Here is a 120,066-nt window from a genome sequence, read left to right on the forward strand (position 1 = left end):
AGTTAGAATTAAACCAGAATTTAGAGGTCATCCTCTAACGCTCAGTATCCTATTGTTATCTTTTTATCGTCATTGGTGGCTTCAGTTAGTGTGACAGACACTCGACTGGACGTGGACAGCTGGAGACTAGGACATCAATTATTAAACAACCAAAATTGACATGAGCCTGACACACACATTCTCACACACACACACACAGATGAATACCGTAAATATTGTGTCTGAGCTGTAGTGGAATGGTTCAGGTTTTTTGTTTTAAAGGAAAACGGCCGTATCAACCAACAGTTAGGCCACTTCAAACATTAAACATTAGTCCAGATGTTACATTATTATGACATATTGTGAAACAATACTCCTATAAATGGCTGAGTTCCATTGCAACTTGCTCTATTTCTTAATGATGAACATGATGACATTCCTAAATGGACCTGATCCTGGGTTCTGACACATATTACCGTATACTGTCTGGTGGAGCCAAATGATAATGCAATGGAAAAGCTAAAGCAACTCTTTGGCGTCAGAAAAAATATGGCCTCTCTCCTCTTCTTGTTGCTTGAGCAACCTCGACATTTACTTTCCAGTTGGTCTTAAGATTGTCAAACTATTTACTTATATACAAATAAAGGTTAAAAGCCTGGTAGACAGAGAGATACACCGCATTTGCTGCAAATATGGAAAGATAATAATGAAGGGTGAATGTTTCTGACACCAAACACAACCGCCTCTCGCACCTCAATAAATAAATATTAACACAGGCAACTTTCTCATACAGACAACTGTCAGCAAAACCTGAAATGTATGTTTGAAATGTATGCCTTTAAAGGTCCGTATTTCTATTATCCTGCATATATGAATACACATAAAATAGGGTTTTCTACTCATGTGCATGTGATCGCCGTAGTGATTTGGAAACGCCACCAAATCTGGCTCGACTAAAAGTGTATTTAACACTGATACTCATCAGCATTTGTACAGTCACACTCAAAGCCAAACCGTGGAAGCGTATGACATTAAGAGGGGTGAGGGGAGGCAGTTCACATCAGACAGGTCGATAAATGAAACCCACGGGTAAACAATAAACATGTGTGGTTCATACGCACTTGATTTCAGAGTGAAGAAATCGGATGTTGCCATGTGAGTGAGTACTAAATGATATATGCCTTTTATATCCTTGCCCTCCTTTTTTAGATTCCAGCCCTTTTCATAAGGAGAAATTAATTGGAGTTTGTTAGATAAAAGCCACAAAACGTATTTTTTTCAACAAATCAAATATCATCCACTTTCACAACAATAGAAAAATAAGAGATTTTCCGATAATACAGACAGAGCAAAAAACCCAACGAATAACAAAGAGAGGAATGGCAAGAAAAATAGAAATTAACACACACACACACTGTTGGTAACGATATGAAAGTCTGTAAGATACAGAGGAGAGTCTAGAGGTTGAGCGAGATGACGAAATATCCAGTGTACATCAGAATAAGTTGCTTTTATCCCCCGCGACTCTCTGCATAGAGGAGGCGTCGCTGTCGCAGCACTTCCTGTGGCTCTCCCAGCGCCGCCGTCTTTCGCCCTTCACACTCCTCGATCCCTTTCCTTTTGTACTTGTCACTCGGAAGTCGATACAGCGTTGCACATTTATTAGATTTATGTATATATAATGATGTATTTAGATTCTTTTTCCCTTCTTTATACATTTTTAAGAATTTTTTATAGTCTGTTTCTTCATTAGGTGTTTGTCTTTTTTTTTTCCAGTTATGTTCGTCGGTTTTGAATACTGGCCCCGATGGGCTCGGAGCGAGAGACAACAGTAAAGGACATTTTTGGCAAATGAGAATGAAGAATCTCCAGGTGCGTGGGCCAATTGGCAACCTCGGAGGAGAAGTTGAACAGAGATAAACAAAGAGACAAAAACATGAAAAAAAGACACCATTTATTTGCTCCCTCTGAGGTTGTCCTTCTCCCCCTGTCTACTCCTCAGTTCCACCCGAAGACTGAGGTAAGAACAGTATTCAACATTGTGCTAGGGAAGAAAATCCCAAGTGTCCCCGTGAAGAAAAAGGCTTGGAGGGATGGATGAACGGACAGACGGATGGGTTGGGGGCGTCACGGTGAGTCCAAATGAGCCGATGGAAGGTGACAGTAGTTGTGTCCATGGAGCTCTGCTCCTCCCCCGTCACTGATCAGAACTGGTACCATTTTTTGTCTTTGCACTTCAGCATCATCTGGAAACACAGGAGATGTTGGAGTGAGAAACAAATAGTTGTGAATTTACAAATCGTTTCTTTTTTTTATTTTAGTTTTGACTTTTTGATTTCACTTTAGTTTAGTTTTAGTTAAGAGTGTGTTTACTAGTTTTAGTTTAGTTTCACTTTTTCAGAAAGGTTTAGTTTTAGTTTTCATATATTTAGTTATAGTTTTACAATAGTTTCAGTTTGTTTGGGGCGCTATCATGTCTCAGAAGTATGGAGCTATATACATACAAAATACATGGTACAACATGTTTAATCTTGGTGCTACTTTAGTGTCTGATGTGAAGCAATTGCATCATAGCGCCATCTCCTGGATTGTCAAGTCAGTTCAAATTTCTGTTGTTCAATGTCTCGAGAGTTGGTGGAAATTCATGCTGTGTCCTTTTTTTTCGGCAGTGATATATTATAGCTGAAAAAAATAAATAAATAAAATAAAACTGAAATTAATTTACAGTCCCTTTTATTTGTATTGGTTTTCAACCAGGAAGTATAGTTTTCGTTTTTCTTAAAGGATATAGTTTTTATTTAGTTTCAGTTTACTAAAAATATTTTTCACTGCTTATTTTCGTTTTAGTTTATTGTAATATTCGTAGTGGGAACATGGTTCAAAATATGAGGAATACCTTCCCCGACTGTTGAGTTACACGATCCATGATTCTCATGATTAATTCAAGTCCCTCATCGAATACTATTCCATTTGCTGTCACTGAAGTTCATTTTATTATGTCATGAAATTAAGAGATTTTTGATTACATTTTGGTTCACCTGGTCAAATTATGCAATTATTCATAACCCTGGCAGGAAACAGGGGACCTCACATATTTTAGAATGAATGTCTATCTCATTTCTGAAAAAGAAATACTGAAGTGAGACTGCCTATGTCTGACATTAGACTCCCTATTCACAGTACTGTGAACGTTCCACAGGCATATACTGCCCTCTAGTGACTAAATAGTGTAAGTGAGCTCAGCATTCAGAAATATATTCAGTATTCAGGACAGCAGTTTTCCCTCTTCTTTTCTTAATACGTCTACGACTCTGTTTGCAAGAGATTGTATAGATATTATAACCGGCTCTGATAGTCGAATCAGAACTGAAACTGAAATAATCCACATTATTACCAATGTCTCCTGCCTTTAGAAGATTATTCCTCAGTGAACTATTTACTTCAGCTGAGACTTTAATCTTCATTCTGTGAGCCACTGCACACAGGTATGTATGTACAAACATGCCTTGCTGTGACATCACATGATAGACTTGTAAACATTTTGTGTTTACCTGGTGGGCGTGACTGGAAAAGGAGTCTGCGCTGGCCATCATGGCGGCTGTCCTCTCATCCAGCTCGCCCAGTTTCTGGCCTCTCTCGTCCAGCGCTATCCGGGCGCGTGCCAGATCTCCGACCACACCGGACGCCGCCCCCTTCATGCCCTCGATGCCACCCGGTCCTGGCATGTGCTGGGCCAGACTTCGGGATGCTTTTCCAGCTGATATCTCACCGACTGAGTTTAGAGATGAAAGCAAAAGAACGAAGGGGAGAGGAGGTGAGTGAGAGGTTGAACCGATAAACTGAATGTGAACCGCTGTATATGTGTGTAATGTTTGGCATACATAGCTCCTCTCTGTCCAGCGACTGTGCTCCTCCACCAAAGAGGCCTTTGAAGAACCCTCTGTTGGGGGCCTCTGGTGTCTCCACTGGTGTAAAAAGTTCACCCAGCATCTCCTGAAACATCAACACACACACACACACGTCACCCTGCTACATACAGTTTAGGCCTGTGTCTACTCATACAGTGGTTTGTTATCCACTTCAGTAAACATAAAGTATACCTCACACAGAGTCTCTAAGGAGGCTTCTGCTCCACTGTTCAGGAACATTCTTTCAGTTTATGACATAAATATTCATCAGATATGTGTGTTTATATATAAATATATGTTCTTGCCTTCTTCTTTACCATCATCGTTTAGCAACTTCTTTAAATCTAATTCTCAAATTCATTCACATAATACTAGACGGGTTAATCATCTTCACCTGCCCTTTTTACAAAACAATCCTTAGAACATTTTAAAAGGAAATCATCATCACATTTAATTCATGATGTCTAATTATCTTTTGATATGTTTAGATACATTTTCTTTTTCTTCTGTACTGTTCTTTGTATGTATTTCATTGTTTTTATTGGATTGTTTTCCACTGTTTGGTTAGGTTTTTCTGCACATTTTGTGTACTTCTTGTTGTTGTTTAACTTTTGTTGTATTTTTAAAATTAGGTTAGTTTAATTCTTTCTTCCTTTTTATTGTTATTGTTTTTTCTGGATTTTGTGCAGTTTTATATATGGGCAAATAAATAAATAAAAAAATAGTATACGGTTTCTAAAATACATGAGAATAAACAGTACTTGCATATATGTTCCAAAAGATATTTCCTATATCTTCTCCACTTTAACATGACATTTTTTCTATGCAGTACGATACGCAGTTCTTTTATGCTCCCAAGATTCAGAGTATAAAACTTTATTCAAGATAAAAAAAATTAAAAAAATCCTGAAGCATGGCTCATTAAATCTATACGCATACTGTACTGCATATAGAATGCTAACTGACCTGTAGGTTTTCACAGGTGTCCTGGCTGTAGGTGATCCTCTGGGCCTCGGTGGGGGAGCAGAGGTACATGGCCTGACCCAGGTTGGTGAAGCAGAACGTCCTCGCTATCCGCATGTCTGTCAAAGGCAGGTAGTTTACATCCATGAGCGGTCTCAGTCCCGGCACACTAGACGGGGGGGACACAGAAATGATTTATGTGATTTTAGAGACTAAAGAATATAATAAGGCTGCCAATAAATGCCTTATTGCACCTGAACACAACATTACTGTGGGTTGTTGAAGCAAATATTTCAAGTTGTATCACTCTTTTCCAACATGGATATGCATATTTCAATCTCCTGAAACATTGCAGGCAATGTTCATGCACTCTGACCATTTTGAACAGGCAAACACACTTGCACAGAAACACAAACACAGGCAGACAGCTGGGCATCCTTGTTTTTGTCAGAGACCCATATGGATGGCTGTTCTGTCTCCTTCTCTCTCCTCTAGGGAAGTGAAGATTAATGAGGATGAGCGACAGACTTACACACCCTTCCTAACTGCATGTGTGTGTGTGTGTGTGTGTGTGTGTGTGTGTGTGTGTGTGTGTGTGTAGTACTTGAGACCGGTCTCAAGACCACCTTTTGAATTTCTCGTCCCGTAATCGACCAAATTTTTACGTGGTCTTGTCTCGGTCTCGGACAAAGAGGACTCTGGATTTTATTTCAATACTGGTTAGAACCACAACTGTGGGGAAATCACTAAATTGCCTGTGCATTGTCTGATTTATTTGCTAACGGATGGATGTAAAACTTCCTGCTTTAAATGCAACCAATAACTTGACTAATTTGTAATTTTTTGTTACTAGTAACGGCTAACACGCCTCCTCATGAGAGGAGCAGAAGCTGTGGCTGTCTGGGAGGAGATGTCAGCCAAATCTTTGTTAATAAAGTCTGGCTACCTAAAAAACACAGCGGTACTGGGACTCGCACTGGTTTTGGTCTCGACACACTCTGGTCTTGGTCATTACTTGGTCTCTGTTTACGTGGTCTTGATTACAACACTGGTGTGCAGTTCCTAAAACCTTGTCATGTTGGTTTCAATTTGAAGGTTAAGTTTAGGACAACGTTTATTGGTGGTAGGTTTGGGTTAGCGTTGGGGTTAAAGGACGATAGAGGATAAGATATATGTGTCTTGGTTTGCTTGTCGTGAGCGTGTATGAGGACAAGCGTTTGGGTCTGACTTTGAATGATAACTTGAGCAAAAAGAAAAGTTTAATTGAGGATATAATATGATGAGCCCGTCTGCCTCAGCGGTGTCTGCATTTATTTAAAAGTTCAGTTGTCCGTTGCCCCGATAATATTGTTAAACCACACTTTAAATTCAACAAACAGTTGTTTTTACACTTGTAGAATATAGGGAACGAGAGAGCAACATTGTATCAAGGATATTTCCATCATGCCAAAAAAAAGTGATACTGAAATCTGTCTTCTGAGTTAAACATTCCCTCCATGTGCAGTAGTTTGTTGGCAGCTGTAAACAGGTTTTTACAACATAATGGAAGGTGAAAGCTGTGGTCAGCTTGGATTCTGTATTCCAATAGTGACAAGTTTAATAGTGAAAAAACATCCAAATAAACTTCTCAAACTATCTCTGCAGCCTAATCCACTTCTCCGCCGTCCATCTGTGTGCTGAGAATGTCCCTAATACTCAGATTTATGCCAAAACACGGCTAAATACCCAACAACCATCTCAATCCTCATACACGACCCTGTTGAGCTCATGAGCAGGCCTCTGAGCCCGCCTCCTGCTCCTCTATTGGTCAGAACTAATCTAGCACTAGCACTCAAGTGTGAAAACTGTTCAACAGAAGGCAGATCAAATCTACTTAAATCTAATCACATGAACATGATTCATTCAAACTGACCTTGATTGATACATTTTAATAATAACCAGCTATTTCCGACTGACATGTTTCTCACCTGAGGGTCATGATGTGGCCGTTGGCACAGAAACACGCCAGACAGGCGCCTTGGCTCATCTGCACCACATCTGCCCGGAGGATGAAGGAGGCCTCTGTGATGCTGTGTTTATAGATGCAGGTCTGGGAGGGGAGGGCGAGGACTTTGGCCTGTTTCTCTGAACACACCACGGCGTACTGGCTCTCGTTGAGGTCCTGGGAGGTGGACGGGGACACCGAGACGGGCCGGCGCTTACGGACCTTCTCTCTTTCTTCGCCATCTGCTGTGACGTTGGGTTCAAACCACTGCTCGAACGGAGCGGGCTGCATGGAACCTGTCGAGTCCAGGAAAGCCATCCGCATGACGCTGCCCTTCAGCCGCACCAACATGCCTGATGAAGGGAAGGAAAAGGCTCGTTTATAATAGACAATATTGTGAACATCTTTGCCAGTTTGCACAAATCAATCTGGTTTTCATCCACTATGGCGGCAAAATTACTCTGTTTTCCATCCCTCCCATTACCCACCTGTGGGTGAAGCGATAACCGGCTGCAGTTGACGTTGCTCCCCAGCAGGTGGCAACGTGAGAGCGAGAGCCAGCACGGTGCCCAGAGTGGTGCCCACGTACAGGCAGGGCGTCAAAGTGCTGTCTCCCTTCCGGGCGAAGGTCTCGCTGAAGTGGAAGGAGCTGATGGCCTCTCGTGCTTCCTTGTCGATGCTGGTGACGCTGGAGGAGCGCGAGCGGCTGAAGGAATTGTCCCGGTGGTCTAATGGGTTGGCACCCCGCGGCGGGCATACAGACAGGAGGACAGTGAGGAGACAGACAGAGAGAGGTAAAGCACCCGCAAGGCAGCGACATCACAACACAGTCAACACAGATGTGGACATAAAAGTGATGAATACAGTTTTTCCTACTGTCTTAGTAGTAAATTAAACACATTAATTCGACATTTTACAGCAAACTCAAGACATACCAGTTGAGTAACAACTGTATTTGTTTATGAATGATCTCTGTAAGATTATTGACAATGTAGATACAGAAAACTGGGAGAGTACGGGCTTGCATTCTCAACAGTGTATCTCTCTGACAGATGGATTGGTTAATAGAGGAGCATCACCTGAAACCTCATTGATGGTGACGTTATATTATACATACTTTATATTATATATTATACAATAGAAACGAATCCAGTGCAATTACGCACAAGGCACAATTTTCACAGGCCGACCAACATTTTCAAAATGTTCCATCCCCAATCAGCAGTTTTATTAGGCACTTTGGTTACATGGGTAAAACACTGGAACTCTTACACAACTATACAGGTAAATGTCTTGGCACTAGAGTTGCAACAATTATTCGATTAGTTGTCAACTTCTAAATTAATCGTCAACTATTTTTATAATCGATTAATCGTTTTTTTAAGGGAAAAAAAAGGCAAAATTCTCTGATTTCAGCTTCTTAAATGTGAATATTTTCTGGTTTCTTTACTCCTCTATGACAGTAAACTGAATATCTTTGAGTCGTGGACAAAACAAGACATTTGAGGAGGTCATCTTGGACACTGATGGACATTTTTCACAATTTTCTGACATTTTATTGACCAAACAATTAATCGAGAAAATAATCGACAATGAAAATAATCATTAGTTGCAACCGTAATTGGCAACTTGCACATTATAACTTGACAATGTCCCATCCAGTGTTCTTGGTGCTTTCAAATGTTCAACACCCCTGAAGAAAAAAATGACTCCTCATTTTTCAAGTGATAATATTTCTATCCGGGCAATTGATAAGGTACCAATCAGACAGAGAAAAGAAAGGCATGAAGAACACCGAAGAGAAAGAGAAAGCTGCAAAAGTAACACGAAGCGTTACGGTGAGATGGAGTGTGCGTAGTTTAGCTTAGCACCACTGACCTCTAGCAGAACCCCCACCAAGGTCAAACAGTGGGAGTCAAGAGCACAGCAGAAAATTTCATGTAGCTCAATAAATTGAAATTCTGGTCAGATCAGTGCTACTTTTGTCTCATGCAAACTTAGGAGAATATCTGCACAGCTTGCCAATTTCGAGGCTAATAACCAGATAAAACCGGACTAATGGGATGTGGTGGAGTCCAGTCGAAGTGAGAAAGATGAACTGCATTTCATAAAAAATTGTTTGGAGACACGAAGTCAAGGCTTACCCAAGTCTGGCTTTAGCTCAGTAGGCAAGCTTAATTTCCGTGACAGCTTTGCTGGAAAAAAGAGAACATCCCTCTTTACAAAACACACGTCTACGCTAACACACGATGCCATGCAAAGCTAGAGAACTAGCATCGGGCTGGGATTGTGCACAAAGCTGGAATACACCAAAACGACAAAAGGCTGTGGAACAAAGTGCCGCGGGATTGTTTAATTGACTGGAGCAGCCAAAGTGCTTTACACAGGAGAGGACACTGCGTAAGGACTCAAGAGACAACCCTGTTCATCACAGAGGCATGCTGTGGAAGACAAAACAAAGGAGGTGACCTCTGGTTGTACAATGCCCTGCAAGAGAGGACTGGTACAGTGAGATGCATCAAAACTGCACAGCCATTCAGGACCCTCATGCCACAGGAGCATGCACCGAGAACAGGAAACAGAAAATATTCAACAGGAGATGGAAGAAGACAGTGGAGAAGATGGTTACTGAAGTCTGTCCCAACTAGGATAAAATACACTTGATTACTGCATGTGTGAACTTATAAATAGAAAAAACGAAGATAACGAATGGATGAAGGTGTTTGATGTTATTTCTCTGTCTGTAGGAGAAACTCTATATGATGAAAGGGGACTTTCATCATGCGTTCACTAATGGTTGTTATGAAGGAATGGCTAGCTAGCGAGTTCTTTTTTTGTGGTTCAAAAATTGACAGAAACTCACCTTGACAAATGAAGAAATGTCTATAAAAAACCCTGAAAAGTCTGCGACATCATTAATATCCTCAAGCACAAACTGAGTTGGGTTTAACTTGATTACATTCTTTGTTTCCATTACAAAAAATAAAGTGCCAGAGGCATAATTTGTATGTCCGACACGTCACCTATAATCCAGTTTTCAAAGCTGGTTGTTGTCCAGCTCCTGTCCATAATTTATTTACTTTAATTAAAGGGCTCTGGATGACCACTAGGGATGGGAATGATACAATATTATCACAATACTTACGATCTGATTGTGATTTTAACCATTTTGTGATATACTGAATATAGCGATAAGATATATTGCAATATTTTGCGATTTATTACCCTTTTTCAAGTGCAATTTATGCAGTTTGTCAATATCTGTTTTATCTAATAAGATACAGTTTTCACTCTGTTCAGAGTTTTCATTCACATAGCTTGAGGTCAGAGGTCAAGGGACCCTGCGAAAATGGCCATATCAGTTTTTCCCTACCAAAATTTAACTTTGGAGTGTTATATAACGCTCTTCCCGACAAGCTAACACGACATTGGTACCAATTGATTCCTTAGGTTTCCTAGTTTCATACAACCTCTGAAAGACACAATAGTGACCGGGGCCCATTGTCAGAGGTTAATAGTTTATATAATAAAAGATCGATACGTGACGTCCGTGTATAGATACAATATAGCCACGCAAAATATCATGATACTATCAGTTATTTCCCCCACCCCTAAAGTCCACACAGGTAATTTCACTTATTCTGGCTGATTAGACCTCTGCTCAGGTAGAAGTCGGGAGGAGCTATGGGAATTACACAACGTCACCGAACTCCCTTAACCAGTAAGAGTAGTAAAGGGTTAATGTCTCGGCCCTCACAGGTGCAACAAAGCAAAAAGGAGAATTAGGAAAATGTGTAGTATATTCTGAGGCTTAGAATATTTTTTTAAAAACATGTCTTGTGAAATGTTAGTGGGGCTTTAACAGGGTTCAGATTAATGAAATGAGGCCAGGCTAGTTAAAAAGAATCTGTGACGTTGGTCTGGGCAAAGTCAAAACTCCATTCTCGGATGTAGCAGTCATTTTAGATACCTACTCATTTTCACTTGCAACAGAAACCCCTGCCTTCCACAGACAATAGTTGATATGACATCATCTATTTCATCAACACACACTGAAGGTACACAAAGACACAGTTGGACAGATGAGTTGCTCTCCGCTCTGCGGTGTCATCATACTGTACTATGAGCCAATCACTCATAACGTACACAGAGAATCTGTTTTGGGAGGTCAGGACAGATATCACACGCAGGCACATTTACAATATGACACTCGTGCTACGTACATGTAGCATGCAATGTGTGTCTAAGTGAGGCTGTATTGTGCTGAATCCCTGCCCTGCTTCCAGGTTAGCCTCTGCTCCATGAGCTTTCAGCTCTCGGTGTATAGTTTTCTAACCACGTACTTGAGTAGGGACGTAAAATATGAACACTATGTCATTTTAAAAGAAGAAAAAACTACTGTTTATGATTCAATACAGTGAGAACCAAAAGATAGTGGAACAAGAAGCTAACCCAGAGGTGAAGCTGAACTTCTCTATTCTCTCGTCTAGGTCGTCCCACTGTGGTGACCATGTAGACAAAGGACAGAGACAGGGGGGGGGGGACAAATTTGGACTTTGTCTTGCCTACACAGCCTCTCAATCTTACCTCCTCTACCACCTCCATTGTAGAATTGCTGTAGATTGCTGTTTGACATCAACACTTTTGGGGGTGTAAGGGGAAAAGTAAAGTTAGAAACACCCTTTGGCTTGTCACTACACACACGCTGTTGCTGTTTACCTGATGAATCACTTTTCTTTTTGGTTGTCCTGAGCAGCAAACTGTTCAATGAAGTTGGATCAAAATTCAGGACACTGTTTGGACTCAAATACCCTGTTTTCTGTAAAAACCATAGACTGTATATAAAAACGGATGACATGACAGCTCCCCTAAAGTGAAGCCAAAACATCTTGATCGCCCCCTGGTGGCTGGCTGCAGTAAAGTCATAAATCCCGCCACCTCCATGTTAGCAGATGGGACATCAGCCAAACAAGTACACACATCAAATACATTTTCTGTCATTTTAGGTAGTTCTTATCACGCTGATGTTTGTTCAAGTGTTAATTTTCTGATAAGTTTGGTTTTAATTAGTTATTTGATGCTATAAAGAGGGGGCGAGACGTCATGATTGACAGCTGCTCTGAGTGAAGTAGTCGTGCAGCTTTTAATTTCACAGATATAAAAAAACGTCTACATGACATTTAACTTTTAATTGCATTTGTACCAAAAATGAAAACCAATTAAATCAAAATGTTTCATTTGGGTACCATAATGAGCAGAGATTCTAAAGATTTAAAGTACATTATACGTTGAGCAGAAAAATTAAAACACTAAAAAGATTTAGTGTGAAAAATAGGAAAAAGAAAAAAAGGGCTCTGTGGAGGAGTACTAACTTGCTACAGATGTTTGTGTTGTGCTGCGTGTAAATCCTTACAGTGTTAAATGTCCTATTACTGTAAGTGGTTTAGCATTGGCAATTGTAAGTGGTGATTTTAAGTTGTTTTTAATGCAAATCAAACTAATCCAAGGATTTTTCTTGAATGAAATAATGCTCTCCTGGCACGAACGGAGTCTTAATTCATCATCCTGCAAATTCATTTCAAGGTAGAACAGGTGAATCTTCTTCCACTGGCAGCTTAGCCCTGGACTAAATGACTGTTAGAGCAGCTTTTTTTTGCAGGAAGGCACCTTATCTCTCTCTCTGTGTCCTATGAATAATGCAGAGCAGACAGATGTATCAGACCACAGTCTGGTGGCACCAGACATGGGGGGTTGGGACAGTCATCATACCTGCAGCAGGACTCCAGACTTTCACATTTGTTTTCTGTCTGACCTTTTTAAAAAGCTCCTTATTTTCAGCGCCAAGTTTGCCCTAATGAGATGGATCTGGGCTGTTCTCTCTTCAGGCACCTTCAGCTGAAATACTAATGACGTAGATTAAAGAGGCGGCCAGTAAAAGAGCAACAGAGCATCTTACTGTTGCAACATACGGTGTAGTTGTGGTGGTGCATGATACACTGAGTGACAATGGATTTTGTTTGTTTGCATTCGGTCATATTCACTGAAATGAAAACTGTGTAATATGACAGCACAGGGCACTCAGAGACATTTAAATGTTTAACTGAAAGAAGATCCCTGCTCAAAATCCAAGTCAAAAGTTAATCCACATCATCTTGCCACTGATATAATACATTTAACCCGTGGAATATTTTTCACAATTATGCAAATACGCGGTTACTGAATATGTGAGAATACCCTAGGCCCTTCAGGTTGAACTTTCACTTTATAACTTATTCTCAGATTAATGTAAATGAATGGGTTTCTCTAACAGCATGCAGATTTTTTTGTTTCATTTAATATAATTCTCAGCTGTCACATTGAATTAGCATCACAGAGATCGAATACGTTTACAGCCTATAACCCAGTTTTCCGGGATAGCGTGTGAGATTAAAACAAATGTATTCCTGTCTATTGAACTCTGCAAAGTGGTGAAATAATGCATGCGCAAATGGGAAAACACTCCCATAAACGTGCGGTAATAAACTCAAACAGAGCATTTCTAAAGACTGAGATAGAGTGAAATTGACAGCCAGACCATTTTATGGTTCAACAAAAAAAACCTTCTGTATAGTTCCAGTTTGATGAGCAACAATTTCAATAAAACGGCATTCAAAGTGGAGGCTCCTTTGAAACATTAATCTTCCTCCCTAACCGATGTTGCATTTATATACATGCTATTATAGGTATATTTGTGACTGTTTTGCTTTAACGTCTAGATAACACAAAGCCTCTGCTATAATTCTCCCATTTGTCGTTTTAATAAGACGCTGAAGGACATGTTACCTGAAGTCGGGGACTTGCAGCGGTCCTCTGATGTGGCTGAGCCCTCGTTGATGTCGCACAGACCTGCAGCACAGATACATACAAATCAATTCAAGCAAAAGACAGCAAGCCAAAAAGATAATTCTGTGAAGTATAACACTATCTTTTTTTAACTTTATCATACACGGCTACTCCAGAAAGAGCCTCAGATATCCATTAGGATTGCTGTTTGTTTTTGATAGTAAATAAATAAATTGATAGTTAATTAAACATTAATTCATAGTTATTTTACTGCTAACAAACAATGAAATGATAATTAATAATGTTTATTAATTATTAGTAATTTGTATGTAATTTTTAACAGTTTATTGTTGCATACATTATAACATTTTATATGTAAGGGATAATGTACAGCAAGCCGGTCATTGTTGTGAAATAAACCCCAACAGGGTGGAGCGGAGGGGTTTATTTTACAACAATGACCCGCTAGCTGTACATTATCCCGCTTATTACACGGCTACTTAGGAAAAATAAATAAAGAAGAATAAAGAAATCAATAATTTGACACAAAAACGGTCAGAACTACGCCCATAGCAACGGTCTGTTATACATAGCAACAGTCTGTTATACTTAGCAACGGTCTGCTATAAAGAAATAACAGACCGTAGAACGTCGTGATTGACCAATCAGAATCGAGTATTCAACAAAGCCGTGTAATAAACTATATTAAATGCTTGTTAATGATTACCTTTGTAATCATTAATCTTTGTAATATTTTAAGATATTATTTGTAAACCATCTATAAACATTATTTGGATGTCTTTTAAAAAGTTGCAACTGCTGATTATAATACATTGTTAAATGGTTAATAAATACTTTGTAAGGCATCTATAAACATAATTCAGTTATTATTTAAAATACTTTGTCAATGGTTAATTAGTTTCTGCTCCATCTTGTTTATACTAGATGGTTTACAAATAATTAATAAATACTTAATATAGTATCTAAAATATTAGAATGTGTGCAGCAATAAACTGTTAATAAATGGTTTACTAATGTAATCAGAATTGTTATTGTTTCTTATCAACTATGATACAATATACAATTTATATATTAATTATTTCATATTACCCAAGCTCATGATACAATTACATAAATTACAGCATGATTAATAATTAGAAAACACTATTAATTATCATTTCAGTTTTTGTTAACAGTAAGTTTAATTAACTATCAATTTATTTCCATGTCTAATATTCTCTTCACTCGACAAGTAAACTGACCAACGGACTAGCCTTTCAGGGATTCTGTCGGTTACACCCATATTTTAAGCATAATGAAGATTCTGTCCATCTTTAATGTTTCTTCATCCAGTTCAAGTCTAATTCCTCCCTTTGCCGCGTGCACGTTTATGTATGAATGTGTGTGTGTGTGTGTGACATTGTCCTGCGAGGCAGAAAGCCAAGCAGACAGCAGTCCCCTGTTGGCAGAGAAACACAGCTGGACGCCTGATTACTGCTCACACTCGCCAAGCTCTGACAGGTGCCAGCCCACTGCTCACCAGTCACTCAGTGACACCAGATGCGCCGTGTGTATTTACATGTGCACGTGCTCGTGTATATGCGAGCGTTCGCCTGTGCTTATTTGTGCATAAACAATCACAAATAAAAAGAATAACAAATAAATCCCCCAGCATCCACCAGCAATCACTAATTCATCCATCAAACTTTCGCTTTCAGTATGGGCAGTGCGTCGTCATGACACTGCGGCATCCTCTATGTAGCTGCACTGCCGTCGTCTAACACAGGGTGGCAGTGTGTCCATACGGAAAGCATCTTATTAGCTGTCAGTGGTACTATGTGGCTGCAGTGGCAATGTGTGTGAAAGGGATGGGCTGAGAGAGTGTGTGTGTATGAAAGAGAGAGGAAGATGGACAGAGGAAGAGTTAGTATTTGTGTAGTCAAAGTGCTTTGTTGTGGCTGTTGAGCTAAGCCTGGATGGCATCATTTTAGTGTGTTGTTCTATGACTTTGTTCATTGTCACATTTGGATCTGTTTACATATGAGTTCAGGAACGTTGGGACCTGTAGGGTTACTGGAAACCCAACATAATGTTCACTGAAACACTGATTATAACACTGTGACACTTTGCATCGCTGTCTCTGACATACGTTGTTAAAAACATATCAAAACTTATATTCATATCTCAAACTGACTCTCAGAAACTGGTTCCTGCATCTATCTCGAGCAGGTTAGACTACTGTGACGCTGTATTTGCAGGATTATTCAAACAATCAGTAAGACGGCTCCAGTTCATTCAAAATGAAGCAGACAGAGTTCTGACACGTACACCGATATTTGAACGTATTACTCTGGTACTGAAATCATGTCGTTGGCTCAGGTACAATACAGAATCACCTTCAAAATCCTGCTAATAGTCTATAAAGCACTTAATGATTCGGCTCCTCAGTCCATTTCTGACTTGCTCACTACTATAACCCCATCAGATCTTTCAGGTCATCAGTGTGCGTGTACTTGTGGCGTGTGGTCGCACTTGTTTCTTGTACAGTTGGTTACATGTGCAGCTATGTGATAAGGCAGGCCTTCCTATTTGATTGTGTTGATGTTTTGGGGTTTTCATTGCTGTGAGGTAGGGAGTATGCTTCATTGATTCAGTTTCTGCATGTTACTCATTCTGTATTCTTATATTTAAACAATAAACAACATATGGACACAATTAAAACACCGAACAACAGCGACAACAACAACAGTCCATAATCACAATCCATAAGTAAATAAGACATATTTTGTGCGTCCCTTTATATTGCACAACCCCCCTAGTCTGTTAGTTAACATAACATAACATCCTTCCGACCATATGTTGCACATCCACCTACCACAGCTTGTTAAAACTGATGTTTACTGCATGCTACATACAGTATGCTCTTATGTTTATGCCTATATTCTTATATTTTGTCTTTAAATGTAAAGCACTTAAGAGTTCACGTGTAATGAAATGTGCTATATAATTGCCATATAATTCTAACCCAGACTTTTACTGATAATAAACCTTGAATACCAAATGTGATTTTGCTTCTCAGTGCATTCCAGGAGTTATTTTGCCAAATATCCCCAAACCTGCCGTGTGTTCGTCTACTGTACCTACGCTGGGCTGTATTCACACTGGCGCTTATAATATGGTTGCTGGTCTCACAGAAGTTGACAAGTGGTATTTTATGTTCTATGATTTTTTTTTTGCAATGTTCCTTGATTGTTTCATTTGCCTTTGAGACAGGAGCAGGATCTGCAGATTATGGTTCAGCTCAGCGTGGTCAGATGCTGAGACACGATTTTAGCATAATGGCAGAAGGGGGGGAAATAAATAATCATGTATGGGATTTCTAATTCAAACCTAAACTATTTGAGCTAGTGGACCTGAAAAAACAGATGAGCAGTGCCTTCAGTAGCTGGACATTAAACAGCAGGCAATAACACGATAAGCGCAGACAAACGTTAAAATATGATATGAAATGGCCTCCCCTATGTTCTCTGGCTTCACCTGTGCAGTACTTGACATATTATACAGGATTTATTTTAATTCATTGTGAGCAAGCATTTTGCTATTACAAACATAATAAATTCAAGAGCCATTTGATCCTTAGTTATGTGTGTGTGTGTGTGTTTACATGTGACTTAACAACTTTGGTTGTTGAGTGCAAAGTTTGGTTACTTGGATGTATGATTAGTCAGCTGAGGAGAAGTTATGACTCGTGGCTGAACTTTAACGGCAAGAAAGCAAAAAAACTTTGACTGCTGCGTGCGGTCAGAAAGACTTTTATCCTTACTCTTCTCCTTCTTATCCCTTTCCCTAATTACCTCCAGAGGGCTGTCGTGTCTTTCTTGGCGAGCGGGGCTGCCTCTGGTAGGGGTCGTTGGAGCCGTAAAGCTCGACCGTCCCCAAGTTGAGCACCACCGTCTTCTGGACGTAGTCCACCACCGCCAGACCGTTACTGTTGCCAAACACCACGCTGTCAGGGAGGAAGTGGAAGAAGCATGTAGGAGGGGAGAAAGAAAGATGAAAGGGCGGAGAGAAAAGGAGAGATTTCATTTAGGTTTTAGATTTAAAAACACTGTAGTCAGAGAACAAAAAACAGCTGGAATCTCCAAATGTTCCTGGCAGTCATAAATCGTGTTGACAGGCCTGGCTGTCGCTGTAGCCGTGAGCGGATGCTGCTAGAACTGCAAAATTGTATGCATGTCCACTTTGCATATTTTGCCTTTATGCGATGGTATTTATAGATTTTAGTTTTTAACTTCAGATGATGCAGCTTGATAAGGATAATAACTTGGTTTTAGTCTCGACTGCGATGTTCCTGTTTGTGTACTCACAGGCCGTAGGAGGAATTGAGCGCCAGACTTGTGATCTGCTGCGGAGGCTCTCCGCTCACCCACACTAACTGGACCACCAGATCTACCTGGTAACCTGCAGACTGCTTCAGAGGAGTGCTGCGCAGTCTGGAGAGAAACAGAGAGGTGCCAGAAAATGAAAGGGAGAGAGACATTATTACAGAAAAAAAAAAAAAAACAGGTTTCATAAAGAGAATGACAAGTGGTGCAGCTGCCGCTCTGAAGCCGCTGTGTGTCGAGGGTCTGTCATGAGTGGCCGCGAGGGGATGATGGGGAGGCCGCGGCTGAGAATGCTTCAGGCGCTGACTAAGTCTGTGCAAGAGTGCTCGAGGCAAAAGGCAAGACTCTTATGTGTGTATGAGTGTGTGTGAGAATGTGTGCAAGTGCTCCTGGTGCTTATGAGGGTTTATGTAATCGGTACGTGTGTATGTGTGTGTGTGTGTTTCATACTTGAGGCAGGGCATGTTGCCTCCGTCGGAGTTGTTGCTGCTGGTGGAGGGGTGTGAAGGTGGGCCGCTCGTCTGAGGGGAGGCACCGGGGGTGGGGAGCGCCGGTGTCTGCTCTCCCCCTCCGCCCACGCCGTCTGGAGACTCTATGTCGTTCAGCTCGTACTGCATTCGCACCTCTAATAACTGTAGAAGACAACACACACACACACACACACACAAAAGCAAAGATGTTAGAAGATTTAAGATTTAAAAAGACACAAAACTCTTGTAAACAACAATTCATGAATTCCTCTGTGGATGGGAAAAGTCATGTGACCGTGAGGGACATCCTCAGAGTCACTTTGATAATAGAGATTTGTTTGACGTGTGTGTGTGTGTGTGTGTGTGTGTGTGTGTGTGTGTGTGTGTGTGTGTGTGTGTGTGTGTGTGTGTAGGCAGATTGAGAGTCAAAGAGGTCCTCCAATACTGAAATATTCCATTCCTTCTAAAGTCCTCTTTCAGGCTACTTCTCTGCAACCTCCGCCTTCGCACAGTCACACACACACACTTACAGTGATCATAAGCTCGTCTCTTCTGCATTCTGTCAGTCTCATTAGCCCCCCTGACATGTGGGAGTGAAGAGTGATCGGCTCCCCTCTTCGGATTCTCACTCCCCGCCTGCCTCTGTCCTCCTCTACCTTCATTTCTGCGAGGTCATAGAGGTGTTTGACCTTGTGGGGACGGGAGGCTGTTCTCCTAATTACAGCAACTGCATATCCAGTCCCGATCCACACCTCAGTCACACGCTTTCGAGCGTAGGAAAAAAGTGCCTGAAATCTCTCTGACACATGCATCAGCGCTCGCTGGCAGTCATCCACAGAAACAGCTTCCAACAGGAAGGTGGCTGATTTCGCTGTTTGTTTGGAAGAACAAAACAATCGGAGAGTTGAGGACAAACTGTGCTGAACACATTAAGGGCACCGGCTTAAAAACATTAAAATTCATTTACAGACCTGCGCGAGGAAAAACACATCACAGCACTTCTCCCACGCGCCTTGATTGACAAGTGATCTCTGTCTAGAGCGAGTCTCGAGCGGCAACACCACAGCAGTGTCCGCTTCGCACGGAAAGTGTTGCCAAAATTATAAATAAATAAAGTAGCTTTTGCTGGTTACCAATTTAACACTCCACTGCTCCGGCGAAAAAGCAGAAACTAAGCATATACAGTAGGCCCGCACTCTCTCTTGTAATATAGGAGCACGCTCGCACGGATTAAACAGCATTTCTCTTTACAGTATGTCATTAAACATGACTCCCATCGCACCGCCATGAGCACTTACGTCGCTTTCGAGGCAGATTATGATGACAGTCTAGGTTTGCTTGTTCACTGCTCCGTCTGTTGGCATGGCAACCATACTGCCTTTGACTAGGCAGATATCTGAGCGCGTGTGTGTTTGTGTATATGTCTCAACATCTTAAAACAGCAGAGAAAGTGAGCGCTGAGGGCAAAAAATAACAAATAAAAGCAACATTATGTCCCTTTTATTTCCATGCTTGTAAGAGTTTTACACTAAAAGAGAAGAGAAGTGGAAATAGAGGTGATTTCTATAATTGTATTGAAAACTAAGCAGCCAGATTATAAGCTTTTACCCACCTGCACCACCTCAGTAGTTACTTCCAGCTTGCTGAAGCGGTAGATGATAAGGTTGGCTGATACCCCGGCCACACACAGCATCCGGCTCTCAGGGCACCAGGCCATGGTCTGGATGGCGAACGGGTCTTCGTCTGACGCCTCGGTGCTTCCCTTGTCCTCCTTGGACCGGTTCCTGTCAAACACCTTGGCTGTTTTGAGCTTATAGAGCACCTGGAGCATTACTAGGAAAAAAGGGACAAAACAAAGAGGATCAGTTGCAATCCAGAGAAGTCAGACATATTGAATCTGACTAAATAATGTGAAATCAGAGGCAAAGTGGTGCTTTGAACTTGAAATTATGAATTATTCTTAGAGTTAAACAATGTTTATTTTGTTTATATTGACTGGTGCTCAAATTTAGAAATGTTTATTAAAAATACATTTCCATATTAATTTTTAAAAGTGTTTTCCTTCCCCTGAGCTCGACACATAACAATACATGATAATTATAATTTCATGAAGCATAAACAAAGCCGTTAAGAGAACTCACTTGCAGAGGCATCCCAGAACTTCACAGTTCCATCAGCGTGCCTGAGAGACGAAGGGAAGAGAAAAGATAAAAGCAAAGGAACAGGAGAGATTCATTTTAATTTCATGTCCTGTTGTCTTCTACTCCTGATGTTGAATTCTAGTCTGAGCAAAATAAATCAGTATGTAAGATTTGCAGCATTAAAGCATCTCTAGAATATCAATTGAAGGCTGATGTCGAGGTAGTAAATCAAAATAAACAAAATATTAATGAGCTAAAATATTTAGTTTGGTCCCTGATTAATCATTTAACACAACCATAGATCTCCTTTTTTAGATGGATTTAATTAATGATTTTCATGACTTTAGTCAAGGTTGTTTAACCAAGATGGGCAGCTGACGTACTTCCTTTAATGAAGATAGAGAAAATCAGAAAATCATCTCCAAATTTGACTGGGTTTGGCAGCCCTTCCTTACACCGAGTTCACACCAGGCAGCAGAAAAGTGCGGCTCTGCTGGGATTATCATTTTACTATTACATTTACTTGTGTGATTTCCCCTTTTATATATATATATATTTAATAATAAACATTGTTGGAGAAACCGGAGACCAAAGATTTTCATTGCCAATGACTGTTTTGCCAGAATAAATAAATGACAAATAAAGAACCTTGAAGAAATGGTTTCTCTGTTTTGGTGTAAAAGAATTTGACCGGCCTGCACAACGCCCACTAAAGCTCTGGTGGCTGAATGGGAGCAAATCCCTGCAGCCAGCTTCCAACCACATACTGTATGGGTGCAATGCTCAGATGTCCACATATTCTCGTCCATGTGTTGTAAATTGTGTGAGTAACAGAACATCCAACAATGTCCACATTGCTAATTGCCTAAAAATGAAACGACTGTACACAGGATTACACTCAATAGCAGGTTGTTCAGCATGACGGCTTCTCCATTTGGTGTCACAAAAAAAGGACAAAAAAACGTGTGTTTTTGGTTGCCGTTTTTTTCCCTCATTGTTTTGTTGCCAGTTGAGCTGAGTGGATTGGGGAGGAAAATGTTTTGCAGGCTCAGAAAGAGAGAGAGAAGCCTGTACAGAATAGTAATACAGCATGTAGGGGGTGAGGAGAGAGGGAAGCGAATGCCTCCGACTGCCAAACCTATACCTCAATGTCACTACTTCAGTGCGTGTGTTCTGTTAAAAAAACGCCCCTTCTCCCCTTGTCGACAGCTGAGAGCGGGATAATAAACATTAAAATGGAGCGAAAGTGAACATGATTGGAATATATAAAGACCTACAGTAAATACTCGGAGACCTGACAGTGCAGGAAGAGGTGAAAGTAATTGAGTTGCAGCGAGACGATAATGATAATGCTAATGAAATCAGTATTGTCTTACCCAGTGATGATGATCTCTGGGTAGCTCTGTGTGCCTTGACCCCAGTTTCCACCACTAATAGGCCATTCCTGGATAGACAGCAGACACACACACACACACAGTACATTAGAGACCACAGCTATGTCAATAAACAGCGCTTCAATAGAAACATTGATTTTTAGAAGTAGATGACATGGTAGAACTGCACCTGTGTGAGTGTGCATGGGGGGGGGGAAAGAGGCAGGGATCCTTTGTGTACGTCTCTCAGCGTGTCTTGCAATTATACATTATGCACGTCAATGAGTGTGTGTCTCCATCTGAGAGCGTGTGTGCGTTTCGGCGGGGGGTTCGGCTTTGAACACGTTGACACATACAAAGGTCACCGGGATGACTCACGGTGATCTTTATGTGAGAAATGCCCTCCCGCGGCTCAGCCAGGCCTTTGCTTAACGAAAGAAAAAAAAGGGAAAAAGGCAGCAGCTAGGCAGCCAGTTTGGGTCAGTACATGCTGACATTTCCGACAGAAAGCTAGAACAAGGCGACGGGAAAAAAGAACATAGGCATACATAATGGCTGAAAGAGCAGGGGGTCTGTCTTAAAGGATACAGGGATAAGAGACGAGAATGAGACGAGAGAGGAGGTGTACAGAGAGAGAGGATGATCGTTAGGTAATGTGACACTTTTAGATAGTCCGTTTAGCTCCACGGAAACAATGAGAAATATACTTTAGCACCACTAATACAAATTAACTTGTGCAGCGAAAAATATGCATGTGTGTATTAATGTGTCCTTTATTCAGTAACCTTGTTGTTCTTGTACGGCAAGATGGTTAGAGGGTGTAGTGTGGAACATTTACATTTCCAATTTAGGCATTTAGCTCTTTTACGACGCTGCTATCCACAATGACACGAAGGAAAATTCCCCCCTCGGGATACTATTACTCCGTTATACATCATTAATCTGTGATGGGAGGTGTGTTCAAAACGTTATTTCATGATGGAGTGGTGGTGATTTATTTTAGTTCAAAAGTAAAACTTGTCTGCTTCTGTTTAAGAAATGGTTGCAAAACAATGATGACAAGGAGCAGTTAGCAGATTTTGTAGAGTATCTATGTAATTACAGGAACAAGACTAAAAGTCTACTGCCACGTTAGCGGCTGTATCTAGGGCACAACAGTACACCAGCATGCTATCATGCTCACAGTGACAATGCAAACATGCCGATGTTTAGCAGGTACTATTTACAAGGGTCATGCTAACATTTGCTAATTAGCTCTAAACACAGCTGAGGCTCATGGGACTGTATTTAGTCTTTCAAGTATATGCTAAACTATTTTTTATAAATAATACACTTTATTGCAGGAGTGCAGGAATTAACATAAATTTACATTTGCTTTCATATGATGTCGTTCATACTTATGTCATTCCCACAAGGTTCATATAATTTATAGAAAAAGTAAAAAAAAAAATGATAGTAAATTAGAAAAAAATATAGAAATGTAGAAAATAATAACAGAAATAAAAACTAGGAAAAGCTTAAGGATTAAAAAAAATAAATAAATCACACAAAAAGCAAGAAAAATAAATAAATTAATAAATAAATACAATTAATTATAAAAAATAATAATAAAAAACATCAAATAAAAAAGGTAGGCTAGAATGATGGTGTGTGTACATATACACATACTGTATATTTATACCATATTGTATAGATAGACAGAAGTACTTTTTTACCTTCCCGTGCAAAATTGTACCTGGAAGAAGCCCTCCCTCTTTAATTCTGAGGGTCTCAATCCAAAGCCTGACATTTACCACTGATATACTGTATAGGAAAACGTTATGTTCTCTTTAACATATTACCTTTTTGCTGTAGCCCTGTCGTTTCTGCCGCGAGCCGACAGAGTAAAGTGCAGGTATGAGGTCCACAGGGCAGTCGGCAAAGTACTCGCAGCAGGTCACAGGAGACTCGTGGATAGTCAGAGGATAGGGGTTCTCGAATATGGGGTAACTGTTGGCAAGAGGGCACAGACAAAGTCACTCTTAATTCAATTAGTCTGTCTGCCAAGAATCAGTGCATTAATCTCATTCAGTACTGCGTGCGCGCTAAAGAATAAGATTTATGAAAGTAAGTCATATCACGTAGAGGCAATATATAAAAAAGATAACGACCACTAATAGGCCAACTGTGACATTTTAGCCCACATTTAAGAAACAAAAGATGATGAAGAGTTATTTAATAAAGAGCCAGACTCACCCATTTTGTGCAAGGTCGATCACCACTAAATCCTTTTCTAGAAGGACCACCACAGCGTAAGGTTCCTGAAAATCTGCGCAGAGAAACAGCGAGACAAGTCATTCATCACACCGTTTTTCCCTGAGAGAGAGCTCCCCTGAAATATGCAAAACCACAGGGGAAGAATTCCTCAGACTTTATATGGCAAATGTTATTATCATATCTGTGCCCTGAAGATGTGAGGGCAGGAGCGCTTAACGCTTCAAATTCATTAATCTGTGTGATTTATGTCTGTGGGGGATATCGCTCTGGTTAAATATTTGTATCAGTCTGATTTGGGAGTAGAATTTCATATTCATCCTTTAGATGTTTCTCCCCGATAGTAGATTTTATACCTTTGTATTCAATGAATTGATAAAATGAAAGCACTGGTATATAAATAACTTATAAGGCACGACACTGGAACCAGTACATATGACCCTGCTGCTAAATAAGTGAGTGTAGTCAGTCTGAAAGCATTATAAAAGTCATAAATACAAAAAAAAAAAATAGGACATGTACGCATATCCAGCAATAAAATAAATAAATAAAAAGCTCAGATCTAAAAGAAAAATTGCGAATACAAACATGCTCATTAATACTTAATGACATGATGCAAAGAATTCCTTACTTTCTCAGATTTACACCTCAACTGGAGTAGCAAGGGGTTAAATCCTTTTCTACAGGGCACCTTGACAAAATGTATGGAAAGAGAAAGAACTACCTTTCTAACCTTAAAGAGAACCTATTATGCTTTTTCCCTTTCCTTTAGTGCGTTATATAGTTTAGTGCATGTTAAATATCTGCAAAGTTACCCAGTCCAAAATCCACGCCAAAGAGAGTTACTCTCCCCCACAGAAACACTGCTCCTGAACTGCCTGAAAGGCCTTGCTTGAAGTCCCGCCTTTTCTTCGGTAATGTGGTGATGTCACCAAGTAACAAATTTGCATACTACCTGCCTTGCGGCTAGTTTGGCACGCCCTCAAACAAAGATAGTTAGAGTGGAACTGGAGCGGAGTCCGAAGAGTTTGGTTTGGTTGATCAATCACAACAGAGTTGGCCAGCTGACCAATCAGAGCAGACTGGGCGTTTTTGGAGGGGCAGGAGCTCAAACAGAGCGTTTCAGACAGAGGGTGGAAAGTGGTGCTGCAGCACAGCCGGTATGAGAATCGTAAAGCGTTTTTTGTGCATTACATTTTGTAAACATGTTCTAGTAGAAACCTAAAGTCTCAAGTGTGAACCTGAAAATAAGCAGAATAGGTCCTCTTTAAAGCGCCTGCTGCCCTAAATCTTTGTCTGGGTCCATTGCAGTAACAAAAATAAAAGCATGCCTTTATGGCAGACATTAGACAGTAGCTACACTTCCTCTTTCCTTTTGGATGTTTGATTTAGAAATAGCATCACACACACCATCCAGAGACCGTTCAGATATGTAAATTAAAGATAAGGAGTGTGCGTGCATGCAAACTGGTGTTTAGAGAACAAGCTTTTGTTTAGAGCAGCAGGCCTCGGGCTGTCAGAGTACACCAAGGTTGAAACACTTTGACAGCTGTTGTCACTACATCTCTCGCTGTCCTTCTCATTTTACTTCCATGGCGATTTGCATTCTCTTGTTGTGACTCGTTATGCAACTTTAGATCACTGTGCAGTACCTCTGTGTCTGAATGACAACTGTAATTATGGCCACTTTCACTGCTGATTTACCTAAAGACACAAACCGATTGAAAACAAGGCAATCATCAAAACAAAAAAATATTTTTCTTATAATAAATGATTTTGTTTTTTACCGTGGTATCGCATTGGGTATCGAGCATCGTGGAATTTCATTGGTATTGGTATTGACAACTAAATTCAACTAAAAAAACTTGTGACATCCCTATGGAAAAGTGTCAAAGCTTCAGAAAAAACAAGTGGGAAGGTCAATAGTGAATCTCCAAGCTTAAGATCCAATCTAATTTACTAAGAATGATTTGCACTGTATTTTGTTTTGAGTTGAACATCACCTCTGAATCTTTGTCTTTGTCCACATACTCTACCTCTCTGCTATTTAGTGCGCTACGATACTCTGCCTGTCTGCTATTTGCTGTCCCATTCAGAAAACATCGATGTGCACGTTGCATCATCTGCAGCCAGATCATCATGGATTATCCACCTCCTCTACACGCTAACGCTGGTTTAAGCGTGCACGAGTACACATCATCAGCCAGTCACGTACTGTGTAATCCCAAAGACCCAGTGATGTCCATTACCAGATGAAATCAGCGGGTGGTGACATCAGGTTGCCAGTGAGAAGTCACTATTATTACATAACCCACTAATCCTTCCTGTTGCTGTATATGTGCCTGATAACGCTGCACCAGAGGTTACATACATACAGGATACCATACCATTCAGCTCCACTTGTTGACTCCACGATACAGGAAAAAAGATAATAATTTGATTTAGATGGAAAGCTATTGTGTACAAAGAGATGAAATGAAAATGTAATGTTGCGTGTGTCAGATAATGAAACTGGAATAAGATCCTTCCCCCTGGGAAATTTACCATTTATTACCGAAACACACTAACACAGGGGCAAGCAATCCAACATAATTAAAAAAATTGAAAGGTGTTAAGTGTGTGATTCTAATGTGCTGACGAAAGGAGGATAGGATGAAAATATTTGCTTTTTTAACCACGCGTTTAACCAACTCTCCAGCCGTCGCAGGATACGTGAGGCAGCCTCACGCACACCTGTAGTTAAAAGCCAGTATATCTCTGGCCTTAAAGAGGACAACTCCCATACAAATATAATGCTCAGACATGCACGCACCGTATGAACATAAACTTACCGTTAGCGTACGGTGTCTCACAGAGTGTGAGGAAGTCTACTATAGGATAGTCCATCTCCAGCACGGCGGTACTCTTCCCGTGCATTACCGTCAAGCATGGCCGCCGGCCCACCGTGTCGTAGGACAGACCACCAGACAGGATTATGAAGGGCTCTCTGGAACACACACACACACAAACAAGGTATAAACATTTTACTAGCTTTTTATATATAACGGTTAAACTGCAACAACAGAAAATACTTTTCGTTTTTCATCGACTACAGATGTCCATTAAAATTGCATATCATAAATCATAGTCGTATACAGCTCCAATACACTGTAGATATGGTCTATGGGCTATGTGACCAGTTAAACTAGTGGTTTCACCTGTCAAAGTTATCTGACTACAAGTGAACTTAAAAAATGGACAATTTAAGAGTTGTGTTTTCTTCATTATTTTCAATCAAACAAATTTATTTATAAAGCACATTAAAAAAACATTCAACGCTGACCAAAGTGCTGTACAGATCAGAGCAGGAAGCTAAAATCACACATAAAAGAAATACCAACATAATCAATACACGCAACTCATAGGCACAATTAAACAACACATAGGCATAAGTCAAATGTTCAAATATCAAGTTAAGTCAAATATCAAATTTTTTATATCAGAAGATGGATATAAGACTACGTATTAGTTGTAGATAGCTCCTAGTCTGACACACATGCACATGTGTTACTCACATTGCCTTGGCAGCAGCTTTTAACCCCTGTCAATAACCTTGATGCGCCATAACTGTGTTGTATAATTAAGCATATTAATGCCCAAACATGTACGCATTTGTGTAAGTAACAGAGAGAGAGGGGGGGGGGGGGGGGGGAGCTTACCCAATTCTAGTGGTTTTGTACTCCACTTTGAGAATGGGTTTACAAGGCTCTGGCTTCTTCCCGTCCTTGGGCTGTTTTCCTAAAAATAGAACAAACAGAAGTTACTTTAGTTTGCCAGTTCATCTCTCTTCACCTCCTCTCTTCTCGGTTCTCCTGTCATCTCATTTTTTTTTTTCTTCTCTCTACCTAGAAGCTGTTCAGACTGAGCCGCACTTAAATTGCAACTGTGAACAGTGGCCAGACAATAACAAAGGGCTATTCATCAGAGAGGATAAAGACAAACGCAGGGGCTGGGGACATGCAGAGAAGAAGGTGTGGCAATCACGGATGATTTACAGAATCCATCTATTCGAACCTCAAGGGAGGTCCGTGTGAATTTGCACATCCATCACATGTGTGCCGAGGTATGCAAGTCAGAATGCACAACAAGCAGCTGAATATATCTGAACTACTACTGAAGTGAGCCCCTGAGGCAAGCTATACAAGGCAGGTCGGTATAATAAAGAACTGCTTTTAATAACTACATCTAAATAACAGATATATAAAAAGACAATTAAAGGAGGACTTATAAGCCTTACTTAAAATCCGTCAAAGGAATTTGCATAATTGTCCATTAAATACCAAACTAATTATGTATGCAGCAGTGGGAGAAACAACTAATTAAAAAGCCTGTGTGGTGAAATCCTTTCTGCAATCCCCTACATACAAAACCAGCTTGAGAAACTGGTTAGAAGTTTGTTTTTTCCCCCCCCTTTCATTTAATTCCTTTCTTTGTTCCTCTTTCTGACTCTCTCTGTCCATTTGTTGCACTGACACACTCTCTGTCTAGTCCTGCCAAGCCCTTCATCTGGGTGAGTTGTCAGAGGGCTCTGTGGGGTGAGGAGGTGTGTGGGGAGACAGAGGAGTATGGATTAAAATGCATCTTCAAAAGAGCAGACTTCTGCAGGGAATAAACAGAGCACCGGCACTAATGTATGCACGTGCAGACACAAAGTAAAGCAAACAGAGGCAGGACATAATTGAACTGACAATAATCCTCTGACTGAAATGGGGAAACGATGAGGAAGGCATGTGGTTTCCATGAGTATAGAGTGGGCCATGTGACTGACAGAGGTGGATGCATCTATCTTCATATGGCCCACCTTACAGAAAGTTTGACGTCCACAAGTCTATTTGTATAAGCTAAGAAGAGTCAACTCGATTTATTTGCAATCCTGCACGTCTCTATGTTGTGAGTGGTTCAAATGCAGGGTGACTTTGTTTCATTTGAATTTCAGAGGCCTGAAGAAGTAAAATTATTCATCATTTTACAAAGAAAGCAAATAAAATACTAATATTTTTTTTTCTATTTCCTAATTTTTGTAATCATCTCGCAAACCCTTCAATTTATCTAGGAACCCCTTCAGAGAGGTCTGACCCCTACAGTAGGTTGGAAACCACTGATTTAGATGAGTCTCTTTATCTCTGTCTCAGTTTATCTCAGAATATGATAATAATGATATAAAAATAAGAATAAAACCTTGTTTGTATAGAACGTCATACAATAAGGTACCGTAAAATGTGCTTCACAATAGATGAAAAATACACATTAAAAGACGGATGCAAGAAATTGAAACACTGCAAACAGCGTTTTGGTTTTTTTACGAGATAAAAGAGAGCTGTAAACATTTATGAAGTTAGCAGTACATAAATTACAAATAATTCTGTTGGTGAGGTGAAATACTTTAAATGTTTCTAGGATAAAAGCATATTTTTCAGCTTGGGATATACAGTATTAAAACCACATGTTTTACTTTCATTTCTAATTTTTGAAAAAGGAAGTTTTGCCTTACAACTGTTAGACTGCAATCATGTTTCATATGTATATATATATATATAGTTCTTTGCAGACCTTTTACATGCACAAAAAAACTATATAACACACTCAAGGAAAGGGAAAAAGCACAAAAGCATAACAGATCCTCTTTAATGTTAGGAAAAACAAGATCAAGTGTGGGGTTAATTAATTACCTAACCATATATAGTTAAGTGTAAAATTAAAGTTAGGACTTAGTGAAGATTAGATCCTCATAATATGTCATCTATTCACAACCAAAACTGTTGAGTATATTGAAATGGGAGGTCCAACCGAATATTATACGGTAAGACCATCATGCATCTGGCTGTGTCTGGAACACCCTGTTTACTACAGTATATACAGCAGTGCACTATGGTTACGCTCTGCCGAGTATCTGTAATATAAGGAGTAGTAAATGAGTGAGTTAGGGAGTGATTACAGACACAGCCTCTGTGTGAGTGTGTGTTTGTTTCTGCGTCTCCATCCTTACCGTGTGGGGTGATTGTCTGTATGGGCTTGCCCTGGCCTCTGATGTTCCATATGGTCAGAGTTCCATCTGAGTGACTGCAAATGAACTGCTTGCCCTCGTGATGCCAGGCAACTGAGTGGATCGCCTAGGAAACAACATGCAAGAAGCGGAGGGGGGTCAGCGGTTCAGCGAGACGAAGCATCATGTGCTGCCGTCTCCCTTACGTTACAAGTGTGTTGCATTGTTGCAGCCATACGGTACACGGTACATATGTGGGTTAAGCTGTCAATGACTCTGGATTATATACTGTTGAACAGATGGTGAAAGTGAGATAAAAGGTTCCGGCCTCTGACTTCAGAGCATTTCCTGTGGCATAGATGCATATATTAGAGCAAGCTTTTATATAACAAATGCGAAGAAAAGCCGGAAATGGATTGGTGATTTCATTCAGGAATACCAGGAGCAAGGTTTTATTACCACGGCTATAATTTGAAGAATTCTATTTCATAAAGACACAAATTCACTCATGGAAATAAAAAAGGTCTTCAAAATTCAATATAATTGAAACACAGTAGTTCTGGTGCATTCATGGTGTCATTTGGAGCCGTGGATTTATGACGAAAGTATTCAGTTAGTCTGTCTGGCTAACCCAAAGAGCAAAGAACCAGAGAAGGTAAAAGAGAATATCACAAAAAACGTTGTCAGTAATGTGCACTTAAGAGGCAAACAAGGAAGTTTAAAAACAATCGCAAGTTTAATAGAGGAAATGAAAGTAATCACAATTCTAATATTTACAGTACTTACTGGAAAAACATTTGTATTAGACCTTTAAAACCACAACAAAAGGTGAAAAAATAAAGAACCAAATTGATACAGTGACAAGCTAATCGATATAGAGAAGAATACGGAAGGACAGGACAGAGTTAGAGAGAACAGTCCTGTTGCTGCTGTAATCCTGCCTCACCATGATTTATCTACTGACAAGCAATCATTGAAAACACAAACACATCATGCCCAAAGTATGCCAGTAAAGGGCAACCTTGCTTATTGATGCCCTTTTCATATAGCTCATAATTAAACCCAGCGAACGTTTTGACATTAAGTAAATACGACGGCGTGCACCACAAAATATGCGTTAAAGCTCGCAACAGCTTCCCAAAGCAGTTTTACGAGGCTTGTCACATGAATCTTTGCACATACGGGGGGCGTGTTCTTACCAGAACACCTGCAGCATCAGTAATATGTCCCTCCACAGGCCCAGTGCTTTGTCAGGGGACATATTCTCTCAGAGACAATGGACCTCAGGGAGAAATATTCTCTTAAACTTATTTTATATTTTCTGTTAAGAGAAAAAAATCAGTCAACTCCAGTTGCGGTAAACATTCTTAACCATCCAAATCTGCTCTTACCCAGATGTGCTGAATGATGAATCCCACTTGATCATAAATTGGAGGCGTGTGGCTGATTGTTTTTTATTAGCATAGGTAACAACCCTTGAACACTAAATAAGGGCAGGTGTTGTGCCATGTGCAAATAGTCTGGCACATGCCAAAGAATTGGAGAGATGCCACCAAAAAAAAGGCTGCAAGTAGAAGAACTTCACCGGGAGTGAAATTGAGGTAAAATAAACTTAAAATAAAACGTGTGATTTTCCAGAGCGTCAGAACTGGCGTTACAGGAAAATCAAAAAGCATCAAAGAGCAGTATGTAAGCCATTCAGAAATAAATAAACGCATGCAATATCGTCCAATGGTTTTAATAATCTTAATTGGGATCAATGGACCAATAGTATTTCTTTAGCCCACTAATTTAATAATCCAATCCTTATAATTATATAATAATCTAAATTTGATTATATGATAGGAGTTTTTTTTGTTCCTCAACTTACAAATGTATGTTTCCTTGTGTTGGACAAACAATTTGTGGATTATGAAAACAAGATGTTTTTTCTTATCTTAATGGTAAGAGTATTCTCAACGATTTGTAAAATGTTCTCTTACCTAAGAGAAGAGCAAAAATAATAAAACATCGGTGAATCCCAGAAATCAGTGGCGACTAACAAAATAAGAACAAAGCGTGGATGTGAAGAAAAATAAGACAATTTGTTTTTATATCGCTTCCTGCATGAGGCCCAATGATTGGACATATTCTCTGACATGATGATTAGTAATAGGTATAGCCTTTTCTAAAAAAAAAAAAAAAAAGAAAAAAAAAAAAAAGTGTTTGTTGGTCATGTTTATGTAAATTCTTTCCACTTTCCACTCTTTAATATTCAAGCTAAAGCTCCCCTTGTTGTTGAAGTTTGAACTTTCCACTGGTTTTCCTTGTCTCCTTGTCTCACATCGCTCATCTGACATGAATGATTACCTCGCTGTCAAGGTTAAGTCAATCTCATCCAATTGAAGCTGCTATTTATTTAGGCGTATATCAATTTTGCCTTCGGTGTGTCATTAATCATAAATGGTGCTGCGTGGCGGGCTCACTGAACGTGCTGAAAGTTTTTCAGAAAAATAGCAAAATGAGACAGTGAGGGGAACCAATGTCAGAGATATGCTCACCATAACAAATGTAATTGCATCTGTCCAGAGTAAATTGTATCATATTTATATGTTTTGAGGGGTAATGAAGCTCATCTATTGCTTGCTGGTAAAGTGTGTAATCCATCACATAGACTTTCTTTGACCAAACGACAAACTCACAAACATGAAACCAATAAAGTGATGCTGTGGAGAACTTCCTGAGGTGGGTGTTTTTTTTTTAGATGCACAGCCTTGAGGATTTTCAAAAGGTCTCATTATCCTGGTTTCCTCAATAAGACTCCGGGTCACAGTGAGCTTGATGCGACGGTTATGTGACATCATGCTGCATAGCCGCACTACTCACATTATCTCATTAATGACTCACTCACTCCCACAAAAGACGCACAAATGAAACATGACTAAAAGTTTATTTTTGTTCAGGTATTTTCTTTAGTTATGGAGCTTCCTGATTTCATGAGGATTGTTTCCTCGGAAATAATGAGAGCAATAATGAGTAATGGCTCAGGTGTGAGTTCTGGTAGGCACTAGGCAGATTGACAGGGACAGGTGGGATGCAGTTTGTCAATGATTTGTTGCCAGAAGTGATTCAGCGGGCGTGCAGCGCCAGGTGGCGTGGATGTAGTTACAGCAGGTGTGCTGAACGCAGTGTGAACAAATATCAGATTCTGTAAAATTGTTAGCATCCCACACTCAGGAACTGAAATGAGTTATCCTATACTGTAAAACTTGTACGTATGATTAGACATATAGAACTTGTGGATCTTGGAGCCGGAATTGGGATGCAGTCCAGATAAAGGAGATGATCTGCAGATATTCAAGAAAACGCTGGAACTGAAATCACTCTTTTGTGAGGAAAAAGCCCTTGTTCACCCATTCAGAGACTGAATTCTGTAAATCTATCAGTGCATTGTTCGCTGCGACAGCCCCAATAGAGAACAATGCACAGTGCTTAATTGGAAAATGAGTAGAGTAATTGGAACACATGGTCCTCATCATATCAAACAATACCAATTAAAAAGACTAATTTCATGAGTTATTACATTAGGTCAGTTTTCAGATTGGTCTTTGGGGGATGAGAGAATTCAGTCAACATGTATTAGAGTCACACACACGAGCTAGTGGGTTCCCACATAGATGCAAACACACACACACACTAAATCACGGCAGAGACGAAAACAAACACACAAATTGAGATTGGTGGAGGAAAATAGATGTACCCATAAAACATGCCTATCACAGCCCTAATTAGAATCGCTTCTGCCAGCGCTGTGTCACACTGGGACACAAAGACAGCTTAGCCCTCAAGTGCCACACACACACACACACACACGTACACACAGCAATGGAAATTCAGCCCAAATAGGAAAACATTCAACCAAAAAAGGCTTAAACCGAAAAAAAAAAACAAGCATTTGGGGGAAAGCATGTCAACAGTGATTTCCATAGAGCAATACCTTTTTGTTTTGGAACATAAAATCCACTCTGTTTCTGTTTTTGTGTTAAGGTTATTATATAAGCCCTGAAACAAGCCCCTGTAAGCTTCTATTTACCAATTAAGACTTATATATTAAATAAGATGATGCATCATCATCAGTTATGATTAGAGCAAAGGAATATGTTATTAGTACTCTCAAAGTACAATAGAGACTTTGGTCTTTTTGACATGTATTGTCAAAAGAGTTGGAGAAGTGAAAGTGTTGACATATTGGTGGTGCTAGATGAACAGCTTTAATTTGCCTAAATTAGAAACAAACTGCTTGTGATCTTTGGACCCTTGCCTGCGATGAACTTGGACGTAAAATTTTTCAAGGATAGGGATGGCAATGCTGCTCTGACTTGTAATAACTTTGGTGATCCCCTGACTTTTCATCTAACACCATAATCAGATCAAAAATTGATTTGTCCCATACTTTGGTTTATGACTAAGTACCCGCTAAATTAATGACATTCCCATCAGCCTCAGCTGGACTTTGTGTTTAGTGCTAATTAGCAAATGCCTCCTAACATGCCTAAAGGGATAGTTTGGGTGTTTTGAAGTGGGGTTGTATGAGATACTTATTCATAGTCAGTGTATTACCTACAGTAGATGACGGCTTGGAGAAGCAGACAGGAATTATCGCACGTAACCAAAGCAATGTACTGCTGTGGACTGGGCCGGCAGCAGAACTTATTTTATCCACCTAAAAGAAAAGGCCCATCTTAAAAAAAATCAATATCCATTTAAGTGTACGCTATATTTAGAATATTTTAACAACTTTATCTTGCTGTCACACAGCTCTTTCCATCGGGGAACTTAAGCCATTTATCCATCTATGCTCTCGCCAAAGCCACCAGAGTCCATTGAATATTCTTTTTTTATTTCACCTCGCAGAACAAGGGGGTCGCTGGTCTACCACTGCCTTGACTGGTTTGTTTGTGCAATTGTGAAACTTTGGTGAATCCGAACAAATTAAAGTCACACAATAACGCAAACAAACTAGCCGATCAAGGCAGCGGTAGACCAGCAACTCCAGAAACCAGCAAGCTCTATGAACGTTCCACATACAGTAGTGCTAGTGTCCCGTAGGCAAAATAATAAATGGTAAAATGTCAAGATTCATCCTCATCATCCTTCATCCAATCAAATCCCTCTAATAATGGTTGAGATATTTCACTGTGGGCCAAAGCATTGGATCAACAGAGTGACTGACGTGGTTCAAAATCTCACAATAACCCCTTCCACGTCTGTATTTTTGTTAGGAATCACATTAGGAAAATAAAGAAATAAACAAATGTCTTGCAAGAGCAGCGTGAGGGGAAACACCTTTTTCTTAACAAGGAGGTAACATTAGTATGATGAGGAGTAACATCCTGACAGATAGAGCCCCACAGAGACTGACCATCTATTCAATCCATCTAATGGATAATGCGCCAGACTTGCCAAATGACCCATCAGCAATGAATAGTAAAGTTATCGGTCTGTGTTCTCAACAGGTCTTAGGGGGAAAGGGGAAAGAAAATACTTGTTAATGAAGCTCGACTTGTGTCGGATAGAGTTTGCTAATAATTTGTAGCTTTGTGTTTTTAATCTTCTCAGACAACCAGATGGGAGGGATTTACCGCACGCAGACATATCACATAGAGTCATCTGAGCTGTCCATCAAGAAGAATACCGCAGGAACTTCTTTCTGGCAATGTATTGTCCTATATGGACAACCTCACCCATCTGGAACTAGATTAAAAAAAAGTGCTTCTCATGTGTTTACAGCAACTTGTTTTAAATCTGCATCCAGCAATCACGGTTGTTTACATCATGAATTCTGTTCAAATATGTTAATAAAACAAATTCCTCCACAGCCAAAGCTCTTAAATCTATTTTGTATTGCTTGGAAATGAAGTAATTAATGCTTAGTGCTTGTGGGAATAAGTTTGCACTTTTAACTGTGTTATTGTTGGCCTTCAATAATAGCTCTGAGAATTGTGTCTTGCGCCTAGGCAAACATTTTATCCCACATTTTTTTTTGTGTTTTGGCGCAGATTTAGACACAGCATGCTGCATTTCTGCACAAACACGTTCTGGTTATGGAAGTCAATCCGGAGGTAAACAACAACAGTTAACAGGGCTTTTGGGCAAAAGCTGCTGGTCCCTTTCCATGATTTGGCAGAGAGATAAAGAGAAAAAGAGCTAGAGAAAGAAATGTTGAGAACAATGACGACACTTACATGCTCATTAATATTCAAGTATTATTCAGAATATGACAATATTCCAAATTTGATACCGGTCATGTAAACAGCATATTCCCTTTGGATACTCTGAAATAGGCCTCATTTCAAAGGGAGCATTTTCTTATAAAGACATTAGGGATATGCCGATATTATTCAAGTTTTAGGAGCATTCTTTGGACATGTACGTATACAGCGCATTCGGAATATGCGTCTCAATTGGGGTTTTTACGGCAGTTTGCGACACACGGCTTCTTGTCTATTTGCTGCCAGCTCTGTGCATTGTACACAATCTAGCTAGCCGACAGTTTGCAGAGATGCATGCCCAAAAAAAGCCCACATTTCTGGTTGGAAGGAGAAACACAACTACTTTTAAACATTATGAAAAACTCGGATATCAACAGGTTTTTAGATATGTGCAAATCTCGCAAGACCGACCTTTTCAAGAAGGTGGTTGAAGGAACGGGAGAGGAAGGCTGTGTTTGCACGATCCGCCGTCACCAGTTACGTTAATCTGAGTATGCACGGCTGCATGTAAACGGGAATATTAGTTTTCAATCAACATGTAAACAGCTTAGTAGGAATATTGTCTTTTTCGAAATAAGGGCAGAATATTTTGTACATGCAAAGGTAGTCAATAAGGCAAAGTACAGGAGAAACAGTCAAAATGATATAAAAATATTAAAACCATTAGGAAGGGAAATACAGTAAACATTACAGAAAGAAATGTAGAAAAATAAATACACAAGATTGAGTTGTGATAGAAGAAAAAGGGGCGGAAAGTTGGGCTGTTTGTAAATGAGGACTGTAGGATAAATTAATGAGTTTGAATAATGGGCCTTTTAAAAAGGTATGACAAGAATAAAAGAATCATTTATGCATTCATTGAGCTAGAAACAGCCACTAGGAGACAAACAGGAGAGGAAGGAGGATAGTAGAAACTCTGATCCAGCTGTGATGTCAGCCATTCATCAGGGCCGGACTCAGACCAAGGTGTTGAGTCAGACAGAGCATAGTGGAGCGGGGGGTCAAAGTGACGGATGCTCTCTGGCTAGCGCTCTCTGGAAACCCATACTGTACTGCTGATCCACGGCTAATAATAGACAACCCACTGGTAGACACATAGCGGAAGATGTGCTCTCTCAGCTCTTTGAGAGCTTGTAAAAACAAAAGTTGTATCGCCTCTGCCTTTGGTCTGAACTCTGCCAGAAACTCTCCTGCTGTCTGGGTGCCAGGTTTAAGTTCCGATTTGCTGACATTTCTGCAGTTTGACAGCATGTATAACTAACAAAAGCGGCCTTCATTCGAGTCATTTCATTATTTCCCTTATGTGCACCCTGCTTGCTGATGTTGTGTGAGTGCAAGAATCATTAGAAAAATACCAAGAATACAAGAGCCGACATTACTCAGACATTAATCTCTATCCTTTGAAATCCGAGACCATAGACTGCCTTTCACTTGTTTCTAAAAAGACGTGCTTATTCCAAAGTCTGACTCCGTCACTGCATGGCCTGCTGGCTTACTCTGCTGCTGAAAAGGAGAAGAGGAAAAGCTTCCTTGTTCGTTTCAGTTGACAACTTTGATACTTGGCGGCAAGCTTCTAGGCAAATAGTGTTTGAATGAAAAGCACACAGCAGGGAAAAGAGTTCGCAGCAGGGAGAATAGAGTTTGCAATGGATTTAATAGCTGTAAAAACTTTTTTTACCCTACAGTATTATTAGCAGACGCTATACAGGGATTTGCACACGTTCATGATGACAACAAACAGTTCCAACTGTGCCAACTAGTCCACACAATATCAAATATATACTATCTTCGCATCAAATTAGACCCATGTTTCCATAGCAACCATCTTGATGTTGGACATTTAGTTCAGGCTTCACTGTCTGTGACATCATTCCCAGTTAAACCCACCACATAACTCACTGCACACTGTTGGTCGTGCTCAGTTTATTAAATTGACTACATTTGGGTCAGTAGACCTTCTAAAATTAATTTGTCACACACCATTAACACCATACATCACCTGAGTAGAGTCCACCAATCAGCAGAGACCAGAAATATCTTAGTGCATCCATACAAATTAAGGTTAAAGAGCCCTTTCAGTTGTAGAAGAAACAAAGCACTTTCACTCACAGAAAAAGGTTCTTTTTTAGTTTTTTTGTGTGCAAAAAACTAACAAAGTTTCAACAAGAGCATCTAGCTGAAACACGTTTGGTTTTTGCCCACTATAAACAAAAAAAAACCTTTTATCTGTAAGTGCCAGTGCGTTTCTACTGTCCTTGTCACTACTGTGCACCCAATACTATTCAAGATTTTGGAGCCATGTTCGCTGCCACTTTCCACCCTTTCAGGTGTAAACAGAAGCAGTGCTTACATTCGCAAATAACATTGGATAAACTGAGTAGGTGCATATCATCATACCTTTACCAACATACATACAATATATGTAGTAGCAAAAATGAGATCAAAGCAGTGAATCAGAGAAAGAGATAGATGGACGACGCGTCTCCAGTCTGCGCAGTAGTGATCGGGCGATGGAGCCGTGGTATCGAGGTCACCCGCCCGAACCGATTGCAAGCCGAGCACGGCCACAGCTTGTCAGCGAGAGAGACTCACAGCTGTCAATCATTATGTCTCACCCCTTTTTTATAGCATCAAATAACCAAAGAAAAACAAACTTATCAGAAAAATTAACACTTGAACATACATCAGCGTGATTAGAACTACATAAAATGACATAAACCATCTTTTGGAAAAATGTATTTGGCGTGTACTTTGACTTTTTAGTGTTTTAGGCCCATGTCTCATCCGCTAACATGGAGAAGGCAGGCTTTATGACATACAATGCAGCCAGCCACCAGGGGGCGATCAAGATGTTTTGGCTTCACTTTAGGGGAGCTGTTATGTCGTCCTTCATAAAAAATCTGGCAATGCGGCACCTTCCCACAGGGTTGTGCGAAGGTGTGGCTGTGTTTATTTGTGCTTTAGAGCGTAACTGCTGTGACACAATCAGAAAATAATGTTGTATTTCTCTGATTCACTGCTTTGTTCTCACTAACGCCGCTCCCTCTCTTCATTCACTTTCTAGCTCACATGAGGAAGAGCCAACTCTGAATGGTGTGTTCACAAAACAGTAAGCGAGAATTGCTGCATTGTATACCTTTAAGTGAATATCATAACACACGGATATCGAAATCATATTCATTTTGTCCATACCCCCCACCCTTACCCTCACAAAGCCCTGGTGTGTTCATCTTCCACAGCATTCACTCTTTAGTCCATTTAATTAGCGTTGGTTGTTACAGCCCTGTCCACAACGGTAATAATAGAAAAGTCACAACGAATCATAACCACATTTCACTTGTGATGCTGCACAGGAGAGCACAAGGTTGTCTTCAATGCCCCTGAAGGGCTGATCTGGGGGCAAATTAAACTTTAAATATATCTGACTCTAATAACCATTTGGATGTATCAGCCAGGGGAATAACCCAGAGACTTTGCAAGAGAGAGAGGACAAAGCGGTTGTGTGTTGCAGGCTCTTTCTCTTCGCCAGTGCAAATCATAGTGAGCGAAATGAGGGAGCAGCCCTCCGCCCACTCCAACCCTCGGTCTCTGGAGAGGTGTAACCGTAGGGGTTTGGAGGGAAGAGATGAGCTCCCTTGGGAGACGCAATACTAGAGACTGTAATGCCCTAGGAGCAGCGGGAGGATATTAGCTTATCTGAGCGAGGGAGACAGGGCATAGAGAGAGAGAACCGTACAGATTGAACATACAAAATCCACTCTCATTTTTGTGCCTATGTAGTCCTCTGTGACTCTTGTTATCTCAGCGCGCTTACAGCAGCACAGCGCTGCCAATGAGGTGAGCACCAGCATGAGTGTTACAATAATCTCATTATCTTAAACAGGCGGTTTGGCTCTGTGTCTAAATACTACGGACACCACTGTATGACCATGTACATGTTGACTGTTTGTGTGTCTGCCTGAAACCATTCAGTCGGCTTAAACCTCAATGACAAGTTTATGAATGAGATCTCCTATTCATAGATGTATTTAGTCATGTATAACACATGGAGTAAATAGAAAGATTTTCTAAAAAAAACAGCACAAATCACTTCTATGATAGATCATAAAAACAATCCAAATATAGCAACTGCATTGGTGGAAATTTTGTATACAATCTAATCTGGTAACAGATACCAAGGTCTAGGTGTGACACATGCCAGGTCCAGAGGGGATCTGAGCAGCTCTAACACCGTGTCTCTTTTTTTTATTGTCGTGTCGTCTTTTATTTATAGACACACACTATTGCCTCTGGGGAAGCCAATAAAGCCACATGACTCAGTTGCTTTAAAAAGGCGGACCTTTTTACAAAATGTTTCCCTTTTTTACAACTGCAATATGCAAGCGCAATCACAGCGCAGCCTCTCAACACCACTCCGGAGATGCTGTATAAATCATGACATTGTTAAAACATGCATTTCACAAACTGCTCTTTGTAAATGGAACTACTTATGAGATTGTCTTTAGTTGTGACTGTAGCACTAGTCACAGAGACAATGTTTTTTTTATATTTTCTGAAGTGATATTTCATAAATACATACTTTCTAGAGAAGCAACTAATATCAAAGTAAAATATTGATACCATTCTCACATCTGTATGGTAAATATGAAGCTACTGCCAGAAGCTGGCTAGCTTACCATCGCATAAAGACTGGCAGGTTCTGTTCAAAGGTAACTAAATCTTTCTACATGCACCTCTAATTAACACGTTTGTTGAGGGATTACTTTGATATCCGTATTCATTCCTCTCATAGCTGGATAGCATAAATCCTCCAGTTGGAGTTGGCTGTAAAACTTTCCCCTGGCAAGCCAAACTTCAGCTTCATCTTCATTAACCTGCACATTAGAGCTGCTCTTTCCTATGCAGACTGACCTGCCCCCTTCTATATCTATGCTGAGATGAAAAAGGATGTAGCTAGTCCTATTCCTTCCCTGTCAGCACTAGGGCTTGTCAACGAATATTCTAAATTTGAATATATATTTGAATTGTAAAAAACAAAACAGATATTCGTATAGGAAAATTAATATTATGAAAAACAACAGCACTACCACGGCTGTCTGCCTATGAATGTACAGCATGAAGCAAGTCATGCAACGTTACTTCCATTGATTGAAAATGAAATGTAACGTAGAAAGAGGGTAGATGCTAGCATGTACCCACCGAATGTAGTTTGTGTGCAAACCTCTCACGGGATGGTGAAGGGTTAGGCGTTGACCTTGAATGGTTAAGATTAGGACAGGTTGTCAGGCAGCGCTTCTTTCAAGAGATACCTACGTTTGGTGGGTACATTCTAGCATCTACCCAGAGAGAGTGACACCGTATCTTAACAGCAAGCGTTACGATGCGTCTTGTAAACAATCCATGTTCCCAATCAGCTGTTTGCTCGAGATCAGACTGGAACCACTTAAAAGATGGGTGAGTAGTTCTTGCTATCTTCTTAAACACACATTTTTTTATTATGATATTTACTGGAAATGAAATACAATATAGTCAACAGCAAGTGGGAAACTTTCAGGTGATCTCCCTCCAGCCAGCTGTCACCTTATTTAGGTTTTTGTAGAGAAATGAGGAGGTATCGTCTACATAAAACTCCTCATTTCAACTTCACATATCAGCCGTTCCTCGTCCATTGCGGCGCTTTCAAAGCGGGCGTCAGGAATAAATAGAAACAGGGCATCCGATAAAAGTTCAGCTTAACGCTCGAGGCCAGTTAGGACACGATGTCATGGACATATCTCACAAAAAAAGATATTTGAATAATTCGAACCGATATGTTTTTCTAGAGTAATTATTCAAATATCACTTTTTGGCCAATTTTGAGTCAGGATTCTCTTTTCGTACCATCATCAGCAGATGAGAGAGGAGACTATCGTCTGAGGTTTGTATCCGTGCTGGATATGTGAATACGCAATGTACATACAGTATATATTCTCACCTCGCAAGCCTTGTCAGCTGTAGTAAACTATCTCATACACTAGGTTTGTTCTAGGAATAAACTCTCTGACACACACACACACACACACGCAACTGTATACAGTTCAGTTCATGAATATGTGATTTAATTCCCAGTTTTTGTGGATCAGAAGTGGGAGGATTGACTGAAAGCTCCTGGAGAAGAAAGGAAATAGGGGAGATTTGCCTACCTCATCGTAAGTGTAGCGATTTTCGACCTTCTTTGATTTCAGATCCCACAAGACCACGATCCCAGACTCAAATCCAATTATAAGCTGGAGAGGAAGAGCGACAGGCAGTCAGTGAGATAGGTGGGAGAGATGACAGAGAGGAGATACAATAGACCCCATGATGGGCGGAAAAAGGAGTAATACATTTGACATTCTCGCGCAGCATGAAAGGAAGTCGGGTGTAAGCAGACGGTGGTGGCTCAGGAAGAAACGTGCCCACCCTCGGTCACAAGACATGATGTTTAAAGATCTTTTTTCAGAACATAAAGTGTGTTTTTTTTTAAGACTTATTTATAGAAATTCAAATATGAAGCAGAACTAAGGCAGAACACCTGGACATAACATCATGTGTGCTGGGAAAATGGGGGTGTATTCAAGAACAGTTTTATTTGTAATCATATACACACAGACTGTTGTGTGTTAGTTAAAGTGGAATAAATATGAGATATATCAGCCAGTCACCTTACTTATCACATATTGTTTAAAAAGCTAAGAAAATCACATTGGTGCATGATAAAAATGGCTTAACCAGTATAGTAGGGATGTCACTACGGTACCAAGTCGATGCCAAAAATTCTGAAAACGTGACAGTACTTGTTTTTCTATAGTACAGCAGGTACCGGGGGGACTGGAGACTAACGGAGTCTAAAATCCAAAAGGACACGTTAAACTCACGATAGACGTTCCAGAGTACTTAACCAATTTTTTCACTGATAATGCAACACTGTGAACAACAAATCCTTGTTGGTATCGGCAGGAGGAAAGCTAGTTTACATTAGCTGTTAGCAGCCGGTGGGCAACACAGTCCGACGAAGCTAACAGCTGATGTTAACGGAGGTTGCATTGAGTTTCATTATGATGTGTTTAAGCTCTATACAGTAAATTCTGCAACGGTAAATTATAACATTATCATGATGTGTTCAAATTTAATTCTATTTTTGGCAAGAAACTTAAATAAATACAGTTGTTTGGAGGATATGTTTTTTATATTAATATAAATAGATTATAGAGAGAGAATTATTTTTTTAACTTCCTAGCACTAGCTCAAAGTGTTTATTGTTTTGTTTTTTACTGTGGTATCAATTTGGGTATTGAGAATCGTGTAATTTCACTGGCATTGGTATTGACTTCTTAATTTCTGGTATCGTGACATCCCTACAGTATAGAGAAAGAGTATAGATAATATACAGTATAGAGAGAGCAAACCAGCCTCTCCAAGTCAAGGCTTTCATACAGTCTGTACCGTCTATTCTCACTGCAACGTAAAATACTGGACCTATTTGTCATCAAAGTAACAACACCTTGCCGTTTGTGAGGGTGTGCAATGTAATACTGTTTATGAACTTGCTGTTTGTGACTGCTATAGGCCCCGATCAGACAGAGTGAGTTTTAGCAGACTTCGGTGCAGCTTTTTGTAATTGTTTTCAATGAGTGTGACAAAGTTTTTTGGTGCACTGCTTTTGCGTTGCTGAGCGCCTCGCGTTTATCCACGTTGTGCGCCTCAGGTTCCTACAGGAGCGCCCTGAACTCCTCGAGTTGATACAAATTCAACTCGAGAGGAAAAGCGCTCTGCGTCATTACTGTAGCGTTTTCCTCATTCTGGTGATTTTTGCTGTATACCTGGAACTATATGACTTTACCAACCGTAGTCACCATGATCTGAACAGAAAACAGCAGGAGGCAAATTTGTGCGGTACTTTAGATTTTATGGTAAGTTGTTTTCATTAATTTTAATTGTACTATGAACTATTTGGGAAGTGTACAGTTCATGGTATTAAGGTAACATTAGCACTGATTTGGTGGTTGCCTAGCAACAATATAAAATAAAAAGACGAAGCATACTGAAAAAAAAGAAAAAAAACGCTCTGTCTGATCGAGCAACAAAAAGACAGTGCGGTGCGCCTCGCGTTTTCCACCTGCAAAATGCATTCTGTGGGATCAGGGCTATAGGAGAGAGAATGACAGAGAATATATCAAAAACAGCACATGCGATTTCGAGTTTGTGTGTATTTGCACGTGCGTGTGGACAGAGAAAAAGTGTTGTCCTTTACCTTTCCCTCGTCCATGGGGTTGTCACTTATGTGGACGACTGGTCCAGGGTGAGCCTTGGAGGACCTTGTGAGAGAGAGAGACAAAGAGAGAGGCATATAGGGAGTGTTTTCCTCTTCAAGCTATGATGCAGTACTCAGACATCAACACAAGGCTGTAACGCATATAGCTCACTCACATCACATCAGTGATGTATGCGGAAGGTTAAGGTGGGAAGCGAGTGTCTTTGAACCTGAGAAAGAAGTCCGCCAGGGAGGACAGAGCTGCCAATCACTCCAAGGCTCTAAAAGGCTGTTCAAAGACATAAGCTCACTTAAGGTTGTGATGGATGGCTCTGTCAGGCCAGGCAGTCCCCACTGGCTGTGTATGTGCGTGCATGCGTCGAGTGTGTGTGTATGTGTGACCATTTGCATGTCAGAGGAGACAGCAGAAAATGCTCGGCAGTCCCCCCCCCTCCTCTCCTCCTCCTGTCTGTGCTTTACCCTCCAGACAGCCTTATGTCAAAGCTCCTCTCTCTGCGTGCCACGTGGCTGCAGAGTTTACCTAACCTTCCCCTGCCTCAGAGAGATGATGTGGGCTGCGCAGTGCCAGAGAAGGTCACAGCTGAAAAAGAGTGACTGTTAGAGCCTGAAACATAACCCCAACACCAGGGAGCAAGGGCAGGGATGCCCGGCAAGGAGAGGAAAGAGGAAGGAGCTGCAACCAAATATAAGTAATGCGAAAGAAGGCCATGAGTTTTTTTATTCATCTGTAAGTTTGACAGTGAAGGACAAGACATGCTGGTGATAATATTAAAGTGGCAGTAGGCAGAATGTTTTTGGCATCATAGGGGAAAAATTTCCATAATAACATTTCAGCATATTGTGATTCAAGTGCTCTGAGAGAAAACTAGACTGCTGCACCTCCTCATGGCTCTGTTTTCAGGCTTTAGAATATCTAGCTCGTGACGGGAGACTTTGGCCAATCACAGGTCATTTCAGAGAGAGAGCGTTCCTATTGGCTGTTCATTCAAAAGGAGGCAGCTGTATCGCTTGCAAACTCTGATCATTTTACAGCTAAACAGTACACTAGAGAAATAGGCATTACAGTAACAGAATATTAATTCATATTTGATCAGCGCTGCCTAGTTCGACCGTTTGATCGGAGTTCACGTGTAATTGACAGCTGCTCAGAGACGGCAGGCTCCAGCTCGGCTCTGATAAGAAATCTTGCAGGTGCCATTAGGAGCACCGGAGGACACCAGAGGACACATGATTTTTTTCAGATTTCTGATGCACTACTTTCAGGATATAGTGACCGTTTTATAAAAATATTTTTTTTTTTAAATCATATTTACTCCAAAAACTGCATATATTCCAATGAAATACATGTTTTTGGATTGAAATCCATAAGCAGAAGATTAATGTAAACCCCTTTTCGTAAGTTTAGCCCTCCATCTCTGCATGACTACAGTATATGAGTATAAGCAGTAGGCTATTTGAGGGGGGGGATACCATCCCCCTTGTTAGCAAAATGACCAAAATGCATGCCCCTTGTTAACCTGCCCTCTCTCCATCCCCTAGTAGCAGAGACTGTGTAGGGGCAGAGGGGTTGTTTAATTGAATAAGTTGTTCTAGTCTGCCTGACTCATTGATCCTTTATCCGACTGAGGTTTGTGTAAGTTAGGATCTATGGCCCCGACCATGGCTCTGAAATATCAGTAGCCTAACTGTGCTGTGTATTGATAAATCCATGGCGCTGTCCGTGGTGCTGAAGTAGCAGACGGACTGAGTCCCACCCTTCTGTCTGTTTCGTCTTGGATCTATAATATAATCTCTAAACTAAATAGCTGCGGGGGGGGGGTTAAAAAAATACAGAACCAAGAAGAGGGTGAACGAAACGAACCCTGTTAAAAGTTAACAAATCGCCTTCTACGTTATAAGCAAAAGGCCAAAGAAGGGAAGCGTCTACAGCAATGTGTGTGTGTGTGTTTGTGTTTGTGTGTGTTGGAAGGTAGCAGTTAGTGGGCAGGCAGGCAGTCAGTCAGTTGTCTCTATATTTAGCCTGTTTGTGCCGTAGCCTTATTACCTAAGCTCTGCTGCAGCTGGAGCTGTTGATTTATCTAATCCCCCTTCACTGCCTGTCTCTCAGCTAGCAGTCGTACACAGCACAACGCACATGCACACACACACACACACACAGACACAGACACATTTGCATGTCGGCACAATTAAGACACATCTTAACATCCACCCCATTTGCAAAAACCTACATTCATAACAAACAATTAGCCGTCTTGCTGAATTACAAAACGCAACTTGCATGAGAGCTTCGCCCGCCTTGTCCCACGTGGTTTATTTATTTCCTCTTGTTTTGAGGATTTTATGCACAATGTTCTCCATCTTTTTCTCCCCCCCCCCCCCCCCCCACCCCCACCCCCACCCCCCGTGAGACTCCCGTAAACAAATCTGGTTTGTTAAAAACCTGTTGTTATACAGTAAATAAATCTGACACAAACACATTCACAAAGTCCACAAATACATGTTCAGGTTTGGAGATGAAGGAATCACCATGGCAACAGAGGCAGGATGGGCAGGGCAGCAGACAGGCTCCCAAAAATCATCCATACTCTGCCACAAACACACACACACACACACACACACAAAGAGAAACAACGCCTGCCTAACTACTTCAGCACGCTCCTGTAAGCACACATTTCTGCCTGCGTACCGCTAATGACTCTGCGTTTTGCATACAGAGTAAAAAAAGGTCTTCGGGGACGAGAGCATTTGGGTATGTGTGTGTATATAGGTGCATGTGTGTCTCTGATAGCTTTTGAATGTGCATACAGATAGATGCTTTAGTGTGCATGCATGGCATACCACTCTATGTGTTTCTATGTACACAAGTTGTTTGGCTGTGAGCATGCCATTATCCTCATAGCATCATTCACAGTTATAGGTGTCACATTCTGGTTTTGCATCTACTAGTTCAAGGTCTTTCATGTCACACACACACACATGACTACTACAGTTAAACTAAATGCCTTGTGGCAAATATAATGCTTGTTCAGCACATCATAAAATCTTGAAAACGTTCGCCCCCCCTGGCACATTCTGTTCAAAAATGTGATCCGTTATAAACCTTTATTGCACCAAATCTTTCTTTGAATATCAAATATTCATCCAACACAGTGATGCCTTCAAGTACATTAAAGAAAATGGACTATTCGTATGTGTTGCAAGCACACAAACGCACCACGGAGCAAATGTCTGTGGGTGTGTGGATGACGCAGGGGGGGGAAGTTTAAGCAATAGAAAAGGGTAACACCTCGCTGAATTTGAAAACATCGCTTCAGTGCAGTCACACACATACATGTATACTGACACACGCATGCACAGTGAAGTCCTGAACATCTGGTGTCACCACGGGTGACGCTCTGTGAGGCAGCAGAGGCGCAGTCACCATGGCAGTGTGTCCGCGGCAACATGGCTTGAACAGCCCGTTTTGCAGCACGCCCATGTGAGCTCATGTCACCTTGATAGACTCTGAGTGTGCGTGTGCGTGTGCGTGTGCATGTGCGTGCGTGTGTGTGTTAATGCATAGGAGCTTATGTAAAGCTCATATTTGAGTCCATTGTTATGTATGACTCTCCGTGTAATCATACATGATTGCTATGTTATTCCAGCATAGAAAAGACATGTTCCAGATGAAAGCGCTGGCCCAGCTGGTGTTCTAAGAGGTTTTCTGTACATGAAAGAACAAAATTTGAATACTAAATCCTCAAACTGACCATAACAGTAGCTTTTTGCATTAGATCCCCTCATGCTGTTTACTCACAGCGCCATTGTCAGCTCAGCCGTGACACGCAGAATGAAACCTGCTGGTTAAAAGCTTACTGAAAGACATCCGGAGCAACAGAAACAATGTGATGTGTTGCAGTTAAAGTAGATAATTTAGGAAATGTGCTTATTCACTTATCTGTCAGTTAAGTAAGAGATAATGCCCTTCGAGGTGTCCATAATCAGGAATTAATGGATATGGCCTCCTCGTCGTCCATTAATTCCTGATTATGGACACCTCGAAGGCGATTATCCCGCTTATACCATGGCAACTTGCCAAAGAAATAAAATTAAAACCATTAATTTATATTTGCATGCGTTTTGCAATCAAAATCTTAAGTCTTTTTTACAAGCCATAACTCTGTTTCCTTGGTAATGCTTGAGGGTTTGCTAATACGTGGAACAATCATTACCATCCCATATGGTAGTTAAGCTACGGAACACATGTTTGCAAAAGCTAGCAATCCAAGTTTTACCATTTGATCCATGTTTGGGTGCTGATTTGCAGCGAAAAACCAAGGAAGAAAAAAGTAAAGAATATTGAGGAGGGAATGGTTGGGCAGCAAGGATTGTCTGCTCTGCAAATACAATTGGAAGTAAATAAATAAATTAACAAATGATTACGCCTCTTCCCCGATATTTCCCTCATCCTGTATCTTGCACTCTCGTTGGCTTTAGGTCATCGCTGCAGTCATTTCCGGTCAAAAGAATGTTTGGACTCGCAGACATGTCCAGATATTTAACCTTCTTGATATCTCTCGGGTATCTGTGACGCATTGCGTCTGAAAATTCATACATAGCAATCATCGCTCACAGGAGCGAGCGCCAATTCGCCTCCAATCTGGGGCTTTTGTCAACGATCTCAAAAAACTTCCGGCAAGTGTAAAATCAGAGTTTAAATTGTGTAGTGTAAACTCTGCACTAGAGGTGCTGCTAGGCTGATTTTTTCACCTGTGGACGGATCCTAGCTGGCTGTTTTCCCCTGCGTCATCTATGCTACGCTAAGCTAAGTGTATCCTGGCTGTACCTAGCGTTATAGTTAACAGATATGAGAGTGGTATTGATCTTCTCATCTAACTCTCGGCAAGAAAGCAAATAAACGTATGTCCCCATAAAAGTGTTTGATGAACTATTTACCTATAACAGTGCTTATATAGAATGAAGGAGGAAGTATAACATGCATCTTTTTTTATTCTAATGAAGACACACCTGGCGTCGAAACATTAGTCCTCTAATAAAGTTTTGGTGTTGCGCCAGTATACTTTGTCTCTCCTGAAACTGCTTATATAGCTTTAGTTTTGTATTAAACTGAGCGAAACAGTTCGAACAAGCAACAGACTTATTTAGAATCCAAGACTGAAGTGAAGACAGACAGAAGCAGCACCTTATGAATAATGACATGATTGCTTACTGATGTGCAAACTGCACAATGTGTGACTACAAATCTTTGTTCTGTACTGAACAAAATATTTTTAATCAGCAAAGTGATTTGTAATTTCCACCTCTAAGTGCATGGGGTGTTGGAAGGCTGCGTCCGCCCCCAGGAGAGATCACTGTGCTAGGCCTACACCTGCAGCCCGAGGTCCTAGAACAACTGTACATGGCTTTTGGGATGCTGGATGCTGTGATGCGTCCCTGGTAATGCACTGCTGCTGTACCAGCTGAGGACCTCACATATGCATAAAAACACAGTACAAAGGAACATACGTAGAAGCATTAAAATTCAAACAAGTAATTACAGTAGCTTCAGGGTCCTGAGTGGGAGGAAATAAAAGAGGACAGAAGAAGCCTCCGGCCAACATGTTCATGTGAACTATGTGTCAGAGTAAGCTGTTAACATTTTACCACTCCTCTCCCACTTCGCCGTGGCTCTCTGTACCCACTGACCATCTAGCTGAATCAAATCAGACACTGCCAGGTACAAATATGCAAACATCCCTGAATATATACATACAATTATGCATCATGTGAACATACACAGATTCACATGTGGCCTTATGGCAATGTCCTTAACGCCTGTAGCACTGACTGAACTATAGTGCCATGCAGTTGGTTTTTATGTACTGTAAGATGTGTGTTTGTCTAATAGTCTGTCCAGTACAGTAGCTTGGGAACAGAGGTGTGAGTCATACAAACACACCGGGCCTGGGGCCACTGGCGCTGCTACTGCAGCTCGTCTCCAAATAGCAGGGCCCAAGGGACGTTGACCCCGGTACACACCATATCCCGGCCTCATTAAGGTTATCGCAATGCAACAGAGGTGTAGCGGGGAGGGCTTAAAATACAATCTTTAAATAATGCTTTCAACAGTACGTATGTATTGGAGCCGGGTTATGACAATGTAAACTAATGTAGACGACTCTTACAGCAGTGCACAGCTAATGATACTGAACTATGACCTAGCCGCAAGGCCAACATTTCATTAAGGCCATAAAATGTCTTCAAAATTGTGGAAAACACTGGTTCCCAGAGCCCAATGGGGACAACTTCAAATGCTTATTGTCCAACTAACAGTTCAAAATATAAAGACAGTCAAATTATCATGATATAAAATAGAGAAAAGCGGTGATTTGCCATATTTGCTTGATAAATGATTCACAAAATTAATCAATTATTTAAAGGTACAGTGTGTAGAATTTGGCGGGATATAGTGGTGTGGTTGCAGATTGCAACCAACTGAGTAACCCTTCGCTCACTCCTCCCTTTCCAAGACTGTGGCAACATGAGTCGCCGAGTGCACAACCGTGGTAACACCGTTCGCCTCGCTCAGAGGCCATCCATACCATCATAACACTACTTTGGGAGCAACGGAAGTCAGACGGCGGCTGACGGTACCACGGTTTTGCACTCTGCACTTCATAAGCGTGTCTGAGAACTATGGTGCGAATGCGAAAGGCTCTCTCTAGAGCCAGTGTTTGGTTTGTCCGTTCTGGGCTACTGTAGAAACATGGCGGAGCAACATGTCGACCGGCTCCGTGAAGAGGACCCGCTCCCTATGTAGATATGAAGAGCTCATTCTAAGCTAACGAAAACACAACAATTCTTAGTTTCAGGTGATTATACACTAATGAAAACATAGTTATAACAATATTATATTCTGCTCATAGATGCCCCGAAATGTTACACACTGTACCTTTAAAGAAAAAATTGTCGATACATTTTCAGTCTTTCGACTCATCTTTACAGCGCTACAGTAATTCCAGTTAATTTAGTTAAATGTCTATGTTCTTCTGATGACAATGTCAGAATAGAACAATGGGACAGAAGCTTTTGTACCTGGACTGCTACCCTACCAACCCCACAGCTGGCAGAGAGACACAAGGAGAGAGAACAATAGAGTCACATCACACCTCTCTGATCTGCATCAAAGCAAAACCACAGACACTCAAACAGATATGCAAACTGAGAGCATCTGTAACAAATCCCAGAATCGATTCCTGGCACTGCCGCCATCTTCAAGACACGATATCCCACAGAATGGCTGTGTGAGTGATTGAGGCCTGAATCAAAAGATTATGGAAAGCTCATTTCCTCAAACTAATGGTGCAGTGCTACAGTTTGGATGGAAACAACAACATGTCAGAGAAAGTGTTGCGGCTTAACAAAGCTAAGTTAGATGATGTATTGATGATGAGTGCAATTAGTTTGGGGGGAGGGCGAGGAAGAGATATCAGGAAAGAGCAGGAACGTGAGCGGTACATATGCAGGTCAATATGGTTTAGGAATATTACAAACTATGATATACTGTATGTCACTTGTAATTTGTAAGAACTTGTCATTGTATTATTGCAAATTTAGATTATTATCTTGGACTAATATAGTGAGTTTGCTGCAATGTTTACAGCTTGGAGAAGGGCATATTGCTTCAAAGATTTAGAAATTGTTCATATAAAACACCATGGAGTTACAGATCCTTACAGCTTAAATGGTAGAAACTCATTTTTCCTTTGGGGATGTTTTAAAATCACACTTTTATGTGCCAGCTAAGGTTCGGCAGGTGGAGAGTGGTCATCCTCTAATCGCAGGATTTGGGGTATGATCCCTGACTCTCCCTATCCACATCACCAAGACGCTTATCAGCCTCAAATTGCTCCCAATGGTTACAGCCGGTCCCTTGTAGCACAGTTACATGCCAAGTGTGTTTGAGAACGGGCGAATGAGAGGCTTTAGTCAAAAGCACTACATAGATGAAGTCCATTATTATTACTATTACTATTAATAGAGATGTATGAACTTTCCATAGAAAGAACCTTTCCATGGCAACAGAAGCAGCTTTGGAATGGAGGTGATGTGTTGAAATAATGTGTGGAGGCCAGTGGAAACATGCATTGACATCTAGGTGAATAAACAAGGGGAGGAGGAAGGAAAGGTTATTGCTTGTCCTTTAGTCAAGAACATCTCCTGTATCCACCTCTCGCTCTTATCATCCACATCTACCCTCTATCTCATCATTATCACTCCTTGCCTTCCTCTTCTGTCCTTTTTTTCTTTAATTGGAAACCTTTTCCTTCCACCTCTCTCTCCTCACTTATCTGCATGACTCCTCTTCTGCTCTGCCCTCTGCTACCTGCATTTATCCCTCTGTCACCACTCCATTCCTCTGCTCCATCACTCCTCCTCCTCTGCATGTCCTTTACCCCGGGCCAAAGCCCTGTCTCATCCATTCCGCTCCCGTCTCCTCTCCATCATACATTCACCCTCCTCCCCCTCCTCCTCCCCCTCCTGCTCTCCCACCACTCGCTCTCGCCTTTTCTTCCCCGCAGCCCTGTCGACGAGACGAGACGTCTGTGTGTACCATACACTGATCTCGGCAGACACCTGTTCCACCCCCTCCCTCCTTCCGCCCTCACACACACACACACACATGCACAGAAGGGGATGAGGGGGAAAAGCGTGAAGCAAAACGCTCCAGTGAATAATTTAAGTCTGTACAGCGGGGAACCAAAATGGAGCCTGTCAAACTGACAGATACATTGAAACGGCAAAGAGACAGGTCGCTCACTACCTGGAGTCCGATACTCTGCCCGGAAATGATAGACTGACTAATGATTCCTTCTTATCTCATTACATTTAAGCTACAATAACCTTTTGAGAGGTGAAATGCTGATTACACAGCATCCCTTACCTCACTTAAGTGCTGCAATGCGAGTCAATAGACCCCGGGATCAATGTTGCAGCGCTGGCGATATGAGTTTGATTCCTACAGAGTTCAAGTATCGATCTGCGTATCAGTGATTCACTGTGGACGAGAACCCCCCCGCCCCCACACTCCGTACGGCTCAAAAAAACCATACAGCAGCATGCTAAAGTGTGCAGCATTTGAAGAAGAGGAAGAAGAGAGCAAATGCAAGGAACATTTGAGAGTGGGAGGCGGCATCAGAGGGTGACACGTGGGCAGCTAACACTCACAGTTCAATGGCTTTGTTCCACATGATGACGTAGCCTGAGAGCATGAAGGACTCCACGTTGACGAGGTGGATGTTCCCTCGTTCTGTGCCGATGTACAACCATTTACTCTGGAAGGGCAGGTGGCAGAAAGTTATTCTGTGAAGAGAAGGAGAAGGAGAGTTAGAAGACTAAAAACAGAGAAAAAGGAAGACAAAAAGGGGGACCAGGTGGGACCAGGGAGGAGGACACAGACGGAAGCTTTGTCGGAAATCACTCGACGTCCTATTATAACGGGAGACGACGAATTATGCAAAACTTTGAGAGGATTATTTACCCCTCCATCAGGTCGAAGCAGTCGAGATGAGAGTGGCAAACCAAAGAGATTTTTGAGTCAGCCCCTTCTCTCCAGACCTACAGGGTACACGAGGGCAAAGACACACCCGTGATTCTCCTGTTTTCATCACCATCTCCTCTTTTCATCCATCCATCAGACTTAGGTTTAATGAGAGGTTAGAAACCCCTCCCTCCTTAACTCTGGCGATCCATTCATCTTCTCATCCCTTTTTCATCATTTTTGTTCTTTCATCCATCCTTCACTTCACCCTCCAATCCGTCTGAGGAATAATAATGTACACCCTTGGTAATGCGCCTTTTCTAATATTTCAAGGTCGTCCGTCTCCTCCGCCCGATCCTTTATTATTCCGCGCGGCGCTTTGAGCTACACCTGTGGACCTCTATCTATAAGAGAACGCCCCTGGCTCATCAGCTGGGACACACCACCCATGAAGGAAGAGAAATAAAGTTGTATCCATCTCTTTTTGACAGCACTTTTCTTCTTTATCCATTATATCCAACAGGAAGGACACGCTGGAGTATTTCCTCTGCGTTGGTGACAGATTAGCTCATGGAATCACTCCGCACAACAAGTTTAATATCTGAATGTAATATCTGCTGTCAAAGACGCTCTAAGTAGATATAGTATGTCAAGAAAATAGTACTTTGAGATAAAATAGTGTCTTCTCTTCTTATAATCCGATCAAATGGTATCTGTCAGAGATGAATTAATACAACAGGCATTCAACTCAAGACCAGGCCTCATGCATGCAGCACCCCAGGACAGATCAAAATAAACTCCGTGCTTCAATGACTCTTTCCAAACTATAACATTACAAACCCGTCTCCTATATAATCAGGGAAATATATTATTTTTATCGACATATTCATTGTAAATATCAACATAACAAGGACGCAATTTAATTGAATGTATGTGCAAAACCTTCACTGTCAACATATTTCATTTGTTTTCCCGACAATAGCCGCTCCTATCAACTAAAATGATTCACGTTTTTATGGTTAAGAGCAATATTCTTCTTCCCCTGACCTTAACCACGTTTTAGTAGACTAAAACTAACAAAATGTGAGACGCAAACTCTGGTTTCTGAGTCTCTGGTATGAAAGTCAAGTAAAGTGTAAGAATGTGATGCTTGCTGGACTGGAAAAAATGTTGCAAGTGATCCGGAGCCTCAATTAAGTTTCCTCCTAAACATATTTGGCAAAGGACGTTAGCGGTATGTGGATGTGTTTTGTATGATAAAGGGTTAAACAGACACATAGCATTATACAGTATACATATACAGTACATACACTTAACACAGTAAAACATGAATGTGTTTAAACATGTCTTTGCAGTGACTTTGAGTGTCTTTCCTGTGTGTTTTAATATCTCCCTCTCTCTCTGAGACTATCTCACACTCTTGCTCCAGGGCTGTATTGAGTGTAACAGCTCCTACTACAACACACACACACACACACACCTTCCCTCTCTACCCCAATGCTCTGCTCCAAAACATGAATATATTCATTATTTTTTGGAGGAGAGGTATCAGGCTACGTGACATAAATCTCATCCACACTGTCCACAATGTGAACAGAGACTCACAAAACAACACTTAAACACACTAACCTACATTTACACAGAGCGGGAATATGGTCCGGCTTAATCAAATATGAGAGTAACACTATAAGAGTTGCACATTGAAGTCTCATCTGACCAGGCAAGTTGACTAAGAGCAAACTTTCTTGCAAATCCTTTCTCCTACTAAATATCTGTATATACACTACCAATGTGCTTTGCAGAATACACCTTGGAGGAATGCTAATTATGCAAATTGTATTATGTGAATTGTTGTATTATGCACATTAGAGGTGGGGGAAAAACCTCTTAACAATCCCCCTGGCCTGCAGGCGTTTCTGTGTTTTCAGAGGTTGTATCAGGCTCAGTCTTAAAGTGAAGATTCTGGTATTATATACTAGAAAACCTAAGGAATCCATTGGTACCATGTCATACTAGCTTGTCAGGAAGAAAATAATGCTCCAAAGTTACGCTAAATTTTGGCGAGGAAAAACTGGCATGGCTATTTTCAAAGGGGTCCATTGCCCTCTGACCTCAAGATATGTGAATGAAAACTCTGAGATGAACAGAGTGAAAACTGCATCACAAAAGGTAATAAATCGCAATATGTCTTATCGCAAAACTCAGCATATCGCAAAATGTTTAAGATTGCAATAAGACCGTATTACGACTTAAGTATCGTGATAATATCGTATCGTGGGGCCTCTGGTGATTTCCAACCCTGATGCACACGATGCACGAGCTGACTTACTACTACAACATGGAGGGTTGATCATTGAGATGCACAAACTCGTACGGACTCACTACAGATGAGATGACTAAGAGCTGCACGACTTTTCATGACAACTTGTGGCGTCCTTATATCCAGTAGTCAGACTGTCCACTGGATTTAGTGTCCTTCTCCATCTGCACAAACAGATGTGCCTTATTTATGCATATGAGGGCTGGATTGGCATCAGGGGGTTATGATTTTATAAACACTATGTGCATGAATGTCTATTTGTCTCTGTATTCATGTGCTTGTACACGCTTGTGTTTTTGTACATTTGCAGGTGCTCCACAGCAACTGATAGGAATCTGTGTAATTACATATGTACTCAATGTAAATGTATGTTGTATATAAATATGTTTGATCTGTGTATGTGCGCACATCCAAGCCAACTGATGAAGTGTTCTGAGAGCGAGTATGAGAGGCCAACTGAGAGGCAGTGTCAGGAAGCATAATTATACAAATTTGCTTGCAGTTTAGAAGTGTCCATTTCTCTGTGTGTGTGTGTGTGTGTGTGTGTGTGTGTGTGTGTTTGCACGCGCCCAATTGCTCGTGCAAGCGTACTTGTGTGCGAGTCATTGTGTTCACACTTGTCGTGCGCGCACGGCACGAGTCTCCTGGTGAAATCTCCAGCTTCGAGTGGTCACGACACACAAAGGCAGCTGCCAGCTTGCAGGCTCGGGGCCAAACACATTGCCTCAGAAATGACAGACGCCTGCCACACACAACTCTGAGACTAACTGCACTGTGGGCTAGACGTACAAGAGCACGGTTCACTGCAAATGAGAGGGGGGATACTCATTTGTAATGCATGGCTTTATGTGATGTTCTTATCAAAGAGGATTATTGCTACAAATGGAGTCATCTGTGCCTGCCCGTCATTAGAAAGTCGCCAGCTCCAACACTTTGATCTAAACTGCCTTGATTTCGCGATACTTTCCTTTTTCTGACCAATTTTTATTAAACTGCCCTTGAGCAAAGCACTGACCGCTAACTGCTGAATGGCTGACTAGTAGACAATAATGTGGTACGAAAGGATATGATTTGGTTCCAGTAATGAGAATGTCATTGCTGCAGTAATAGGACTTATAATAGAACAGTGAGAGTGAGTTTTAATATTATGCAAAAATAAAATGCAGCCAAACATATTTATCAAAGAATCGTGCTGGTGTGCACAAAACTGGAAGGGGAAGATGCTGACAGAAAGAGAATGAGGACATATAATACTTGTTGTGTATTGTATATCATAAAACGGGCAGCTCAAATCAAGCAATCTGATCTACCTGCTAAACGACATGCAGCGTTACGTAAAGAGGAGGTTTGACGACGTTGCCCAGAATATGCGAGCAAGCAGGAATGCAGCAGAAATACTAAAACCACTGCCTCCGGATCACAATGATTCAGAAACTATCTGATGCGGGTTTTGACATGAGAAAGATTATGGCCGTAGGTGGATTGGCAACCGAAACTTGGGGACCAGAGAAAGTGGAGCAACATCGTCGCCACGCCAAGCAACACACCTCCACCTAACAATAAAAAGGGCAAGCCACCGTGTTCAAAGTCATCCTACTGATGCTGGACAGTTTTTTAGTGGCTGCACAACAAATGGCGACATACAATAATGTTAATAAAGAGCCAAATAATGAAATTAATATAATGTTAGCCTGTGATGGAAAAAGAAATATGCTAGTTGCTAGTGTACGTTCCATAGCAACCACCGTTGTAGCAACTGCCTCGGTATCTGCAGACAGGAGGGCCTATTTTATTGTGAACATTATTATTTATTAATAAAAAACTATCTAAATTGGAATGTGTCTATAACTTTCATATTGCCATACTTGATGACCGCTTCGCATCAGGCCGAACGAACAACGGCCAATAGCTGTGATATAGTCACAACATACCACGGCCTGTCTTGAGCTATTGCTTAAAGGTCTTATTGATAACTTATGTAATCAGATTTTTTTTTAATAATACATCCACATAGCTTATAGAAAGGTGCTGAATAAAAGTATGACTTTTTGCTGAAAAAAATATGATTGTGAGTCAATAATTTTTTTAATTTTGGCGAGTCCAAAATGAATGTTTTGTTTATCTCTGTGGAAGATATCTGACATTTGGTTCCCACTTCTAACAAGGCTTGTGAGCCAATAGTATAACGACGTTGGTATCGCGTGGTATCTTGCGGTCGTCAGTAAAAAACAGATAAATGGCTGAGATTGACAGTAAGTTCCTGGCAACCACTTGTTGTGACGTAAATGCAATGGAACGGGCGAGGGAGAATGCGACATCTAGTGGCTGAATGTTATCAATAGTATCTTTTCCAGTATCCAGAACACCAAGGGGTTTTAGACTTATTGAAAGTACAGATATCCTTTCGGCATTGTTTGGAATTGGTGATTCAGACAATGACAATGCAGAAAACAACAAGTATAAAAAGAGTTAATAACGTGTTGAATAGCCTGTAGATGTTGGAGAAATGTCCCAATACTGTTTAAATAAGAAAACACAAATCAGATAGAAGTCATACAGTATAAAGTACATTTGGCAAAGATCCAGAGCGGATGGAGGAGCAGGTTCTAATCTGAGAGGCCAGAGACCCCAATCTATCCACAGGGTCTCAATTAAGAAGAATCTAATCTGATAACAGACTGCGTACACACACACACACACACAGACACACACACACAGAGACAGATTGTCTCTAAAACACATTCACATTCTCTCTCTCTATACAGACACAAAGCACCTGTGAAAATCAATCCAAGCCTGGGCTTCATAATTAAAACAACGCTGAAGGAATTCACCTTCACAGTTTTCTTAACGTGCATTTGCACAGTTAGAAGGTTAAGTTGGAGAAAAAAAAGGAGAAAGGAAGAACACGTTCTGCCCAGCAGCAATCTTAATCAGTCAAACATCTCTGAGTAAACGCTAAATCGGCTGAATTAATTTAATTTTTCAAGTATTTTGAGTCATTTAATTGAGGCACTGCAGATGTCGACAAACTACTAAGTAGATATTTTAAGGTTTTAGTGTCTTTTTTTCAAAAATACTTCAAGACAGGCTGCGAGTCCTGCTGAGATCAAACATGAGATTCAGGCTATTTAAATTCCAATATTACTGTAAGTGACTCTGATCAGCTTCCAGAGGCAGAGACTGAAAGAGAGAGTCAAATATATCAACAATACAAAACAAACAAAATCATCTAAAAACCGGGTAAAAGTAGAGGTCTCAGATCAGATCTCATTTGTGTTGTATGTATGCGTGTGGTGACCCCGGCTCCCCTTTCTTATTATCTCCCATCATATCACCCTGCATTGACGATAGCTTCCTCATCTGCAGTGCATTCCTGCGTGGCCAGGAGGTGACGAGAGCATCCTACGCCAGAATGACTCGGCAGGATTTCTTTTTTGCGCTCTCCCTGCGTCCCCACACTCCTGCCCACAGACTGACTCACTGCTCTCTGGCTGAGACCCAGTCTGTCTCAACTCCTCCTCTCCTCCCTTCTCTCCTCTCCTCTCTCCTAGTGCCTGTGATCTGATGTGAATGGATGCTGACGCTGGAGGGCTTTCTGCAACACTGCTTTCACCCATCAACTCCAATTCTGATCAGGGGATGGAAGGAAGGAGAGAAGAAGAAGGAAGGAAGGTGTGAGAGAGGAGGATCTGTTTGGAGAATTAGAACGGGGCCTCAGATGACAGGAAGCCTAGAGATTTCAAAAGGTGAATTAGGGCTGTGTAGAAAATGATTTTATTTTTGTTAGCCTGCACTGACATTAGTTCCAGTCATGCTTACAGTTGACATTAGCCATACTTAAGGTTACATTTTATACCAGCAGGCATAAAGAAAGATGTTGTTAGCAAGAGAGCTGTTACCTAACACCATGTATCCATTAACTGATTTTTAGAGATTTACGATATATTGATTAGGGCTGTCAAAGTTAACGCGATAATAACGCATTAACACAAATTAGTCACAAAAATAACACTAATTTATTATATGCGATTTTTCTGAGGTTGTAGCAGACTCAGTTTTAAAGCTAGAGTGAAGATACTGGCATCACATGAAACTAAAAAACATAAGTCATATGTCATACTAGCTTGTCGGGAAGGAGGTTAATCAACGCCCCAAACTTGCGCTAAATTTTGGTGAGGAAAAACTGGCATGGCCATTTTCAAAGGGGTCCCTTGACCTCTAACCGCAAGATACGTGGATGAAAATGGGTTATATGGGTACCCACGAGTCTCCCCTTTACAGACATGCTCACTTTATGATAATCACATGCAGTTTTGGGTCAAGTCATAGTCAAGTCAGCACACTGACACACTGACAGCTGTTGTTGCCTGTTGGGCTGCAGTTTGCCATGTTTTGATTTGAGCATATTTTTATGCTAAATGCAGTACCTGTGAGGGTTTCTGGACAATATTGTGATTGTTTTGTGTTGTTAACTGATTTCCAATAATAAATATATAGAGACATTTTCATAAATCAAACATATTTGCCAACTCCCATGTTGATAAGAGTATTAAATACTTGAGAAATCTGCTTTTAAGGTACATTTTGAACAGATAAAAAATGTGATTAATTTGCGATTAAATATTTTAATCGATTGACAGATAAATAAAAAACAGATAAATTAACAGCGGTAATGGGAAATTTATATTATTATTTATTATTCCGATTCCAATTAAATTATAGACGATAAATCAAAACCAAATTGGTCGTGTGCGATCTGTTTCACAGGAAAAAAAACACCCAGTCCCTGAGAGGCAGGTAATTATTAGTTATTGTATTGGCTGAAAAAAGTCCATATTGTGCATCCCTAAATATTTTAAAACAAATACACTTAATCACTTTCTTGCTGAGAGTTAGGGCGGGGCTTCAGGGCTCTGCAGACTGAGTCAAGCATGTTGTTTTGTTAACAAGGAAACGGCTGCCTTGTCCTCTAGACCCTGACAAGCTAAAGTCAAGCTTTGAACAAACAGAGAGGGGGAAAGCAAAGGTAAAATAACGGGAGATGGGATAGAGTGTTAGTGGGTAACTAAGACTTTTCTAGGTTTTACAGATCTGTCTGATTCAATCCTGTAACGTGTCTGTCTTATAAACCAGTTGCACTGTTTTCTTGGCTTCACTTCGACAGCCACTCCTACCTTCAGATGACACTTCAAACTGTGATCTTCTAATAACCATTAGGAAATGTAACCTGATGCTATCTCTTTTGACAACTATATTAAAAATGCCTTGATCCAAGCAACAACGGCTGTGCACACCTTTTATAAAAATAAACAAAGCAGGGAGATATTTATAGCCTTTAGAGCAAGAGGAGATCTTAAAAGCTTCTCGGAGTGCAAGACACTCGGCTGAACTGTGTGATAGGAAAGTTGAAATAAGATGGGCTCAACAAAACCCTGATGGTCCCATTAACTTTGTAGGCTGCTCCTTTGGGGCAGCTATTAGAATAATGGAGGACTGCAGAGTTGTGTATCAGTTCACAGAAAGGGAAAATGGAGTGCTGATCAGCAAACGCTTGAACACAATTCGATACCAATGTACCAGTAAGATACAATTACCTTTCATATAAAACAGTTCATATGCACTGCTTGAATTAATAGTTTTTTTTCAATGCTAATTTGTTACTACACACTTGTAAGAAATTATTTAAGTGCAATAAAAAAACAATATATATGACTTGTTCCAAGCCATATATGACGAGTAGTCAAAATATATATAAATATATATCTGCTACATGCATGGAAGTTGGAGAAAACTAGACTTCTGCACCTCCTCATGGCTCTGTTTTCAGGATTTAATAACTCTAGCCCGTGACGGGAGACTTTGGCCAATCACAGGTCATTTTAGAGAGAGAGAGCGTTCATAATAAGCGTTCGTATTGAGCGCTCCTATTGGCTGTGCTCCGGCTGGTGGGCAGTGATTTGTATTTCCTCAACAGATCTCGACATGACTGCCGGGTCACAAACTTTCTCATTTTACAGCTAATTAGTACACTACAAGATGTTTCTGAAAACATTTGAGGGGAGAAATAGGCATTACAGTAACAGAATATTGATTAATATTTGATCAGCGCTGCCTAGTTTGACCGTTTGACCGGATTTTGCGAGTGATTGACAGCTGCTCAGAGACAGCAGCTGGACGGCAGACTCCAGATCGGCTCTGATTGGTTGTTTTCATCCGGTCTGTGAAATCTTGCAGATGCCATTAGGAGCATCGGAGGACACCAGAGGACACAGAAGCACATGATTTTTTTCTCAGATTACCTGTCTCATGCACTACCGTCAGGATATAGTGACTGTTTTATAAAAATAACTTTTTAAAATCACATTTGCTCCATTTCTACCCACTGCAGCTTTAAATGTATTTACTTCCTTGCATCTATGTCCATATCTGCTTATTCCTCTTTGGGCTCCTCCAGCTACCCAGCATGCAGTGCCAAAAGACACAGGAATACCCTGAAAAGGCTGCCAGTATGTCGCAGGGCAAAAGGGCAACGCATACAACGATGTATGACAAGCTTCAATGCACCCGCGCCAATATTATTTTGTATGCAAGCCCACAAAGCGGCTGGGTCCCGGTGCCCGTCAACACGTCAGGATAAGCTGCTACTTCCCAGCATCAATGTGCGACTACATCCAAGCAGCAATTATATCACATTCACTTCAGCACATCCCTGCTACTGTACTTTGTTTGACTGCTTCTTCTGCCTATATGACACATCCAGTGGGTGTGTGTGTGCTATGGGCGTCAAACTGATGCGCATCAAATGATGCAATTATTTGCAACACAGCTGGTGTGTGTTGCGCTTAACATGTATAGTAGATGAACACATTCACAGTAGGCACAGCAAAGCCCTCAGGTGCACTTAGGTGCAGAACAGCAGACTGATGTCAAACGGCCCGGACACACTGGACGCGTGAGCAGCGCATGCGCATCGCGGAACCTCTTGCTTTTTATTTTGGCGTCCATGTTAACAGCTTAGAATAAGCCGCACGCGGTTCACGGCATAAATAGACAGTGAAAATGGTCTTTCGCCAGTATATTGACATCATACCAGCAACATTACTACAGTTTCATTGTCTGTATCTGTAGAATATGTCAGACATGAAAAACACTTTCTGTTTCAAAATAAAAGCCCTCTAGTGTTTTTTCTGTGGACAGAATTCCTTCAATTGTTAACACAAGGCTTTTATTCTGAAATATTTGCAGGACAGTATCGGGGAATATGCAGTGACTGGTACTGCCCCACAAATTAATAAAGAAAGAGGACTGGCTGTGGATTATTATTATTATTTACAAATGAGCACACACTTCTTAACCCTTTTCTGTCTAAAATAAATATAAATGTCATTTATAATGAAATGAAATGACCATTATGAAAGGCAAACTCAATGTAGGAAGCTGCAGCGCAGTAACGCTGCCGGTGTGGACACCACACGCGTGAGAGATGCATCAGTTCAGCGAAGTAACCGTGTGACCCGGCAGTAATGCTCAGATTAGCTAGTAAGACTGTCTCATGAGGCTCAAGTACTGTATTTGCATTTTCCCCTCCAAACGTCCACATCGTACATTATGTACGGATGAGGGACTGAAAGCCAACATTTCTCCTCTTGAAATTTTAATGGGATGAGAAAAGGGCCTCTCAAGCCCTCGTCCTGCTCCTGTTACTCCCCCTTTCTCAGATTCTTTAACTACTCTTCCTCACTACGCTCTTCTTCCCACCGCTGCAGGTTAACTTTGTTCTCTTCCCGTTCCAAATGCCTCATGTGACTTTGCAGCTTCTCGTCTCGAGACGCGGTAACTCCACTCTTTCCTGCTGCTGCGTCTCGAGGTCGTTGCGTCGGACGACGGCGCTTACTAAATGTCAGAGGCGGTCAAGCGCCTCCGCAAGAACACAACCCGCCCTAAAAGCCGCTGCCGGCCACCTGTCCATCACATCAGCGCTGTCTCAGATCATCGGCTCCGACGTTTAACCATTTCACCACTTTGCACTGTGACAGATCACCGGCCAATGATATGATTGGCTCTGATGGGTAATCGCTGCATCAGTGATCAGAGGAGACAGTGGACAGCAACTTCCTTGAGGTGAGGTGATTCTGCACTTCACTCGTCTTGCATCGCTGAACTTAGACATTTGCAAATTGAAAAATTCGATTTTTTTAATGCAATGCTTTTTTTTTTTTGCTTGTCAGCCAAATATCAGTTCTTGGATACTGGATTGTCCTTGATGGAGCTCCAAGGTGACAACTGTACAGTATAACCACATGTAATGACACTTTTTTTCTGAATCTGAATCTCAGTAGTTTTAATTCAATTAATCGCCAACTATTGTGATAATCGATTAACAGGTTTGAGTATTCTTTTAAGGGAAAAAAATGTAAAAATTATCTGATTTCACCTCCTTATATGTGAATATTTTCTGGTTTCTTTACTGCTCTATGACAGTAAACTGAATATCTTTGAGTTGTGGACAAAACAAGACATTTGAGGACGTCATTTTGGGCTTTCGGAAACACTGATCGACATTTTTCACCGTTTCCTGACATTTTATAGACCAAACATCTAATCGATTAATCGAGAAAATGAAAATCAACAATGAAAATAATCACTAGTTGCAGCCGTTCTTGTATGTGTGTGTGTGTTTAACAACCTGCTGGTGTAAACCTTCAGGTGTTCAGGAAGGTTCACACCTGTGCCCCAGTGATGGCAAAGCCTCAAAGGCGGAGTGAGTGACCTAAATAACGAGTGTTCAGTTAGAGACCAACACACGAGAGAGCGAGAGAGAGAGAGAGAGGGTGGGGGGGGGAGCTTCTCCGTCACCTCCTTTGCCCTGTGCACAGTTTTGCAAGCGCGCAGACACATTTGCTAAATGAAATGCCGTCTGTTTGCATACAGCATGACAGTCAGTGAAAACTAATGGTTCACACAGGCAGCAAACTGTGACAGTGGCCCCTGCTCAGAGAGACACAGTTCATGTTGCACCAGAGCGAGTGTGAGGGCGTAATTGAGGAGAGTGGTGGTAGCGAGACGGACACTATTGACTTAGCAGAAGGTCTTTCTCGTCATTTGCAGTTTTTGTACACGCCCCTCTTACCTCTCTTTGCTGAACTTGAGGGAGTGGAGGATGGCCGGTCTCTTCTGCCTCAGGTTCCACAGGTGAACGCTGTCGTCAGCCAGAGCGCTCACCAACGCTCCCTGTCATAAAAGAAGGCATTTAATTGTTACATTCATAGATAACAGAGGTATCATCATTGAAATAACTACAGAAATGTCCATAAATATATCATACAGACTGCACACGCTCTCTGTGAGCATGACATGCATGAGTCAGACTGCATTCCCTGGAAACGGATTTTAAATCAGGCAGCTTTCTCCCGGGTAACGACGATGATTCATAAGACATATATAAATGTATGTGCGCGTGTAGGAGGCACTAAAAATCGTCTCCATCTCTCTGAGGGTTTGTTTAAACTGCTGAGTCACAGCCACACAGACGCTGACACACACACACGACTAGGCATGAAATACTGCACATTTCTCATAAATATGAAGTAAATCAAACTTGACACATGAATCAGAAAGTGCTGAAGGTATTCGATGCTCGTAGCGTGTTTTCAGCCTGTCAATCGACACTCGACAAAATGCTAAAGAGTTTGTCCTTGTGGCCTGTAGGTTTACTGCTAAACATGACAGACAGACAGAACTTTTTTAGCTGAGCAATTGTTGCCTAATAAGGGTTGGGTGAGTCATGGGTTGAGTCACATCTGAGAGTTTCTGTGATTTAAAAAAAAGGACAAAAGCAAACAACTGTGGGTTATACAATGTAGTCCCCATGTGATGTCCTTCGACAGAGGCTGTCGATAGTTAATACATTTCTGGTGCACCAGAAAGTTTATGCTAATTATCATCTATTTACCAGCAGACATGGAAATAAAGCATGTCAGTTAACTTTGTATTCTTTTCCTGGAAATATATATTAAATAAATTACCAGCTATTTATTACTGCTTATTGGGAAATAGTGGAATATAATTATCAAATAATGTTTATAATATATATAATATAATAATAATAAAAAGTCCAGAGTCAAGGCCCAAGTCAAGACAGCCAAACAAAGTAATTTTTTATATAAATTTTGAGGTAAATATTGGGGTAATTTGGCAATAATTCCAAAGAAATTTCAATTAGGTTACTTGCTAATTATCACCTAACTACCATGACATTTGCGGACCTTTAAAATGAAGTGTTACCTAATGTTTTAGCACAAGCAGCCATGCATATTATCTAAGGGATTAAAATACTCAATGTTATGAACGCTGTAGTACTCAGTACTCAAACACGTATTGATGTCAAAGGACTGATTGTACTCTTGGTACAGTAGCCTACGAGGAAGAGAAGCAATCACTGCCATAAAACATGGAAAGACAGGAGGGAGATAAGCAGAGAACGGAGGCGAGTTACTTTCACAATACCAATATGATCGTCATATGTCCTTCCCTACAACAGCACAACTACGTTTTCAACAGTTTTTAAGGTCTGAAATGTGATAACTTGGGACGGGCATTCATGAATCTGCTTATAAATCTTATTAAATGACATACCACCCACAGAGTTACCACTCTTTTAAGACAGCGCTGGACTTACTGGTGATGCCTCACTGGATTAATAAGCATTTTGTTGACTCCAATGTTCCTCTCATGTCTTTTGTGACCTACCTCATTGATGAGGAACTGTAGCTGGATGACGGCCGCTCCAGTCTCGTGCTGACAGTAACACTCCACGCCTGGACGACCAAACCTGAAAGGTTCTCTGTTAAGGAACGTACAGTACCACCACATGGATGTTTTCACCACACCGCTTGTTTTTGTTTGCGTAGGCAGCCCCAGAGTATTCACTAAATATGTATGAGGTGTTTTATTTTGAAGGTCATCTGCTCCTCGCTACACCTGACTCAAAAGGTCATGACATCCGTTACCCGGTTACCTGCTAGGAAGGAACATTGTTATGGTCTACCGACAGAGCTTGAACATATTCATCACCTACAACAGGGAACGATTGCAGGACTTCACCCTTTCTGACCCCCCACAGCCGGTGAATCACATTCCTTTCTTGGAAATAGTACCATTATTCAACACCTTACAATTATACACCACAGGGCTTAGTTTTACCACTGAGCTTTTTATTTTAAGACAATATGTTCTTAGAATAAAGACACAGAAATAGTAGTATATTAGACAGCAGAGAGTGCTTGCGAGGAATATAGATATAGTGAAAATCAAACAGGGGAACATTATCAGTGCTGCAGCGGAGGAAGACAACTGTAACAGGATTGAGCAAATGGAAGGGGGGGGGGGGGGGGGGAGAATTCAGATATTCAAATACATAGAAAACAAACCAGCAGAGAAAGAGGTGGATATTATGCGAGCAGATGAGAAAATAATAGCGGGGAGGGAGGATACAGTTAAACAGAGATCGGCAGCTCTGATAAAAGATGCAGAGGAGAGAGATAACATACGGAGAGGGGCGGAAGGATGGAGGCTGGGAAGGATAGAGAGCGAGATGAGGGAAGGGAGACGGGACTGACAGAGAAGAACTGGCTCCTCTTCCTGAGGAGAGTGAATGGGATTACTGATTATATCCATTCATTCTTCCCATGACTCGCAGGACTAAGGTGGGGGGTGGCCATTTCTCATACAAGGGGCACATAGAGGTGTAACACCCCGGGGACGACACTATTGCTCACCATTAGTTAGAGTGTGTATGTGTGTGTGTGAAGGCACACAGTGAAGGTTGTGTTGTTTCTGCATAGGACCAGCAGCTACTATAAAATGCCTGCAGAGGTTTGCAACTAAAACACAGTTTGAACCACGACGTGACTTATGAATACAGATGGAGTCAAACTAGGGCTGTCAAAGTTAACGCGATAACGTGTTAAAAGAAAAATTGTTTTAACGGCAGGAATTTCTTTAACGCATTAACGCAACTTGCAATTTTTAGGTTGTAGCACGCTCAGTTTTACAGCTAGAGTGAGGATACTGGCATCATATGAAACAAGAAAACCTAAGAGATCCATTGGTATCGAGCACGTTATACTAGCTTGTCGCAAAGGAGGTTAAATAACGCTCCGAACTTACGCTAAATTTTGACCTCTGATGGCTCTATGGGTACCCACGAGTCTCCCCTTTACAGACATGCCCACTTTATGATAATTACATGCAATTTGGGGTAATTCATAGTCAACACTGACACACTGACAGCTGTTTGAGTTTGCCATGTTATGATTTGAGCATATTTTGATGCTAAATGCAGTACCTGTGAGGGTTTCTGGACAATATTTGTCATTGTTTTGTGTTGTTAATTGATTTATAATAATAAATACGTTCCTTTGCATACAGCAAGCATATTTGCCCACTCCCATGTTGATAATAGAATCAAATACTTGACAAACCTCCCTTTAAGGTACATTTTGAACAGAAAAAAAATGTGTGAATTTGTGATTAATCGTGATTAACTATGGACAATCATGCCATTAATCACAATTTAACATTTTAATTGATTAAATAAATCAAACATATTGAGAATCTTTCATGAATCCACATAGAAAACAGCAACAATGACAGAGAAAGGCAGAGGGAGAGAGATATTCCTTTGATTAACCATTAAGCAGAAATAAACTGCATCACATATAACGGCGACGGTAGCAATGAGAAACAAGCACGGCCTGAAAAATCTAATTCAAACACCAATAATCAAGTCCTCCTCTCCCACAGTGCAAACTGCGCCTTCAGCCCCCAGACAGGCACCAGTGTAATTTATTAAGCCATAATGCATGTAATCATTCCTGAGGTGTGTTGTGACCATACCGGGGAATAAAGCCACCACATGAACGGAGCCAGCAGCACCACACACCTCGTTTCACCTCAGTAACTCTTCCTCTGCATCATTTGTTTTTTGCCTTTGGACTGAATACACAACAAGGTGTTTATAAGTAAACAAACACAACAAAAAAATTTATTCACCTATGTATCATGACTTTGTTTTACCATTTTGAAATCAATTTTATAATGCCAGAATGGATCAATTTGCTTCATTTGAGTCTAATGAAGCAATAAATCTTAAAATCAAATCGCAATACTTAAAAATGCAATACATATCGAATCAGCACCCAAGTATCGAATCGAATCACAAGATATATGTATCATCCCAGCCCTACACGATATATGTATTTTCATCCCTTCTTCCTCACAGTTCATCATTTGCTCCAATACATTTATCTCCATTTGGCGCCTGCTATTTCACTTATAGTTATATTTGACCGCAAGCTATCAGCATGATTCAGTATCCTCTGTGCCCTTCAGCTCCTCAGGTGGATTATTCTTTGACCTCCCCCTCCTGGACAGGCAATTAAAGAGCTGCAGCTCTGAGCCAGTGAGTACCTGACCAGGAGAAATCTCCCAGCTCCACTGGATTTCAGCCAGTAAGCCCCCAGAGAGATTGAGCAGACCTAAACTGTGACACCTGGAGGGCGCCATCAAGTCAATGATCATCAGAATCTTCCCCTATATGACATATAGCTTAGCCTCAGAGCTTAAAACTTCTTATGTTCACCAGCCACCTCTCTGCAAACCCTCAACACCTGGAGCTCTGTCTCACTCCACTTTAAACCTCCTGAAAGTAGTGGAGGTATAACCGTCGCCTAAACAAACTCTGCATGGGATCTATAGGAATAAGAGCTGGCAGTCTGTCTTCACTTTTACATTATTTGGTCTCAATTTATATTATTATATGATTATTTTTTAACTATGCACCTTATAAAGCTTCCACCAGCCAACATCTTCCATTTCTGATGTGTGATTGAAGAGTTAATCTGCAACTAGAAAAATTCCTATAGTGAGCATAGCTGTACTGTAGCCTGCAGCTTCCTGTTTTGGTTCCACTCAGCAAAAACACACCAGCAGTTAGCGTATGTAATGGCCTTGAGTGTTACTCCAGCGACAGAAAGCAGATGGGTAAAAGATGCCTGAACACATAAACCCGAGCCGATCACTTGAAAACAAATGTGTGAATAGTCGGTAACAGTAACATCAGATCAGAACGGGAGACAAACTTTCTTGGAAAATTCCTTGAAAGCTAACTCAATATCACTTAACACCTGCTTTGAAGAGTGAGGGGTAGAGCGAGAAAATAAAAAGGTAGAGGCACATAATAGCGTTTTCTTTTCCACACACAAGTTTGTCCTACCCAGTGGGCTATCTCCAGGTCTGAAAAGTGAAGCCAATGCAGAAGTGCCTTAAACCTGCATTCTTTCTAACAGCCAGCAGGGGGCGACTCCTCTGGTTGCAAAAAGAAGTCTGATTGTATAGAAGTCTATGAGAAAATGAGCCTACTTCTCACTTGATTCATTACCTCAGTAAACATTGTAAACATGAGTTTATGGTCTCCATCGCTAGTTTCAAGTCTTCTTCAATACAGCATGATGTTCATTTAGTAAATTATGGTCCCATTAAGAGTCAAATAGACCATAAAGCAGGGTATGCTTTAGGGCGTGGCTACCTTCTTATTGACAGGTCGCTACCACGGCGTCGTCTGTTCTGGGAGTTGTTCGTGTTTTCGTCTCAGAACTTTAATCCTTCCAGCGAGGGCTGGGAGGCGGAGTTAGCAAGCCGTGACGACGCCGTGACGACAGCATGACGGCTGTGACCCCGTGACCGAGCCATGTGACCGAGCGGACGCTACTGCGCCTGCTCCATGGGCCAAATGGATGCGGAAGATTGCCGGAAGATTCGGGTACTTTTCCAATTGTGCAACATTTCGATCTAACGGAGATCTTCGTCAGGCATTATCCAATCACCATCAGAAAGCAGAACAAGCAATATATGGACATAAGTTGATGAATGTGTTTGTGTTTTTGTGTTTTGTTTGATTCTTGCATAAGCACTTGTGAAACATACATTTCCGTTTTCATCTAGACAGAGATAAAGGCCATTCAAAACAAGTGCAACTTCACCAGCTGTCAAACCGAGACCTCAGTAACTTACAGAGTGAGAAGAGCAGTGATGCTGTTTGGAGGTCTCAGCAGTGGTGCCTCAGACAAAGTGAATTATGTAGAGTGACAGAAGGTCACTGCTGCACTGAACATTCAAAGTTTAGAGCTTCATACACTGCAAGAAATTTGAAGAAATGAAAAGTACTCTCACTATGAGAGAGAGAGGCAAAGAAGCTCATCAGCGCGCACAGAAACGCTGTCACAGCCAGTGGATGAGGACAGAGGACCCCGATGCTCTCTCCACTTGACCTATATGGCTGCGATCCTCGATGAGACTGCTGCTGGCTAAACTGTCACAGACTGACGTCAATGTAGGTCAAAAAATGTGCAAGTAAGGGAGAGCGAGCTAGCTTAGATCAGCTCATTTAATGAGGAGCGTGATGTATGGTATGCCTAAAAGCTGCAATTATAGTTCCTTTTAATTGGGGAAAAGGGGGGAAAGTGATGAGAGAGAAAGTGGCCCCTGCGTCATTTCTGTTTGCCAAAACATAAGGAATAGTCTACCACCTTGAAGTGTCAATTGAATTACTGATTGTACATGAAGGTAATCACTGGAGCTGGCTATTTGTCTTCATAAACTGTGGACAAATTGATCTGCCTAAAGTGAGGAAAGAATGAGCTAAAGTTGGACAACAAAAATGCAGAACATCCATTTTATGTGCAACCTTCATCCATGCGACAGTGCCAGTGTGGCGTTAGTCAGGATGGTTTTGGCCCGGCGACAGACAGTAAAGTCCATCTCACTCAAAACAACTTAATTGAAAACTCTTCCCTAATGTTGCCAGGCAACCAAATACTTCAGGGCCACAGTAAAAGAGAGGAGGAAGGATTTAAGGTTGTGCTTTTTAAACTGCTCACATCGCCTTCTCTCTGAAGAGAGCCAGCACATTTATCATGAAGCGCACATACGCCTGTTGACACAGACGTGATCATAAAAACACCCGAAATTCAAACCATCAAAGAAGGAAAAACTGGATTTTGTTCACGTTTCAAGTGGATGTTGGCACAATAATTATCGTAAAAATGCAGCAGGCCACAACGAGACATTGAATCCAATGGGAGAAGACTTCGCTTCAGTGCATAAAGAGGTGTGCAAAGAATTTGGCCATGGACTGAATTTCACCACAAGCATCTTTAGTTGTAGTAGACTCAGGTTCTGCATTCCTCTCTTTACATTTACATGCACTGAATTAAGAGCCACTAGTACTTAATGCGTTAATGCGTACCTTAGTGAAGCAGGTCTTAAGGCTTTAAAGAATATTATTTGATTACAACAAATGTGTTTTTGTTTTTATGCACATTTTCAATTTGTGCATAAAACAACCTCGGTGGAAATGATTGAAATTCAAGAGAGGAAAATAGTTGAAATACTGAAAAAGTTCTTTTGAGCTTGGCTGAGTTGCTGGAAAAGTTGGTGCATCAATAAAAAGAAAATGCGAGACAGTGCAATGGAAACTGACATAGCGAATAAATCATGACGTACATGTGTAGGCGATATCTAGTGGTGTTGTTGCAGGTTGCAACTGAGCATCCCTCCGCTCACTCCTCCCTTTCCAAGACTGCAGTAACGTGAGACGCCAAGTGCAAAAACCGTGGTAACACTGTTTGCCTTCCTCAAAAGGCCATCCTTACTGTATATACACACAACTAGGAGCAACGGAAGTCAGACGGCTGCTGGCCGTACCAGTTTTGCACTTTGCATTTTAACAAGCATGTCAGAGAACTACGGTGGCCCTCAGGTAACGTAATAACCCCAGCGTTTGGTTTGTCCGTTCTGGGTTTACTGTAGAAACATGGTGGAGCAAAAAGATTTACAATAATTACAATAGTAATTTGTAAAACATTTGTTATTGATATCATTAATTATTTAGCAATTGTTTACAAATGATTTGTGAATTCATACTGCCAAAGGTTTATGATTTGCAATAGTATTATGATAAACCAGTAAATTATGTATCAATCATTTGCCAATGATTAGCTCATCGTTGACTGTTAGCTCAAAAATAATGAAACATGTATTATTATTAATATAGTGCAACCAGAAAAAGGACCACTCCATCTTAAAAGTAATACTCCGTCTGTGTTATTTATTTGAATGCCCTTTCCGCTGCTCTCAATATGTGAAGGTAATTCAATCCTTACCCGGCGTATGAAAGCTTTTACAGTTGTTTTTGTTTTTGTAAACCTCCAACACCGGCTAGCTATTTACCACTGTCAAAATGTGTTTCCTATAAAATACATGTTTCCTCTGGCGGTGTGTCTTTGCCTCGATTTCACGCCAGGTGGGAAACGACATAATTTCAATTCCTGTGTGTTGTTTTCATATCATTGGTTTCTGACATGCTATAATAACATTTACAAAATATTAAAGAAGGATAGGTAGGAGACTCAGAGTGACGATAATGAACATGATTGTACTTTTTTATGATCCCTTTTTATGATTAGCTGGTAAGTTATTAATTGAATGCATTACACACACAGCACATTATTTCCTCAGGGGAAAACATGTTGATACAACTGGAAAAATCCTCATGTGCAGAGGAAGGGATTCATTTCATTTTGTTATATTGTTATGCAGAGAAAGCCGTGTTTCACATTACTGGTCACACTGTGATTGACAAGGGATATCGAACTGCTGAACAAAAAAATGTTCCATCAAAGTCCTCTAAGCACCTCAGCAAAATAAAATAAAACTGAAAATCTAAATCTGTACATGACCTTTCCCCGAGTCTTAAAATGACACGCATCGCTTTACAGGAAAAGTTCCTCGACATCTCAGTTGCCATATTCAAATTTGTTCCAGTGTTTTAACAAACATGACCCAAAGTTACTCCGAAGTGCCTCGACTGCATCCGCGCGGGACAGACTCAGTAGGAGACGTGTCACAATTGCTGACAAGAGCATTCCTCATTCCATTTTAACCAAGCGAAGTCTCCATCTCGCCACGCTGTGCCGACGCTAAAAGTGGACATACTGACCGCGGGCAGCGATGGGAGCGAGACAAGAAGACAGAAAAAGAGAGGAAGACGGAGAGCGGAAGCAGAAAGTGGGTCAGCTTCAGGTCTCGTCAAGCCCGATGAAATTTTACAGAACTATTCTGGAAGTCAAAGTTGACTGATAATTCACTTTTATATTGCCCCTCTTATATTTATTTTCGGCAAAGCCACGGGCAACTTCCCTGACAAATAAAAGGTGAGTCACAGACCGGGCAATCTGGCAAAGCAAAGTTGTCATGGAGAGAATTGGCTGGCTGCTGTGGGAAACAGACTGCAGGTTTTATGAAACCGCGTTATCCAGGAATAGAGTTGATCCTGATAAGAGTAATTGAATAGGGATGAGTCTGTATTTCACAGGAGAGAAGGGTTGGCTTGCTGCTCGTCTGCTTACTTCAAACATGCCTCTGTATATTTGTATGTCTGTGAGAGGAATAAATAGAAAAATGAAGGAGAGGATGCGGCTTTGGATGAGAATAGAAAGCTCCAGAAGGACGGGACAAGAAGAGAAGAGAAGGGAGAAGGCAGGGAAGGAGAAAATGGTAAAACAGAGGAGATGTCACAGAGGATGAGACAGTGAAAAAGAGGAGCGAGGTGATGAATGGAGGGTAAAGAGGAGAAGGAATAAAAGGGAGAGGCACTGAGAAAGCACCAGAAAGAGCAAGCCTGGAAGCACTGAGTTGCTATGACGTTAGGCCTGAATGACGTCAAAGCTAGCCACTCATACATCACCCTGCCAGGGAGGGAGGCGGGGCCACGGGGCACAGAAGGCTGCTTTGCACTGGACCCAGAGACAGCAACGAGGCGATGGGAGCTGGGCGGTAGAAAACAGAGGGAACAGAAAGGAGGCGATGCAAAAATAGAAGTCAAAAGAAAGAGAAAGAAATGAGGAGGATAGGAGCAAGACAAGGGAAAAGAAGAATACCTATGAAACAAAAAAATGAGGGAAAAAATGCAATGTAATAAGCCTCGGGAAACAACAATCGTGCACCACCGCAACAACAAAGGACTCGGCTCAGCTGCTTGTCCATTTCCCATTTGGACGCGATATCCTACAAATCATCCATAATTCTGCAACCTACCTTGACCTCAACCTGCCTGAATGCTCCCATGTCACCCATCTCCCGCCCTCCCTCCGGCTGCCCGCGGCTGTTTACATCAAATTTAAAGGCTGCTGAGCGAGCTGCATCTCCATTCCTCCAGGCCATGATCCATCCACCCCTGCACCGTGGCCGGTGCTCTGCTATTACCAGGCACTTCGCTCTACCTTCCTGAAGTCAGCCTTTTTGTCGCTCCACTCTGACTTAGCACATTTGATGTTTTAAGCATTTTTTTTTTTTTAATAATAATAATGGCTTCTTTAAGGGCATAATTTAAAAAGGGATAATTATGTTTTAAATGCTTTTTAATGGATCAGTTAATTAATAGTTTTGACACATTCCAGCCTCCATTCTTCCTTGTAGGTTTTGCCACAAAACATACGTTTGGAAATGTACTGCACCAGATCACTCTCTATTTTTTCTGTCTTTACAGTGCTGGAGAAATGAAAGCATATCCCATGTGTCCACCAGGGACCTTTCTTTACAACGCTGACATGGTTAAGTTGAAGTGGACTACATGCTCTGGGCAGAGAGGACAGGGCTTTGTTTGAGCTGAGCAGCACACCGGTCAGTGAAATTTGAGAAAGTCTCAACATGAGCAAAAATGTCCTTTAAACTGTTTTTCAGCTGTCGCTTAGCAACAGCAGGAACAATGACTAGCATCCTACCAAGGTGCTAGTGCACACTGCAAGCTTAAAAAGCTCTCTGGATGCGCAGGTCTTCACCCTCTGACTTTTAGAGATTTACACATTGTAGCTCTAAAAAGGGGCCCCTAAGACGTATTTGTGTTAATCCGTTTTCCTTTCCCCTCCCGCTGGCAGAGCATTCAGGTAGCGCCAAATCCATCAATGACAAGAGAAGAGCGCGAGGAAGCCTCGAGATTCACGCTCCCTCGCATGAAAAAAAAAAAAAAAAAGAAGAAACAACACAGGTATTGTCATGCGATCATACTGAAACGTAAGCAAATAGCTCACAAATGCGAATCCCGAGGCACAGACACAGAGCTCCACACACCAAGGAAAGACCTAGAGTTGAGCAAACTGGTGATTCATTTGTTTAACAGTCCTTGTATAAATAATCTCCCTTGACACATTTGATTTATTATGCAGGCAAACAATTAAACTGCGATGGGGCCGCTGAGTGTTTGTCGCTGCCTCAGCTTCCATACGCTCACCTTGGGAAGCACTGCGACACAGACACACACATAACATCCATTATAGTCCCTGTCCCTAAGATTCATCTAGATGACATTCTTGACAATGGCCATTTGCTGAGGTGCACAGTTCAACGTTGCAGTAATACAAATCCACGTAAAAAATGAGGCCTGTTCTTAGAGTTTGCAGGTAAAAGGCTGATTAGGGGCGGAAAGATGCTGCAGGTTCCACATGTCTACAAAATCTGAGAATACCAACAGACTCATGTGTGATCTTAAAGAGGACCTATTATGCTCATTTTCAGGTGCATACTTGTATTTGTATTGTTTTTCTCATACCGGCAAACTCTTCGGACTGCACTCCAGCTCCGCTTCAACTAGCTTTGTTTGATGGCGTGCCAAAGTAGCCGCTAGGAAGGTATTATACAAATGTGTTACTTGGTGACATCACCACGTTACAGAAGAAAAGGCAGGACATCAAGCAAGGCTGTTCAGGAGCAGTGTTTCTGTGGGGGAGAGTAACTCCCTTTGGCCTGGACTTTGTAACTTTGCAGACCTTTTATATGCACAAATAACTATATAACACTTCATTTTACAGAACCACAAATCTCATGCCAATTAGGTGATAATTAGCAGGTAACCTATTTGAAATTTCAAAGAAGTAATTTGCTAATTATCATCTATTGACCAGCAAGACATGGAAATAAAGCATATCAATTAATTTTGTATTCTTTTCCTGGAAATGTATTAAATAAATTACCAGCTATTTGGAAATAGCGGAATACAATTATTAAATAATGTTTATGATAAAGTAATTTTTCGATAAATTGTGAGGTAAATATCGGGGTAATTTGGCAGTAATTCCAAAGAAATTTAAAATAGGTTACTTGCTAATAATCACCTAATTACCATGAAATTTGCAGACCTGTAAAATGAAGTGTTACCAAAAAGCACAAAAGCACAATAGGCCCTCTTTAATGACACTGTACAGTGCAAGATAATAACACTACACAGGTAACTCTTAACCTGAATACCGATTTGGATTAGTTTACTGCAGAGGGAATATCACACTAACCAGCCACAATCCTCTTAAGCTCTTAAAGTCTCCCTCACTGACCTGTGAAGCACAATGCTGAAACACAAAGGGGCTACGTTGCACTAGAATCACGGCTTTATTAAGAAATATTGTCCATGAATTAGTCTGGGCGTGAGCCAGCACAGGCGAGGCGAGCGCAGTGGCGATGCTCAGTAAAAATCATAACCCCCTCCCCCCTCTCATGCTGTAGGGATAATGTGGATTGTTGGTGTCTGGAGCGTGGCCAGTTCTGCCCAGTAGTAGGGTGTTAATAACCCAGTATATCTTCTATTTTTAGCCGGACAACTCAGCACTGAGCTACTGTGCGGACCACTGCGAGGCGAATATGTGAAAAGGGATGAGACAGAGGGAGGGAGAGAGGGAGAAGGAGCGGAATAAAAGCAGGGGAAGGGGGTTTGGAAATTCACTGGCTGTTAAGAGATCGAAGGCGAGAAAGAGAGAGGGGGGGGGGCGGAGAAGGATGAGAAGAGAAGCGGGAGGGAGTGCAGTGGTAAAAAACTATGGAGAAACAATGTTGAGTCAGCAGAACAGCTTGTGGCCAAACCCTCCAGCAAAAGCATGCATAGCAAAGGAGAGAAAATGAGAAATGTAGGAGGAGAAAAAAAAGGGAGGGGTGAAATAGAACGGGACAGGAGAGGACGGAAAAGAGAGTGCGACAGAAGGAAGTGAATGAACTCACTAGAGAGGTGCTGTACGAATTAAGAAGTGAATATATATTCAGTTTGTACGACAAACCTGATCATCTTGGATAGGACGTGATGTTTAGCGATGCTACTGCAACTGTCAGGCTGTTTAATAGTCTCATTTACAGCGTGTGACTGACAGCGGCTTAACAGAAATCATAAGTTCGGCTGTTGTGATAGCAATGCAAAGCCAGTTAAAGGATTATGTTCCAACAGGCGACGGGAGCTAAACAATGTCTCTGCAAGTGACAAGTGGCTGCAATTACTGCTTAAAGGGCGACATTACTGTTGCTGTGGCCTGTTCTGAACCGATTCTGAGGAAAAGTATTAAGATTTTATGCATTTAGAAGTGGAAGTTTCATAGGAAACAAGTCTCGTGGAGACAATCTGATACCAAATTGTAGTTAATTACCTGTTTGGATTTGGGTGAGTACAATTCTTCACACAGATTTTCATGTGTTTTATTCATTGTTACGTGCATATCGCACATAAAAAGCTTGGTACAAGGTGGCTATGTATTAAACATGAGCTCTGGCCGAGTGGACGAGTGCAAGGACACCGACTCCGTCTGCTGCTAACACGCTAGCGCTCTGAGCCCCACTTGGCCAATTACAGCATGACCTGTGGTAGAAGCAGAGGCTCTCAGCTCACTCTGCAGTCGACATCAAACTGGGATTTCAAACTTTACTGCAGTTTCCAGCTTCGGCTACGTCGCCCAGTGACTTTCATAGCCATGAAGCATTTTTCTTTTTTGTTTTGTTTGTTAAATCAGATCTGCCAGTCGTGGCCATTATTGAGCCCAAAATAGACTGAAAATTCTGCACTAAAAAGCTGGCTAAAGCAGACCAACCCTGTCTAATGAAAAAAAAAACTATACTCCTCTGTGTCTGAGTAACACTCAGACCGGATAGGGAAGAACTACACAAGTTGGCAACACAACCAAACACATTGGTACAGTGCTGGAAACCATAAGAGACATCATCTATCACGTTGGAAAGGAGAGTCAGTCGGTCCAATCTGTCTGCTCTAGAGCCACATGTTCACCTGCTGGCCTTAAGATTAAATCCCACCTGAACTATTTCCCCTTCTTAATGTCTTTCTCCTCTTTCCAATGTTCATCATCCATCATCTGTTAAGAATAAGAATTGAGAAGTCAATGAAAACATGAGTCAAGACTAAGAGTTAGAATGTGGAGTCTTCACTGATGTTGAAACTGAACTTGGATATTAAACAAGGCTCTGTAGCTACTGTAGTACTGGCAGGTATCTCCTGTATATAGCATAGACTTTATATAAGAAGCGGGCACGAGAGGGTGGAGCTAAGTACAACCGAACGCTGAATAAGACATTGTATAGGACCAAAACGTTACAATTTACTGTCATGAACTGAAAACACACTGTGAAAGGGTTAAAGTTCTGAGACAAAAACACGGACAACTCCCAGACCGGACAACGCCGTGGTAGCGACCTGTCAATCACAAGGTATCCACGCCGTAAATCATCTCCTGCTTTATAGTCTATTTGACTCTAAATGGGACCATAATTGACTAAATGAACATCATGCTGTATTGAAGAAGACTTGAAACTAGCGATTGAGACCATAAACTCATGTTTACAATGTTTACTGAGGTAATAAATCAAGTGAGAAGTAGGCTCATTCTCATAGACTTCTATACAATCAGACTTCTTTTTGCAACCAGAGGAGTCACCCCCTGCTGGCTGTTAGACAGAATGCAGGTTTAAGGCACTTCAGCATTGGCTTCCCTTTTCAGACCCGGAGATAGCCCACTGGTGTTTAGCTATTTAATGTTAAACCTGCATTGACTGATTTCTTTTTAGCAATTTAGGATTATATAACTGCACTACTACTACTGTACTATGGTTTCAAATACCTCTTTAGTTGCAACGATAACTCCATGTACCTCTTTAATAAAACAATTAACAACTATGGGAATCTTAATTTTAGACTGGCAAGGCTTTTCATCTGTGTATACATTACATATATTTCCAATTTGTTATATAACAAGCGAAATCTATCATACAAATGAAACATGAACCGCCAGGTCTCTAAGGGGATACTTGTGATTCCCTCATTCCTTTTTCTCGCCTCACACATTAAGTCCACTGGTATCATTGGACTGCACATTGAACATGCTCGCGATGAAAACAGAGTGTCCTAATCCATATACAGACTATCAGATAGTCCAAACAATGGGGTATGTAATGCCAGCAGGGCCAGGGAGAGGAGCAGGTACAAAGCCCTCCCTGACATCTGATCAATTTTACCATGTAAACATAATGTGCAACAATGATACATGCTCGTTATTGGATATCAGGGATGGGGAGAGTGAAGAGGCGATTAAAAGGACAGATCCAGATGAAATGCTTGTACTAAATATATATATATATAAAATACAAACGCCAACCTCTACCCAATTACGATCAATGTCTGCCTTTAAGAACTGAGAATAAAGACACCATAAGGCTGATGGAGAGAGAAAAAAGGAAGTGTAACAGTTTCAAAGACAAAACCCAAGTGGACGTTTAAAATAACAAGAGGGGGAATAATTTATAGAGAAACATGGTTTGGCTATTCACAAAGAGAAGAGGGAGAAAACCAGGGAACGAGAGATGGGGAGGAGGAAGACACAAGCAACTGCAGAACTAAAAGTCTGTGACTGGGTTTCCTCTTGTCTATGAATAATGGATGTGGCAAATGGGAGCCAGCATATGCATTTAGATGGCTTTATGTATTACCCTCTCAAAGTGGTAGGGAGGAAAATGTTTTATTAGAATGTAACTTAATGCCAAATTAACCTTTAACACATTCACACCGCGAGATCATGGCTCCTTGTTTTAATGCAAGTGCCAAAAGGCAATTAAATGAATCTGGACTGAGGAGCTTTCTCATCAAACACTAATCTAATCTTAATTAGAACCGGGCCAGGTACTGTACTGCATTGTATCGTACCATACATTGACAGGTGTGAAAAAAGAGCATTAAAATGAGTGCTACATCCTTTACAAAGCTAAAAACCGAACACAGCCATTAGGCTGGTTCCTGGAGCTATCCTCCCCATACTCCCAACACTATCTCAAAGCAATCAAAGTGTACTGTGTCCTGTGTGAGTGTGTGTTCTCTTGTTCCCTCTTCCCTCCTCCCTCCCTCCCGACACACACACATGCACCCTCTGGCACTGATATCAAACAAATCTTTTTCAAAGGTAGGACCACGGGAGATTAGCCACCGTTGGCCTCTAATGCGTTTCAATGTGCCAACCAATGCAGAGCCAGGTCCTGCTTTCAAGGACAGCTACCTGTAAGCTGCCAGCGCAGCAAGAGTCAGTATATTGCCAGCCGTGCAGTAACACTCGACTGGCTGTATACTCACACCTCAGAAACTGGTGTGTGTGTGTAAGAGATTAACTGTTAAAACTATAAAATTTGTGCACAGAAATGCCGTACCAGGAAGCGAATAGGATAGACCCTGTCTTTCTAGAACCAGTAGAAGTCTGATTTTTGCCATCACACAAAGTGAGATGAAACATTAGTATAGTTAGGGAGGTCAAATGAAGATTAACCTTGAGGCAGACTCACCTAAAAGAGAACAAATGCTGTTTTCTGCATACATCTTCTTAATGACATGATGGAAGGAGCGACAGCATCACGTTGCAGAACTACAACACCAGCATCTATAGATTTATTCAGACTGATGGATTGACTTATCTATACAGCACTCCCTGCTGGCATGAATTCTGTTGTGTCCGCTTTAGGACTAATTAGACACACACCGTCGGTACATTGTATGGTTGTCACTTTGCCAATAGCATGCCGAAGAAGGGCGCCTTGCCAAAAAGTGTCATGCAGCCTATAAAATATTAATCGGAGTGCTGTCCTTTGCGCTTTGATTAATGCGAGACAGAAGGCCGAGTAGACCCAGCACTGGACTGGAGGCTGCCAGTGAACTACCATACACACACACAGAGGCACTGCTGTGTTGCACTTTGTGAAGCATCTGCATTTTCTCTCCACCCTGATCTCTGACACACACATGTACACCGAAGACAGCGGGTTGGCATAATCAGTAGGGAGGATGTCCTTCAACTGGAGGACAGAGGTTGAAGGCCCTGTGTTGGTGACCATCTGTCCCCCTGAAGGGACATCGAGCAAGATCCTGAATCCATAACTGATCTGTTTGACAGAACAAACCTTACACTAATGATTTGCTCAAATCGTCTAAATAGCTGTGAGGGTCCACGTGATGAATATTTCATCAAACCCCCTGCATACATACATCTACATGTAGCACAACACTTAAGACATGTCCACCTACGCAGACCTCCAACATAGTATAAACAGAACCATGAGCATGTCTGTTGTCCACTATACTGTTCGTCTCCATGTACATTTGGCGTATATCTGGGCCTTTATTCTGCTCTGCAAATGTGATGGCAATCTAGCCTTGTCTTTTGATAATTATATATAGTATATACTCTTCTACATGTAGTAATTTTGGCCTGACAGGAGAGGTAAAAGCCAGGGGGTCATGAAAAACATAAAGATTCATCCTTCATCGACCTTGAACATCCACAGCAAATGTCATGGAAATCAGGCCGGTAAAGGGGATTTTTTTTTTCCTGACCATGACACAAGACTGAAGGTCAAAAGGTCACCATAATCATTAACCAACCACTGTCTGAGGATCAAGAACATCTATACCAGATTTGAGGGAAATTTAAAATTTGCCCCGAACCTGTTGAACAGATTTGAAATGATTATTTGATAAATCGATTTGGTCAATCTACAGAAAATTAATCGGCAACAAGAAAAGAATTCCAAACATTCGGTTGTTTTAGCTTCTCAGTTGAGAGGAAATGCTACTTTTTTTTTTTTAACCTAATATAGTAACCTACATATCTTTAGGTTTAGTGACTGTAGTATAGTCAGAACAAGCAGCCAGAGTTTCTAGTGAATGCATTTAAATCCTGACCCAGACCAGGAGAAGTGGCTTAATTAAAATTAAAACTTTTAAATAGTAGTCGACCGATAGTGGATTTTTAAAGGCTAATATCTTAACGATAGTTTGAAGCAGGAAAAAAATAATAACCAATTAATCCGCCAATATCTGAATGGATAGTTATATGGCAGTGAGAACGCCAAATTTGTAAGCAAGTTAAAGTAACAGTGAATGATTTATTTTCCTCCCTGTCTGCCTGTCTTCTATCGTGGACAAAGATCTTATGGTGCAAAAGCAAAAAATGGTGATGTACAGTACGTCAACCACGTGACTGGTGGAAGCTGTGCAGCCATTGGCCACTATCGGAGCCCAGTTCCACCAATAACGATAGCTTGAAAAACTATTGGCGCTTATTAATCGGACAAACCGATTAAGCAGCCAGAGTTTCTAGTAAATGCATTAAAATCCGATTAATTGGTGTAACTACTTTTAAAGGATGAAAAGGCCTTTTCACACCAAGGACATTCTACAGGACCAAAAACATATTGCATCAGCATTAGACCCACTACATCTGCCTTAGATACAGCACATACAAGTCTTTAAACTACATAATATCAGACTAGCGTGTTGTAATGATTCAAATTGTCACCTATGGCTGCATACCCACACAACAGGGGGACAAATGGGCTGAATAGCAGAGAAGCAGAGTGGCTGTGTGGATTAATGCAGGTGATGAATTAGATTGGATTAAGTCATTCAGGACTGCAGAGAGGAAGACAGGATTAATAAAAAAGAGCACACATTCACACAGACAAACACATGATTAAACAGCACTTTGATGACTCACTAGTCCATCTGTGCAATATAAAAAATGTGCGCCTGTGACACACGCACACGGTGTTTGTGTGTTATTTTATTTCTGTAGAGCTGGGGGATTATAACAGACAGGTTGAGAAAGAGGAGAGAGGATGGGGGGGAGAGACAGACGCACACATAATCTCATCACACACCATATACAGGCCTTCAGAGGGAGGGGTCGAGAGCGAGTGCATAGTGCAACAAAGGCAGTTACATAAGTCAAGAGGATTGTCCCTGCTTGTGAATGTGTGTGTTTATAGACATGTGTCGTGCAGCGCGGAGGGCATACAGGACAGGATGAATTCGGTTTTGTCACTTTGTGTCAGGCAGTGTGTGTGTGTGGAGGAGGGGGGGAAAAAAGAGCGAAGGAGCGAGAGCAAGAAACAGAAAGAGCGTCTTCCTCGCTCTGCTACTAATCCCCTCTGTCGCCCCTCCGCCTCTCTCGCTCCTACAATCTCTGTCATTTTTATCTCTATCGCCTCTCTGTCTGATCTCTCTCTCTTCTTCTTTCCTCCTCCTCCTCCTCCCTCTTATTCCATCGCTCTTGCAGGATGCCTGCTAGGTAGCCCGACCGTGACGGCTGATATTCAGCACGCACATACACATACATCGTATATTGTTACACCCCAGTTTGTGAGCTGTGCGTATGTACACATGACTGGCAATAACGTGACTCCTATGTGTTGGCACCTCACTGGTACTGTTCTTTGAAACTAAGACAACAGATGATGGTTGTGTGTGTGTACGTGTGTGTGTGTGTGTCTGTATGTATACAGTTTTATTTGCAGCATATATCAGTCCTCTCCTTCCAGACATTATCAATCCTAGCATCTCCCAATAGGGGACATAGTAGACATTTCCATGGCAGCGGTTTTATTTCTCCATCTCTACCCTAAGAGTGAGCAGCAAGAATGAGTCAAGTCAAGCGTATTTATAAAGGTTGACTTTCAAAATAAAACAGAACTGATTAAAGTGCTGCTATTAAAGCTATTCAAATAACAAGCTGCTTCATACAGCTTCTCCAAAACTACCATTTAAACTGTTTTCAGTTGTATTGGATAGCATAATACTGTAAGGGTTTCCTAATATATGCACATTAAATGAGGTGGACGAATATAATGAAAATACTAGGGGTGTAAATCACAAGTTGCATCAATTGATTCTTTGGACAATGATACAATATTTATCGATATCACTAAGTCTGCCGCGATGTGATTTTGATTCGATTCAATTGCAGGGGTCTGCGGTCGATATGAGACGTTATCAGATGTCTATTTAACACAATCAGTTACATGAGGTGGTTCGGGCATCTAACACGGATGCCTCCTGGGCGCCTCCCTTGGGAGGTGTTCCAGGCACGACCAGCTGGGAGGAGACCACGGGGAAGACCCAGGACTAGGTGGAGAGATTATATCTCTACTCTGGCCTGGGAACGCCTCGGGATCCCCCAGTCAGAGCTGGTTAATGTGGCCCGGGAAAGGGAAGTTTGGGGTCCCCTGCTGGAGCTGTTGCCCCCGCGACCCGATCCCGGATAAGCGGTTGAAGATGGATGGATGGAGTTACATGAACTCACACAAAGCAACTAAACTATGATTTGACAATTTCTACCATTACTGGCTCTGTAGGACGGAGGTGCTCTTGGACGGAAATGGTGACACAGACGAGCCATGGGAATAAAAAAAATAAAGGCGTATCTTAAAGATGATTATATGTATTGATGTTTTCACTTCACATTGATGATATTGGATCATTAAATCGATCCAAATCAATGCCACCAGCATCACTTAGTGATTTACCACACTTGACATTGAATGTTCACGTATCTTATGTGCCTCAAATCTCAGTGTGAAAGCCTTGGTTAACCCGCTACAACAACAACAACACGTTTTCCGCAATTTCACTCTCCTAGAAAATATCATTTATTATAATGCAACACTGTCAGAAAGTCAAAAGAACAACAACTAAACTAGATTACTCCATTTAGCATTGCAATAACATTGTCGGACTCACGACGGACTAAAAAGAAATATCAATAATGATGCAGCAGAACCAGAGATGTCGTCTTATCTATTACACACATTCTTCTTCCTTGTCAATACCTGGCGCCTACATTACCCACAATGCAAATTGAACACCAACAGCTTAGTCAGAGAGTCCAGTGTGTTATGCTAGTCGCGGCTAATGTAGCCTTGAGCGACCTACAGAGGTCTGGTGAGCTCTCTTCTTTCTAGCTCCACACCCCCAGATCTTTTATCATTTTCAAACTTGTATTCAAGTCGACATCACTTGAGGCACTTTATCAGATTTCACAAAGCTACCTCTAGAGCCATAAAAGGCTTTTTTTATGCCTCTGCGCTGGCGATAGCCATGGCCAGAGGCCTTATGTTTTTTTAGGCTGTCCGTTCGTACCATTCTAGTTAACGCGATATCTCAGGAAAGCTTTGAGGGAACTTCTTCAAATTTGGCACAAACATCCAATCAGACTCAAGAATGAACTGATTAGAATTTGGTAGTCAAAGGTCAAGGTCATTGTGACCTCACAAAACATGTTTTTGGGCCGTAACTCAATGATTCACATGCTAATTATGACAATTTCACACAAATGTCAACTCGACTGGTTGGAGGAGGCATACAACCACAAGATGGTAATTCTAGTTTACATATGCAGGAGCAAAACAGGAAAAAAAATATTTTGATGTTCCCCTTTATTTCATAAATAATAAGCTCAAAATGACTCGTTCAAATTCATTCTGCAAAGCAACAGAAATAGACATCGAGTTGAGGCAACTACAATAATTCCAAAATGGGACACAGAAGCGATTGTATGGATTTCACTGATGCGTGTTATTTATGTACAGTTTTCTGCTGTGTGTCATCACCTCTCGTTCTGTGCAGAGTTGCATCACATAGTTAATATGGTTTTATATAAGACATTCTGCTCTCGGTCTTAAATTATTAACCCCTTACAGTAAAACATGTAATGTCTTTAAGCCGTGGTGCCGTGCCAGCCAATCGTAGGTGGGGGAAAAAGCCAATCATATGACAGTTAATCCTGGTTTCAGTTCTCTAGTCATACTGTAGTCCAAAATGAGAGCACGCAGTTATCCGAGATTACTGCTTTCAAGTTGAACTAATCTATTTGCCCCCTGCATTCAAAGAACTAAGAGAGATGAGGATTAAGACATCATATTATGAACCGGCTAACACTATATTACACTGGATTAATTAAAGCTGCAATACATATTTTTTCTGCATGCTCTTTAAAAGGAAAGATGAGTATCTTGTATCATGACGTTCTCTTAACCTATTGTTGTTCCTATGCAGTAAAAAACACTAAATGTGACCGGTCTACAATCTTGTAAAATGTTTTTTTTTTGTTTACCGTTCTATTTTGGACAATCTTTTTAAAGCATCATATTAATTTTGCAAAGATGCACAAGAGCCATGGAAGCATTAATAGAGAGACCTCTGGGAATGTGAGCCCCACAGGTCTTATTCAAAGTGATTCAGGGGGGTGTGCCTGAGGCCCAACGCTGTCGCATCACATTAGCGTCCAAATCACTGTTAGCAAACAAAACGATGTAGAAACACAAAGGGAAACAGACGCTCGCGTACAAACGTGCACATATGCTGACAGAGGATTGCACACACACACACACACACACACATAAGACGGCCGCATACAACTGCTGCTTCTTACCTGGCTCTTGTCCACATGCTGGAGCTCAAGCCACCTCATACATTCAGAACACACACGCTATGTACAAAACACTCGACAAGGACACACATACTGTACAGTAAATGCACACACACGCAGAACACGGCCTGCTACAATGGCCTTAGCCATTAAAAATGCATGGCAATGCAGCAACAGTTTCTAAAAATGAGCACCGGGGCCAGCTGCTGCTGCTGACTGGTACGCTGAGAACCGCCTGCCGAGAGCGAAGGTGAAATCTATCTCTCCCACAATGTCATTTTTGTATTATACAATAAAAAAACACTCCTCCTATGAAGTACACAGTATGGCCAATTACATTAAAGCCAGCCCTCGCTGTATTGTCTGTGATTTAACTGTCAGTAAAAGGGTTAACAGCATGCGTTATCTCCCTAGATGCTAATATTGTCGGGTCTGCGGCAGAGCCGGCGAGGGTTAATGCGCTCACCGTTGTCCTCCCTCATCGTGTTATCAGCAATCATCGGCGCCCGCGTCTAATGTGAAAGCAAAAGTGTTGCCAAGCACCAGACAAGAAGAGAAATCACGCCAATAGACCCCAATCGAGGCTTAATGGGGGCCTAGTGGCACGGTTAGCTGAGACCTCTCGCACTCCCTGTTCATCATTCACTCTCTCACTGGTGTCTGGGAGATGGCGAGGGCTTCTGGCTTATCAAACAAATTAGCTGCTTCATCACTGAAATGAAAGTGGCGATGCACAAGGTTGTCCTTTCCTACACAGGCTGCCCTTGTTGTGAATCAAAGAAGTAAAAATGCATAAAGAGAGGATGCTCTGTATATGGTTTAGTGGAGACAGTAGGGGGATAGGAAGGGGGGAATCTGCAGTGCTCCGTGTGCTGGGTAAAAAATAGTGGGCGTCTCCCACCTCCTAGGGGTCTGACACTTCGTCCTGCTAGCAGCGGGCAAGTGACCAACGTGTGGTGGCTTCTGCTTGGACGGCGGTCTGATTACAAGTGGGTCAGGAGCCAATTGTTGCCCTTCCAATCTCTGCAAAATCCTACCCACACACCACCACCGGGGCTCTGAATCACTGAGCTGAATGGCTGCGACCACTTTGGCTCCGCTCCATCTGCAGACACTCCTACAGTACATCTCCTTCTAATTTTCTCTCCCTCCTCTTCACTTTACTAAACTTAGATGCAACTTGGGCGTCCACTCTCTTCCTGTTGCTTTTCCTGCTGTCTCCTATAGCTGCAGGGATTCAGGCCTGGTGGTGCTGCTGCACTGAATGACAAACCAAGGGCACATCTGCAGCACTTGTTTAGGTATTTGTTTCTTTGCACATTTGCACCATGTTGATGCTATTCTAGAAGTCTGTAAAAAAAAACACTCCCGCTGTGTCTGCCAACTCCCACTCTGGATGATGCTAAAGCAAACAGACACAATGTACCATAGAGACAAACATAAGAGTAACTCCCTTCTCGTTCTCCCCTCCCCATCCTCCCTCTTCTCCACACTTGTCCCCTCAAGTCCTGAGATGTCTGTCTCAACCCTTTTGCCCCTCCCCCCGCCGTTCCCACATCTCACATCACAACGTAATCCACATTCTGCTTCAATCAGACGGAAAAGCACAAACAGCCCCTCGGCCGGTCACGTGCCACACACAGACACACATGCCGGACGTAAACAGACTGCACTTAAATATACTGTAGGCCTATATCACACACACCGGAGCTGAGGAGGGGGAAGGGAAAGGGCTGCGCGCATGACAGCCATGTGGTAGGCCATTAAAGTCTGAGTCATCACGTCATGCGACACATGTGTGCGTCGTCCCCGCAGGCGCTCAGCACGACGGCGTACGAAAGGGCAGTTCACAGAGGAGCAACAGGATAAATATCATCGCAGCTACCAGCAGGGCGGAGGACGGCGGACGGCAAGATTTGCGTAGCTCTTACTGACGAGCGAATAGGCTGCCAAATTCTGGGGCAGAATCACAGCCTCAGCCGGCTAAAGTTGGTCCAGGACATTGGCTTTACTCGAGCAAAGTCCAATACAAAAATGTCATCTGTTTAGGCTGGCAGCAGTGAGGCTTAAGTCGCTGAGCGGATATTTAGAGCCCTCTCTCTTGAGCTGAGGAATTTTCGTTTGTGATGCCACTGTTGTCAGCAAGAGGAGGAAGGAGAGAAACACCGTGTCAGTGGAGAGATAAATGGCAGATCCCAGAGTGAGGCGGCTGTGACTTCAGCTGTATTTACACTAAAGGTGATCGTTTGTGGGTTCAGCTCAGCACACACACACACTTTGTCCGGAACAAGCGCTGTAGTTGAAGCTGCTTCAAACATCGTGGTGTACCACCACCAATCCAAGATTTCTCCAAACAACAGAATTATATGAGGTATGATGAATCACTGTTTCCTCTACAGCTGAGCGAATTTGGACAATCTGAAGTTCACATTGTATAATTGCAATAACCATTTGCGGGCAGTGGAATCAAGCTGTAAAAACAACACTGACACACTATCGCTATTTAAGTTGATATGATGAACTCCACCAACTCCTGAGGGAAATGTCTGGCTCTTAAGCTGCACTAACTCCACTATGTTCATCGGCAAGTCTCTAACTTTATCGGTCTGCCGTTTAATGCTGTAATAAAGTTGTGGGCTGGAAAATCTAAACAAAGGGTAAAAAGATGCTCTAAAGCGCCATAGAGCCGAGAGGAACGACAGAGTTGGATGATAATCCTCTGTCAGTTCATCACTATGAGCGACTCCTTTCACATGTGATTCATTGCAAAGCTGTAACCATAATTCGACTAATCGATTAGTAGATCGACAGTAAAATAATCAGGAAGTATTTTGATAATCAATTAATCTTTAAAGTAATTTTTCATGCACACAAATGGCAGAAAATGCTGTTTTCAGCCTCTCAAATATGAATATTTCCTTCTTTTCTCTGTTTTATATCATATTAAATTGACAAAACAAGATATTTTAAGACATCACCTTGGACTTTGAGAAACTGGGACAGACATTTTTCACAATTTTCTGACATTTCATCGACCAAACAATCGACTCAATCTAGAAACTAAACGGCAGATTACTCAATAATAAAAATAATTATTAGTTGCAGCCGTAATCCACTGTTAATATAAAAATATTGATTATAGCAGCTTTCGTCATTGAACACAAAAAATAGCTATTTTGAGCTGTTTTTATAGAACCCATACAGGGATAATTCGACCCAAGCAATCACGATAAAAACTCTAAATGCCCTCGCTTGGCGCTAGGTTTGGAAATTTAAGCGATTTAACCGAAAGATGATTCCACCCAGTGATGACATTAAAATTAAAGATTTGAAAGAAGTAGTCTGACTGAGTTAGCCTAACTTGTGCTGAGGAGCAGTGTTTGATTACTCTCTTTTCAGACGTCTTTCCTCCCTGGAGAGACATATTCCTGTAAGGAGAACGTAGCCGTGACTGTGCCAAACATTATCTTAATGCAAATATCATAAGCACTTTGTTAGGCTGGTGTACAATATAAACACTAGCTCACATTTGTTGTGCAACAAGGAGCATGTGCTACAAGGAGGGCAGTCCCTGTCTCCACTTGAGGGGATTTAATGCAGTTAAAACAGTAGCAACAAGTGAAATATAGTATGTATTCCATATTATGCCTATAAGCAACATTACCCACATGGCCACACTGGCAGTGTATAGGCTTGTTAGCTACAGCTGACAGAGACACTAATATTCTCCAGCTGGAGTTGGTTTAGTTGAGTATGGAGAAATTAGCCTTTAGCAAAGAAGGTAAAAAAAGCATGAAATAGAACAGTCAGACTAAAATTGTGTAATGCTGCGTCTGGGACTTACACGTTGAAGGAATAAAACTATAGAGTGTAAACTATTAGTGTGTGTCTGCCATAACAGATGGTTCACCTGGATGCATGTTTTGCTGGATATTAAGGCCTTTCTGAGGTTAACTACACCTGAATATAGAACCACCGGCAAAGGACACACACACACCTACTGTATGTATGCAGCTGAATCACATACAGCTCTGTCTCTGTCTGCAGGAGCCTTGGTGCACACACACACACACACACACACACATCTCAGCACACAAACACGGTGACAGGCAATTCCTCAAGGTCTGGTACCTTGGGAACCTCTCTGTCTTTCCTCCTCGGTGTGTGTGTGTGTGACTGTGTGTGCAGAGCACCGTGAGTGTGTATGTGTGTGTCGAGGTAAGGAGCTTGCAGGCAGAGACAGAGCGTCTAGATTTTAGTAAGGTCATAACCAACCATTTACACAGCCCATGGCCATTAGGTGCTCATGGTTTTGACGCCTGTACGCCTTCAAACCAGAACAGCCTCTGTCTCTTAACACACCTGTTATACTACAAACATACAGCAGCTCAAAAAAGGGTTGATGCAATGGCACAATGTTCTCCTAAACTAGTACACTGCAGGAGCTGACATAATATCAAGTATCAGTCAATCAAGTTCTCTATTTTATATCATTGTTAATTAACTACCAGTAGGTTTTGGGAAAAAACAAGCAATTTGAAGACCTAATATTTAGGCCGAGGTTGTAGATTGCAACCAGCTGTCACCCCTCCTTTTCCAAGCGCGTCTACGGTAACGTAAAAAAATAATTCCAATTTCTGCTAATAGATCCCCCGAAATCCTACACACTGCTCCTTTAATAGACTAAACAATATATTATTCGAGAAAACAATCAATAGATTACAATACAGTATAATCTCCTGTTTTACCTGGTATACTGAGATCCATTTAATATAATGTCTCCAACATGACCTTCACTGTAAACACAAGGAATTTGGATTTTTGCAATAGTTGCCTCTAGGGATGTCTGTGAATAAGAATTTACATAGTCCATTCTGATTGGTCAAGTCTTGCCTATCGTCGACTGCACATCAAATTGTGTTTGTTTGTTTTTTGCTCATTGACCCCCCTCTGTTTTAGCTTTATTTATTTATATATAGAAAAATAATACAATTATCATTCAAGATCCATGTGAATATTGCATAGCTGTTGTTTCAGAATGATGGACAGCGCTGGTTGTTGTGTGTAGGTGCGGCGCTGTCCGTAGTGCTGAAATGGAGCGACAGACACGGTTTCTTAACCTGCTCGCTTTTCATGGTTGCAAATAATAATAATAATAATAATAATAATAATAATAATAAACTTTCGTCCCCAATTCCATTTTCCCCCCATTGTAGCGATCCACAGACAGAAGGGAAACGACAGGGACGCAAAGGGACAGTCAACTAAAGAGAGAAATGCATGCCGCAAACAGCTGTTTCTACGCGCCTCCCCCTGCTGATTTTAGAGAATCATTCATCATCAAAGTAAATTTAGAGCTCCGATAGCACTACGTTATCATGTGAGTGCTCTGATTAATAAATATATTCTTTTATTTTGAAACAGAAGCCTCATGTTGTTGTTATTTAGCCTTTCTGAGGCACACGAGTTATTTTCACAAAATGTTTCACATTATTATTAATAGGATGATATTTATACAAAATAGCCTATATATATATATATATATATATATATCATGATTTATCGGGAGAAACCAAGCAATTCTATGTAAAATCAAACATTTAGCACCCCCATATATTCCCAGAATGGATTGATCCTTTGTTTCATAACCACATTTTTCCACCACTGCGACGATTCAACTGCAGTCAAATTGAATCCTCGAATAGTCGACTATTCTGGGTCACCCCTAGTTGCCTCATAATTGTTGCATTTATAGGTATTTTTAAGGAATTGTACAATTCAAACAGAAATGTAGTTTCAATATTAAAACAGTAGTGTATGGTCCTCTCACCAGCTGCCTTACTATGCATCCCGATGGTTGGGAGAAGAAAAGAGTCTTGGTACAAAAGATGATTGAATGACATGGCAACAAAAACCAGCCAAAGGTTTCATCTGTAATCAGGTTTCACAAAGATTTACTGTTTGCGCTTAACTCCTCAACTAGTAGGCTACATATGAGGACGCGTAGCCAATTCATTATGCTCACCGTATCTATGGAGAGCATCATGATAGCACATCCTAACAGCTGCACTATAAGTACCCCTGCATGTGTAGCGTAGCCGTAGATGATCTGATTAGACGTTGGCACACCTCGCTGCATAAATGTGTATTAAGAACAAAAAAAAAATCTACGTAATGCTCTATCATACGAAGATGAGGATCACATTAATATCACCTACTGTATGCGTTACGTAAAAGATAATGTTTGCTACTTAATTATACTTAATTTATCATGGTAGGGCGTGACGAGAACATTAAAACACACATGACCTCTTTCAACATAAGCCTCTGTATGTTTGGATAAGGCACTTGGGAGGTTACAAAATGATAAGAAAACATATGAAACATTAAAACGGGAAAGGGAAGCAGAGCCCCCAGAGACAGAGTGGAAGATTACCTACAGCGGCAAGACAAAAGTAATGAGCTGCAGAGAATCAGCAGGGGGACCAGGAGCACAGAGAAACAAGCAAATCCCATTAGAAAAATCCTACAATCCTGAAACAACTAAACAATTACATCCCTGGGAATGTGAATTGAAAAGGGAGTTTAAAAAAAAAAAAAAAAAAGCATGCGAAGAATGCGGAACAACAGGAGATGAAGAATAAAAGAGGGAGGAATACTTCACAGATATTTCCGCGGTGTGGCCCTGCAGAGACCCGGAGGTCAAATGAAGGGCACAGGGAGAAAAAGCGAGATGACAAAATCTTTGTGCTTCACTGCACTCTGTAATCCAGTTCCCTTTACAAGCACCACAGGGACTGTGCCACACTGACAGCAACAGTTAGACCCGACCATGCCACACTTCCACACCTCAAGCAAAACCACCAAATGTCAGCCATCGACACTAATATGTTACATTAAGTCAAGCACATGAGGAGCCATTCCTTTTTATTTTTAGCTCATCAAAAGGCAGTGTTTTCATTCAGTCAAGGAGGAAGCCTTTGAGTCAGTCAGGTCACCTTGAGAATAAACAGACACGGACATTCAGTTATGACGTTTTCATACATAAAAACTACGTATCTTTGTGTTTCAATTCTTTCTTTATATAGACAGCAGCACACATGCTTCCAGATACGGAAGGTAATTCAAAGATTGCACATTCTTATTCAACCCCAAAAATGCATTTGAATTAATCTCTTGCGGCTAGTTTCTCTGTCGCTGTCATGTATGATTTGATACAGCAACATTCCAATGAGACGCTGGAGATTTACAGCATGCAGTAAATAATAATAAAGTGATATTTACATCACTGGACAGGCGGGCAAGAGCTATCAGTATATGGAATAATCTGCTCGGGGCGAGTCTCAAACAACAACTAGCACTGCACTGCTTTATTTATAGACAAAGGAGGGCGACCTGGATCATTTGTCTCAGTTTTGACAGCTGGAAAGAAAATTGCCGTTAATATGATTTTTTGAAGTACTAGCATTTAATCCTTAGAGATTAAAGAGAGAAGTGTCATGATGATAAAAGCCTCAGACTTACAAATGCACCATGATTTGAAATCAATAGGAGCAGGTGTAGTGTTACCATGTGCTGATGTACACATACCATCACTCCTGAATCAGACAAATTCAATAAAGAGCACACACAGGCTCATTTACTTTGCAAACGTGACTCTTGATGATGACGGACCTCTGTGGTTTGGAGACCGGGCAGTGGTCAAACCCTTTTGGTCATGAGAGGGCTGTTACAATAGAGAAGCATATTGACCATGACTAATCTGAGTGCAAATCAATACAGTAGGTACTGTATACATGGTCCACACAAGTGACCCCGAGCAAGTGCTGGAAAAAGCAGTTGTGTGAAGCAAATCAATCACAACAGGCTGACAGCACTGTGTGTCTCTGGTTGTCACAGTCTTCAAGGTCATTTGTTTCCAAAAACATTGGAATTATTGTAAAATCATCATCATGAGTACCTCAAAACAGCTAAAGGATGATTACAGTTTATTACGATTTAGCCATTTTTCTCTTCTGTATTTGTTAAATTTTGCCGATATTGCTCAGATTTGGGACCAAGGCATCATTGGAACAAGCGGTGAGATGATCAGACAGATTATAAACAAGCCAAATTAAGCCAGATTGTCCAGACAACTTTATTTGCAGCTAAAACTGAAAGAGAGTGCATCTGACATGCAAAAATAATAATCTCCCATTACACAAGAAAAACAGTGTAAGCTCAGTAGTAGCCTGGTTCCAGACCTCTAAATTGCTACCCACATCTAAGATTGGTTCAGCAGCTCGTATAGGTCTAGTTTTGTGCCCACTGACGGCTGTTAAACTTTATTATAATCATCATATACATACATACATACTTGAAATTTGACCTCAGCATTTAACCCATCCTAAACAATTAAGCATAAGCAACTTGGGGTTCAGTGTCTCGCTCAAGGACACTTCAACATGGAGAACGGTGATCGAACCGCCAACCTTGTGGTTAAAGGTAGACCTGCTCTACCCACTAAGCTACAGCCGCCTAGTAGAGAAACAGTCGACCAATCAGAGCTTTGTTGGCAGGACTGAAACTGACGATCTTAATACGTAGCTAGCTAGTCACCTCGCTAAATCCATTAATAATAGAGATGGAAAAATATGAACTGATCCTACCAGCCACTACCACAGCTTCAATGCTGCCAGAAAAATGACATCAGCATGTCACTTTCTACTGACAGTCACACGGTAGGTCAAAGGTCAACCTGGAAGTTGGTCTGCAAACTCTGCTGGCTGTTTACAACAGACAACTTGGGTAATAGTCTAATCTTCATAAGACTGCTCTTGTTCCTTGACATATCTCTTTTCAAATAACGACAACAAATAGATAATGGTATTAGTACAAATAGGAATGATGGCCAAAACTATGAAAATAAAATCCAAGTTGCAATGATCTGGAAAGTTGTTTTTTTTAATATAAGAAAGAAGAACAGATCAAATTCATCTCTCTTGGGCCATTTCCCATTGAAACTCAGTGAAATTCGTCTGCCACTCACAGCTAAAGTTTTGATGCCCGCCTCCTCATTTCCACCGCCAAGTTAAATACTGCATTTCAAAGTACTAACGGTTCTCAACAGCTTCCATCTGAAATGATTACGCAAATGTAAAAAGCATGACTACAGAACTGCGGCATCCATCATCAGCTTTGATATCAAGTCTGAATGTCATCTTAGTTATTTTTGTGTTTACTTTCAATTAAAGCTATCTACTTAGCTCTTCAAAAAACAAAATGAAAAGCAATCCCAGGGAGGCAAACGCTATATAATTTCCGTGGTCAAAACATTGTCGCCTCAATTTTCCAAAAGCAGTCAGAATAGAGCCAACCACCAACCGGTGCAGTCGGTAGGTACGCCCCCTCTGAGTGGATGTGTACAAATGTGAACCCATTTATTCTCTCCAGCCCACATGACACTGTGTGTTTACGATGAGCCGCTCTAGCGTTGCCTGCCGTCTGTTGGGAATAATTAGTTCGCAGGTTGGTGACCTCTCAGCCGCACATGCATGTCCACACACATACTCTACAGCTTGCTTTCTATTATTTTTTAAATGCAGACTGGTGAGAATTAAAAAGGATTTTTTTTTTAGCATTAATTCTTTCCTCCTGTATCAAAGTTTGATGAATGTATCTTGATCCTAATTTACAAAAAACCTTGATGGCAGGGCCAAAATCACAAACTTTTCCAGACAAAACGTCGTTAGTATTCATCACCAACAGCCATCACCAACGCTGTTGTTAACCTCTCTCCTCCGGGTCATCAAGATAACTCGTCCTCCAATAATGTTGCTTTCTAGAGAACAATACCACATGGCTTCCTGATTTGTGATGACTCACTGGAGGTGTGTGTGTGTGTGCATGGATGGTTTTGTTGTTTTTGTTGCATGTGCATGTGCCCGTTTCCATTAGCGAACTGGTAAAAAACATAACTAATCTTCAAAGTCATATGTCTCACTTGAACATGCAGACATGCACACGCGGGACTATAATTTCTGGCAAGACAGGCGCTGGCAGAGATAGAGGACGGGGGGAGCGAGAGGAGTAAGAGCCGGAGTTAAATGTACACTAAATTATTGAAGAGAAGCAACATGGCAGCACAACTTTAATCATCCTAAACCCGGATCCCATTTGGGGCTTGTCAAGGCTAAAGGACTTAGGCAGGACACGCTGTCAGGATATTGGACAGAGAGAGAGAGAGAGAGGCAGCAACTACACTGTTGTGGTACTGATGCAGCAAAATTTGTTTTCCATTTCTAAGAACCGATAGAACAGAGAGGAGGAAAGCTGAGTGCTTTTTGGAGAGCATGAAAGATGAAACCCCGGTACACAAGGGGTCTTTGATTAAGAGTACTTCACTACAAACATTCACAGGCACGCACACATGCCGTGTTCCAGTAATGGTGTAAAGTTGATGTGCACTGAACTGACATGAAAGCTGCATCTCTGGTGACCTCACCGCGGACTCTACTTTTAACCATTTCTTTTTTTTTTTTTAAACGCCATCTGGCAGACACAAGCGGACTCTTCCAACCCTACCAGCAGCTCTTTAAAACACACACGCCATTAAACTCTCTCATCAGACGCGATAAGATGATTTCATTTTGAGCTTGTTTTTCTCTTCCCCAATCCTTGTGTGAAAAGTGAAATGAGGTCAACTAGGATGAGATACTAATCCCTCTTGATTTTGTGTGATACCTCCTCCTCCTCTTTCCCAGCCTTTCATCCCTCCATATGCTACTGCTAGCTAACCTGCTAACCCCTGACACAGTAATGACTTTTTCCTAGACATCACCACCGCAGCACAGATGCAACATTACTGGTTCTATATATCGCAAATGAAGACGTGCATTGATCCCACATACAACATGCTGTATATAAAAACACAGCAGCGGCTTAACTCCTTTGATGAGACGGTCGCTATCTCAGTCAGCCTCGTCTTTGCTGCTGCCAAAGCTCCGGCGCATTGCATAACTGAACGCAGACACAAACACACGACCCCAGGCCTAGTCTGCTGCTGCTGCACTATGGAGAGAGCCATCTAGAAGAGTTAGCCCGCCAACTGTCAACCCCAATGAGGAGGGAGCACAAAATGAGGAGGAGAATAAAGATGCAACAAAACAGATAGAAGACTAAATGAATAAACGAATGGTCTGTGACCTGAAAAGAAGCTCCCACACTCTCTAAACAATAAACTGGAAAGAGGGCTTTCGACGCAAAACGCTTTTTTTTTCACCCTCTGTCTCTGAAGATGCTGAAGCCAGAGAGTCTCTGTAATTGCTGATTACAATCGAAACCATTACCATAATCACAGGCATATGAACTATATACACTCAGTGTTCTGTTAGAGGCGTCTGTGAACTACCCCGTGAAACAATATCACACTAGAATCCTTTGGGGATTTCTAACATACATTGAAATTCCCATCAAAGTTTGTTCACAAAGAGAAATATGCATGCACACACACTGTGGAGCCCATGTAAGCTACAATCGCACGCTTTCATTTGTACGTTCTACACTGATGAAATCCCAACACCTACTGCTGAGCTTTCCATTTCAACACTTCAAATGATTCCCATTCGGTAGTCCAGTCAGAGAGCTCGTGTCTCGGTGAGGTTCTCCTGAGACTGCAGACAAAAAGGTTGGAGGGTAGCACAGATACTGCAGATTAATGATGGAGATATGTCATAGTCAATCTGTGCTACGACCAAAAGCTGACCAGGGCCACAGTTACTGCAAAGCCTGTATGTGTACAAAGTTGTCTCTGCAAACGTGTGCCCCGCTGTCCACCCGCATGTGCAAACCCTCCCGTGTATGTCAGCACACATACAGTATTTGCGTGTGCACATCCGCTAACATTTGTATAAGTCATCATCGACCATCATATGCCTGTATGTGTGACCGCGCAAATGTGTGTGTGTTACCTCCGCCACCTCCGAATGTCTATCCCGAAATAATAACTGTGCGTGAGTGTGTTTGTGCCCCCATTTGTATGTGTGAGTCCTATGATGTCCTGCGCTTGCCGATGAGATAATCTGGCAGAGCATGGAGTGACAATTTGATCAATTGCTGGCTCACAGGGCGTCTCTGAGTTATAGCGCTGCCATCTCTCCTGGCCACCGCCAGTAAAGAGCCGTCTCTCCGCAGAGATGAGCCGCCACATTGTTGCACACGCAGCTGCAGACCACCCAGCAAATAGACAGACACACACGAATACACATGACGGTAAGTGGCCACATTCATCCAGTAAGGCCCCTGCACCATGTTGTCTGTCGAGGAGTCTCCCATTACATAGTGCTCTGGAAAAATTGGTAATTTCCACCCACGTTATGCTCGCCTTTAAAACACCAACTGAATCAGCAGAGTATAAATTTCAATTATCAAGGGTGGTGACTTTTTTCTATTGGAAAAAATACTCTTATTTACATCCTAAATGGATTCTGTCCAAATACTGGAAAGCTGGTTAAAGTACGGGATAAAAGTTCTGGGTATTGTTTGAAATCGTTCGATACTAATCCCATGAGATATCTTAGTGTAGTGTAGTTTAAATAGATGTGTTTTTACTTACGATGCCAAACTTCCAAATGAATTAGTATTTACTGTTGTTTTAACACAAGCAGCCTTACAGTCCAAAGTTAGCAAAGTTTCCTGATTTAGAATAGGGAATATCTGACCACATAGAATATGTAAACAAGAGATTTTCACAGTTTCTGATACTCAATTCTACATACTCATTTTGGTTGGTACCATGGACAATATATGAAAAGTGGACGTAGTCACCATGACGTCACCCATTGGTTTGTGGACTACCGTTTTGAAGCCTCAATTTTCGCCGTCACCATCTTGCCTATTTGCAACCAGAAGTAACATGAGAGGGTGGAGCTAAGCACAACCGAATCCTGAATAACATATTTTTAGGTGACCAAAATGTTATAATTAACTCTCATGAACTGAAAACACACTATGAAAGGGTTAAAGTTGTAAAACAAAAACACTGACAACTCCCAGACCGGACAACGCCATGGTAGTGACCCGTCAATCACAAGGTAGCCTCGCCCTAAAGTATACCCTGCTTTAAGGTCTATTTGACTCTAAATGGGACCATAATTTACTAAATGAACATCATGCTGTATTGAAGAAGACTTGAAACTAGCGACTGAGACCATAAACTCATGTTTACAATGTTTACTGAGGTAATAAATCAAGAGAGAAGTAAGGTCATTCTCATAAACTTCTATACAATCAGACTTCTTTTTGCAACCAGAGGAGTCGCCCCCTGCTGGCTGTTAGAAATAATGCAAGTTTAAGGCACTTCTGCATTGGCTTCAGACCCCAGAGTTGCCCACTGGTTGTTACTCCAAAACGATTGAGGTTCCATTTCCCGCCTCACTGTTTACTGATGGTGATTATAATTCCACTTTTTTTATAATTATGAAGGTGTAGCAGAGACTTTTCTTAATTCTTACGATTATATTGTAGCAAGTGTTTCCCCTCAGATGAGACTGTATGCGTCAGTTAATGAAATCTTTCTCTCCAGAGGCTGATGGATATCAATTAACATCATGTTTAGCTCTGATGAAAGCTAATAATATCATCACATTATATGGTTGATAAGCAGCTCATTATGTTGCATTAGCCCCACCTTTTTTTGTGTGTTGTCGCAGGCTTTATGATACCAAATGCTGTGTGTCAACAACCTGCTGCAGATGTTGTTCAACAGCAAGACCATTAAACTACTCGGCCAATGGCTCTTGTGTTGTGTTTGAGCCATATTGGATACAGTGACAACAAGTAACTTGAAATTCACCTTATAGTCTACTGGTAGTTAGTTGAATACATGTTACTTGTCAACTGATACACTGTTGGCATGCTATTGATAACTTGTAGAGTGTCAACAGATGGACTATCAAAATAAAGTGTTACCCATACAGAACAAGAGTCCTTCTTCTTTTTGCTGCCCTGCCTCTAATCACAAACACTTTGTCTCAACACTCAAGAGCTTTTATAATTCAGCATTTTCGAAAGCAGCATCTCTGTTTATTTACAAAATTACACCGCTAATCCGATGGATGGCTAATATGCGTGGACTGCTTGCACAGCTAAACCTGTTTTCCAAACGCTCGCGACTTCTTTTCGCTGCAGAGAAATCGCACAGAAAAACAATTGACAGCAGTGTGTGCACTTGGGCATATCTGTCTCAGTGCATTACCACACACAGATCAATAAGGATTCTATTCTTGGCCATTAGATCTTCAAGCAGGGGATAGCCTGCCTCTCTCACTCTTTCCGATCTATTCCCTCTCTCTCTGCTCTATTGGCCTGTCCTCTCTCTATTCCCCTCCTCCAGACCAACACCAAAGGGACATTGTCATCTTCCCAGCTGGACAGTGGAAGCAGCAGCGGCGTCAGTGGCGAGCATCAAACACGGGACAGTTTTTAGGGGGATCACAGAAGTGATTGGTTCTATGGCAAGAGGGATCAGCCGTCTCCTCGGAGGATTCACGCACGCACGCAGACATGTACGCATATATTTGCTCGCACGCACGCACGCATCCACACACACACCTCCTGCTCCTGCTGTAATTCTCAGTCCTCTGCCACGCTGCCAGGCTGAGGCCCTTGATCTGCCACTTCCTGTAATCCTCCATGGGAGAGGGGTGCAGCCAAATGTCCTGGCAGGGCGGCCAGGCAAACAAACACACATACACACAAACATGCATAGACACGGATAGCCGCGAGTGGCCACTAAGTGCAAAAATAATGACCTCCAGGACATAGATGTGTATCGGCGCAGGACTCCCAGGATGCCTCTCACAAAACATGCAACCTAATGAACCTAAAATACATCGTAGAAAAAAAACCACAAGCTGCAGCCATGCAAAATAACATGAATCGTGAAATCTCCATTATGTCCCCCTTCATCTGTGCCACGCTGGTATCGTTGTCATCAGATAAAGAGACGGGGCTGACTAAACAGCAAATGACAGGGGGGGAGAACCAGAACCAAAGAATAGATGGATGACTCCCAATTCACCTTCCCCTGACTCTGATAAGACTCTATCTGATCCACATCACTCAAACACAAGAGATCCCTCTGTTCATTCAATTTCAAAGTGACCAGTTTCAGCCAGAAGGAACCATCTGACAAGATCATTTCAGCCAAACTCTGGATAGTCGGAGGGAGAATGCATTCTGATCTCTAAGCTGATTGGTTATGGGCGTCTTTTACACCACCAGTACTGTTCAGCTTTTTACTTATACTGCGTTCACCCATTCTGGAGCTCACAGGAGTAATGTACCAGCCAGCAAGACATAAGCCCCATTAAGCTTATTCACCAGTTCCTGCATCAGCCCTGACTTTCTACCAGAGGAGGGATTTCATCTCCTATCTTCTAATACATGTGTACCACTGACAGAAACCCTGGATTTCATCATCCGCAGCAGAGCAGCAGTTGAATCTGTAAATCTTTAGGAACAGTCAGTCATTTCCAGAAAAAAGTGGTGCATCATTATCTCCCTCTCTCACCAGAAAACATACCGAAGGTACATGGACTCAACAACATGGCTCCGTGGACTCAATGCTCTCTGTTTTCATCTTCACCTCCCCTGCGCAGGTGAACGAGACTGAGTCACAGCCATAGCCGCCAGCAGGCGGTAACGAGGGACAGCCAGGTGGACGGCTCTTCATCACACCGTAATGAGCTGGCAAAGGTTGTCGGACAGGCATGAGAACACATGGAGGACCTGTAAAAAGCAGCCTGACACAGGCGAGCTCGCGGGCGTTCTCAGAAGCTATACGACTCCCCGCGGTGCCGTTTCATCACAAGCTGTTGTCCGTTTGTGTAAACGTCCTCACATTGCAAAAGGAAGCTGACGCAAGCTACCCTTAACCGCTTACTTCTCCAGCTCAACTGCAGCACATCACGTCAATACGCGGCTAAATGTGAACTTTTCAATGACATTTTCTTGTGAGCAACAGCGTGGCAATGCCAGTAAAAGCAGCTAAATTGGGGGATGCTGACTGACTTAGGCTTGTTCTTGGTTTATGGTTCCAGCATTATCTTACCAGGTGACAACATCTGGAGCTTGTTACCGAAAAACTCTTCAGCACGCTCTAAAAATACCCTGAAACCCCACCGATGTACATCAGCATCTGACTATGGCAGCTCAGACATCTGTTCACTTACCTGCTGCTGCCTCTCAGTGATGCAGAGACCCAAAGGAGCTACCACAGGCCACAGTAACCTATTAACACTGGCAATGGCAAGAGAAAGGATACAATCTGAGTGCTCCACTCTGGGTGCCGATGGCCAGTATCTTCTGCACGGGGTCGAAAGCCATGGACGACGGTTGGTAAGGGAAGCCATGACGGACGGTCTGAGAGACGTGCAGAAAGATGGGAAAAAAAGAGAATGCGTTATCAATTTGCATTTCACAGCAGGGGTGTTGCTTTGTCAGAGGATATCGCACACATGATTTCGGTAAACAAATGGTCCAGATGGATGTGGAAAGTGTTATGAAGCAGAAATGTAAAGCCTGAAATCGCACAGACAAGAGCGAACGAAAGAGAGGAACAAATGCTCTTTCTATGCACCGTTGCTCCGTTCTTCGTGATAGCCGATATTTGGCTTCGCTATTTAGGGTCCTTTTATAATCATGGGCCTATTTTGAGATTTCTCCTCTCCCATTTCACTCTTTTTATCTCGTTTTCCTTCTCTCGCTGCCTCCCACATGAAGTCGTGATTACACTGAAGTCTGGAAATCCAAAAAAAAACATGGAAAACACACCAATAAGGATGTGTTTGGATATGATTTGTTGCAGGGCCTTCTATTGGAGTGCATTGTGTTGTGTAGGGTGTCTCTGTTTTCTTCTGTATATTTATTGTGTGCTTCTATAGCTTTATGGCATCAGTCAGCTGGTGGTGGGCTGTTGGATTTGTTTGCTTAGCGGCAGAAGGCTAAAGCACGTTACATAAGAAGCACTCAGTGCAGCAGAGACACCTGCCTTCTCCGCAGAGAAACATTACGGAGAGTTTCTGTCCAGACAGACAGACAGACAGTGGAGGTGCAGGAGGGAGGATAGAGAGTCTTGTTCAAAGAGACGTCCATCAGATGCCTGGCTAGTTGATCAATGCCAATCAAACCTGCAAAGCTGGTCTTTCCAATCACAATATCCTCTGAGCCCTCAGGTGTGTTGGTTCTAGATGTTCTAGTTTTCTAGTTATTACTTCAGCAACTGTTAAAATGATTGCAGTTTTATGGACTTCTGCACCTTGTGCTGGTGTTTGGTTGGTTGTTTTGGTGTCTCTCTAAAACAGATAAGGTCAACAATCACATGACTCTGAGTTCCAGAGGCACACAGTGACAGAAATAAGATGAAAACTATCACTGGCAATGGACTGTAGTAGCTACAGTATACCAGACCTGCTTTTCCAGCATGCATTTCACAAAGCTATTAAAACCTGCAAATACCTGATATAGAATGATTAGTAATCCTACAGTTAAAAAACCTTAAATTCACAAACAAGCCAGTGACGGACTGCGCAGGTGTGGGGGAAATCAATAGCAAGCACATTGATGGTCTATAAAAAGGCCACAGCAAAGCATAGGGACACACATGGGGAAATCCTGATTTAGCAATAATATAGTGGGCTAAGATGTTGCAATAGGAAAAGAAAAATCAAAACAGGCCCTCCACTCAGTCACTCCAGGCGCCATCAGTCCCCAATGGATCAATGATCTGGGGGTAAAGTAGTGTGTGTGTGTGTGTGTGTGTGTGTGTAGAGGACAGTGTGAGAGGAGAGAGAGGTGGGGGTGGAGGGGAGGAGGAGGAGGAGGAGGAGGATGGAGAAACACTGTGAGGAAGAGGCATAACACCAAAGGGGATGACACACTCACATATACACACACATGAAACCAGAAAGCACCGTTTTGCTAATCCAAACCCAGCAGATTATGCAAGAAGGGATCAGTTTGTGGCCCAACCCCTCGATATATGACAGTTCATGCCAGGCAGGCACACATACATTCATTCATACATACAGCAAAACGATGGTGTTTTCCACAGAAGATGACATTTCTAGTTGGTTTGAGAAATATTGAGTAAAAAAAAAATAAAAATACAGGAGAAATGCATATGCAACCACACTGGAACTTATACTGCTGTTTATTGTCCTGCATGTCGCACCAGAGCACATTCGCCACACAGTATATGCGCATTAGGCGCGTTCCAGGCTCTACCTACCCAAGCACATGATTCTCTCTTTCTAAACCAGATTATTGCCACATTTTATTTATTTTTATTATAGTTTAGACTACAAAAAAAATGCTTTACCGATTGATTCATGTATTGTGTGGAGCTCACTTTGCACCTGCTGTATCCTGAGATGGGATACACGCAGTACAAACTAAGATATTCCTTTATTTATGCAATTAAATACTAGCGTGCTAACCGTGCTGAAAAACAGCTGTGTAATAATTAAAAAATCAGCACCAGGCTCGCCCACCTTGCAGAGCTGGAAATGCTCGGACTGGAGTGTCTCCTGGATCAGATGGTTCTCCTGTGGTCCCACTTGGACAGACGGAGTGGAGGAGGACACCTCCTTCAAGCCGTCCAGCACCTTCCTGATGTTGAACTTCTTCATTTTGTCCAGACTGCAGAGCACACAATTGGAGATAAAGCCACTTTCTCTCTCACACACGCACACACACACACACGCTCTCTCTCTCTCTCTCTCTCTCTTCTGATTTCCTCTGTAAATCTCACATTTTAGTGGCTGTTCTTTAGCGCAGTCTCCATGGCTGAGGAAGGTAATGAAGGCTCTCTGTGGCGCGCACCGCACAGGTCAGCTTCTCGACGCGTAAATGTTTGGTGCGTCGGTGTTATAATATGCTCGGTGCTGTGCCCCACTGCGTCTCGGTGGCTCCTCTCTCCTCTTCTTCTTCTTCTTCTCCTCCTCGGCTTCCCTCCCCTCCCCTCTCGGCTGTGTGCGCCGCTCAGCCAAGGCGGAAACGCAGCAGAGCAGTAGTGGTGGTGGTGTTTCTGCTGCTGCTGCTGCTGCTGCTGACGCTCTTGCGCATGTCTGAAAGAGAGAGCACACAGGGCTTCAACACAAATCCCGCCACCTTGCCTTGCCAGCCCCCTCTCTCTCTCTCTCTCTCTCTCTCCTCCTTTCATCTCCTCCCTTCTCTCTCTCTCTCTGGCACGCACACACACACAGTAGGTTTTGCTCCACTGCACCTGGTGATGTTGGGATGCTGCAGCGTTCACAGTGTCTGTGGTGTGGAGAGACAGACGTATGGGCTCGGTCCAATTCTTTCCACTACTACACCCTCACCCTCATCCACTCCTCATCCTCTGATTGTGTGCCTGCATGGAAGGAGGTGCGCCATATTAAAGGCCATCCCCAAACCGTAGTGGATAGTGGACTATAAAAAGCCTTGCTGCTGTGTTGGACTGGGGGAATTGGAGAAACATTGCATAAATGTGCTGCATTTTTCCTTACACTGTATTTTTCTCAGCAGGTTTAGAAAACAACTAAGAACATGTGGTGATGACATTAAAATTAAGCTTATGCGTAAATTCAGTCAGGAAGACTAGGGGTGCAATCTCATTCATTCTCATTTATTCTGGGTATCTCTCGCATGGGCATTTACTATGTCAACTGATTATGGGTGTCTCTCTTCAGTGACCAATCGGATCTTGCCATATCTCCCTAAACCAATCACATCGTTGCTGTTAAAAGTTTAAAACTGTTCTCCTCTATGCTTCACCCTCCACCACCCCATCACCTCCAGATTCACCACATCAGAGTAATCCTGCTCCACTTCATTCATCGGATCTGCATCAATCTTTTCACTACCACCATCACCAGTGTCTAGACCCGGGGGGGAATAATCCTGTAATCCAACTACGGCATCACCTCCCCCTTACTATGTCACATTGGGTCTAAATCGCCAAAGACTGTTACTATTCATACATTTGTGCACTTTGTAATAAATTACCATTCAATTCATATGAGTCTCTCCTGATTGAAATAAAACCTACAGGCCATACTGATTTGTTTTTTATTGTTTAGGGGAGGTATGCATTTGTAAGGGAAGCCGTGCATAAAAACAACCCAACAGCTGAGCAAGCAATTGCATCTATCAGTATCCATGGTGATGGCTGTTTCCTGCTAATGATGGAGTCCCACAGTGTACCTGTTATTTATAACCCTCCCTCTCAATATGGAGAACCCTCCACAGCTGCAAGTGTGACTTCATGCTGGAGTAACACTTCATAGTGGAGAGGATGGGTTCGGGAAAAGGCCCCTGTGTCTGCCAACCGGGTGACACTGCATGTCCCAACCACTCCCACCCCCACGACAGGACCTCAACACACCAAATATCAAAGGCCATAATGTCTTTATTTCAAAACCCTTGCTTGGGCACCACCCAACAATGAGCTCAAGACTGTAGATGTTTGTTTATCCAACATTCAAAACAGGTGGTTCTGCAGAAATAATCTTACTGACTTGGTTTGTTCTTTTAACAAGAACACCATGGCCATGTTTTGCATACCTCAGTGTGGCGCCAATGAAATGTTACATTCTCTAAAAGTGCTTGTTTTTGCCTCTGACAGTCTCAGAATATTATTATAAGTGTCTGACAACATTATGAAAGGACCGTACAGAGAAATAAAATGTTTTCCTTACCTTTAGCTTGATCCGGTCTGTTTGTTATTGTGTCCAAGTCACGCTCAAGGAGAAGTCTTGTTGTGAAATCTGAATATCCGTATACAGTATATATGTATATGTATATATATATATAATACTCTGGCTCAAAAAATATGGGCAGCCATTGAATTCAAAGACCTCATCTACATTGTTGAAATCATCTAAATATTCAGCCATGACACTGAAAATCTTTTAAGATAACACAAAACTAATTTTTTTGTACTCTAACACAACAAACTCTGCCCGGCTGGCAATCGCGTTTCCACCATTGTTCCACTAACGTTAGCTATTCCACCGCTGTCTTCCGGCAACACGTCACCTTGCAAGATTTCAGAATTAGACGTGTCCTTGAGCCAGACTCGAACTGCTCTTCGCCGGGAAAGTAGACGAGATCAGGTGGTAGCAGCAGGGAGCAAGACAGACAGTTTCCAGCAGCCTTCAAAGAATTTACAGGAAGTCAAAGAAATAGTGACATCCTGTTAGATCCAATCTGTAGGCTACTTGTAGTTTGCAGACCATGTTCAGATAGTTTGTAATTTTATATATGTGGAAATGTGCATGTATCTGGCATTGTATTCTATCCTTTTTTCTTTTTATGTCCGCCTTGTAAAGCACTTAAACAAATAAATAGCCTTTATTATTATTTATCATCTACCACACAAGATTGTTTACAGATGAAACCATTGCACAACATGAGACATAGCCAACAATCTTGTGCTGAATATTACAATTACACAGAAAATTAAGATTTTCCACAAAACATGGTGTTTGCTGTCTAAACTAAGAGCCAATCAGCTCTTTGATCAGTCGTTTCCCATCATTCCCTGGGTCTTGCGGTTGGTGGAGATCAACTGCAGCACCTGGCTCCCTGCAGCCGCCTCAATCTTGTGCGGTTATTGTTGCCTACGTGTGCATGACGTCAGAGCAAGTCAGACACAAATCTACCCGCCATGAACTGTGCGTCGATTGCGGGTGATTGATTCTGCGCAGGCCTGGTTCATCTTGAACAAGCCTTATTTCAGACACTTATAATAACAATCAGAGCCTGTCATGGCAAAAACAAGCACTTTTTGTGGACGTAAATGTCGGTGCCAGCTTGCCCCAATAGGATTACATTGCAGGCTTTGAGCGGCTGCCCTCTATAGCGCTCTACCTCAAAACTGGACCAGTTTCAAGAATTATAGTCCCTATCAGTCAGTTAGACACAAAAACATGGGGAAACAGGGTTCAGGTTGAAAAAAACCAAAGATACCCTTTAAATTAAAACTGTCCCATTAAAACAGCATTAAAAAGGGATTTATTAATGTAGATGTGCTGACTTGAGACATCCATGTGTCTCTTCTCTACAAGCTATTTCATATCATTTGCCATCAGAAGGATTGCATGGTGGTGCAGTTAGTAGCACTGTTGCCTCATAGCAAGAAAAGTTCTCGGTACAGATACAGAACTGTGTGGAGTTTGCATGCTCTCCTTGTACCTGCGTGGGTTTCTCCTAGGGGCTCCAATTTCCTCCCACAATCCAAAGATATGCCGACTTGCTGACTGTTTGCCATGGGTGTGATGGTTGCCTATCTATGTGCGTGTTCATGAATCTCAATTGAGCTCAAGTGAGTTGAGTTCAGAAGCTCAGTGCAGCTGTGTATGTTTGTTTTTTAAGGTCACAGATGAGAGTACCAGCCTTGACAAGCTCAGCTGAGGCTGCTCATGCTTGAGTGACACTGACGTCGCCACCTGTTTTGGCTGTTTGCTAACACGCCTCGTCTTCGACAGGTTGCCGCCGGCAGCAGGGACAGGGGTGCAGCGGCGGAAGTAATAGCTGTGTTTGCGCGCTTGCTAACAACACCTGATGCCAACTCTGTCCCAACCTGGAGAAAGTCCAAAAAAGGGCATTTCTATGTCCACCATAACTGCACATTGCAACAATCAATGCTGATTATATGAGCTCGTCCGTACGCGTTTCCACGTAAGCAGCCCTTTTGTTGTGACGCAACTGAAGTAAAGGATGCATCGAGGAAATGAAGATGCTGTTGAATAAAAGGGCACAAAAAGATATGAAGAGGACCAGGGAGCAAATTATTAATTCAGTAATCGTACCAGGGTGGCTTGAGAACAATTGTTGCAATGCTGATTTGCATAATGAACTGAAATTGACCAAACGCACCTTCCAACCCCATCTGATATCGCCTGATCCAGAATACATTACGCAGGCAAACAAAGAGGTCCTTATTAGTCAATCCTTGCATGTGTGTGTGTGTGAGTGAGTGAGTGAGTGATGTTGGAGGGGAGGGCTTTTGGCGACTCTGACATCAGTGATTTAATTTAGCACCATTGTGTTGCGGCCGGGCCATTCATCTGGCTGCATTGTGTGTACGTGTGTGTGTTGTATTTTGAGTCTGACTGCTGTGTTTATGCTCTTTGATAAGGCTTTCCACTGAGGCAGCGCTGTATGGACCAAAGTGTAAAGAGAGTATAGGGCAGAAAGAGAAAAGAGAGAGAAGAGAGAGGGGGATGGTCAGAGATGTAAATCCCATGTAAGGTCAAGGTGATATGGTGATATTTGTTCATTTGACCACTATTTGGTCTTTAAACCATACAGTATGATGATGGTTTCATTACATAAAAGGTCGTAAAAATGTGATTAAGAGTTTAAAAAAGTACAACAATGGAATAAAGCTTAAAGGTGCAGTGTGTATGATCTGGCGGCATCTAGCGGTGAGGTTGCAAATTGCAACCAACTGAAACTTCTCCCGTGTGGCAAGCGTGTAGGAGAATGGTGGCCGATGCAAAAAAACACGAATGGCCCTCTCTAGAGCCAGTGTTTGGTTTGTCCGTTCTGGGCTCCGTGAAGAGAACCCGCTCACTATGTAGATATAAACGGCTCATTCTCAGCTAACGAAAACACAACAATTCTTATTTTCAAGTGATTATACACTAAAGAAAACATACTTATTAGTATTATATTCCTTTTCTGCCAATAGATCCCCCTAAATGCTACACACTGTTCCTTTAAGTACAATCGTTGCAAAGACACATACTGTAGAAGTAGCCCATACTTTACAGTATATAATCTGTTTCTACCTGTGAAGTTCTGAAATGGCAGCCTGCCAGTACTGACAGTGTAAGCGCAGTCATTGTCTCTCCCTGAGTTGATGTAGCAAAGTTTACGCTATTTTTGGAATAATCTTTGGTGCTAAGCATTCATCAGTGGCATGTTTTTTTGTGCATCCTTACCAGAGATTAGTTGACAATTAAGTGTGTCCAGCCTGGTCTTTCTGTAGCTAGTTACTGAAGGTCTTTTAGGCATACAAAGTAGCCTTAAAGGAACAGTGTGTAGGATGTGGCAGTATCTAGCGGTGAGGTTGCAGATTGCAACCAACTGAAGCCTCTCCTGTGTACCAAGCGTGTAGGCGAGCCACGGTGGCCGACGCGAATGGCCCGAGCCAGTTGTTGTAAGAGTAGCAAAGGTCATTTGGATTAGAGCCAGTGCTTAGAGTGTGTTTATGAGGGAAGTGAGTGCTGAAGCAAGAGAGGGAGAGCAGCGGCGATGGGGGCGAGTAACGTTATCGACTCCGGCCCAAGCCGTTCTGTGCTACTGTAGAAACGTGGCAGTGCAACATTGCGGTCTCCGTGGAGAGGACCCGCTCCATATGTAGATATAAACGGCTTATTCTAAGCTAACGAAAACACAACAATTCTTATTTTTCAGGTGATTATACACGGAAGAAAAAACATATTTGTTAATATTATATTTCCATTTCTGCCAGTAGATCCCCCTAAATGTTACACACTGGTCCTTTAACGTCTTGCAAGTTGAACTATTACTTACAGCACAGTTAACTTTATTCTTAAACGGCAACTGTATTTGGACCAATTACACCAGTGCAGAACACCCTGCCTCCATTAACTGTGTATTATCATTCAACACAACAACCCTGGGAAATATGCATATTGAGCACATACAGTATACAGATCTATTAGCTGTCATGCACGTGAGTGGAGCGCTGATCCAGTGCTAATCTCAGGTCAGAGGTGAGGGTGGAGTCAGGAGCATCTACAACATGATAACTAGGACAGTATCAAGCAAATGACAAAGTAGGCTGTACATCAGCAGCGGCATAAGCCGGGTTTAGGCAGTTAATCAGTTAACACAGAAACAGAATACACTTAATCTATATTCATACAAAAATGTCTTCTTTGTTTTGAGGACAGTAGCGCAGCAGAGGGTAAAGTGTATTGTTGGACAGCAGATTGCAGAGTGAATTGACGCCTACCTACGCATGCACATTTGCATACATTACACAGATGTTTGCATGAATACGCATCTACATACTTCATATACATACATCTACATGCATCTCATGGCTCTGATTTTACAGTATAGGATTCTCTGATTATATAAGAATGTATTTGAATTGCATGGTATTCCCATTTTTTTATGTAATTTTGTATCTTCAACTGTTCTAAAATTACAAAAACTAGACAAAATGAATGTGGAATTACATAAACAAGGCAATGCTCGCACAACAATGCACTTATGCACAAAGAATAAGTGTCCTTACACACAGACAATTCACCTCTTGAGGATTTTAGCCACTTAAAATCTTACAGATGACCTAATAGAGATAGACCTTGTCGCACTCTCTCACACTCAAGACGGATCCATCCGAAGAAGCGCCGCACTGTGCAGCCCCAGAGCTCGGCTTCAGAGTGAGCCCTGTTTGACCCCCTACAGCAGCGAGTCCCTGTGCTGTCTGGAGAAAAGTGAAAAACCCAGGGGGACGCGCGGGGACAACAGCAGGTCGCAGAGAGTCGGGGCGTCTGCCTGTCATGCAGAAGGACTGGAGGGACAAGGACCTCGCGCCCTCACCGACAGCTGTAGTTAACCAAGCGAATCGTGGCACACCTGAGTTTAGGGCTTATGACCCCAAACCCTCCTGCGGCGTTCAACCGCTGTGTCCTTACGCAGCAAATATAGCGCCGGCTAACAAGAGAGGACATACAGTATCATCGCACGTATAACTCACACACACATGCGCTGGGGGCTTGTGATTAAAAGGAACAAGCAGAAGATGCTCACGCAAGATGTTGGTCACAAGAATTTACTCGCAAAACGGAGGGAGCAAAGAGGAAACATACCAAGCTAACAAAAATACGATACACATGCGACAGGCACACACACACACACAGACACGTCCCAGAGGGATTGTAAGTTAATGATTCAATGCCCTTGAGGGAACACTTGATTGTCTCTGCCTGGTTAACTGGGAGGATGTTTTCAATGTCAAACATTCCCCCTGCAAACACACACGTAGATGCGCTGCATGCGGACGGTAACAAAGCTTAGAGGTACTGTCTGTAAATTTCCCCTCCACAGAGCCCCTCCCTCTCCACCCCACCAGTCCTTATGGTTACAGTGGGGCTTATAAATATTGATGGGAGGATAAAAGAGATGAGGAGATGGGGGTGAAGAAATTGACAAAACCATAAAGCCTTCATCACGTCCATAGAGCTCCTAATCAAAAAGCGGGGAGTCTAATACAAGCATGAGTTTATGAGCCTGGCGTCAAACCTCAATTTTTGACGAATGTGGGAGAGAAAAAGAAGACTGTAAAGATCCGTCTTCACCATGAAAACAGTTGTTAGATGACGCTTTCAAGGTCATAAGGTCATACGTCCCTAACGAGCCAGAAATTGCATTCATTCTGTGGCGTGTGTGTGTGTGTGTGTGTGCAGCTCAGGGGATGGACGGGACACAACGTCAGCTTCTCTCTGCTCGGGGCAGCACAGCTGGTATCAATTCCAATAATCAGCCAAGGCGATAAGCTAACCATCAACGCACACACACACACATACACACAGCAGAGCAGATGGATGCCACTATTAAAGGAAAGGGCATTGCCAATGTGACCATCGCAGTGACACAGGACCTCTGGGAGGACGGATTCTTAGAAGAAGCTGCAGTCGGCGTGCAGCCAAAATTAAGTTTACTTAAACCAGTCATCCGGAGATCGAAGACGGAGACTTGGGGGGGTGAATAGCACAATGTCAATGTCACTGAGTCAATGAATCGAGACCACCACTACTAGCCTCAGTCCCAGTCGTTTGAAGGAGCAGATGGGAAATCCAAAACTGTCAAAGAAAGGCTGCCATGATTTTACTGGTATTGGGTTGAACAGGGACCTCAAAGTATCACTACCCTCTTCCCTAAATACACATACGTATGGTTATAAATACAAGGAAAAATAGGTTGTGTGTGTCTGAGAAAGAGAGAAGACTCCTGTCCTGTTATCTAAGATAGCAATAATCAGGGCTGAGCATAGGACAGGTTATCGATGACTCCCCCTGTTGGCCTCAGCTCTGATCAATTCCCACTTTATCAAATCAGCACTTCACCATGACCATGCCTGTGTCGCAGAACTGGTATGAGTCCTTTCTGTCCACACGTTAGAGGTGTTCAAATAAATCTGAAGCCAAAAATGGTGCTGAGAAAAGAGCATGGAAAAGCGGATTTCTGAGGAAAGTTAAATTCCTTTCCCCTCAGGACCGCAGCGGCGTGATGGTGAGCCGTCTTACCGAGGACTCCTCTCGTCCTGTGGCCTCTGATGGCGAATTAAGCCGCGCAATTATCCTCCGTGATTGGCAAAGGCTATTGCACAATCCAATAAAGTGGGACGCAACTTAGACTCCTGTTTTATTGGCAACCTGACACCTCCCAGCTCTGCTGTGTAAACTGAGTCTGCACCGCTGAATTAATGCAATCATCTCCAACACGAGGCAATTAGGGTTGTGATTCAAGCAGCCGCTGTGATGCTATTTAAAGGAAATTGTGTGTATCCTCCCATCCAGCCGTCTATCTATTAGCTTACCCTTCATCCACGTATCAGCCGAGGCAGGGCTTTGAAGCGGTGACATCAAATGATGCATGATTAGTGCTGCGCTAAACAAAACCGTTCCTTATATGCAGGTACAAACGAACACAGAAGCACATCTGGGGGCAGGCTAAATCACCATTCAAGGATCTTTTGAAATAAACCCTTTGGACAGGCTGTGGCACAACAGGAAGTTACATCAGCTGCGTCCTGACAACCACCGTGGCTTCTCTGTAATAACTATAGACATGTGCAACTTGGAAACACAACAGCGGCCACCAAAAGTAGTTCTCTCCTATCAGCAGTGGTTAGTATAACTGTCAGGGGACGTAGTCGGGACTAAAATATCCCAGAAGACAGCTCGGATGCAAAAACAAACTTTGATCAGTATGTATGGACACACGCATGTAGCCACAAATACACACACTCCCTTGATCCCTCCACTGTACAAGTTGTGTAGTGATGTGCCGAGTGAGGGACAGCTGTCAACCCAGGCCTGTGCTTTGAATAGCAACTCTGCTGTCACCGACTGGCAAATCTGTAAGTGTACATAGAGCTGGACCACGGATATTTTATCATCATGTAGTTCCCCAGCCCTGCTTAAATATTGACTCGGTTTGACCTTCAAATAGCAATAGACTAATCTTTACAAAGTATTAACTGGTAGTCCAGGGAGGATCTTGTAGACATTGATAAGTGAGGTACCGTAGGGAAATAAGGCAGATACAATTAGAAAGCCTATCTGTATAAGTTACAATAGAACACATTCTTACACAGGATTTCTCACGCCGTACAGTAGGTCTCTTGTCACCTAAATCTGATGACAGGTACTGTTTTTCTATGGTGATGATGACCTTGTGTTCAGTGCTTCGTTCACTCGGCACCTCTAAAACTGAAGTGTTGCAGTTTTTTTTTGTGTGAACTTCTCCAGACTCATTATTTGATTTTCACACACACCCCCCACCGGTGTCTGCAGAGCTGCGCTGCGTTGGCTGAAGAGAGAGGGTGGGCCAAAAAAAAAAAAAAAAGAGTAAAGAGAGAGTGAAGCCAAAGCAAGGTGAGGCAGGGGAGCGAAATAGTTGGGTTACAAGAGTGAGGCTGCAACCAGGTCAGCATTTTTGTGTCTGCAAGTCTGGGGATCTGAGTGTGTGTATGTGTGCATTAGAGTTACAACTGGGGTTTGGGATTACTGCAGTAAAGCCTGGACGTCAATCTGTGAGCCCTTACCTTTTCCCCTTCAGTGCTATCGTTCTGTCAACATACAGTAATAAAGGCTTGGCCTTTCGCCTCTTGTCATCTGAGCTGAGTCTTAGCGACGGCAGCACGGGTTTCTCTCTCTCTCTCAAAGTCTTGCTCTTCTGTCTTTTATCAGCATAGCAGGACTCTGAGGACGGACCTCTGGAGACACTCAGCTCCAGAGAGAGAGAGTAACAACAATGTGACAATGCCGCAGCATGTTGAGCCAATAAGCCAAAGGACCCTGTATCCACCCGGTGCCAGCTGGGAGTGCATGTTTGTGTCTGTGTGTGTGTGTGTGTGTGTGTGTGTGTGTGTGTGTGTGCTCATTGAAGCGTGGGGGAATGCATGTGCCTGTGCGAGGCAGAGAAAGGTGAATGGAAAGGCAAAAGCAGCTAACTGAGCATAAGGCTCTTGAAGACTTGAAGGACGCTGCATATTCTTTGCAGACATTACAGATTTATAGATTGAATGCAAAACAAGTGTACACTTTTTTTATGGAACGAAATGACTGGGTGGTGCATAATTCAGAGATGTACACTTAAAGGAATAGTTCAACATTTTGGGAAATATGCTTACTTGCTTTCTTGCTGAGAGTCAGATGAGGTGGTCGATACCACTCTCATATCTGTATGAGGCTACAGCCAGGAGACGCTTAGCTGAGCATAAAGACTGGAAGCAGGGGGAAACAGCTAGCCTGGCTCTGTCCACATGTTTAAAGAAAATCCACCGATCAACACCTCTAATGGTACATGTCCACAGGGGCGTCTTTTATAGCCAGGGATCCAGCCCTGGACGCTTGATGGGCAGCCACAAGACACAAGGCGATCGGCACCTGATTGGATGATCGCTCTCCCTCGTGGCCTCTGCTGTTCCCAGCTTTCAAACCGGAACCAACACAGCGGCTCGTTTGGAAACTTTCTTCTCTTATATTACGAAAATAGTTCACCGAAATGTGTTTCTGAAAACATTTTATGCGAGAAATAAGCCACGCAGTCGTCTTTTATTTTAGATCAACAATGATTAGTTTAAAAGTTTCTAGGGAGTTTTCGGAGGCGGCGAGTCGCGCCGGACGCCCCTGATTTGCATAAAGTAGCCCAGACCTCAACTTTATGCAAATGAGGAGCGGCCAACGTGACATCCGTCTCTCAAACTGCATTGCCATGCTTCCAGAATGCATTGCACAGCTGCTTACTTAGACAATGAAGGCAGAGAAGCGTGGAAAGGACGGAGGCTGTGGACATGTACCATAAAGCTCACTAATTAACATCATATATTTCTTTCGTTTAATCCGCAGAAAAACTACTTTGTGAATACGTCAAGTTGTGTTTTCACGTTGATTTACGTGCATGGACTATTTCATGGCCGGGCCGGTAATCTATTGGAGTCAGGCTAACTGTCTTTATGCTAAGCTAGGCTAACAGGCTCCACCACTAGATAATCAAGCCTGAAATGCTGCACTACAGTGGATCAGTTTAACAATGAACTGATACACAGGTAAGTTAATGTAGAAGACTTGATGGAGACCGCGACCGTCTGATACTGAGTCATATGAGATTTGAGGAAAGTGGGAAAGGACAGCACCATAGCTTACTGAAAAACAACAGTAAGTATATATTGCACAGAGATGTTGCCATAGAAACGGAGAGAGAAACCATGAATGCACAGGCAGCTCCTGCAAGTCGCCCTTTTTGTCATTCACAAAAGTAATAGCAAAGAAATTGATTAAGGCATTCGTGAATTATTACCTCTGAAATGGAAAGTGAATTAAAGGGCCGCCGCAGTCTCCACACTGCTCGAGGAATGTGGATCTACTTTCATTTAATTTCATCATCCCTCTATGTGGGTCTATTTAAGAATCAAATATTTTCTTATTACTTGTGGGAAGTCAAATGCACACACACACACACACACACACACACACAATGGCCGACTGTCCCCTTGTTTTCAAGGTTACACCAGAGTTCTTCTGTCGCTCACAACACATTTGCATCAAACCACCAGCCAACAGCTGCCAATTAACAAACAGCCTCTCTGTTAATACACACACGTCACTGCCAATTAGAGTGTCGGGTGATCTCTCTCTCTAACAACAGAATGGTGCGACACACAAAAACACTCACACCCAACCACTATGCACAGAGGAGGAGGAGGGCGGGTTTAGAGGTACGGCAAACAGCAAATAGCAGCTAATGTTTTAGAAAGGCAGGAATGAACTGGACGAGAGGGAACGGTGCAGAGTCGAGAGGGAATGTTCTGTGCCAGGAACAAGGCTTTCAGGATTAGCTCTGTCATGCAGTTACAAGAGGTAGAAATAGTGGTTGGCTAGATGAGGCCTTGCAGACTGAACAGACACAAAATGCAATGCAAAATATACACAAAATCATTCAGCAGCACAATTTTATGAGCAGAAAAAAACACCGAGCAATGCAGACATTGTGTTCCAAGTATGTGTGTGGAGCGGAGCAGCACTAGGTAGAAGTGTGCAGGTATTCACACACAAACATATTACTGTTAAAGTTTGCTTGTGTCTACATTGTATGAGTCCAACTAATCTGATTCATATGCTGTATATTCCTAATTTAAATCCAATACCATAATGAAAGGGAATCATTCCCTACAAAGGACAATTTGAACAAACAAACTGTCTGCAGCAGGGTATGAAAGCTTTAGAGCAGGAGCAGGATTACTGCAGGATGACTCTGCACATGCACACACATACAAGCAGGAACAAATAATTCCTCTCACCCCGCTATCTTTTACACACACACACGCACATCCACACACACACAAACACACACAGCATAATAATAATTTCCTTCATGCAGCAGCACAAAATTGAACTATTCATTATTGTCAAGCATGAAAACAGCATAGTGCAGGCATGGTAATGAACATTTATTAACATCCACGGCCA

General features: G+C 41.9%; 1 protein-coding gene across 6 annotated transcripts; it reads right to left on the bottom strand.

The window, feature by feature from the left end:
• Positions 1-1,914: 1,914 nt before the first annotated feature.
• Positions 1,915-107,691, bottom strand: stxbp5a (syntaxin binding protein 5a (tomosyn)). Of its 6 annotated transcripts, XM_074616492.1 has the most exons (29): positions 107,568-107,691; positions 107,094-107,409; positions 106,834-106,981; positions 104,607-104,704; positions 67,437-67,518; positions 65,818-65,918; positions 54,052-54,186; positions 44,824-44,887; positions 42,734-42,817; positions 30,304-30,427; positions 27,977-28,055; positions 27,110-27,264; positions 24,261-24,333; positions 23,867-24,014; positions 22,029-22,096; positions 20,653-20,693; positions 20,124-20,344; positions 18,492-18,673; positions 18,024-18,149; positions 17,511-17,662; positions 13,657-13,719; positions 11,422-11,475; positions 8,979-9,029; positions 7,323-7,604; positions 6,818-7,187; positions 4,854-5,019; positions 3,861-3,972; positions 3,531-3,751; positions 1,915-2,225 (listed from the first exon to the last, which is right to left on the bottom strand). In XM_074616492.1, the coding sequence occupies exons 3-29, from the start codon at positions 106,969-106,971 to the stop codon at positions 2,184-2,186; spliced, it is 3,432 nt and encodes a 1,143-aa protein (XP_074472593.1). In that variant the 5' UTR covers positions 106,972-106,981; positions 107,094-107,409; positions 107,568-107,691; the 3' UTR covers positions 1,915-2,183. The 6 variants fall into 6 exon arrangements, with proteins under 6 accessions (XP_074472593.1, XP_074472596.1, XP_074472595.1 ...); XM_074616495.1 differs by lacking the exon at positions 11,422-11,475; XM_074616494.1 differs by lacking the exon at positions 8,979-9,029.
• Positions 107,692-120,066: the final 12,375 nt, after the last annotated feature.

Source organism: Sebastes fasciatus, chromosome 18, assembly GCF_043250625.1.
Source record: "Sebastes fasciatus isolate fSebFas1 chromosome 18, fSebFas1.pri, whole genome shotgun sequence".
Classification (NCBI taxonomy): domain Eukaryota; kingdom Metazoa; phylum Chordata; class Actinopteri; order Perciformes; family Sebastidae; genus Sebastes; species Sebastes fasciatus.

What these genes read in the sequence shown, in the direction of transcription:
- stxbp5a (XM_074616492.1), bottom strand. Translation starts at nt 106,971, where the DNA reads ATGAAGAAGTTCAACATCAGGAAGGTGCTGGACGGCTTGAAGGAGGTG. An exon ending in ACCCCATGGACGAGGGAAAG is followed by an intron (nt 42,818 to 44,823) that starts GTAAAGGACAAC and finishes CTTCCTCTCCAG; the next exon opens with CTTATAATTGGATTTGAGTC. An exon ending in TTTCCAGTCACGCCCACCAG is followed by an intron (nt 2,226 to 3,530) that starts GTAAACACAAAA and finishes CTGTGTTTCCAG; the next exon opens with ATGATGCTGAAGTGCAAAGA.